The 110,910-nt window shown below is 32.9% G+C and overlaps 4 protein-coding genes, 1 long non-coding RNA gene and 2 pseudogenes across 15 annotated transcripts; 3 read left to right on the top strand and 4 right to left on the bottom strand.

The window, feature by feature from the left end:
- Positions 1-8,762: 8,762 nt before the first annotated feature.
- Positions 8,763-12,746, bottom strand: LOC148598550 (uncharacterized). The gene is made up of 4 exons (XM_088561488.1): positions 12,672-12,746; positions 12,088-12,233; positions 10,841-10,982; positions 8,763-9,156 (listed from the first exon to the last, which is right to left on the bottom strand). The coding sequence occupies exons 1-4, from the start codon at positions 12,730-12,732 to the stop codon at positions 8,849-8,851; spliced, it is 657 nt and encodes a 218-aa protein (XP_088417614.1). The 5' UTR covers positions 12,733-12,746; the 3' UTR covers positions 8,763-8,848.
- Positions 12,747-18,613: 5,867 nt separating this feature from the next.
- LOC148598551 (uncharacterized) lies at positions 18,614-43,950 on the top strand. Its single transcript, XM_088561681.1, has 15 exons — positions 18,614-18,698; positions 19,966-20,168; positions 20,549-20,626; positions 23,206-23,280; positions 23,908-23,979; positions 25,432-25,503; positions 26,942-27,013; positions 29,418-29,489; positions 31,423-31,494; positions 31,948-32,019; positions 35,877-35,948; positions 36,931-37,002; positions 39,510-39,581; positions 39,920-40,050; positions 41,027-43,950. Coding segments are annotated over exons 2-15 (1,113 nt in total). The 5' UTR covers positions 18,614-18,698; positions 19,966-19,989; the 3' UTR covers positions 41,029-43,950.
- Positions 43,951-45,055: 1,105 nt separating this feature from the next.
- Positions 45,056-45,678, bottom strand: LOC148598552 (uncharacterized; annotated as a pseudogene).
- Positions 45,056-54,057, bottom strand: LOC148598553 (uncharacterized; annotated as a pseudogene). Its single transcript, XR_015918609.1, has 3 exons — positions 53,774-54,057; positions 51,901-52,348; positions 45,056-47,035 (listed from the first exon to the last, which is right to left on the bottom strand). The product of XR_015918609.1 is annotated as an uncharacterized LOC148598553 (transcript).
- Positions 54,058-59,216: 5,159 nt separating this feature from the next.
- Positions 59,217-76,430, bottom strand: LOC148598554 (baculoviral IAP repeat-containing protein 2-like). 10 transcript variants are annotated; one of them, XR_015918611.1, is made up of 8 exons: positions 76,212-76,430; positions 74,853-74,990; positions 73,605-73,668; positions 72,205-72,264; positions 66,164-66,832; positions 65,698-65,899; positions 63,422-63,706; positions 59,217-59,755 (listed from the first exon to the last, which is right to left on the bottom strand). XR_015918611.1 is itself a non-coding variant. In XM_088561684.1 (6 exons), the coding sequence occupies exons 4-6, from the start codon at positions 66,713-66,715 to the stop codon at positions 63,600-63,602; spliced, it is 861 nt and encodes a 286-aa protein (XP_088417810.1). In that variant the 5' UTR covers positions 66,716-66,832; positions 72,205-72,264; positions 73,605-73,668; positions 74,853-75,053; the 3' UTR covers positions 63,421-63,599. The 10 variants fall into 10 exon arrangements, 1 of the variants encoding a protein (XP_088417810.1); XR_015918618.1 differs by lacking the exon at positions 76,212-76,430 and adding an exon at positions 64,358-64,427 and having other exon boundaries at positions 74,853-75,068; XR_015918614.1 differs by lacking the exon at positions 76,212-76,430 and adding an exon at positions 62,723-62,841 and having other exon boundaries at positions 59,217-59,738; positions 74,853-75,053.
- A 3,238-nt stretch (positions 76,431-79,668) lies between these two features.
- Positions 79,669-83,873, top strand: LOC148598555 (baculoviral IAP repeat-containing protein 7-like). The gene is made up of 4 exons (XM_088561682.1): positions 79,669-80,335; positions 80,642-80,855; positions 81,305-81,589; positions 82,647-83,873. Exons 1-4 carry the CDS (start codon positions 79,811-79,813, stop codon positions 82,841-82,843), a joined length of 1,221 nt encoding a protein of 406 aa, XP_088417808.1. The 5' UTR covers positions 79,669-79,810; the 3' UTR covers positions 82,844-83,873.
- Positions 83,874-93,455: 9,582 nt separating this feature from the next.
- LOC148598556 (uncharacterized) lies at positions 93,456-101,373 on the top strand. The gene is made up of 4 exons (XR_015918693.1): positions 93,456-93,717; positions 94,069-94,179; positions 98,629-98,751; positions 101,060-101,373. It is a non-coding gene; the product is annotated as an uncharacterized LOC148598556 (long non-coding RNA).
- The last annotated feature ends 9,537 nt before the right edge of the window (positions 101,374-110,910 follow it).

The following is a 110,910-nucleotide window of genomic DNA, read 5'->3' on the forward strand; positions in this document are numbered from 1 at the left end:
CATCATTACAGATTTTTTATGGTCATCATGAGCTCGTGGATCGTTACGGTGTATCCATCTGTACCATCAAAGATTATTTGATATACGTGTCATAGTTTTCCTTTCATCTTCCGACTACCCTGGACTAGACTTTTTATGAGCAACTTGGCGGGCATTTCTAGTTAAGCAGAAGACGCTTATTCTACCGGTGTACCGGTTTCATGCTCCTACTCATGGAGCCCGAGTTGCGCATTTACTTTTAATGCATTGTAATATTTTGGTTATTTAATGTACTTTGTTGTGTGCGTTTGTTTCCTGATCTCTTCTTTGTCCCTGGATTACATTTTTTTTTATTTCCACTAGAATCTTGGTTCCCTTGATAACTCTTTAAATAGATTTTCTTCATAACTCATGGGCATTTTCATTATGAGTTTTAAATTTTGAGATCAGCGAATTCATATTCATGTTGTGGCGCCTTGGCGAAAGAAAATCCGATAGAGTAAAGTCCCCGAATATATTTTGTATTGTCACTAGTTAGTGACAAGACGCGTAAAGAAGAGTCAAAATGTCTACGAAAAGCGGCAAGACGGTTTAAATATGTTTATACAATTGAGTTCGTCCTCTTACAGGTTACACCTGTCTCAAAATATAACAGACTAAGAGAGGACGTCTACATACTTGTAACCAATTTAACCTTTTACCCTAGAAGAACTGGGAGCTGGATTCCAGTCTCTGAGTATGTGTCGTGGTAACATTGGTATTTAAAGTGAAATCCTGGTTGACAACCAGTAATACATTGTAATTATTTTACTGGTTTCGTATCTTTAACAAAAAAAAAAAAAAATAAATAACACACATCTGAATTATTTATCTAGATATAAGGAAAAATAAATTGTAGTTTTATGTAAAAGTGTAGAAGGCATAATTATCGTCCTGTTGTAGGGTACACTTGTACCATCTTTAATAAAGGCTATTCCAACAGACTGTGATGAATTTTAGTTATTAATTATTGAGACAATTGGTGACATTGCAGTGAAAAGTGATCAGAGGAACAAGGATTCTAGCCCAAATCAAAAGAATGTTATCCAGCGTCAAAGATTGACAAGGAAAACAGCACACATACCAAAGAACATAAAATAACCAAAAACAATACGTACAAAGCCTAAAAAAGTAAATGAGCAACTTGAACTCCACAAAAACTGGACTAGGTGTATCGGTAGGGTAAGCGTCCGCACTGGACAAATATGTTGTCGATAAATAAAAATCAGTATTTTGAAATTATATGCTTGAATAGTTCTTAAAGAAGATGAATGTCCTAGAAGACCTACGTCAACTTACTAAAAACTTTTTTTCATAAGAGGTCAAAACTTCAAGTTCACTTCAACAAATTCTACCCAGCACTATGATGAAGACAGACGTGTGTTCAATTGAAATTGTGTATATTGTATAAATGGATATGCACCCTGTATGTTTGATCTTATTAACCTACATTTGTTTTAATTATGTCCTCGGTAGGGTGTGTTTTTATTCATTCTTATTTATAGAGCAAATACAGATAACAAACCTATTTCCACAACATACTTATTCGAGTTCAACAACACGATCAAACGGAAAATTACTGTCATCATTCCAACAAACAATGTTCTTTTCTAATTATCGTAGGACTAGCTTTGTACGAGATAAAAATATACCTTTTAAGTAGCACTCCAGTTGCCAGATTCTGTGTATTCATTCTATTTTCTGTCGTCCTCTATGTATTGATCACTTGTATGTTTGATTTGATCAGTCGAACTTCAATGGACGTAATTTAATAGAATCTACCTTTGCGTTTTGTTTGATATGTTAAAGTTCCGCTAAAGGAACATGTCAGTTGTTAATTTCTTCGTTATTATCTGATAAAAAGAGTTGAAATATGGCCAAGAAGCTAATTTTGTTACTATCTTTATAAGTAATTCATAACACCTTTATCTAGTGCAAGTTACCCCTTACATGTAACGAATTTGTATTTCACGCGCTGCGTGGTTACTTTCACTTTGAGGTCAGCATTGCAAAAGCCGCCATCTTTTAAAAATCGTGGTGGGCAATGTAAAATAATATATTTTTGCATAACTATAACTAAAAAGTATTTATGATGATAGTCGTTTTCATCAGAAACTGCGGCTTGCATCCTGCAGAACTAGACCTGTCAAAATCGAAAGTATATTGGAGTATCCCTCCGCTCTGATCTGTGTTGTTAACTATATTGAATTATACATTGAAGTTAAGATTCTCCTTCTAAAATTTGAATATTCTCTTAAATGAAAAAAAAGTCATCTACTTACTGCTACGTGTATTTATACTATATTGTTCAAGGTTTTGGTGTTGATTTAATTAACGACGTATGACATCCGGTTACGTGTGAGTTTTTATTCGGTGAAGACAAAGATGACAAAGGTTTTCAACGCAATCATTTGCGAATATCGAAGAATTCTCTACCATTTGAATGTTCAAATGGTTTCATGCCCTATCATCGGCCATATTTATCACTCTGTTTGGGGCAAATTATTTATGTCAATTAAACAATTTTGAAAACTGATTTGATAAGGTTTCAGTCGTAAATATGTATATAATTTTACAAATAAACGAATAAAAAGTATTTTTATGTTTCTCTGTGATATTTGTCCGATGAACACAAAATGTATTGAGAGCATTTTCTTACATGTTGTCATGTATTATATACAAAACACCACACATTACATGGTGGCTAAAACGCCTGTTTGGGGATTCCCCGATTATAAAATATAAAAAATTCAAAATATGAAATATTTTATAAAAGTTCCAAGGCCAGTAAAGGATTATTTGTGGGGGAGGGGGATCGGATACAATTAAAAATGTCAAGCCAGGATAGGCTTTGAGAAAAAAATTAAAAAAGGCAGTATCTATTGTTGCCATAATATTTCTTGTATTATTTAAAAAGAATGTGTTGGTGCAGCGCCCAGGAAAAAAGGCAGGACCTACATGTACATGTATACCTAAATGTTCTCAAAACTGAAAACAAAATGGCAAAGCAAGCATACTTCTATTTTCCTTATTTAAGAAGAAGCATGAGACATCGCGTCCCACGGACTAACAAACTGTTGTTGTGACAACTCGAACCATAATAATAATAAGGAAGATTTAAAAAAATTATACATTGTAGATGATACGCCAAGAATTGTCAAAGGCCAACTAGGCCCGTCCATAAAAATAAAGGTACTATCGACTCACTGGAGTAAATGTTATGAATAAATAAATTAATTTGAGATAAATACTGTAATCTGATTGGTTAAAATATATTTGATATATCTCAATGGATGAAAAAAATATTGACACGCCCTATTAATTAAATTCGGAGCTACTTTTGTCATGTTTAAAGATAAAAAATATGTTTTGAAATGAATTTATAAGACTTGGCAATAGTAAAAATTTTGTCTATTGAAAAATAACATGAATTTTCCATGTGCATATTTTGTTTATTGCACTTCTAAATTTCAAGGTTCACAACTTTTTAAATATTAAAATAAAAAGCATACTTCCTTCAGAAAATATACTTCAAATAAAATAAATATTTCCACTTTTAAATAGAAAATCATACTTTCAAAATTTTCTATTTATATAATGGAGGATCCAGGTGATAGTTCTGATTGTTACAGTCGTAAAACTAGTAAATGACAGCTTAGAAACCTCCTTTTTAAATGTCACTGTAACCCTCTCTTTTCAAAATCTCTGGGTCTGCAAAATTTGACAAGTGTAATGTTGGTACAGTTGTCCCTGGATTAGACAAGTGTATGTACATAGTCAGTGTTGAAAGAAAATATGTATACTGTTATTCTTCAGGTTGTTTATGGAAAAAAAAACAGTGACAGGTCCATACAAATAGTACCAAGACATGTAGATTTAGAGAGATGTATACCTTATTTTAGATATTATAGATATTATGGTTACTGAGTGTAAGTTAAACTGACATACACATGCATATGGAAATTACTTTTTGAGTAAATAAAATGGAAGTGTCAGATAATACTCATTATATGATTAATTGATGATAATCAGTTGACATTTCATAGTCATTGCTATTTTTTTTTTGGTGTTTATGTTAATTATCAATTTTGTAGGGACATCATTACGGAATCAGCTTAGAATATCTGGTAGTGTCAATGACCACTGTGGTAGCACCTACATTTCTGACTAATTGTTTTAAAACTTTAATGAAATGTAAATAAGTACCAATTAATCGTAGATGGGATGGGGTTTCATAGAACACAGTCTAGGGGTTAACATTTTTGGGAGAGGGGCTTCAATGTTAAAACATTAACAATTTAGGCTTGTCGCTTGGATAGGGCCTTCATATTTGGTAAATAATAAGTAGCAAAAAAGCTTGAATAAAATTAATTTTCAAAGAAATCAGTGAAGGTGGGGGCTACTTTTTATTTGCGGTAATATAATTGTATGGCGCTGTTTTGTCTATAAATACTTGGTTTATGTGTTATAACTTCAGTATTAGTTGATATTTATAAAATTTTATAACAAGGTTTCAAACTCTAAACGTAATGGGGGCCCAAAAGGGGCCCGTAATAAGCATTTTTCTTATGTCCTTATAGTAACGAGTAAAGGTAAATGGATCTCATATAAATTTTACTACAAGGTGCCCTATCATGAAAAACAGACTATGGTTGTGACTTGTTCTCTGATTTCTGACAATAACTTGAGTGAAAGGGAATTGTGCCATATCTCCACAGAAATTTCGGAATTGATTTTATAGGTTTTTACTGGAACCATTTTGGAACAATGGCAAAAAAGTGACCACTTCGGTTCTGGTCAAATTTTTATTCTGTGTCAAATATGTAGTCATAATAAAGTCTCAAGGCTGTTTCAATTGTAAATAGTGTGTCTTCACTTGCCCTATATGTTCAAGCTTCACCCTGCAAAGCATTTTATTTGAGTTTACATGTGTGAAATAGCTAGTAGCAATACAACTTAAATAGAATTGATTCTCCAGTAGAGCATAAAGGGACAATTAATTTTGTTTTGAGTATTAGAATTGTTTTTTCTAAAGAGTGGAATTTGTGCTAACGGGGTAATGTTAGCATGCTAACGAAGGTTGTTTGATTCAACCGTCTGTCACGGGCCAATTGTGTATAATTTAACAGTTTGTGTCAATAGTTTGAACTAAACCCCGGTCAGACATAAATCTTCTGGTTATGAAATTATACAAAAAGTTAGATCACTTTAAATATGGAGACATACTATTTTGAATTAATTAATATATATGACACTGAAAAGTAATATTACACAACCGTAATAGAAATTGAAGCATTTAATGAACACTCGAATGCAGAAAACGTTATTCACATGAAAACTCATTTAGTTTGTAAAAAAAATACTCTAACTCTGGTAAATACTTTTTAAAATATACTTCGTGGAAGGGAATTAATGGTAAATGCAATGAGTACGTTTTATTTCTGAATTACAAACGCCCCGTGCAGGTTCGGGTGTTAAAAGAATAGGCCTGCAGCAGCGCTAAGCTTGTCGTAAAAGGCGACTAAATAGTACTCAGAACCCTAGCCGGGGGCTAGGGCGCTCTGCCCATAGAGCAACTGTGATGTGTGCCCCAGGTGGTGGAATGGGGTATCCCTGGCGTGTTGTATGCTGGGGTTGTCAAGCTATAATACGGAAAACCTTACCGCAAACCATAGTGGTGCATCGTGTTGGGAATGATGCCACGTTCCTCGCACGTTAAAGAACCCTACTGTGGTATTTGATAGGAGTAAGAACCATAGGGCTCCGCCACAGGAGGCTAAATTGCCCGACCCTACCCACCTCTCCCTATTTCCAGTGGCAATCTAAATTTGTGGACCCCATTGTCCTTGTGTCCCATCCCTTTTTCATTTCATCACCATTTCATGTTCATTTTATCATCAATTTCATGTTCATTGTCTGAATATAGCTGAAATATTGCTGCTCGGACGTTAAACCCCAACAAACAAAAAAAATGTATTACAAACAAGCATATGAAGCTTAGAGCAACTCGATCTATTTAATTGATAAAGAATCTGACTCATACAACACACGTTTAATAGTGGCCTAGACAGTAAGTGTGCCCCTTCGTCCGACTGATGAAATAGATTGGAGTTGGTCTATGCATCTGAGAATAGGGTTTGTACGTTTCGCCATCTTACTCCGTGATTTCACGAGAATGGGTCCTGGTCTGCTATTCAATTCATTTGCAGAGTGTTTGGTCCAGTATATGAAAGCAAAAATACCAATAAAAATGACAAATATCTATTTCAACATGATAAAAGTGTTAAGAAAAAGCATAAAATGGACGATTTTGCATTGTATTACAGCGTTTCAATATCTCGGAAGTAAACAATAAAATGCAAAAATTTCAATATGTTCTTCATCAGAAATTCCGTTAAGGAAAATAGAACGAGACTTTCAGACCTTCTATATCATATAATGAATCTGTATTTGATTGTAGCATGACAGATTTTAGAAAAATTCTGTGACTGACTGAATCTGAAATTTATGGATCTATATTATATTTGATCTATATATTTGTTTTATTTATTGTATCCTATTATCTATAATTATTATCATAATAAAATAATTTTGTATTTACATTTTTGAGAATTGTCATTATGAAATGGGTTTATGTATTGAATGGGTTCATATAATCTTCGGTCCAAGCATTCATGTTTCATTTTCAGGCGATGTAATACGTACCATACTGGCCCTGTTATACATGTAGCTGTAGATAGTTTACCTTGTCCCATAGATTTGTAGTCATCATAAAACAAATATGACATTAAGTTATTTGTATATTTATTTATGTCTATTATTTAGTATGACTCTGAACTTGAATAATTTAATCGTCATTTATTTATAATTACGTGTATACATATCGATTGATCGATTGTTGGGGTTTAACGACCGAGCACTAACATTTCAGCTAAATTCAGTCGATGAACATGAAATGATGATGATGAAATGAAAAAGGGATGAAACACAAGGATAATAGGGTTGCAAATTTTGATTGCCACAAGAAAACGGGAGGAGATTGTAAACTGAACTCTTTAGATGGTATTGAAAAGTTTGACTGCGAATTGTTATATTTACTCATATGTGATAATGTGGTAATTTAATCAAATTGTTGTTTAATTTGACTAAATAAAGAAATATATAATCATAGTAGCCATGTTAGGCTTCAATAGGACCTGCTTCAAAAGCATCGTAACAAATGATATTGAAAATAAAACACGGGAATAACATAATAATTAAGTTACACTTATCACAATAAGTTGTTTTTTTATCGAAATTTTGAAAACGTTTTCAAATAATTCAGATTAATAAATAAAAGGTAATAATTAAACGTTTGTAATCAACCAAAGCCAAAATACATTTTTGATACAAGAATGTTAGGACAATTGAAGATTAGGCAACCATTCATGGTCATGATGATCCACTAAACTTGAAAAGAATAGGATAACAAATATTAGGCTTATAGAAGACTCCTAGTCTTGTTTCAGAATCCAGTGATAAATGTACAACTTTATTTTTATTTTTGTTTAACCTAATGTTGAAGACAAACAAAGATAAGTACAAAAAGAACCGCTGATTTATTATTTTTCAAGAAACCAAATATATATATTTCTTAAAACCAAGAACAAGAACATTTCTCAAGAATGATATAGAACTTAAACATGTCCTCTGTGAAATCAAGACAGTATACAAAAACTGATAACACTTGTAATTTGAACTCCCACAAGACAAGAATGTAGGAGTGAAAATATGTGTTAAGGAACTGTAAACATGTCTTGCTCCTCAAGCGCCATCCATTACATAACAAGGGAGTGAAATACTGCATGTGTCAAGTTTGATTGGTAGTCAATACACGCAAAATGTGGAGATATCATGACTTATTAACAAGTTATAAACTTCGTATCGGTCTTTGAAATTGTAATCTTGATCTTAAGTATATCTTAAGGAAGATATTAACAAAACTGAACATTCCACTGACTTATACGTCCTTAGACAACAACCGACAAGTAACATTCCATAACACTAAATATAACTACTATTACACTAATCGTCCGGTATGTGTACCTGGAAATAAATTTCATGTTCCATAATACACGAATTGTTAATGTAGTGTGCTTTAATTTGATAAAAAAATGGAAAACAAATGTCACATAGACCATCTCGCCTGGTTGGAGCTTTATCAAGCATATGACACACTAAGAAAAAAGAAGTTGAAGTTTTACACGCGAGGCCTGCACAATGTGCTGCTATAAACCATTTTCAAATTTGCCGTACTATTTAGATAGTTATCCAAACGTATTCCATCTCCAACAGCAATAATCGTCATCCTTATATTTCATTAGTAACATAAAAGTGGAGAATTTATTATTTTGCGTGTTGTGTCGTGAACGAAACATAACAAATTTCTTAAATGATTGACAAATCAATCTGAGTACAGCAGTGGTAATGTATTTTATATTATCTATAATGTTACATTGTATTTTCTGTTTTTAAAAGTGATGAAATACTCGTCGTTATATCTATTTTAAAATATTTAGGAGTGAAAGATTTTTCGATTACCATTTGTTACGTGTTGGTTGTTTTCATAATTTAATCAAAATGAACAATCAATTCAATACTATATATCATTTATTTTATTATTATAATTTCAAAATTATTATTCATATCATAGAATTAAGAATTTAGCTAAATAACATACCCAAATGAATTTAAAAGGTATGTACGTTCCACATATCTGTCCGATATTGATATCATATCCATTTGTAAAAGTAAAAGAAAATATAATAATTATTCATATCCTGAAGTGTCATTACTGTGATTTACCATCGGACGATCCTTTACCATCAACAGAGTTCGACCTGAATCTGTTAAAAATATCACTAAGTATTACAAACAAAGCAGGTGACACTATAACTATAATGCCACCAACGCCGATATACTGCGATGATATCCTATCGTCAGGCGCACACACTTTAGTGTATTTGAAGGAACTTGTCTCTTTCTTATCTATCAATATCTCGTCCCTGAGGAAATTGACCCGTTCATCTAGTTCAGCTTCTGACAAACTTGTAACTTCCGGCGTTGGTTCCGGTAGCATTTGTTGATCAATAGAACAATCTAGAATTCGTAAGTTACGTCATTATCAAAAATTCTTTCACTCTTACAAATTTTTTTCTACCTAATATCTATTCATTTTATAAATAACTCATATACCCCGTTCTATTAAGTACTTCTCTGGTCTAAAAATCGGGCAAAATGTGTATCAGGTGTGGCACAAGACGCGGAGATTTTATTGTATTAACCATGTATTTTTACATGATAACCATAAATAAACACCAAAGTGTTTGTAAAACGTATCTTTTTAAGATATTGATCAAGTTGAAATGCACAATTGAAAAAATCGCAGAAAAATTTTTCTGCCCTTTTTTCCTTATATCAACACTAAAATATCATCTATATCACGGATGCTTCAGGATATATTTTAACAGGTTTTCAGTTGTTTTCTAGAGGTACAGAACATTTTTAAGGCAAAGAAGACCAAATTGAGAATTATGATGTGCCACCCATTGCTTGATTCTTACACTGAACGATACTAATAATAGAGTAACAATGTTGCTAATTTGGAGGACAGTTATTAAATTTTTTTTTGCAAATGTGGAATCTCTGTAACTCCTATATCATAGCTGTTACCTATTTAGCCAAAAGAGCAACACTTAATTGGAAATTGTAAAGAGCATCGAAGTCAAAATCTCTTTAAAGTTTCAAAACATTGACACTTGGTTTCAGAAGAGTGAATCTTTGAGAAAGAATCATCAGAAAGGGAAGACGAAACGTCAAAAAGAACAATAATTCCATCAAGGGTCAACATATTTTCATGAAATATTTATCTCCAAGGTTAGATTATATCATGATGCATACTTAAACCAAGATCAGAAATTGCCTTATCCCAATGGTTGATGAAACATTTGCGCACAACCCTTAGTGTCTATTTTTATTATTGGTAGTCATATCTCTAAATGGATCAAATCAGAATTCTTCACGACAGTTCTGTGTACAATACCCTAAGTAACATGTTTACAAAGTTTGGTAGGATAACAAAAGACGTGAAAAAGGACAATAACTTCAATATGGGTAAACAAAATTTCATGGGTATTCAGCAATTGAAATATTACATATTTCTGAACATTTATATAAAGTTTTAAGATATTTTTGTTCGCATCAGTCAATTGTAGCTACATCGGCCATGCTGACGGATGAAAAATCCCACAATTACCTCTGTGCAGGATACTCTAAAAATATTTTACCGGGGATGACTGACGATTATCGATGGCTTAGTGTACATATCCCTTTATGTCAGTTGATCTAAAATGCATTAATCCGATGTTATCATTGTTAGATGAATGCTATTCTAAGAAGGAGAAGTAATAATGAAAATACAAGAGCAACATGGAAATGTAATTACACAAAAAAAACCTAAGATTGGCATTCAAATATGTATGCATATCACAGAATATTTGAAAAAAAAATATTCGAAAATTATTATTGATTTGAAGAATATTTTACATTTAAGCAAGTACAATGTACTACACGTGTTATTGTATATTCTATAAAATCATTTTCCATAAAATACCTTGTTGGCTAATGCGAAAGCATTTACCCTCATTGTTTAAAGCAATAAACAGCTACAGATTACTATGGTGTGGGGCATCCTACAAAACAAATCAATCTTATGGCACTACAGCAACACAAACATGTACGACCAGTGAATATTAGCATGCACATAATATGTACAATAACTTACTTAATCTAGATATGCTCAACCTTAAATGTGCACCACAAAACTCTAAGGGATTACCGGGACAAAGTTTGTTACAATCACTCTCCGAAGCAATGGGAAAGCTCGAACTATCTGCATTACTACCACAGTAGCATTCACGCATTAACTGAAACATAGCATTTAATTGTAGCAACTTTCTAAAGCAATTTCATAAACAATTATTCTATGTAAACTGCAGTTGACCAAATTGTATATACGATTGAAGTGCTAAAATCTGTACGAATCAGGAAAATAAAAAAAAAGAGAAAAAGAAAGAGAAAAAAAAAAAAGAAAAAAAAGTAATTGGCTTGAAAAAACACGAATAATAAAACAATGTGGGCACATCGTGTATGGTCTATTGAAGACGAAATGACTATATTTTATCATTGAAATTACCGAGGATGCATATGAGACAAGTGAGATATCTTCCTTTGGTGATGAAATTTCAATGTATTTCATAAAATGAATACATCGAATTACTGACACTTGAAAAAGAATGAATGCCATTTCTGCATTTCAGATAATATTTTGAATCAGATTACACGAAGACATATTCGTGTGTATTTTATATCATGGATCACCCACTCCCCGATTCTTTCACAGCACTTTTTCACAACAGCACTTAATATTCAAACCAACAATTTGCCAACGAAAATAACTCGATGAACGAAAACATATCACTACTCGTCTGCTACGTCTTTTTAAAGAATCAAAACAGATATATTCTATTACAGGGGAATCCTTCATTTATTGATTGAATATCATCTGGATGTATGAAGTGATTACAAACGTTTGGATTTTTTTTACATAGCAGTAAAACGACGACGACTCATGGTTGAAAGTAGAACAAAACATAATGATAAATGTTTGACCGTTTTCTTGACATTATTTGGTGTAACTTTTAACTGTATGAGATATGTACCTTCATATAATTCTAGCCATATTTTCAAAATTATTTAGGACATTATAAACCTCCAAGGTCTTCTTAAAATTAAATGCTTTAACTAGTTGTTCATCTTATTTCAACCAATTAAACTTACGAATATAACTTATTATTCAAGATTTTTTCACATTTCAGCCATATTTTTATGCTGTCAAATATTTCAAACTTCTGGATCCGGATTTCGAATGAGCATGCATTTGATCTCTCTTCAAAAATAAACTTTTGTAAAATACGTATACCATAAATCACATGTCGATCAGAATTTATTTTGTGTATTTTATATGTTTACCTCGGTTCCACTAAAAATTGCCTCTTCCAGGTAAGTACAACAATGTTGAGCACATCTGTCATTTGTCTGTATGTCAGAATCAAATCTAATATGCGGCAATACTCTGTTTCCTGAGTCATCCAAAAAGCAACCAACATAGGTTCTATCTATAACATTAATAAGAACAAATAACCTGCTGTTTAAGGACACATACAAGACTATATCCACCGTTCATTTGTTTTGTTTTGTTTTCATTCCTTTGGTAAAAAAGGAAAAGGATCTTTCGGCTCATATTGAGTGGAGACTGCCTTGTTTGGCTAGGAATTAAATATTTACCAATCAAATGGTTAGGAATAAAAAAAAAAAAAAATCAGTGTTTTGAATTCCAAACAGATTAGGTTTATCTATGTAAAGTTTACTTATCCTTATTTTTTTTTAAAATGCAACCCATACAGGGCAAATATTTTGTAGAGTTACAGATAGAACTATAAACTAGCTACATTGTAAGTTTATGTTTATGTTACAAGTAAGAAGACATAGAACTGCGCCTTCTCAAACATTACTTTAATATGGGTCTGATTTGAAAGTATTACAAAAACACTTACCAACGCAGAAACAAAATGAAACAAAAACAGTTGAAACCAGAAAACATGTACAAAACAACATAATGTTGAATTTGTGGACGGACTTTCTAAAGTGAGTTTTATAAGCTTTGAAACACTTTTATATATATATAACGATTTCTAGTGGGAAAGAACATTTGGCATTATATATTTTAAAGCATACTATATAATTTAAGTATTTGTAACCACAACAAAAATATTTATTGAATTAGAATTGTATGAACAAATATATGATTTGCCTGAATATATATTATTTTCTCCATAAATTGCTGGCTAAATTATATGTGTTTAACACATTATTTGTCTTTAGCAATTTTGAACTAGTTCGCGGTTGTGACAACAATGAGTTTGAAAACACATTGTATATTTAAATTAAGATTAAAATTAGTTCAAATAGCCAAAGAATATATTTTACAGATGACGTATGCGGAATTTTCATGTTAAGTACAGTATAGAATAACACAATAAAAAGACAAAAATGAAAGAACTGAAGTATTAAACAAGGACCACTGAAATAATTGATTATCGAAACAATTACATAGTATCCTTTAACATTTCCTCATATTCTTACAAACGCTTTGAAAATTAATTATATGAAAGATGTCTTCTATTTATAATATATACCAAGTCATAAGTAAGAAATTTGAGATATCAAGCTTAACTAAACATCCCGAAGTTGGAAAAAAAAACTTATTATTATCGCCATATACCATATTAATCCGCTTTTGTTCCTATATCATTCTTTATCCTCCGCCAAATAATCTCTATTCCAATCTGACCCCCTATTACATTTTTTTAGTATATTACCACATTAAAAGTATCGTAAAGTTAATTTAAATTACAAACATTTTTTGAGGTTAAACAAAAGTTAATCACAAAATGACTATACTGATAAACTCTAGGCGATAATTCATAATAATAGTCACAAAAGGTAAGTCTGAATTATAATTGGCAATTTAATATAAAAGTGCAAAGTTGAGAATCATCGCAATGATTCTGATAAAAAATGGCGGGTTTGACCAGGTTTTATAACGCGCTATACCTCTTGCTAAACAAATAGAAAGAGTAATCAAGGGAACCAAGGTTGTAGCGGTAATCAAAAGAATGTAATCCAGGGACAAAGACCAGACATGGAAAACAGACATACACAACAAAGAACATAAAGTAACTAAACTCATAATTACAAAGTAACAAAAGTAAATGAGCAACTCGGACTCCACTAAAAACTGGGAGCATGGACCAGGTGCACCAGTAGGGTAAGCGTCCTCTGCTTTTCTAGAAACACCCGCCGAGTTGCTCATAAAATGTCAAGTCCGGGGTAGACAAACGAGGAAAGGAAAGCAGCCCATTTTCCAATTCTACACATTGAAAATTACATTCTTCTGTTCACGATCCCGTTTCCAAAATTCCTATTCATCCCCTAGTACCATAGAATGGGAAGCTTACCCCATATAACAAAAAGTATATGGAATCAGAACAGATTATAAGAACAAAAAGAAAAAAAGAAATGTTGGCTCATACAAGGTTGATGTCATTATGCATACATCTCGAAGTGTTAAGGTTCATAATTAAAGGAACAAAGCATTCTTCTTCTGTTTTCTTTTCATTTTGTACCTTTTACTATTTTGTATATAGATATACTCAATATATTCAACAACTAATTTTGTACTGTACTTAGATGGTCCTGATTGACCTTTCTTCTCCTTTTGATTTACAATAATTAAGATGCGTTTTATGCGACTTTTACAATATTTCGGATAACTGATATCCTTCTTCAGCATAAAACTCATAAAGTTCAAGATCAAAACAGATTCAGAAACTGAATCACGTACGCTGAGGGTGATTGAACCTTTATCAAAGGCACATATAAGCAAATGATAATGAGCCGGAAAATCAAAATTAAAAATAAAAATTGTGGAAAACAAATAAAACAAAAGTCAAAATGTAGTTGTACGTCGTATTGATGTATAGCATGTAGTGCTGTACCAGCCTTAGACAAAGAGCTAAAAATGGATTATTTGTTCTCGTTTATTCCATCTGGAGAATTTTTTCATCCAAAAGCTTTCCCGGGACACTCTTTTACATTTGACCATTTTTATTATCTTCTGTGATCGTAACAACAATGTTGTGGAGATCCTCCTATTTGTGTCCGGCGGATCTAAGATGGCGACTAAGAGGGAGGTCTGGTTTGCATTTGTATTCACTGCGATGACCAATTATACGCCTGTTGAAAGGTTGTTCTGTTTCGCCAACGTACTGCATACCACATCGGCACTGGAGAAGGTATATGGTTTTTCGTTATTGCAAGTCATGTAACAAAAAATGGCGAATTCCGTTCCAGTGCAGTAGCTTTTAAACGTTTTGGTGTACAGTATCTGGGTACAGGTCTTACATCTTTTATCACCACATGGTTGACACTGGCACGTTGTATTCTGTTTGGGCTGAAATGAAATCTCTGCTCTTACTAGGGCATTTCTTAAGCTCCTAGGTCTACGGAATGCCGTGACGGGGGCCTCAGGAAAGAGCTTGGATTTTTTTGAATGTCTTCCCAATTTCAATGCAGTACCTGCGAGAGTTTCCCAAAGGCTGGATTGTATATAAGCAGAAAAGGAACCCTTTTGTTCTTTTTCTTGGGTTTGTACTCGAGGAGATCTTTACGGCTGATGTTGTTAGCACGTTCAAATCCCTGATCTATAGCTGTTGATTTGTAGCCACGCGATGACAAATGACCTCGGAGTTCATCTAGACGTTTGTTGGTGGTATCGTCAGATGAGCAAATGTGCCGAATTCAAAGTGCCTGGCTGTATGGTATGTTTTAGTACAATTTTTTTGGATGAAAGTTATTGGGAGATAAGTATTGGTGATTATCAGGTGGTTGGCTGTGAAAATCCATTGATATTTCCCCGTCTCTTATAAACGTAGTAGTATCCATAAAATGTGATTTTAGTGTCAGAAATTTCATGCATGAATTTGATTGATGGATGAACATTGTTAGCATGTGTGATAAAATTGTCTAAATTTTGTTTAGACTTGTTTAGACTTAGTCCATTTCACGTCAACATCATCGATGAATTGAAACCAAGTGAGGGGTTTCGATAAAGATGTTGAAACTATTTGATTTTCTAATTTACCCATCAAGATGTTAGCATTCGAAGGTGCCATTTCCGTTCCTATAGCTGTACCATTGATTTGGAGGTAGTGTTCGTCGTTGAAAGTGAAGTTGTTACAGTTCAAAACTAAAGTGAGTAAATTTATTAGGCAGTCAGGGGAAGGGGGCCCAAAATATATCGATATTCACAAGATTCTCTGCAGGCTTCTATACCGTCATTGTGTGGGATATTAGTATATGACATGACATCAAAGGAGACCAGAAATGTTTCGGGAAGTAAAGAATTCATTGATTCCGTTTATCCTCAGATAGTCCGTGGTGTCTTTCAAATATGACGGGTGCTTTTGAACAAGGGGTCGGAGATGGTAATCAATAAATTCAAAATTTTTTTTCGGTTGGGTGACTATTAGCAGAAACTATGGGGTGTCCAGGGATATCGTTTTGGTGAATTTAGGCGGAAGGTAAAAAACATCCGGGTCTTGGATCCTCTGGTTTTAGGTATTCTAACTGTTCTTCAGTAATGCTGCCGTCCTTGCACATTTTGTTCAATTCTGAAGTGATTTTTTCACTTACATCCGAAAGTTGAGGCATTGCTTCTGAGATGTAGTTATTTTTATCCATGACTACTATGGCCCTGCTGGTTTTATATATATGTATATATATATGTAGAGAGAGAGAGAGAGAGAGAGAGAGAGAGAGAGAGAGAGAGAGAGAGAGAGAGAGAGAGGGGGGGAGGGAGAGAGAGAGAGAGAGTAATTTAAAGTGCTCACACTATTATGACTTGCAAGACAGAAAACCGGATCTACTGCATACAATGTGAAAATTGCGACGAAATTTACATTGGCCAAACAGGTGACCATCTATTTGACAGGATGCGCGTGCATAGACAACAAATTAGAGAACCCGCCTACCGATATATACCTCTTAGTGCGCACATTGATGTTTGCGCCGGCGGATTTTTTTAAATATTTCCCTTTTATAAAATGAAAACTTCCGATGAGGGTCTTCAAAAATTAAAAGAAAAACGTTTTATCGAAAAGTTTAAACCATCGTTCAGTGGACAGTAATTCATTCCCCTTTATATAACTATTGTAACGTCACATAAACGTTATCGTTAACAACGTAGTCATATTGTTCACCTGAAGATTGCCACAAGGCATGAAAGTACTAGTGACTAAAATATTGTGATTACTCGATCATGTTGGATTATTATTGACAAATAAATAAATAAATATATATATATATATAGAAAGGTCTGACAAATTCCGAACGATGTTAGAACTGTCAAACTTGCGATGCAAATTTTTGGTCGTTCCCTCTGCGGGACTCCAACTGCTGTGACATCTATGGCGATACCGCCTGCACGAAGTCCAGCGCCCTAGACCACTCGGCCAGCTAGGCTATATACAAATATACCTTTCGCTGGCCGGGTCATTCCTCCTCGTAGGATTAATCTAGGGCTGTAACTTAGTACACGATATATGGTAGTACGGGACAGTTCATCTAGGTGTTATTATGTAGGATAGAGGATCAAATTAATGATGCATGTCACAACAAATCAATATTATACAACGTCTCAGAATGTGACGACTCTATTCGCTACACTGCTCCATTGGATCAAATTGATACAGGGAAGATAACGTAAACTTATAGAAGGGTCTGAAAAATTCCCAACGATGTTAGAACTGTCAAATTTGCGAAGTAAATTTTTGGTCGTTCCCTCCGCGGGACTCGAACTCGTACCGCTGTGACATCTATGGCAACACCGCCTGCACTAAGTCCAGCGCCCTAGACCACTCGGCCAGCTGGGCTATATAAAAATATAGCTTTCTCTGGCCGGGTCATTCCTACTCGTAGGATTAATCTAGGGCTGTAACTTAGTACACGATGTATGGTAGTATATATATATGAATAAATTTGATTTAATTACAGGTCTATGACAGAATGTGAAAATTAAATTAAAATATTTTTGAACGATGAGTGATGGGGTCGTGAACGACGAAATGTTGATAAATGAACTACGATAGAGTGATTGTGAGATGATGGATCACGATAAGTTCTATATAATTGGAAATTCAATTCAAATATTGAAATCAAGATTTTTTTCTTATCGGATTTGCTAATTTACACAGTTGCCATTAATAATCTCGGACTTCCTGAATTACGTCACACAGAATCGAAAGATTTAGTGCCAGGAACTGTCCAGGGGTACGACAGTATAGGAACTTTTCGTAGTTTCTTTGTCGCTAACCTGGACAATTTTGTTCAGGATCTGTCAGGGAATAGGGCAATATGTGTCTTGACCAAGGACAGCCAATGTCAGACTCTGTCGGGATCTGTAAGGATTTCTGTTCTATCATCTGCTGTCGTAAAACAGTTTTCCTGACATATTCTGACAGAATTAAAGAGAAGTTAGGAATGATCGCAACTGTATATATCATAAGAATTTGATCAATATTACTGATATAAGTAATTATTGTATACACAACAACTGACATCAATGCAATGAAGATGAAACATCAGATAAATTTTATCAGAACAGTAACATTTTGAATATAATTATTAACTTAATGTTTGAAATATATTGATTAATCTTCCTCAGAAACCTAGAGACAGATATTGTATGTAATAACTTGTAATGTTGATGACAAATCTACGAACAATCGTTACATTCCATAAGTACAAATGTAAAAATATTGTTCATCGTCCATATTTCACAAATAATTACTGGAAATTATTCATCAATAATAACAACAAATGTTTACCATTATACATATGTTACTACAAATACTTATGAAAATTGTCATCAGTGTCTCACTCTTCAGACCAACACCTAAGATCTAATCTGTACTATTCTATACACCGTACATACATCTAATAAGGTGTATACATAATACAAGGTAGGAGTTTGTTTTATTTTTTGTTTTTTATTTGCTTTAGCTGATTCAATAATATTTTTTTCCTCTCTTGTCGCCAGTTCCCTTAAACATTATGGTTGTTCTTCTCTTGTCCCTTAAAACATTTTGCATATAACCGTGTGTGTTTTTCCACTGTAGATTTGTATGCAGCTTTTATAATAACGTTTATCCATGTTCAGGTAACAACTTTATTTTTAAGGATTATTTTCCGATGTTGTTGAATCCATGGGATTTCTTTCTCTATAATCCAGGCCAATTGAGTTTAAATCTTACCTATATTCAGCCAATAATGGTAGCTCTACTTGTCAGTTTGTCACGCAATTTAAAAAAAAAACCTAAAAGCTCAGATACATTTTAGTGCAAGTTAATTAAGATACTGATTTTCAAACTCTCTATCTGTATCTGAGTAGGAATTAAGTGTCTGTCCAGTTGAAGGTTAAGTCGGATTCCAGTTGAAGTTCTTCAATACAAATGAGAATGTATAAAGATAATGAAAATTGATCTGAACATCTGTAAAATGGCAAACAAAATTCGTTACATCTATGATTCCCATTCGGTTGGGTGAATGGTATTGGGAATAGAGGGTAGGAATAGCGTGGAAACAGAATCCGAAATGCAGAATCAAAATAATGTATAAGAAATGGAACAAAACGCAAATTTTGAAACCACACTTAATATTTAAACTACTAGTTGTAGTTTCGCATTAAAAATCACGATTTGAATAGTTCGGATTAGATAAGAGTATAAAAAATGTGTTGTAAAATATTATTATAGTTCTGTTTTAAGAATAGCCAAAATCGACATTTCGTCTGCAAATATATTCGGGATGAAATATCGTTTTCATACACATACGACGTGTCGATATAAAGGGTTGATTTGGTTCTATTATTGGACAATCTCCAGGGAAACACGATATTTCCTCCAGATTTTCTGGTAATATATCGCCCAGTGACTTTGCGATGTGTTTTTTTATACCATATATTACTTAAATGTTGACTGTATTTATTAAAATGAAAATAATATATAAGTGGACATAGCCACAAAAAAGGAAAAGGAAATTAAATGCAACGAAAATAAAAATAAAATAGATTAAAACATAGAAAGTGAGGCCTAAATGTTCGACCTTACGGCCTTTGTCCAGGGGAAAAAGTATTACATGTAATTCTCTGATATATCTACAATGAATCATTAAAACAAAAAGCAATCTTAGGAAGAGTATTAATTTGGTGTACCCTTCTTTTTGTTTCAGATACTAACGCATACATCAATTATCATGAGTTGCATGATAGCATACCGCCTTATTTGCTTCATGGCAATAACAATGAAATTACCATTAATTGCTGCTCAAGTCTGCAGGGTATGTGAATGTAAAGACAGGGAAATATTTTGTTACAGGCAACACTTCACCAAGATTCCAAGTGATTTGAAGAATTATGCTGAAACAACTTCTTTGTAAGTGTTGTGTAATAAGAAAACCAAACCAAAACAAAACAAAACAAACAAACAAATCTTTGCGTTTTTAGAATTAGTTCATCCTCCAGTAAATCTTTATTCAAATAATGTCAGGCGTTTTTTCGTAAGGTGACATATAAATACAATAGCATTTAGTTGCAGATATGTTTTCATGCAATGAAATCAAATAATAATAAATAATGCATTTCTTATCCTTTTATAATACTACAAGAGGAATCTTTTCTACATTAACCATCATTGCTCTTCTGTTTACATGTAATTAGTCCAGTGGAGTTTTGATATGCATAATTAAGCTTTCCCCTATTTTTCTATGTTCTAATTTTACTCAATATATATGTAACCCTTTTCATTGGTTTCAGAACTTTTTGGCACCACTCCGGTGTGATTTCAAGTATAACAAACAGCGATTTCACCGGACTTACGAAACTAAAGAGACTGTAAGTACTAAATATTATCACTAAGGTCAGGATTTTCTTATTGATAGTGTATATAACCAGCTTATCTTCCATAAACTGACATGAGCGAGTTTAATCATTACTACTCCTCGTTCCTTCTGTATGTTGTCTTAAAAGAACCACCCATACCGAGCAAATTATGGGATTTATTATACAGATAGCAGTGTTTTATCAAATATTTCGTGAGTAAAAAAATTATAAATAATACCCAGAAGTCAATTTTGGTAATTTAATTCTCGGGTTTTCCCCACCAGAACGACACTACATGTATATCAATCCACCGTTCATAAAATTAAAATTTTGTGTAGAATACAGGAACGAAAAAGGGAAAATTTATATGATATATAGGATAATCAATTGGTTGTCGTGAATAACAAAAATATAATCACTGGTGCCAAGAAAACATTTACATTTAAATAGTGACCATATTTGGTTATTCATTCTTTCCAATTAAATCTCCTATACACCCTTATATTCAGCGAAGAGAGTGTGTCGAAATTCCATTTCCAAACAAAATAGAAGAAAAAAGAACGGGGGTGCTTTTAATGACATGTTCGTGGCTAAAGGTACGCATTTTCTTCTCAAAATTTCAATCGTTTTCCCTTCAATTTTGACAAAAAAGTAAATAGACCAAAACTAAAAAAAAACAAAGAAAAAAAAACACGATTTCAATATTTGAGAACAAATACCTCTCCAAGTGAAAGTACAAAAATTAATAGATGATTTTAGGTAAATATTATTCATTTGATATGCGACATAAATGCTGAATCTTTATCCCTTTTTTTACTGGGAATATATATAAGGTATACTAGAAAATATATCTGTATGGCATAAAATTTTGTTCGATAACAAAGGATCGAAACTGCTCCATAGTGAACAAAAATCTTCTCTCGCTGTCAATAAGTGAAAATGTGACATACCACAACAATGAACTTTTTTTAAAGACCAACATAAATGAGTGCATTTATCTATCTGATATAATGTCAGTACACATGAACATTGTTGCAACAGCGGTTTTTGTAACACGTTCATTGTGGTTCAAAACATTCGAGCAGTTTCTGGAAAAAAAATATAATAAAAATTTTAGGTACAAAGTCATTTCATTTTTTGTACGGTGATTTCTATGTCATTCTCTTTTTATCGTTGGCCACATATTAGGTAAACCTCTAGGTATGCACGGCGTGTCCTATATCTCTGTCAGGATGAAAGCAATGTAAAACAATATTGACGAATTTCAGTCTGCGTAATAAAATAATAGGTAACAAAAATGAGGTTATATTTTAAGATGAAAAATTTGTCAAGCGTGACATAGTTTTGCTTTCTTCTTTTGTCTACTTTGGATGTGGAAGTTTTTGTCCAGTTTTGTGAACGCGTTTTTCAACAAACGGTCGGCATTCCAATAGGAACAAATTTTGTCCTCTATTTGCTGACCTATTCCGTCACTCTTATGAGACTGACCTTATAACTGAACTGATCCAAAAGAAAGAATATCGTTTAGCTAGATCCTTTAATCTCAGTTTCAACTGTATAGATGATGTATTATCTTTAAACAATCCTAATTTTGGGGATTTGATAAAGGATACTACAGACACTGTGACGTCAGCCTTATATCTTGACCTACACTTAGAAATCGACAGTAAAGCAAAACTATTGACCAAACTTTACGACAAACGTGATGGCCTTTCATCTGTGGCAACATCCCTTCAGTACCCGCGTATGGAGTGTTCATATCACAACTCCTACGTTATGCCAGAGCTTGCCGAAACAACGCAGACTTTCTGCATTTCCCTAGAAATCTAACAAATATGTTTCTGGAACAGGGTTATGTTGCTACAAGATTGAAGTCATCACTACAATAATTTTATGGTCGTCATCATGAACTCGTGTATCCATCTGCGCCATGAAAACTGATTTGTTCATTGTCGCCTAGATTTCTTTTACTCTTTCGTCTACCTCGGACTTGACCTTTTATGAGCAACTCGGCGGGTGTTTCTAGAAAAGGAAGAAAAGGAGAGGACGCTTACCCTATCGGTACACCTGGTCTATGCTCCCAGTTTTTAGTGGAATCTGAGTTGCTCATTTGCTTTTGTTACTTTGTATGTATTATTTTAGTTACTTTATGTTCTTTGTCGTATTTGTCTGTTTTCCATGTATGTCTGGTCGTTGTTTCTGGATTTCATTCTTTTGATTACCGCTATAACCTTGGTTCCCTTGATTACTCTTGTACACTAGATGCAGAAAAAAATGTTTAAATGAAATCTGGCTTGCTCATTTGACTTTTTGTTTTATGTTAATTTTTTTGTTTTTTCATGTTTTGGTTGTGAAGGTCTGTTTTCCTTGTCTAGTCGTTGTCCCAGTAACATGTTTTCCTATTAAGGTTCTTACACTTGCTCCTTTGATATCCCATTTGATTTAAATTTTGAAAACAATATATGACTTCCATTGCTTATTAAACACACTGCGTCATAATGTAACATTTTAATTTAAAAAAATAAAAAAAAGAACTTTTTTCATGGTACGGCAAAGTTTACTGCATGTACTTTCAAGGACATTCTTTACAGAGTCATGCGTGAAACGCAAGTCAAAGAAATAGAGCAATCAGCCTTTCACTTTTTTTCTGCTAGCGTCGAACACATGTAAGTACATCATACATGTATTCAAGTTTTAACATTGTTATACTATACACAAAAACACTCCTTGTTTCACCATCCATTGTTTATATCCTCATTCCAAATGAAGAATTCCGTATTCGTAATATAAAAATCCAAAACCAGCATATAATCCGACTTACAAATTTGATATATACCATTACAAAAATAAAAAAAAAACGTGAAAAATGGCATTATTTGAAAGGTAAAAGGAAATAAATACAAATAAAATGAAGTGAAATACATAGAATTATAGAAATGAGGCCCAATTTGTCGGCCTTGTTGTCTTTGTCAAAGGAAAAAATTGCAGCGAGTTATTGTGCAAGTAGAATGTTTAAATAACCTTATCTAAAAACGTGAAATCTCGTTAAAATTCACATAAAATTAAATGATAAAAACTAAAACTGATTCAACTCATGAAAACCAGTACACCTATATGATTTAAAGTCATAAACCTTTGGATAAGCGTATATGTTAAAATATAATCATTTGTGTCAACAACAGACAAATGCTTAACAATTTACGTGTTATTCAAAACATATGACAGCTTTTTACTTTTGTTAAGGCAATAACCGAACTAAATATCACGTTTCTAAAATGACTTGTTTATTTCAGATCCATAACCTATAGTTCATTAGCAACATTACCATCTGACCTTCTTAGTGGTATGACAGCGTTAAAATATTGGTAAGTGCGCATTTTAAGTTGTTTCAGTCCTGGAGTTGTTAAAACAACATTCTACTATACTGTTTACACTAGTTAAATCGTATGACTGTCAGTGTTTTGTAGGGGAGATGATTGTACGCGGTCAGATAGTTTTTTATGCTTTTGTTTGCCTCTAAATCTCTCCTCTTGTTTATCATTTATATGTTTTAATAATCATTATATTCACTACCCAAAAGCAAGTTGTACATGGGCCTTGTTACCAGAAAAAAATCAAGAAGTTTAGGGGTGGGGGTTATACGAATAGCATTTTCTAATTTTGATAGTACTTATCTTTGCGATTGTCTAATGAAATTTTTTATTGTTTTTGCACCGAAAGTCATCGGGGTCGGTGTGAACCCCAATGTTATAGCTGCAGGCCCAGGTGTGATCTTTATGTTCTTATTTCGTATGATCAACGACAATTCTGCATTTCGTTTCGTCTGCTAGACTTTTGTATACTGAAAACCTTCTGAGCCAAGCTTCAAACAGCGTCTAACAATACGTGTTGCAGCCAGCCTTCCCAGAAAATCTAGAAATTTGCAAAGTCAGGAAGAGGGTTAATGATTTACAATTACGTTTTCCGATCGTCGAAAGACATTTAATTTATATTCTGTTCGGGAAAATCGTTACTGTTTAATATTCTAAGAACTACATAGCATATATAAATCATCTTTTAAAGACTCTTCATGTTTTATGAAACACTGAGTATTGTGACGTATTGCTTTCCGCTCGTTTAATTTCTTGTTATCCTTTTATCATTTAAATACTTGGTTCTACCTACAAGTTAAGTGCACTATATTTAAACTTTTCTGTATTGAAATATGTGTGATTGAAGTGCAAATATGTGGGTTCTAATGTAATTTTCCTTTTCAAGTATGTATATATTGCAAGCTAAACTTTTTTTTCTTCATTTTCGCCTGTAATGGCCGTGCAAATTAAAATGCAAAAGTAATTTAAAAAACGCGACAAGAATTGTGTCATCGGTATTTTTAACCCTGGAAAAAGGTAGCAGTCATTGTTCAAATAGTTACAAACACGCCCAAAAGAGATTGATCATTGGAAATTGAGTATATCTTTTTAGAACTGGATTTGATTTCAGGCTCCATATTTTTTGTTTTCTGCTTGACGAATGCTGAGTTTTGGTTTGAATGTTAACGAAGTCAAATTTTGCTAAGCCTGTGAGGTAAACATACATGTGAGAACAAATTATCACTGAAACGAATGTTGACCATATTTTCAAAGTATTAAATATATCAGGTACTTTTCCCGGGTTTATTTTTATATTTCAATTAAAGATGTAAGCATACGTGCTATGCAATTTTATTTTGCTTGTTGAGTGAATCCAATGCTCGTCTCCTTGTTGTACAAATAGAATCATTGGACACATTAAATGAATATAGTTATTTCATTAGGATTTCTTTCTGTACTTTTTAGGGGTTTTCACGTGAACAGTGTTTCGATTATACCTGACGGTTTTTTTAAAGACTGTAGCAATCTAGAACTTCTGTGAGTAATAAACAGTTTTCGTTTCTTCAAGATGAAACAATCTAAGGTATTTTGTAATGTTTTCTTAAATAACGGATAAGCAGTTTTTTTATCTGTCCACCAGTTTGATATAAATGTCACAACACACTATATAAATTATTGTAGTGTGTACTTTGTACTTGTCTTAATTTTGATCACGAATTTGGCGCGTCTATAACTTCAATATATATACTTTAAGGTCATTTGTTTTTACTTTTCTGGCGTCGGTTTCACAAAAAGTCGTAAGTGTAAAATTGACCATAAGTAATGATGTCATAAACTAAAATATCATTGTGATTTACGATCAATTTCACACTTACGACTTTTTGTGAAACCGACGCCAGGTAGGTATATTTTCTTCTTAACCAGTGTTATCCAACCCGGAGGACAAATTTTGCCTTTCATTCTTCGTTTTATTGCGTATTATTTTAATTTTATTTGTTTATATAGTTTATTTACGATTTTAAAATGTGTCAACTTTTATTTATTCATGATGTATATTTCGTGGTTGGATAAACCACGTAAAGACTGGTATACTTTTCTTGTAATGACTCTTACTCGATTGAATAGGGCATATTACTCATTCAATTAAGTATGAAGTATATATGCAGCATTGAAAATGGGATAGTGTGACTTTATTTGTGACAATTGGCAGGATAAATAAGAAATGAATTTTTAAGGAAATTATGAGTAATTAAAAAAACAATAATAATAAAAACAAATGCAATCAGACTGAGGTGAATTTAGGTATAGTCGTGAATAATAGGACACGCCATATTTGTTAGTGGCGGAAGGGGACAATAAGGTTTGGCTAGAGTAGGCATATTACCCCAAAAGCATTGTGTAGATGCAGGGCCAATGTAAATTCTAATCGAAATTCAAACTCGATTAAAATTCACATTAGTATTTTCTGAATATATAAATGAAAATATAAAATATGCATGCCCGATTTAAACATGTGGTCAAAATTTAAACCTTACAGCTAATTGTCAAAATGCAATCTAAGTGGCCATTGTGAAATATTTAACTCTAATAAATAAAAGTAAATTAGCGACAGTAAATGAAATTATTGTTAATTTTGTATTGATTTATGAGAAATTGAACAATGAAGTGTTTTTATAAAATTGTTCGATCTTAAAAATGCTTTTTTAAAAATTTTATTTTGAAATGTTAAAATAGTAAATATCAACACACTTGATAAGGCTTAATTTTCCAAAAATAGTTAAGGGTGTTATATTCCAATGCAAACCCAGTTATCTCCGATAAAATAAGGAACAATATTAATAAAAACCCTAACGCACAAACCTTACATGAACCTTCGAGTTTCACCAGGTTTCTAACGTACATCGATTCTGTAGCAGGTTTTATTCATATTATCATTATTGGTTCTGACATTTATATATTCAAATATGTCTTCTAGAATTTTTTCTGGTAACCAAATATCTAGTATAAATGAAAGAACCTTTCAAGGACTTGCTAAAGTTTTCCATTTGTAAGTATAAAATTTAGTGAGGTGAGGTTATACATAAAATAAATAGCCCATCCTTTACGTTAATGTGACATAGCAGAAAGTTAATATTACAGAAGCTGGTCACTCCTAACATATATACTTTACAAAAAAATATCCATGCGTCCTTTTAAACCTATAAGGTTTACAATTGATATATGCATTTTTTTGGGGGAAAGAGCAAATATTTTTGGATTTCAGTTATATAAGTTATAAAATTAACAAAATGATAACTCTTAAGTTATAATGAAAACACCGAGGAAAGGTGTGTTCTCAAAACACAGAAATATAATAAAAATCTCAAAATTTACCTATTACAATCAATGATTATTTATAAGTTATATCAGTAACTACCCAAAGGTAAAAATTAATGAAATTGATCAACTAAAAATTGTAACTTAAAGTTGCATTAGCTGTCGTTTTCGTAAATATTTGTTTCTGTTGAAATATGGCTCCACTTTGAATTATTTCTACTTAATTATACTTTTCCTGTTTCCTGCATAATTTCAATTATTATCCGCAAATAAAATGCATTAATTACATGAAATAGGTGTCGGTACATTTTTTGTCGTCAAGACAAAAAATTGACCAACATGAATTCGTATGCATATGACTTCTGGAGACCTTAATTCGCGCATGTGCTGTAAGGGTCGATTTGAAAAAAAAATCTGATTGCGAACGAAAGTGGTTAATCAACGGCAAGGAAGACCGACGGACTCAAGCCGTAAAAGAAAAAAAAAGAAAAAAATATAATGCAAGGATCCTTTTGTAATTTCATATTGTGATATGATATGGCACAAATATGGTCAGAAATTGCCATTATTTATTTGAAAACTAATCAAGAAATATATTAAATGAAATGTAAACAAGACACGTGCTTACCTATATATCCGCTATTGTTATTTTTTTTTTTACCAAAGTGAAAGTATTTTCAATTTAGGTGAATGTCCTGTCGGCAATCTTCGGAAGTTATGGCGTAAAATAAAATTAAATTAGAGCTTTAGATCTTCTTTAATTAAAAAAAACCTGTTGTTTTCACAATATTCTCGGTGTTTTCAGCATTTATTGCTTCAACTGCATTACTACAAACTTAATTTTTTGAATCAGCAAAATCCAGTAGAATCAGAACTGAACAAATTTAGCAGCTAATGCAGCTTTAAAAATTTCAAACTCATTATCATGCAATCAACATTATAACGTGTTAAAGGAACTTATTTAATCTTAAAATCGGTACATATTTCTTTCACAAGAAATAGGTACATTCATTTAGTCATTTTTATTGTTATCAGGCATAGACAGAAAATTCACTGTGTCAGACAAGGACTAATGACAGTGTAAGACAAGGAAATGTGACTTGCACCTGGTCCATGCTCCCAGTTTTTAGTGCAGTCCCAGTTGCTCATTTGCTTTTGTTACTTTGTATGTATGAATTTAGTTACTTTAGTTTGTTGTGTATGTCTAACATTGTCAAATTGTCATACATAAAAGAAATATCAGGAGAACCGAGGTAATATCGGAAATCAAAAGAATATAATCCAGGGACAAAGGCCAGACATGTTAAACAGACATACACACTCAATAATAATAATAATAAAGTGACTAAAATCATACATACGAAGCAACAAAAGCAACTGAACAACTCGGACTCCACTGAAAACTTGGAGCATGGACAAGGTGTACTGGTAGGGTAAATGTTCTCTGCTTGTCTAGAAACACCAGCCGATTTGCTCATTAAAAAGTTTATAGAAACATTAGACATATGTTTCTATGTTAGACATAGAAACGTGCAATGTTAGACATGGAAACTTCAAAGTGTTAAACATATTAGACCCGGAAACCTGACAATGTAAGTCATGGAAATCTGACAATGTTGGTCATGGAAATCTGACAATGTAAGTCATGGAAACATGACAATGTAAGTCATGAAAATCTGACAATGTAAGTCATGGAAACCTGACAATGTAGGTCATGGAAATGCGACAGTGTTAGACATGTATCTGTAAAACCCCACAATATTAGACCTTGTAAGACAATAAAATGAGACACGGAAATCTGACATTGTTAGACAAAGACATTTGAAAGTGTAAGGTATGTTAGTGCGACACAGTCCGACACACAAATGTAACACTTTTTACATATAAATGTGACTGACAGACATTTATGTGATATGTCGAATAGACGTATAACAAGACAAAACTGTATAACATTTTAGATCAGAACCAATGTGATATTTTAAATCGAACTTTTAGAGATTCGAATGTTGGCTTTGTCTATATATTGTACTGAACAAATCCTGAAGAAAAATGAAGATTTAAAAAAAAATGCGGCAGTAAGTCCGTAAACTATATATATACAAATACATCAATAACAATGTGTAATATTGTTGCAGGAATCTTGGTGACAATAAAATTTCTAGTTTACAGAAAGATGTATTTAAAGATTGTGTAAATATCCAATTTTTGTAAGTAAACGTAGCCATTCTTCTTCAAGTATATCTGAAATACAATTTTACGCCATGCAACTTTCTAAAACTAGTATAACTATTAAAATCTAGAAAATTAGATTTATGCATGTATTTCCACCACATTCTCGAAAGGAATAAGTTCGATTTTATATTGGTCTCTCTCTATAACAGACAGTAATTGTAATATCTCATCTATGTGTTGGATTTAGAAACTCAACAGGAATCACTAAAAACAAGCCTCTTTCGCATATATTAACTTCCTCATTAATTGCTTCCAATACGGATCTTCACACTTAATACTTCTGCAGCGGTATCAATTCAGTGTGGATCCTGAAAAAAGGTCTCAACGCTAGCTTATTATCGGAATTTGAGAGCATCAAGAACTATGAGTTTTTAACCATTTTTACTACAAATGTCCTATACCTAGTTGAAATCTTGCCTTAAACGGATAGTCGTTTCTCTGATAAAAAGATGAACACCGGGGTAAGAGTACGAACTTCTTGTCCGATAAAGACTCTCCTAGTACAACGCAAATATACTTTAAAAATGTTGGATTTTATTGTTTCGAAAACATATTTGTACAGTAGGTTTTTGCCATGAGTTAAAAATATGTGGTTTATACAGGTCTTTGGTTTATTCAGTTTAGGCAAGATTTTTACCTTTATGTTTTTATATAAAATTGTCGACTTTAAGGTCGATTTAAATATAAATTTAATTGTATTACATACTACATTAGCGTAAAAGGACATCTGGTTTTAGAAATGCCGATCATCTGTAAAAAAACAAAACAAAAAATAAAAAACAAAACAAAACAATAAAAAACAAAACAAAACAAAACAATAAAAACAAAAACAAAAACAAAAACAAAACAAAAACAAAATAACACTGTCATATCAGATTAATATATTTGGACCTGAAAAAAAACGGACACGAATTTTAAGCCGTACCGTTTCCTTAATGGAAAAAGGGTTCAACATAGAGAATGGCATACTAACAAAATTAACAGTTTTAATTTTTACTCCACTTGAATTCATTTTCACACCTTTATAAAATTACAAGCTTATAATATTTCTAGGTTTTGTTAAAAGATGTTTTAAAAGAGTAACTTTTCATTACAACATTTGCCGAACAATTCTAACATAGAACGCGAGATTGCCAACATTAAAGACTATATGTTTCAACATAAAAGTCGGAAATACCAACTTTAAAATTGACAAACATTCTAACTTTAATGCCGATAATAAAAAAAAGAGACAAAAACAGTGGGTTAATTTAGGAAAGTAATGTGATACAGGGAGCATGAAATATTTACACTTATCTAAACTAGATAAACCAAAAATCTTTTTTTTTAACCCATGTCAAAGCAGTTTAAAATATTTGGACACAACTTTCAAATCGGATCTATTCTTTAATCCAGAAGGGGTTAAAAATATACACCATTGAATACTAACAAAAATTAACGATTACAGTTTAAATTTTACTCCACCTGGGCCCATTTAAAAACTTGTTTTGAAAATAACAAACACAGTCATAAAAAAATGTTGTATTTGTACTGTGCTATGACTGTAAAATTTCCCAAAATATTCTTTATTCCTGTAGGACTGGAAAAATAACTTGACCAAAACCTGTTTGAAACTTTATAAAATTAGTAAAAAACCTGTTTGACTTACAGGAACCTAAATTTAGAAGGGCAGAAAACTATTGTAAGACTGTTCTGATACAGATTGCCATGGTAATTAAGTAGGTTTATAATTGCAATTAACTATGTTTAGACATATGAGAAAATAGGTTGAGGCAAAAAGTTCAACACATGGTTGGTGAAAATTTACTTACATATAATTTAAAAACGTACAAATTCAATTGTATAAATAAAACATGTTTTTACAGTCTGAAAATATATTTATCATACAATTTTGGGAGTCTTTTATAGGATTTTATATGGCAACCAGCTTACGAATATTGATGGCAGTGTCTTTCAAGGCCTTTCCAAACTAAAACATCTGTAAGTTGAAAACAAGTTAATGTGTGAAAGTGGAAACGTAAAATAAGTACGGTCCAATAAAAATCAGTCCAGTTTTCACTAATTTCTGATAGGGCCTTCTACAGCGTCTAAAAGTGTTCAAGGGTACCATGATTCTGATGGAAATCAAACGAATGTAAATCAAAGATAAAGACTAGGCAGGGAAAACTGGCACATATAACAGAACAATGGAATTACCGAATGATACGTACAAAGAAACAAAAGTAAATGCATAACTCGGACTCCACTAAAAACTTGGAGCATGACAAATAGTGTTTCATGAACCTCAGACAATATCTAGAACTTGCAGGATTACTAAATGTCTACTTAATCAAATCGATTTATTTTTCTAAATTTCAAATCCACAAAACTATAAACGAATTCATATATTTATATGGTTTTTTGGAAATAATGCCATTGAATTAACCTTTCCAGAAGCCTGTCTTCTAACAAGATATCCACTATATCTGAAGGACTTTTTCAAGGTCTTGTTGAACTGACATACCTGTAAGTACAATTTAAGCTATTCAGATTATCAGTAATTATAAATCACACATACACAGGCAAATGTGCCACACATGAGAATCATATGGTTTGCATCATATGATTATCATATGAATTGAGCACCATATGATAATCATTTCAGTTAACATATGATAATCGCATGGTTATCATATGATAATCACATGTTTTTGCAAAACCTATGATTATGATATGTTTTCAAGCCTATATTATCATGTGAGAATCATATGATTATCATATGACTACCACATGATTATCATATGACTACCACATGATTTATATCATATGATTTTCATATGATTACCATATGATTATCATATGATTGAGCACCATATGATTATCATATGTGGCACATTTGGCTGTGTAGGAATGATTGTAGTTTTGTATCGTTCTCACATTTTTGATAAATATGTTATAATAAGAAAGCGATAACCATAAAAACAGGTAAGATGAAATATTTCGATAAGACAGCCTCTAATTTTAGATTTATTTTGGTAAAGCTTCTTTCAGGGTAGTGCTTTTTTTCATTTAAAATTCCTCAATGGGTGAATGTTATTATTTATAGTGATAATAACAATAGACTTTCCGTACCTCCCTCACAAAGTATATATAGACTATGGTGTCCTAGCAACTAATTGTGCTTCCAGCATCAAGTTATTCCATCATATTGATGTTTATATATCTATACGTTCTGCAAGAGGTTGCAACTATAATATCGACTTTTAAGATAGATTTCAGTGTTCTTCATGGTTGGAAATATGACATGAATAACAAAACAGTGTCTGTTTCAAATGTTATACCGACCAACCTCCGTCATATGATTTTCCTCTGTCGCAAATCCTCTCCTTCAACTATCATTACGATGTCTAGAAATATTAACGAAATACCCATCCTGCCTTGGAACACTATAAACTTTATATAAAGCTATAAACTTTAAGTAGGGTTTATTTTGTTCATTTCTTGTGTTTGTTTTTAGAATTTGTGGCCCTGTTTTCAGCTTTATTTTTAACAGATTTCCCGATTGACCAAACCTCAGGATTTTTATTTTTTTCACTGTATAATAGTAAACTAATGACAAATACAATATATATGGATTTGGTGGCTGTATTCTGAACAAATGTCACTAAAACACAAGTTCGTTCAACGGTCAAACAAAATTCGATGCATGCATGTCAAAAAATAAAATAAAATAAAATAAAATAAGATAAAATAAATAAAATAGAACAAAAACAATTTTAATGGCTCTTAAACTTATATTTCCTTTAGAATGTCTGCTCCAAACTGCTTTAAAGTAATTGTTTACGTCAAGATTGGAGCTATATGCATGTAATATTTCATGTAATGCTAAAATTCATGAGCATATTAACCATTCTATCAAACTGTATGCTCATTCCGAAATCTGACATTTGTACATATTACACTTACAAATATCAGATCATGATATATGATATAAAAACCATAAAAAAACGAACAAAAAAATCCCCCAAAAAACTATAACAAAAACCATAACAAAAACTCAAAACACAAACGTAAGTACAAAAAAACCAAACAAATACAAAATCAAAATCAAAATGAAACGAACCGAAAAACAAAACTACAAAAACAACAACAATATTAAAAAAAATAGAAAAACAAAAACAAAAACAAAAAACAAAAACAAAAACAAGAAAAACAAAAACAAAGCAAAACAAAAGAAAAGGCGATAACTATCGAAATGATATAATTGAAACCCGTAACGTCAGCAGTAGACTTATTCCAGTACATATACGTCAAAATCCTAATACCTTGTACGTGAATAGAAAACGAAGACGATCTTCATGCATAATATAACGAACGTAATACAATAGGTTATCCATTAACATAAAGATAAGAACAAGACGTCACAAAAAAAGAGAAACAAATTAATAAAAAAAATATAAAAAATGAAAAAAAAAAGATAAAAAAAATAAGCCTCTAGGTCTAAAACACAAAACAAACAAAAATAAAAATACTAAACAAAACAGAAAACAAAAAAATAAAAACAAAAAACAAACAAACAAAAAAAGAAAAAAAAAACGGAAGTTGACATCATGTCCAATGAGATGCTGTTTTTCCAGCGATATCCGTCATAAAGTAAGCGAGGGTGACTATTATTGAACTATAGGATATCGACGTTAATGCTGCTCATCGACACGAATTACACAATAAGAAGCTGTCAAAAATTATTTACATGTATGGAAAAATTCATTAGATAATAAAAAATAAATAGAAAAGTGTAAATAAAATAAAATAAAATAGATAAAGTCTTGGTGTTGTCGATGTCTCTGATGACCAAACCAGACGTGATTCGATAATAGTCTGTAATATCTCCCGAAAAAGTCAGATACAAATCTAACTTTTCTAAAAAAAAAAAAACATTCCAAAGACAGTTCAATATTTTCACATGTAAGTGCTAAAACCTTTAGTTTGTTTCTTTGTTACATGTCCAGTTAATTCATTCCAATTTGAAAAAAAAATGAGTTTCATATTAGTTACTGCTAGCAATACAACTGTTTCTTGTGCATTAACTATTTCAAATTTCGTTTGATTCCTATACAATCAGAGACCATAGAGCCTGTTTTTTTGTACAAATCAGGCAAACTGGGAAAATTCGAAACATGCTCGTCAGAAATCCATCTTTATGACAATATAGTTTCACTCCAGGATACTTTCACTATTTCAATAATCCATTATTTGATCTCTGTATCACTAAATTCGCCCAGATATGTTTTGCTAGTATATTCGTACATTCTATGTCCCCCCACTGCCTGGTTTTAAAAGAGATTAATTCTTAAACCGTTGGTTTGTCTATTAAGTATCAGTGTTTGTAAAAATCAGACAGGATGTGACTCATGCATGTCAAAAACCCACCAAATTCACTTTTATTTCTTGTTCAGAAACCGTCATAGACTACAAAACCAGTTTTTGTTTTTCATTTGGGTGTTGCACTTTTGAGATAAAATTTATATAGATTGTACATGAAATAAGCACTTTGCAAGAGTTATCGTACTTGATTTTGTTCGATTTGGTTGATTTTAGTGGGAGATAAATATATCATTTTCTCAAAATTGCTGATCTGAATATGGAAAGTACAATTGTTTCTTAAAAATAAAGCATATGTAGATTGAAAAGCATTCTTAGATTGGTGGGTTATTCTTCATTGTGAATTACTTTATTAGGGACAGTATCTGAATTTCATATGGATTTCTACCATTAGATTATTTAATATTTTTTTTTCAACGAGAGGGAGTTTTTCAGCCTTATCTCGTCGAGTGGCTTTGCGAGTTGAAAAAATATTTAATAATCAGTTTATCCTGTTTTGCTGAATTATAAGGTATTAGTTTTCTTTTATTTTCAGTAGTCATGACCTAAATATGTAAGTTTTATAAGCGCTGCAATATTTCCTTTCGGGACTATTTTGCGGCGACGTGCTACGTGACGTCACGTATGTTGTGCAGCTCTGATACACATCATTTGAAAACAAAAATCGGTTAGACATGACGATCGCGTTTAAACTTTGTGGAATTTATTGGTATTTATTTTTTTCTAATCGGGTAAGTTACTGTATTTAATCATTTTCCATTGTAGACTAGACAATATTCCCATGAATTAGCCATTATTTCATTCGTAGTAACAAAGAGACGGTTATTTGGGTTGTCAAATATTCCTACGCTGTTGCTTGTATGACACGCGAGGGCATAGAAACTATCGATAATTTTCATTTTCACTTGACTAACGTGAGATTGAAAATGATCGTATAGCAACATCAAAGGAATTTTAAACAAAATAGCGATAATTATTAATATGTGTCAATTTAATTGTAGGACGTTGAGATGGAATCAGATTAGCAATGTACCAGCTAATGCCTTCAACACTAACACTAAACTTCATACTTTGTAAGTGGTGTTTTTATGGTTTTACTTTTAGTAAAAATACACATCGTTTTCCGTTTAAAATATAGACACACAAATAGTAAAAAGTATTTATGGTATACCAAAAATCCTAACGATTAAATGAGTGAGGTTGTTTGGTCTACATATGCAAGATTTTTACATAACACAATCCATTCTGTAATCATGCATGTATCTGCATGGGTGAGAAAACCATACATTAGTCACCTACTGAAACTGAATTCTCGTTTCGTTTTTAAAATTATGAAATGAGTATTTGCCGAAGTAATTAGGTCAAAGAACTATATTGATATCTGTTAATAAGCGATAGTTTTCTTTTTGAAGAATTAATTTTTCTGCAACTGAAGGGGAGGACAAAGAATGGCGTATCTGTCCTTTGCATAATGATGGAAACTACACAGGAAAATTTATTTCACATGATTTTCACGTGAATTTTACATGATATTTACCTGATTTAAGCAAATAAACTACATGACAGAGTTCACGTGAAATTCAGGTGAATCGAGTCTTCGTGTGAAATTCACTTGAATTTTTCACAAGAAATTTGTGTTAAGAGAATTTGACGTTAATTGCGTGTAAATGAGTAATCAAGGAAACTAAATTCTAGCGGAAATCAAATGAATATAATCCAGAGACAAAGATCAGACATGAAAAATAGACAAACACAACAAAGACCACAGAATAATTAAAATAATGCACACAAAGAAACAAAAATAAATGAGCACCCCTAACAAAACTAGGAGCATTGACCAGGTGCACCCGTATGATAAGCGACCTCTGCTATTCGGAAACAACCGCCAAGGCTCCATTAACATGAATGGCACGTGAACAATATTTTCCTCTTAAACTGGTTGTACATGCTTTCCTTTTTTGTTTGATAATCCCCCATAATTGCGTCATTGGTTTTGTAGTTTCCGATTTTTTTTCACGTTTAATGCTTAATTACACCTTTTCATGTTATTTGTAGAAATCTTGAAGACAATAAGATTACATCACTGCCAAATGGATTGTTTAATGGTTTGACGTCATTAAGAATAGTGTGAGTATAAAATTTGTTTAATACATGGTGAGAAAAAAACATTGTCTGATGTAGTTTCTAAGAAAGGAAGTTATGTATATTAGAACAACAATATCCGTGCAACTGAAATTGCGATCGGTTTCCGATCAGTCATTTATTCGTCAAACCGATCCATGAAACTGGTGATTGCATCACGTGACCACTCGATGGTTAGTATATTTTACGGATTCCGTTGTTTCATTTCTGAATTTTCATACATATTTACATAATACAGTAGATTCAAATATCAGTTAATTACTGATTTAGCATTTGTTTTATTTGAAACAAAACACATCTGTGGAGTTGATATCTTTAAAATTTGGGTAATTTTATGAGGTAGTATATTGGATTCGTTCCAGTGAAAATTCTAACTTTACATCAATCGCTCATATGTAATTTTACTTGACAAAACCGCGGTCAGATAGGTCATCAGTAATCGGTTATTGATCTGTTATTGATCAATCAGTCAGTGGTGATTGATCTGTCAAAGAGTTGCACGGATCGCTTCAGGGAATATACCCATTATCACTTCCGGTCGCACTCGATAATGATTTTGTATACATGTTGAAAAAGAATATATGCATAAAAACAATAATAATTACTGGTCTAGTACTGGGAAATAGAGGGTGAGGATAAAAAAGAAATTTAAGGTTCACCTTTTGACAGATATAGCCTCAATTTCACCACTAATATCCCTCTGTCAACAGACAAAATGTGTATCTAGAATAATTGTAAGGCCTAACATCCCATAGATATTAAATACTTTTTATGTAAATTTATTTCAAGAACTAGCCTGGTGTTGTTTTTGTTTTACTATGTTTCTTATGTATTATAGGTGAACTCAATTCATATTGACATGCTGGTCAATAGACTGACAATAGCCACATATACTAAATAGGTGATTTAAACTGTGTAAATGACTGGACAATATCAATTAAACCTCAAGTGTTTGCTTATTTTTGTGCTCTCTGCAGAATTAAAAAAAAAAATAACCCTGCAAGTCAGGTGAGTTTTTAATTTAATTTTACATTAACTTATTGTAACCTTTTCATATCTAGGTGATGCTATGCCTTAAAAATGTTCTAGATACACCGGTTTGTCTATATTCAGAGGGAAATTAGTAATATAATTTGGGGTCATCTTTGTTGAAAGGTAATGAAGAACCTTAAATGTTTTTGTAGATAAACCTTACGCCATTCACGTAAACACAATTGTATGGGATGAGTTATATTAGAGGTCACTTTATGATAATTTTCAGTTGATATAGTTAGTTCTCTCCCCTTGATTAATGACAATCAAAAGAAAATCACCCATATATGTGGTTACAGAGAAATATTTTTGAGAAGGAGAAAGATTCATGTAGCAAACAAGTGAATATAAATTAAACAGAGGGTTTATATATTCCTTTCAGTAATTCTGTTAACTCATCTAAACAGAAATGTTAGGGATATATGGTGTTCAGTGAGTGTCTATGCAAAATCCACTCAGCGGGTGTCACATGACAAATTTTGTTTCCAAAAAATTTTCACTCCTTTCATATCACAAATCCTTTCTCAAAGTTGAATGTTGGTGTTTGACTAACTTTAATAATTAAAGGATAAATGAGTTTATATAGAAAGCATTGAAATTCATTCGAGAAAGGGGGGTGACTCCTTCATTTGAGAAAAATTTTTGTTGCTTTGTTATGGAACTTTAAATGTATTTTAATGCATATTCAGTATCACCCATTACGCATAAAATAATCAGTGGGCTAAAAATTACCCTGTGCCGCCCGTATTATAGGATCTGCCTGATGGTTTTAAATAGGCAGCCACGACATATATTTTCACCTGAAATTTAAACCATGGGTACAGCTTGTAATTCTTCATCCCATTAAAACAAATAAACTGTGAAATCCGATTTTCTTTCAAAGGACAAATAAAAGTCCTACGGACTGTTTTCAGGCTAGACAATCAGTAATAATACACGAAATGCTACTGATGAGAGGTTTCTCCTTGCAACACGTGTACAGCATATCGAAATTTACAATATATAAAACTGGTATTTTTTGTATTTAAGAACCACTGGGTCGATACCACTGCTGGTGGACCTGAGGTCCCCGTGGGTATTTACCAAATCAGTAGTCAGACTTGTCTGACCCTGAATTATATCACACATTTTATGTACCCTATTTATGAAATCTTGCAGTACTCTATTTTTTTAAATACGTAAAACACCGAGGTATCATTCCTTGCATTTCATATGGTAGAACCTCTCGGTGACGGATTTGGCTTCCTATTTCGATAAATTTGGTTATAAGTAATTCTTGTATACAACTAATATTTTGATAATGATCTTTCTACATATTTTATTTTAATGCTGTTGAAACACTTGTACAGCATATCGAAATTTACAATATATAAAACTGGTATTTTTTTGTATTACATATGATTGTTTTCCTGTATCGCAATGTTTGTATGTGTAAAAGCAATCATTTTAATTATTCACAGGAGATTGGCAAGAAATAAATTATTGAGTTTGAATTTCAATGAATTTAAAGACAAGGACCAAGTCAGGATGTTGTAAGTTTTCTAGTTTCACACAGGTTGTTAATTTACGAGCGATCCTGCAAATTAAATTTTATTCATGCGTTGTCTTAAATCATTTGTAGATTTGATTGTAAGACAAAAACATTCCACACTTAATGTTATAATGTCTTTCCTTGTTGCAAAGACTTAACGAACAAACCAATATGCATGGTTTTGTTATGAATAAACTCGTAAATATGCACTCAATGTCAATAATTTCAAATGGCTACAAACACATTTACAGCGAGCAAAATGTTAGATTCGTGCATTTTGTTGCAAGTTTAATTTAGAAATGAATATATATATTTTTAATATCAATGTTTCGTTGACAGATCACTAGCTGGAAACCCGCTCGTTTGTGATGCGTCTTTGGGTGACATATTTGACTGGGTGAACACTAAGAAAATATTTACGGATTCTGAATGTCAGAACTCGAAGCTGATTACAACCTTTCCAATTTTGTGTATGTAGGAGTAATTTTTTCTCCAGATATATCCTTACACCTTTGCTATTTAGTTAATTCCTCTCTCTCTCTCTATTTTGCATTGCCTCACTCCAATTCCCTATGCCAATGTGTCCAATTCTCCATATAGATATCCCCATATTTCATACCGTATTTGAATTTTACATAATTCAATCTAAATGGACGTCACATTTTAACTAATTTTGCTACGTCCATTACAAGAATACTGTCAAACAAATAACAGTTAATTATCTGTCAATTATGTTAGCAAGTAAACAAATATTAGGCTGTACATTGTGGATTTTCCCACAATGTAGCCCATATCATTCAAATAGTTAAATAGATAATACGGGCAAATGGACATAAGTAATGTCATGGTAACATTCCATTTGATACAAAATAAATCGATTTGCTATGAGAGAACCTAGCAATCATCAGATGGCTTGTTACAAATCAAATCAAATAATCATATTATTAACACATATTTTGGGAAATTTACAAACTTACTATAATAAACAATAGGTAGACAAAAAAAATTAACCCTTAAGAACGTATGTAGTAAAATGACTTTTAATACACCATCCGATAACATAATACTTCCAGAGATCAACAAAAGGTCTTCAACAAGTGTAACCACACATATAAGTATGCTCTGAACGACCCCGATAACAGACAACAAAAGTAATAAAATAAACGGTTGCATTATGATGCCACTTCATAAATAATCTTAAAAGTGATTTAAATTACTCAATAACACATGCAATTCTCTTCATCGAATACCTCAATAAATTTATTTGATTAGTAGATCGATTTATATGCCCATCAAAATTTATTGTGTAACAAATTGAAAAAAATGTGTCCCAATGATTTTGAACATTGATAAGTACGAAAAATGTCAAATCATTTTGTGCACAAAGAACATATAAATATTTCTTAAATCATTTTCTGAATTACACATTGCCTAATTTTATTGTAGAAACAACAACTAGCCTGTCGACAATTTCCAGCAATTCAATTGGGAAACAATTCATATAACAGACAAGGGATATTTTATTATTGGTAATGGCAATACTATCTACTATTGATTTGATGGTGAACTTTTTCTATGTTTATTGAATATACACTTTACATATGTAAGGAAGAATTCACGGGCACGATGTAGATACTAATGAACAAATGGTTGTAAATCATTAACTTTCATATCTTAAGAGTTGTAAAAAACAAACAAAAAAAAAAAACAAAAAAAAAAAAAAAACAAAAAAACGAAAACAAAAGCCAAGGACATAACTTCTGGGAAATTGGATCAAAGTGCTTTCATATATATATATATTGCTTTTATAATTAGGAAAACATTAATTCATGCTTTTCCTATAATTGTTAGAGGACAAAATAACTTCAAAATAAGTATTACATCGTTATCTTTTATTTAGAAAAAAAACTCTTATTCTCAAGACGATTTCATTCAAAATTTGACTATTTAAAAAAAATTACATCTTCTAGTATCGTAAGTAAAATTTCAAAAGAACACACACAATTGTTTTCGTTGATTTAAAATGCAAGGTAGATATTACACAGATCTTTTTACTTTCAATCAACATGAAATCAAACCAGGCAATACGTGTATTACAGTAGCTCAATTTGTCAATTTCTAATAAAAAATATAGTTCAAATTCGATACATGTGTAAAAACATGCATCGTTGTGCATACAAGCATTTGGGGATTTTATAATATAATTAGTTTTGTTACATTTTGACATGGAAAATAGTCCGTATTGTTGAAAGATCATATCCAATACTTTTATTGGTTAGATGTTCCCATTTGTTTTCAAAGATGACCTGAATGAACATACTGTAAATTTTTAAGATAAAGAACTTAATTTTGATATGACTGAGCATACATATATGCGATTGTTTTACAATATTTCATATTAATCCTGCAGGGTCTTTTCACAATTTCGCTTACTATATGTATAAAGGGCACATATCTGACATTATTTGATACTTGAAAAAGAAAGTTGGGGGTCACCGCACCTTTTAAGTTGTAAAATTGAAAAAAATCTCTCCCTTCATTGGAATTTTACCATGCATTGATTTATACAAAAACATCTGATTGCATAATTTAAAGACAATTATTGCATCTTTTCCAAATACTTTTGCTCATTGAAAATACATACTGTATGATTTTTCAAGATGACAGAAAAGTATGCTCCTGTTCTATAGGTTTGATCTATCTTTACTAATTGCACTTACAAATAGTATGCCTCATTAGATACGTCATACAAAGAAGTTTAATTTTGAAAAAAAAAATGAAAGAATATTTGACCGTTATTAAAGAGTAATCAAGGGAACCAATGTTATAGGGTAATCAAAAGAATGTAACCCAGGGACAAAGACAAGACATGGAAAACAGACACACACAACAAAGAACATAAAGTAACTAGAATCATACATACAAAGTAACAAAAGTAAATGAGCAACTCGGACTCCACTAAAACTTGGAGCATGGACCAGGTGCAGCGGTAGGGTAAGCGTCCTCTGCTTTTCTAGAAACACCCGCCGAGTTGCTCATAAAAAGTCAAGTCCGGGGTAGACAAACGAGGAAAGGCAAACCATGACCCGTTGAATAAATCAGTGTTCATGGTGCTGATGGATACATCATAACAATCCACGAGTTCATGATGACGACCATAAAACTTCTGTAGTGATGACTTCAATCTTGTAGCAACATAACCCTGTTCCAGAAGCCTATTTGTTAGAGTTCTAGCGCGATACAAAAAGTCTGCGTAGTTATGTAACAGATATACAATTTAATGTTGATTAAGGAGGTAGACCTAGGGTAAATGACATAACTCTTGCAATAATCAGTGATAAGTTTGTTTCATATTCAATTTCACTAAAGCTTTTCAAGCTTTTTTTTAAACAGAGTGAAATCATTTCAAATTACTTTGATGCTTACATGAGATTGATGTAAAATGGTGAATACAAAAGTTCCAATGATTTGTAAGAGTTGTGTCTCTTACCATAGGTTTACTTCTTTAAAGCTTTATTTTTTATGTTGTGTTTTTGGTCATTATTATGTTTATGACTTATATTCATACGTGTGTTTTTCGTTAGATGTTGTAAAGGCGTCAGCAATATATTTTGCTTGTTAAAGTGATAAAATATTTGTATGCTGCTTAACTTTGGAGAACATGCCCTTCAGCCACTGGAGTCAATGAGTCAAGATTTAACTGGAGTCTGATTGCTCATTTCCTCTTGTTTTATGTGCGTTAAATATTAGTGAAATATGTACATGCTGTGAGTTACTGTTTTTGTTTGTTTCTTTTGGGGCAATAGTATTACGAAAAACAAGAAAGCATAACAAAACAAAACAAAACAAAACAAAAACAAAACAAACAACAAAACATCACAAAAAAAAACACAACAAAATAAAACAGAATAGGCGACAAAGACGAACATTTTTTGTTATATGCTTGAGTCGAAACTTAAAATCATAAGATAAGTTTCAATAGATGGTGGTATCATGAAAATGCTAAACCCTCTGATAGAATATATATATAGGGATTAGCCAATACAGGTAAGTATGTCAGAATATGTGGCCGTTATTAAAGTGTGACAGAGACTACAGAAAGAAACAATTTACTAAACGAGGTAACTAATCGTTCATGATAAAATAATCCCAACAAGTTAGATTATGAATTACTTTTCAATATTGTTATTCTGTAAATGACGCTTAAATACAACACCAGAGAGCTGATTTTAATTGCGCAATCAAGTAATTAAGCCTACAACTATCTCATAAACTGGGCCCAAAGCCGGGTTAATTTTAGATAATTAATCTACAGAACAAACAAGAAATCATTTTCCACTTAATTTCATTGAAAACAGCTTTTTGCCATCTGTGGGAGAATAAAACTAAAACTTTATGCTTTGTTAAAATATCTCAATGTTCAAATACCTATAATCAAACTGTAAATGTTCTAAATTTGGAACTTTAGAACTTAAAAATAAAATTTCAACATTTAAATTGACTTCATCAATTTTAATCAAAATGAACTATATGACAACTCCCCCCTGGCCTGCCTACTTTGGACCCCAAAGCTACGAAATTTTATTTGTACAATCTGAAAAAAAAATTAATGTGATATGGTGAAACAGTAATAAAAAATCTTTATTGATAAAATGCTTAAAGTAATACTTGAAAATGAATTCACATTTTCACAAATTCTATATGAATACACAAAACATCCAATTCCACTGAATAACACATAATGAATTTCCTCAACTGTTTCACAATGAATATCACATTTCCTTGAAAAACGGAGGACGGAATTCTTTACGATACTGGAATTTTTAGATGAATTGCAGTGTTCCATGATGTTCCCGCAACGTTACGGTATAGCGCGCTCTTTCGAAATGTATAACGGATGTCATATCAGCACCTTGACATTGGACAGCAGCAACAACTAATATTTAAAATACAAATTATAAAATACACAAACAAAAATAAAAATACTATAGACCATTGCAAGTCTTGCTTATCTAGGTCGTAAACATTCAAAACATAGGGGGAAAAGATCGAAAATCAGGATTTATACACTATATACAAACTATCCAAGTAAAAGAAAAGTATAAAAGGGAATGTTCCAAAACTGGTCAATACAAAAAGAAATATATAAACTTGTCTTGTTGTAAATCATCATGCTGTTCTCAAAATATAGCATAACTTAGAAAATGTATATAGTTTAAAAAGAATAATCTCTATTTGCAATGGACATGGGGCTTAATTAAATCGTGAAATAATTGTTTCTGACTTCTGTCTCATACATCACAATTTGGTTTACATAGTCACATCAGTGGCTGATGCCCCAGTCATGGACCCATAATCAAAATGATGACATAAGATTAAGAACTCAAGAGACACTTAGAAGTTGCAAAAGTAAAAGTTCTAACAATTTATATGTAAAAGGGGGATAAAGCTAAAAAAAATTATAGTAGATAAAAAATATACTCAGCATGATGCTTCACTAGTAAAATTGCGGTACAAGACTTGGACTTGAATGCGAATTGACTGAAGGTGTCTGCTCAACGGGGAATGAGACATCTTCTGGTGGATTCAACATATTTGCAAAACCCTGATGAGTCACATACATGTATGCATTGAATGGTTGACGAAGTGTGTTTGAAAGGTGAAAACGTTGTCGAAAACTGAGTGACACTGAATTAGGGACTTGTATACTTTGTCTGGTGAGAAGGTTTGTGACCTTCAATGATGACCATAAAATAAACAATTTACGAGGGAAAGGGGGCAAGAGTAAGATCTTCAACAGCTGAGTTGGTAATTTTGAAATATGATGGGCACAAAGACAGATTTATGATTGGGATAAAAACACAATTACCGCCACTAGTTATCCCAAGTATCAATGTTGTGCAACGTTTCGATCTTGACTTATATAAATAAATTACGAGAATGGTCAGAAAAAGTAACACTAAAATGCTCAAAACTACAGATGCATGTATCCATGTAAATTCTGAGTCTAAAAATTGTTCGACTTTTGCTACAAAATCATTGGTTACTACCGTTGTTTTGGTAGGCTAATGATAAATGAAGGATGGTATGTTTTGGGTTTTAACACTAGCAACTTGCTAAATACATGTCATCACTACGGAAAACAAGCACCGATGTTGGTGTTAACTCTACAATAGTGGGGAAAACGCTGTTTTCTAAAAATCGAAATTTACATAACTTTGAAACCCAATTGACATTATTTTGAAACAATGCAAGTGAACATTGTGGTAGTGATGTTGGTATTAATTCTAAATTGAAGTTGCAAACAATAGTCGAACCGTGCATGCAGTTAGCTAAGTCTGTTGATGTAAGCGGAATATAGTAGTCATGCTGGTATGTGACTGCAAAGAAGTCAGGTAAGTCAAGAAGTTGAGTGGCATGCATTGTAGTGTTAGCATTAGGTGTAGGATCGGGCATTGTTATGATTTTATACAGCTGAAGAGGTTGTGGTTGGGAGCATACAGGGAAACGCAATGTTATGTATAAAGAGGAATGATTACGAGTGAACATGAAATTTGAAGTTGTGTAATGGCGGGATGAAAATGTGTAAGATAGAACCCTGGATAATATTTTGTTAGAATACTTTGAATTTGGTGCAATATTGTTATAAGAGCGTGCTTTGGGATCAAGAATGGAGAGATTCTACCTTCCACAAGGGATTGAATAGCATGTTCGAGTTGAACAAGGTTAGATCTGATGGTGTTGTAACTGTTAGTGAGTGTAATTAGATATTGGGTCATGTTCACCATTGATTGCTCCAATGTCCTTAAAGATTTTTGAAAAGATAGGGTAACTTTCTCAATTTCTAATGCATTATCTTGAATACCCTGGACTAAGTTTGAAGTTTTGTCGTCAATGACTTTAGTAAATGAAGAAAGATGGTCACCATGTTGCTGGAGAGCTTTGGTAATTCTTTGAGTCCTAGCATTTGGAGCATTAATATGTCTGGCCAATAATTCTACGTCAGACATAGTTGCAGTACCAAATAAACCCTTTGCAAGAGTGCCAATAAAAGTTAACAGTGATCTGCCTTTCTTACCCTTCTTAAAAATATTTCTTTGGGGATGAGAGTACGAATTGCCTTAATGGAAGTTTGAAGATCATGTTCCATTGTAGCATGTAAATGTTTAACAAAATGAATCATAGTGTCAACTGATTCACAGGTTGAATTGTTAGGATTGCCTTGACTACATGAGGGTGCTGACATAGGAATGGGAAAGTCTCTAGGTAAAGCTATTTCAAATGTGTGTAGCCATGTTTCTTGTGCAATAAACAGCTTTGATTCCTTGCGAAAAACTACTCCATAGTTGAGTCTTTGAACAATATCTGGAGATGAGTAGACTGCATCGACAGGATTCCAACTTAGAAGGATAAGACAGGCAAAAAGCATACTAATCCAAGTGGTCAAAGATAGGCCTACAAATATATCGAAAAGAGAACATTAGATATGCCACCACTTAGAATGACTGCATGTATAAGGCGCCATAACATACAATCTAGCACTAATGAACTGCAGAATAACCACAAAGAATAAGCAGAAACCTATCAAACGTCCAACTCAATAAAATTGAAGAACCTTCGCTAAGTGACCACTAGAAAAGCTTTTGGCTGTCAATACCAAATGGTTTATGTGTCAAAAGTTGATGTCGATGGCAATACAAACTCGCACGAGGGTGAAACTAATATGAATTAAGTTTCCACTTGATGGGTTATAACTTCATATAACACTCCAAACGAGAGGGGTGATGATAACTATCACACAATTACAATGAGGGTCGACTATTAGATATAGCACGCAAATATCATGAGGGATGCTTATTAAATATAACACACAGAGATATGAGGGGTGACTATTAGACATAGCACCCAAATACAATGAGGGGTGTCTATCAAATATAGCACACAAATACGACGAGGGGTGACATTACTACTATCACACAATGAAATGAAAGATGACAATAACCATAGTAACAAGAATACGATGCCTAGTGACCTATGTCGTTTTCGGCTCAATGATGATAACTACTGATAAGGGGAAACATGGCTTAACATTTGAGTTAGCGACTAGCTACCTGAACATGGGAATTACTTGAATTGAGACTTACGTCGTGTACCCTTTTTAGTCCATTTTGAATTTATAACAGCCAATAAACCAGCATCAAAACATGAGTCTGGTTCCCAAGAGCTTGATCCATCTTCCCAATAGACTAAAATTTCTCCACGACCTGATTTGAAACGACCTATTACAAGTTTCCTAATAAGATATTTAACCTTTGGGTCCACTTGAGGTTGGGAAATAGATGGGTTTTGGGAGGATGGTGCTGGGTCAGTACTGTCATCAGGATCAGAATCTGAGCCTGAATCGTCATTATTCTGTAAACCAAAGGGTGGTTGATTTTCAGACAGGTTTTGCCTAATAGGATCAGGATGAGTGTACAGTTGCAAATTTATGGCATTGATCAGTGAAGCTTGGCGCTTTTGGTCTGATTCTCTTCGAATGCCATAAGTGAAATTAGGACCAATTTCTTCTATGCGGTATGGGCCATGTGCTTTATCACATAGTTTCCTAGACTGTCCTTTTGGGAATTTATGTGTTTTCAGTAAGACGAGATCACCAATAGCAAATTTCTGAGTTTTAGCATTTTTATCACGTCTAGCTTTGTCTTTCTCTCTTTGGGCATTTTCATTTTGGGAAGCAACGGTATGAGCTATTTCGAAATTTGACAAAAATTGTTTGATATACTCTGTTGCATCTGGAGGAAGAGAATCTTTAGATTGTAAGGCAATATCAAAAGGAATTTTCATTTACTCTCCAAAAACCACATAAAAGGGTAAGAATCCTGTAGCAGAGGATACTGATCTACGGAACGCCATCATTATTCCTGGGAGGAGGGAAGCCCATATGTCATGATTGTCATTACAGTAGGTCCTAAGAGATTGAGCCAAAGTGTGATTCTGTCGTTCTACAGTCCCATTATTATTGGGGTGATAAGAAGTCGTGTGATGTTGTGTTATTTGAAAAATTTCACACATAGCCTTAACAATTTTGGACATGAAAGGTTGACCACGGTCACTAAATAGAACTGTAGGACATCCATATCTGGATATGACGCCACTATAGAGGTTTTCAGCATTTTTTTTTGCACTCTGTGTGCGCATGGGAAAAGTTTCACTGAATCTACTAAACGCATCGACAACTAAAAGAATATATTCATATCCTTCTTTAGTTTTGGTAAGGGGGCCGAGAACGTCAATGTGCCACCTTTCAAATCGACCAACTTTGGGCATTTGAGCTAGAGGGGGTTTATTTGGATGGTAGTTTTGTTTTGCCTTCTGACACTTTTCACAAGATTTAACATAGTCAGTGACATCTTGATACATGCCTCTCCACCAAACTTTGTGAGTCATTGAATTACTAACTTTGTCAATACTGAAATGTCCACCTGCTGCCAATGAGTCATGGTAAGATTTTAAAGCGTCAAGTCGGAGACATTTTGGGAGTGCAATTTGTTTTATTCTTCGCATTTCCTCTTCCATGCCTTTGCATCGTTTTTTGGTACATGTGATAGAGGACTTTAACAACAAGTTCAAAATGTTTGCTTTCAGATACGACCTTGTCCCTTATTTTGGTGTCGTCGGGAAGTTCATAGAATTCAAGATATTTGTAGATAGCAGAGAAGTTAGGACACTGTTGTTGCAATTAGGAAAGATTGTTTTTGTCGGTTGTCGGGTCATTAGTAGGTGTCGGGTCAATAACTGAAATTGCTGGATGTTGATAAGTGGTTTCTAAATGGTCAAAGTTATAATAGAAAGTAAATTCTGCTCCCATATCGTCAGAATTATTTTGAGAGTTAGAGTTGGGGATTGAGGCAGAAATAACATCAATATTTGTGGTCAATGGATTAGGGATTCTACTTAAGCAATCGGCAACAACGTTACTTTTACCGGACCTATGTATAATATCAAACTGAAGTTCTTGCAACTTAATCATCCACCTAGTCAAACGTCCTGTGTGTTTTGCTGTTTTCAACCAAATTAAAGCCCAATGGTCAGTGACAATTGTGAAATGATTGTTTGAAATGTAAGGGCGAAATGCTTCAACACCTTTCAAAATAGCCAAAAGTTCTTTTTCTGAGGTTGTATGATTTTTCTCTTCTTTTGTCAAGGTTTTATTACCATAGGCAATGACATATTCCTTGTTCTCGGAATCTAATTGACCTAAAACAAAACCAACAGCTACATCAGAGCTGTCACATGTAAGTATGAATTGTTTGTCCATGTCAGAACTGGTGCTGTCATAAGAGCGTGTTTAAGAGAATCGAAAGCTTTTTGACAAGTGGGCGACCATTTGAGCTTGGCTGGTTGGTCTTTTCGGATAAGGACATGTAAGTGTGAAGCAATTTTGCTATAGTCCTTTATGAAACGCCTATAGAAATTGGCCATTCCAAGAACAGAACGAAGTTGTTTTTGCGTTTGAGGGACAGGAAACTCATTTATAGCACGTGTCTTTTCTGATCTACCTTAATACCAGAAGGAGAAATAATATAGCCTAGGAATTTGAGTTCCTTGACTGCAAAATGACATTTGGTTGGGTGCAATTTCAAGTTTGCATGGCGTAATCTATCAAAAACTTGTGAGAGAAGGTCAATATGGTTTTCAAACGTACGAGAAAAAATCAAGATGTCATCTACATAGACCAAAACAAATTTCCAATTGAGTCCTCAAAGGACATGTGTCATCATTGCTTGAAATGTGATAGGACTGTTCATCAATCCAAAAGGCATACGAGAGAACTGATAAACAACTGTTTGAGTGATAAATGCACTCTTGTGTTTGCTCTCTTCTGATAAGGGGACTTGATGAAAACCTGATTTTAAGTCTATATAAGAGAAAAACTGAGCTTTTGCTTCTCCTATGGCATCAAAGACACTGTCAATGTGGGGTAAAGGAAAGGTTTGGGGGACACTGACAGCATTCAATTTCGGATAATCTATAGCCATTCTCATTTCCCCAGACTTTTTGAAACACATCACGACAGGCGAGGCCCAATTGGATGTTGACGGTTCGATTATGCCCAAGTTTTTTTGAGTTCTTCAACCTGCCTATCTTGTTCTGCTCTGGTTTTTGGATTTTGCCTATAGGGGAAAGATTTGACAGGCTTAGCACCAGGAATGGTCTCAATGTGAGGCTTATACAATTGAGTACAACCAACCTCTTTCATTGAGGTAGCAAAGATAGACCTGTTTTTATTCAAAAATTCCAACAATTTTTGTTTTTGGGCTGGGGGAAGACAAGAGTTTTCCAAGTCAAAAGAAAGGTCTGAAAATTGTTAAGGTGCAGATGAAATATTGTCCTCATTATGTGGGAATAAAATTGTGGGATCATCGAGTGAAAATACCTGCTTGGTGTCAACTGAAGAAACTTTGGCAATGATTTTGTGGGCTCGAAGTTTGATGTCAGTGCCTGTGGGATTAAGGATTCTCAGGATAGCTTTGCCATGCCGGACGGTGACCAAACATTTGGCTATAACCAAGTTTTCTAGGATAGGACTTGGCGATGACAATGGCTCTAGCAAAACTGTGTCGTTTTCATTTTGTTTTGACACAGACACACAAAGGACTGTTTCAGAATGTTTTGGGATGGTAACATTTTTCTTTGTTCGAACCAGGCCTGAACTCAGGGTAATAGAGCTAAGGACTACATTGGGTTGGTCTTGTACTTCAAGAGTACAATCCGAAAAGTTGATAAAGGCATGATGGTCCCTAAGAAAGTCAAAGCCTAGAATGATAGTATGGTGCAACTGGTCTAGGATATGGAATGTATGGGAAAAAGTACAACTGCCTATAGAAATATTGAGCTGAACTCTACCTAACACCTTAACATGATTTCCATTTGCTGCTAAAACTTCCTTAATAGAAGGGGGACTGAATTCTTGATTTAAAGCATTTGTTTTAGCCAAAAGGTTTTTATTTACAACTGAAATATTCGCTCCAGTGTCAATTTATGCTTTGGTTTTCAGACCACCTACCATAACAGGAGTTGTACATTTTTCGGAATCCACAGAGGCAATGGAAAATAATTTTGTGATCCTTGACTCTAATTTGTCTTTGTGCCCACCCCAGACTGTTGTCCAAAGGCGGATCCGTGTCCCTGTTGATCTATTCTTTGTGACCCATCATGTTTGCGTTTAAGACAGACTGAAATAAAATGACCAGGTTTGTTACAATAGTTACATGTTTTGTTATTAGCAGGGCAAATCGACCTAGACTTGCAAAACTTACCACAACCTTTACATTGATTCTGCCTAAAGTTCTTTTGACTGTTTTTAGACCTTTGTTCCTGCTGCTGCTGCTGTCTGTGCTGGAACTGAGGCATCTTATGGTACATAACTCTGTCCCCTGTTTGGACTGCTGGTGCAGTGTTGGTAACTGTATACTGAAGGGGTTCCCCTCCTACAGCTCCTTGCTGTTCCTGGTCCTCTGAGATGACCTCCAAAGTAGCGCTGTTTTGTGGACGCATTCTTTCTTTTCCCGACCTTAACCAACAGGATTCTGTTGACATATACGTCTGGGATCTTTAAATCCTCCACCAATTGACACACTACGATTAGTCTTGTTAGTGTGGGGGAATAGCTAGTAGAGGTTACAGACAGACAGACGCTAGCGATGACTGTATGGTTTCAGGGCACTGTGTGTTACTGGGTAACTGACTCTGGGTCTTCTGACAGGCCTGGAAAACAGTGAATTATTTTGAACTTCTTTATTTGCTGGCAAACTCAAAAGTGTAAAAAGTGAAGCAATAATAAGCAATATCATATAAGATGCTTAAGTATAACAAATATAGGATAAGAATGAACATTTAAATTCAACTATTTAACCAATCAGATCTTCGTTCCTATGGTTATTAAAAACTTTCTGAATTTGATAAATCACTTGATTTCTTGAACGGTCAAACTTAACACTTCAAAATTTAAAACGCAGCTAGGCCTATATGAAAATACTCTGACATTTATTTGGCCGGCATAAATTTCCAATTATAAGCTTTAACATGTTGTATGTATACAGTTTCATTAAAACAACATTACGATCATATTTACACAATTAAATAAATCAAAATTATGAGACAAATAAAGGAATGCGAGAATATTCAAAATCAACCTATGCCATAAAACAGACTACCTGAAATGTTTTGGAACTTGCTAAACCAAGGACGCTTACATAGTTATAAGAAATCTATCATCGATATAACAACGCTTATTCTTAATATATTGAAAATATCAAATAATTCAACAGAGCCAAATATTTTAATAAAACTTAATAAAATACTTGCATACACATGTCTGGTTTTGCATGTTTTAGCATCATTTAGAAGAAGCCAAAGTTATCCTTCAAATTCACAGTTTAGTCAGTGAATACAAAATCAAATTACTGAAGCAAGCAAATTAAACCTAGGAAAACCAAAACCTATTTTCCAATTTGAACATCAAAATTACCATAACTTTAATTTTCTAAAGTGAATAATGAAAATTGTCTTACCTGGAAAACAGTGAATTATTTTGAACTTCTTTATTTGCTGGCAAACTCAAAAGTGACGCTATACCAGCAAATAGAGAAATTCTTCGCTTTTGCACTATTTTCCAGATGATAGCCAATCAAAATTAAATTATCTTAATTTGCTGGGAATCGGCGGATAAATTTCAATTAACTTTGTGCCTAAAACTACTTTTTGACACTGTAGGAACACTTATAAGATATGTAAATTGCCTATTGTTCAAAATATCTGCCACTTGATTAAGCGTCCGGCTTAACACAACAGAGCTGATTTCAATTGCGCAATCAAGTAATTAAGCCTACAACTATCTCATAAACTGGGCTCAGGGCGGGTTAATTTTAGATAATTAATCTACAGAACAAACAAGAAATCATTTTCCACTTAATTTCATTGAAAGCAGCTTATTGCCATCTGTGGGAGTATTGATATCGTTAACGTTATCACAAGCAAACTGGATCACTTATCATTTAACATACATTTAAAATGCAAGTTAATTATATTAACTTAATGCGAAATCGGAATGAGCTTTTAATATTGTGACTAAAGAAAAAAAGTGACCAACACTGGCTAATGATGACTAATTATCAAAGTCAAGTTACTTACTTGTTAGTCAATAACACTTTTATGTCAAGATCAGACACATTTGAGATAAAATACTGTTTCCATCATTGATATCTTTTCATAATTTAATTTTCGAAGTAACACGCTTTTCGACTGGATACAAAAAATTGTCCATCATCACAAAAACCAAATTAATTTTGTTATGTGACGGAAACTTCATCAACCTATTTTCGTGATGTAATCGTTGAATTTTGATACTGAATCAAATTAAATGGAATTTTGTTTCGATCTGTTCGAAATAATCCCAATGCCCTTTGTGCATACTTAAAATTAACTTACTATGCAGGTTATTTAATGTGCACCACATGACTGAGGTTATTTCTTCATAGACTGAAAAAATATAACAGTCATTCCTTAAGTGTCACATGCATGAATGTAATACTTTATCATTATCCTGTTTGTTGTTTGTTGTTTTGTACCAATCCACTTACTCGCTCAGTAACCAGTCACGTCATTGTTGTAATTTAATCAATGATATTCCGGGTATTATATCATATATTACATATTTGAGGATATTGGGAAGTGATTTTACTCTCGACTCACGTACTAGGTTTCTTTTTTTTTTTTTTTAAATTTTCCTGTTTAATGTAATTATCATATTAACACATGTTGATAATACACAAATTGAGGAGGATCTTACCATTGTAAAATAATTTCGCCATACAGAGTAATTTGTATCATATTGTATGAAAGATAAAACGTTTTTCAATGAATTAAGCGGAGCCAGATAAAACACAATTTCTTACAGTGTAATGGTTTTGTGCGAAATCTTGTCTCAATGCAAACTAAACACAAATATTGATAATCGTACCGAAACTAAAAATACAGGATTATAAATGCTTAATATGTCTTTATGAAACGCAGACTATATAGGAAGAAAGACACAAATTACAAAGAAAAAAACATGAAATAACCAAAAAAGCATGTACAAAGTATGTACAAAGAAACAAAAGTAAACGAGTTCAACTCGGACTCCACTAAAAACTGTGAGTATGGACCAGTTGCTTAAAGTGGAAGTAAAGAGTAATCAGGGGAACCAAGGTTATAGCGGTAATCAAAACAATGTAATCCAGGAACAAAGACCAGACATGGAAAACAGACATACACAACAAAGAACACAAAGTAACTAAAATCGTACATACAAAGTGACTAAAAAAATGAGCAACTCGGACTCCACTTAAAACTGGAAGCATGGACCAGGTGTACTGGTAGGGTAATCATCCTCTGCTTTTCTAAAAACAACCGCCGAGTTGCTCATAAAAATTCAAGTCCGGGGTAGACAAACAAGGACAGCTATGAATCGTTAAATAAATCAGTTTTCATGGTGCAGATAGATACACCATAACGATCAAGAATGTGTAGTTCTCATTTGCATATATTTGTTTTTGGAAAGCCCCAAGTGCAAACAAATTGTTTGTGCTAATTTCTTTTACCAAAATTTAAGAATATGAAATATAATTACGGCCGGATGTTCATTGACGCCTGCCATGCTCTTTTTCCTATGAAACAAAACAAATAGTACAAAATAGACTCCCTAGATCCCAAGCAAACCTTTACTTATGGTCACATGTAACGCCAGTCATTCCAATTTCATCAAGTAAATTTTATTAACTAAGAATATTTTAAATTGATCAAAAGAAATCTTATATTTCTGGATTTTTTAAAACCAATGCAAACAACGCTTCAAAAACACGCTTATTATGCTGTAACCTTGATGCAGTCTCTGCATCACTAACGGAATCTGAAATTTAAGTTGCAACGAACAAAAATGCCACATGGGATGATTGTATGATGAAGTTCATCGTGGTGACATTTGTTTAAATGATTTGCCATTGCTGTTTTTTCCATTAAGATAGTAATGACGCATAACCTATTTATTTGGCAGTTGACATCTGTAAGACGACGACGTTGATAACATGTATAAAGGTATATTGAAAAATTTTCAGGACGATTTGTTTACTCTCTTGTCGCTTTTTCGAGACATCTAGTGTCTGCATTTAAATAATTATGGATGACCATATATTATACACTTTTTAAAGTAGAAAATACGGAAATACAGAACTTTGTACGATAAAGTCCGAACCGTATGACTTCCTGTTAGGCTAAAATCAAGTTCGTATTGCTTCCTAGCTATGACTTTATCATAAATAAAATACACAGTTTCTTTTTAAATATGTTTTATGATTGCTTTTTGTAAATCATTCTTTGTAATGATATGACCATTGATTTATCGATTATTACACTGTTATGGATTTGACTCTTGACTATGGACAGGTTGTTTTTTTTTTTGTTACCTTTGGTTATTTGACATTTACATGTAATACCGTTATGGTGACTTCATCCTATATATTTTTTCTTTTTATTGTACAGATGCACATGCTTTGTAAATTTGTCTTTATTAACAGTATGAAGGTTTCATATCAACTCGTGTGTTATGTCAGAGTTTGTGGAAGCTACGCGGACTATTCATACTGCTCTCAACTTCTAACAATTAGAGTTTTCTATGTTTCTATAAGATAAATATCCTCAATACTTTAGTTTAATGGTCATCTTCATAAACCCGTGGATCGATAAGGTATATCCGTCTTCATCACGTGAATTTGCTCATTACGTCATCATTTATATTTTATCTTTAGTTAACACCAGACTTAATATCTTATGAGCAAATGCAAGTGCTTCTAGAAGGGTAGAGGACGCTTACATTTTCTGGTCCATGATACAGAGTTTTAGTGGAGTCCGGTTTGCTCATTCACATTGTTTGTATGTGTTTTTTTTTTATTTGTTATTTTATTTCGTTTCCTTATTTGTGTGTGTCTTTTTTCCTTATTTAGCCATTATCATTGAAGTATGTTCTTTAAGACGATCACTCTACAGGGGTAATCCTCGTATGACAACAACTCATAAATGAAGTTTATTCGCTTAACATTTGTAATGTATGACAATACTATGAAAAGCTGAATTTAAATGTATTCTTAAAAATATGCTCTTGGGGTTACTGTAGTGTATAAGACTTGTTGAGGATTTCCACAATATACCGTATCCTATATAAATGTTTCTCCTTATGCATTTACCTTAGTATATAATGTTCCCTGAGATGTTAAAAAATATCATACAAAATATTTAGAGACAGGTGTGTATCTTATCTGCAGATCATTTGTTAAAATGTACTTCCTCGAACTCCTTATCTTATCAGTTATATAAAAATTAAGGTTAAGCTATTTTGTTTGTAAACGTTTATCAATTTAAAGTGCACGTGAACTTCCTGCATGAATAACAACACTGTTAGAACTACGTTGAACGTAGGGACACATTGCATCATTTCCTAAGAACCCTTTAAATCAAGTAAATGTGTAAACATGCAGACCATACACACTCTTACTGATATGAGCAACTTGTAGGATTGTTTTTTCACGTTCTAATAAGTCCACTTTCGCGATAGATTTTTCAACATTGTATTCTGTAATATTTAATTAGATGTATTAATGCACGTTGTGTTTTACAACCAACATTACAGAACAAAGTGCATATGGACACTATTTTAGCAAATAAATATTGTCATAATTTTTTACAGATACTTTTTTCAACTGAAGCAAATATCTATTATATACCTATTCCAATACATCACATTTCTTTATACATTATTTTGACTTTTATTTTGTCCACTAAATGAAGATTGATTTATCTATTTGAAGTTTCACTACAAGTTGCTTGAAAGACGGATTTATTCTAAACAATCAATTTTATGATATCTAAGTCGGCATGACAATGCTTATTCAGTTTATTTGTATATCAGTTTTACACCCGTAAACAGGGTTACACATTTGTAAACTAGGGTTTGTATATCATAAATCTGAAAAAATTGCCCTTCTATATTAATAGAGTCCCATTGATTAACACGATTTATATTAATTTTTAAATTGTACATTTTGCGATAAAATATGTTATTTAGTTCTTATAAGATAGATCATATTCATTTAATTGTTGACACCGTCGGTTATTTTCAAAAACTCTTATTTTGAAAAAAAAAAGGTCAAATGCAAGTCATATTTATTTAGTTTAAACATATTTATCATATTTATTCAAATATAAGCTCGCCCCGTGCAGGTCAGGGTGTCAAAAGAATAGGCCTGCAGCAGCGCTAAGTGTGTCATAAAAGGCGACTAAATAGGCGGTGGAATGGGGTACCCCAGGCGTGTTTCATGCCGGGGTTGTCAGGCTATAATACGGAAAACCTGACGGCAAACCATAGTGGTGCACCGTGTTGGGAAAGATGTCACGTTCCTCGCACGTTAAAGAACCCTGCTGTGGTATTCAATAGGAGTAGGAACCTTTGCCCTCCGCCACAGGAGGCTAAATTGCCCGACCTTACCCATCCCCACTTTTTCTAGTGGCAATCAAAAATCGACCCTCTTGTCCTTATGTCCCATCCTTTTTTCATTTCATCATCATTTCATGTTCATTTTATCGTCCATTTCACGTTCATCGTCTGAATATAGCTGAACATTTGCTTTTCGGACCTTAAACCCCCAACAAACAAACAAATATAAGCACAAGCAAATACAGTGTTCACATTTACATGCAAAGTCATGGTAGAATTCGGAAAGAAGCTAGATAGTTTTTACAAAGTTCCGTGTCCTTAAGAGTAAACTTGCAAGAATATTCTTATTAATAAGATGCATGTTGAATGATTTTCATAATTGACTAGTAAATAAGACAAACGAATAGAAAAACAAAAAAGGAATTAAAATGCAATTTTTCATATAACTATCATGTGGGTGAGTGCAACATCTATTTCAGTCGAAATTCTTCAGAAATGTCATGTTTTTGCAAGATATATTTGTGTGAACACTTTAAGTTTCAAAAAAGTCTATTTTATTGTATATGAAATGTTAAAAATTGTCAATATTAAGTACTCTGTATTATATTGGTCACTGCGACAAATTAATTTCAGTCCAAATTCTTTCAAGTCAGGGGCGCGGCACCTGATACGGCTGGCAATTGCTTTTTGTTGCATGTCGTCAGTGACTATCTAATTCTAATATTTAGTCCGTGATGCCATACATTTAAGTCTTGTCAAAAATTGAAAAAAAAAAACAGTTCACACGGAGCAAGGCTTCATTCTCTTCGTACGAATCGGAATTCGGGTGCTGCACCTTTTTTCTGATCACAAGTACTGCATTTAATTAAATCAGAGAGTATTTTCTAGCTATAGATTGTCAGAATCTGTCGGAAAAAGTATTCACTGCTAAATTTGTCTCATTTAAAAATCATGTGGTTTGCAACATATGATAAATAATTGATTGGAGGTCAATATAAAAATAGTATTACTATATGGTTATCATATGATGATCATATGCTTACCATAAAATCTCTATACACGTATGTTGCACGTTTGTCTATATAACAGACAGACACTCTTCACGGCTTAACTATTGTATGTTTTATTTCATTCATCCATGCACTAACGAAAACCCAAAAACAAAACATTGAAACAAAACAATATAAATTTACAACAATGATAATAAAATAACATACTTACAAAAACAAATAATTTTTTCATCAAAAAAATTATATTATCTATTGCGCACCAAATATTTTTATGGCCTACCCATGTTAAATTATTAAATTATCGTAAAGCTTGGAATTATTTTCTTGAGTATATATACAGTTATACATATACAAAGAAACGTCATAACAAAACAAAAAAAAAAAAAAAAAGACATACAAGAGCATGATAAATAACCCGTATTATAAACCTGAAAGACTGTAACTAAACGTTGAGATCAACGGAACCATCGATATATTTACGACAAGCTGGGCACTTTTTGGTGCAATATAAGCACTCTTTACAACAGGCCGCGTGGGAACATGGCAGTAACACTAAACCAACTCTTCTTCGACAACATATCTTGCAGGTCAGTCTTAGCTTAAGTCTTTGATTTTCTTCCTGTAATTCGTTCAATTCTAAAAAAAGGTTATAAACTGAATATTTGAATAACCAATTTCCTTTCTATAAGTCAGTAAATTTGTACCATTGTTTGTATTTTCACTTTTACAAATTCATTGGCTGTAAATGAACTGTGTATTTGCAGGTGTCGATGTAAGCATTGCAGATTTTTCTGAAGGCAAAAATAAACACTACATATTCCGTACGTTTACTTGCACAAAAACGTTCGTAATAAAATTAGGTATCTCGTTGTTTTAAATTAACTTTTGAAAGAAAGCTTGATTTTTTTTTGCCTCATGTGGTTAGCTTTTTATATGTTTTTGATAAAACCTGAAATTTGTAGCCTATGAAGTTATATTTAGTACCGTACATGTAATAAACAATGATTGGATGTACACAAAATAATAACAGACTTAAAGTCGAAAGTGAACAGGCGTTATTTTATCATTATATTATGTGAAAGGTTGTAGTGATAATGGTGTATGTCCTTTTGTCCACCGCGTGTTCTTATCTTTACTCTTCTGAAAGTGCTGAATGGCATTGATGAAACTTTCACGGATATTTTTATTGAATAATGCATCACCTATTTTGTTTTCTATCTGAATGATTAAATCATTAATGTGGTTTAGTATATTATTTCTGAAGGATGAAAGCGGAAGTATCACAGTATTTTTTTCTACCTTTTTCATGTTTATGAAATATTTTTGTTTACGGAAGTATCCTGACAGAAGGAACAATAGAACATGGACCCAGCTGCCGATTTATGTACAGTACCTGTATGGGATAAACTTTCCTTTTATGGGTTATTGGACAATGGTGAATGGGGGATGATACAATGGTACATGACGATTAAGGAATGGGGTATATGGATAGGGCAAAAAGGAATGGAGCGGGAGAATAATTCTGATTGGTCAATAAAAAAGAATTGTTCTGCCTTTTTCCGCAAACAACGTACCTATCATAATTCTATGTCAGCAATTTAAGTAGTTTTTTTTTTGTTTTAAAAGAAGCTTGTTTTAGAGTATTTTTGTAATGATTACAGGTGTCGCAGTTCATTATCATTGACATTTTGTTTTATATTTACCTGAAGTATATTTAATTTCTGGTCATTATAGATTAAAAATGTTCGTTCTTATACGATTTCTAAACATATGTCATTCTTTGAAAATTTGGATTGAAATAATTTTGTGCCGGAGGTACTCGCATGATTTTAATATCGACAAATTAAACATATTGATACCCTTTGAATTGGCAAAAATATGGTATTTTGTTGCAACCTGGAAAAGGATAATAATATTGCAATTTTTGATATTTTAAACAATGATTTTGGACCATTATTGAAAATTAAAATTGTTCGCATCCTTACAATCTGCAGAAATATGTCATTTTTGAGAATTTGATTGACTGATTCGTGTAACGCCCGAGTAGCAATCTTTCAGTTATATTCAGGCGTTTAACATGAAATGGGACGATAAAATACATGATATGATGATGAAATGAAACAAGGGACGGGACTCAAGGATAATAGAGTCAACAAATTTTGATTTCAACAAGAAAAAGGAAGGAATGGAGCATACAACCCAGTTGCTCTGTGGGCAAGGTTTCTGAGCTGTATTTAGCCACCTTTTACGACAAGCTTAGCGGTGCTGCAGGCCCAATCTTTTGACACTAGGACCTGCACAGGGCATTTGAGCAATTGGACTGAAATTAATGTGTCATACATATGATGATTCTTTTGACAGAATTTACTTTGAAATATATGTATTAAAACCATCAACATAATACTAATTGAAAATTTTAACATTTTTAACAATAATTTTAGACTAATAGATATATTAAAAGTGTTCGCACACATACACTTTGCAAAAATATTGTCATTTTGAAATTGTTCTCCGATATAAGAGTGTCGCAATCACCAACCGTATACTAATATTGCCATTTTTGATATTTTAAACAATAATTTTTTACCATTATTAAAGTTAAAATTGTTTGCATTCTTACAACCTGCCAAAATATTTCATTTTTGAGATATTGAACTGAAATTAATGTGTCACAGCCATACATGTATTTTTACAATTTTAACATTTTAAACAATAATGTAATTTCAACTATTTGCACTGATTTAATTTGCAAAATATATCATTTTCAAAAAGTTAGTTGATATTTAATTGAAACATTTTTTTACAATAAGTTTAGACTAATAGGTACATTAAAAGTGTTCGCACACATACACTTTGCATAAATATGACATTTTGAAGATTTTTACCCAAAATATGAATGTCGCAAACACCAACCGGATACTTATATTGCAATTTGCAATATTCTAAAATAATTTTGGACCATTATTGAAATTAAAAGTGTTCGCATCGTTACAATCTGTAGAAATATATTGGACTGAAATTAATGTGGTGTCACCGCCACAATATGATGCTTATTTTGACAATTTTACATTTAAAACAATAATATCATTGAAAATAAATTTGTTTGCACCCATACAGTTTACAGGAAAATGTTATTTTGTGGCACTGGGACTGAATATGTATGCATTTGGAAAAGTGGCGATAATACATGTAAACAATGCAAATATCGTGTGATTTCAGTAATTCTGCGACGACATTATAAAATCAAGATTGATTGCACAAGACTTTTTGCATCCTAATGCATTATATGTGTTTGATACTTTACTTTTTCTTTTCTGAATGGGGATGGGCATTGGATAACAGGAAATAAGTTGACGCAATGCGTCAAGGGGACAATGAGGTAAGAGGCAATTGGAGATGGGGCAATATGTGATGGGGCTATGAAGAATGGGGCATGGGGTATTGGGTGTGGGACAATGGGGAATGGGGGATGGGACAAGCGAATGATAACGTTTTTTTTTTTCAAATAAAAACCTTTGAAGCATCTAAATAATAATCAATTTTCTATAACAAGTCCGAGTTGCTCATTTGCTTTTGTTACTTTGTATGTATGATTTTAGTTACTTTATGTTCTTTGTTTTGTATGTCTGTTTTCCATGTTTGGTCTTTGTGCCTGGATTTCTTTCTTTTAATTTCCCCTAGAACATCGATTCCCTTGATCACTCTTCAAATGACATTTTTGCCTGCATACGTAAAGAAATATACTGTGAGTGGTGAATGCCGAAGTACAATTGGTCAATTATTGTAAATAGATGATTGCAACAACAAGTTCTTCAGAACTATTAGGAAAATACAAAAATGAAAAAAAAAGCCCACCTCCTGCTCAAATTTGAGAATCTTGAGAATTTCGATTTTTTTAGAATGGCCTCAACGCATGCTTAGTATTTTTTTTTGGTTGTAAATAGTTTAGGAGAGCTTACAATGTACCACTCACAATACAATAAAAAGTTACAAAAACTTTTACTGAAAAAATGTTGTTGTATCACCACTGCATGATATATACATTATATTCTGACTTACAAAATGTGTCAGCCCCTTGTCAGAATCAGAAGATTATCCCCTAATATTTCAATTTTGGTTAGTCTACATGTACATGCATCTGTAATGGTATATACATGTACAACAATGACTGGTCTTATGGATCAGTGAGCATATCTTTCATGTAAAAACATATGTCTTTAACATGAAAATGAACGTGGACTCGAGGTTAAATTATAAACACTAATTTTGAGGTATTGTTGTGTAGGAAAATCATTGCCTTACCATTAAGTGCTGATGCCAATGTATTACTGGTTGATATTCTCTCTGAAGCTCTGTGACTTGAAGATATTTCTGTTGAAGAACCGGTCTGGTTTTCCATAGACGGAATATTCCATTTAGTTGAATGTATTGATTCCACTATGTCTCTGTTTGGGGTAGTTTGGTTAACGAAGTTTCTTGCTTAAACTAGTTCTTGCGTGGTGTGATTAGAGTAAGTCGATAAACTGCTTCTTTCATCATTCTCTTTTAATAACACATTCACAATTTCTTCAGCTGATACTGCTGTATCTGTCAAATAAAACCAAAAAGCAACCAAAAAAAAAAAAAAAAAAAAAATCAATCAATAAAAAAAGCAAAGACAAGAATAGAAACCAAAACAAAACAAAACAAAACAAAATAAAACAAAACAAAACATGCAAAACCAATGTTTTAATAACAGCGCTAAAAATTATTCACCAGTTTCAAGTCAAGTATCTGCTGTAAGGTGATGATGCTTAAGGGGATGCTGACAATTTTTTTTCAGATCAGCCTGGTACAAGTCAGATTATTTATTTTCCTCATAACCTTTGCTAAATTATTTATTTTCCAAACTCATAAAAGAGTCTATGAAAAATTTTAATGTGCATATCCGGGTTACCAAAATATGTGGTTTTGGTTCTTTATCAAAGCATGTGTTATTTTTTATGTGTATTAAAGACATTATTAAATGTAAACGAAGTTCATTTTTTCTATTAAACACATAATCTCTACTATATCAGACAGGTTGCATTCCTGGACCTGAAATATGTCCCAAATTTAGCAGGAAATGTTGCGAGGGACTTTTTAGTGGGCAAACTAGCATATTTATGTATATGAATGAAATCGACAATTGGCAATATTCAACTACACATAACCGTAGTAAAGTCATTTATATACAGAGGATTCCATTTAATTGCATACCTTATTATTGTATATTTCTGCTATTTGCATAGTATTTTCAAAAACCAAATCATTTCCCATCTCTTCAATGCTAAAAATTCATCATTATTGCATACATCTGAACAAACATTCCTGTTTATTGAAAATTTTTTTCCAAAATGTTATTCAAATTGTCAATTTTTGGCCTTAACGATTATTTTCAACAATTACTCAAATAAAGGGTGTAGATAATTCAACTGCTACGTTTTTATAGTAGAATTGGTCAAAAAGCAATACAACTTTTTTCTTTGTTTGTAATTACATTACGTTGGTTTAATCAAGGCCCTAGAATTGTTTATACACAAATGTATAGGGACAGGAAGATGTATAGGAGAATATGAATATTACAACATACAAAAATCCCTACTCCTGATAATATTTAATGGGAAAGAATATTGTGATTTCTTTCCGTGTAACATGTATGTCAGATAAGGAGAAAACTTGTCACATATACTCTTTTCAATATATGTCAATGATATAGATGACTTTTTTTCGAGAATCGAAATATTCATGAACTTAATCTTCTAACAGAAGAAGTTGACACTGAACTCTCTCATTTTATAACCGTAAGATATTTTCACTTGATTATATATTGACGACACGGTGCTACTATCAGAATCAGATCTACAAAAAACAACTTGATGCGCTTTATGACCATTGCATATCGCGGAAACTTCAAGTTAATATTAGCAAAATTAAAATTGTTGTTTTATGTAAAGGTAGGATGTAAAAAAAAAAACAATTTCGTGATGCGGTTGCTTGTTTCAATTGTCAAGAATAGGTAGTTTTATAAAAGCGGAAAAGGCAAGCGTAGAACAGGCAAATTGTGTCATGAACAATTTTCTACGTAAATGCAGGTTACACAGCTGACCTCTGGAATACCAGTTAGGTTATTTGACCGGGTTATACAACATACTGTCTTACATATATATATACGCAAAAAACTACTATCGGACCGCTGTTCTATTTTTAGTAAGTGCGGCCATGCTTTTGGACAGATACAAAATCCTCAAATCAGTTCTATGCAGGATACCCAAAGGAACATTCATCATAAGTTTAGTTCCAATTGGTCAAAGGAAAAGAGTTTTGAAAAATTGTTAACGACGACGGACGCTAAGTGATGGCAATAGCTTACATGGCCTTTAGCCAGGTTAGCTAAAAAGAACAACCTCAAACGACAAAATGAAGCCATGATTAAATCCTTGGAAACGACATATGCTTTGATATTTATGAGGTTTACTCGATTTTCATTCCGGACAAGTGGACATCGGTTTAACAAAATTGTATCTTTAAGATATTATTTTTACGTTGTGTCAACATACCCTTTTTCAAAGTTTTTAGCTTTTCTATAGCTTGTAGAACGTGATCATTAGAGTAACCCATCTCAAGTACCGACCTAGCACCAACCGTTTCCAACGGGTTTTGGCTGCTTGCACTGTTTATCGTTGCGTGAGTCTGATTTGGTTGATTTTCATTTTGCGTTGATAAATTGGTTCCAGTATTTTCTGGATTATTATGTTCGGCCTAAAAGGGAAAAAAGAAAAAAAAAAACATAAATCACAAATATCACTTACATATCACAGCAATATTATTCTGAGAGCTTACACGAATAAAATAAAATATAACAGCATGTGAAGAGAAAAAAAGGTTAAAGAAGAATTACTTTTGTATCTCTAACTACTGTTATAAATTAGAATTGAAGATAAGTAATGCTGGAAAATGTGTGCATTCAATTTGAATGTTAAAAATACATTCGTTTTAGATTTGTATTATAAATTTTTTACTTACCATTATTTGTTGATGTTTTTCCTGTACTACTTTGATGAACTTCGAACCTTTGTTTTGAAGTAGATATGCACATTTCGGAAACCATCGGGCATGTTCTACCCACGGATCATCACCAGCCTCCCAGTTGCGAAGACCTCCACCACAAAAGAAGCACCGTGTGTAATCATTATATCCAGCGTAAAGGAAACCATCTGAAGCCATAGTTTTCGGAGTCTGGTCTAAATAACCAGGCCAGTGTTGGTAGGAACTGATTCGCACCTGAATTGGAGCGTAATTTGGATACTTTGGTTTATCTAAATTGATACCTAAATTTTGTATGTCTTCCTCGGGCTTGGCAATATTTGTAGCAGCCATAGATTGATTTGTCTGCGTTACATGTAGCTCATTTCCACTGATGTTTGAAGTACGGTGGAATTCACTTCTTGCGTTGTGCTCGCGATATCCACTGTGTCCGACATATGTATTTGACTTATTTGTAGTTTTCTCATTCCATGCATTCCTATTTTGAGAACAAGCTACAGCGCTATTTTGCGTCTGAGGTTCTGTATTCATATCGGTATTGCGAATTGTGTTTTATTTTATTTTTCCTACCATTCACTGTAATCGTTGGATTATATGTATTTCCGTTTCCTATAGGAATCTGTCTTATACAGTTGTTCTGTAAAGTCCCTGTTTCAATATTTTTATCATCATTTAACTTCTCTATTATACTGCGTTTCTTTTTCAAGAAATATCTGATAATTGTGCGTTTCTCCAAGAACAAAATAGATGTCGAACAAGATATATATTATAGTAAAAAAAAAATACTACTTGCTATCTTCAAATTGAAAACGAACTTTTACATTCATTCTAACATTTCTTCATTAAAAAGTTTGAATAACAAAAGCAAGACCAGCAATGTTTATGGTCAAACCCCCTCTAATTACCCTGTCCTTACTTTGATCAATTTTATTTTGATTTCTGGCGTTTTTTGGGGCAAAATGTGACAAAATATATTTTGTAACCTTCTTTTTAAATCTGTATATCATTAAGGTTTATATTCTAAAATTATAAACCCATTAATTACTCCCGCCCATACATGTTTGTCAATGAAAACTAACGAAACGATTTCTTCTATCGCCAATAAACATGTACTTGTATGTACATCTCTGTTGCTTAATTATAGCTGAACTTTTCTTACCGGCATGCATGTCAAAAGAACTACAGAACAAATGATTAAAATTCATACTGTAGAGTATAATGACACAAAATAAATAAAGGAATGGGACTCTTTTGTTTGAAATTTCGTAAATTGTGCAAAAACGAGCAGACCTTACGCGCGATGTTTGTACTTGAAAGGGTAACAGAATGTCAGGATTATCACCAACGCAAACTAAAGTATAAGGGGGAAATGTCGTTTTTACCTGTATAGCTAGTGGGACAACTTTGTACAAAAAGTGGCGATGCTTTAATCTTACATGTAAACATCGAAAAAGGATAAAATATAAGTTTTACTGAAATTGAGAAAAATAACATTCGGAAAATTCATGAAATTAAAATTTGTCTCGTTTTTCGGACCAAAAATTGAAATGCGACAACCCGGTAAGACTCAGTAAAAAAATAGCTAATATTTCAAAACAATGCGTCTTTGGGGTTATTTTGCTGAATAATCATAAAGTTTAGTAAATAGCATTTATTTATTCATAAAATGGTCACCCTTTATTTTAAATCTAAGTTCGTTGCTTCTACAGTCAGTTTGGTGGTTTCATTTTTTTTTTAATTTTTTGATACTAATTTCAAATCTAAGTTCTTTGCTCCTACAATTAGTTTGGTGGTTTCATTTTTAATACGGGACACATTTCGTCTTTCCGCGAATATTCAAATTAAAAACAGAAGAAAGTTGTTCTTTCGGACGAAAATGGCGATTATTGGGCATGATTCTAGCCAAATACGCTGATTATTCAATGGAGTACGAAGAAGGCCATAGGCGCACAAGTTAGCAAGTAATAGTATACCCCCCCCTTTAAAATTTTCTGGATCGGAATCTCCATTTTTGAATATTTCTAAAAATTGTTTATTAAAAAAAATTCTTATTGGATCTATAAGTGGTGGATAAAGAGGAGGTTCCGACCCCTGATTCCTTTTTCTTATGTTCCATTTTTTTTTTTTTAAATTTTGTGTAAATATATATTTTCAAAAATGAGCAAATAATAGCCTGGAACCCCTCTGGTATCCCCATTTTTAAAGTTCGCATCAAGCCGACCCAATTTATATGTCCTCTGATATATGTCTTAATTTTGTAATTTTTTGATTGATTGATTGATTGATTGTTGGGGTTTAACGACCATGCAGCATTATTTTAGCTATATTTAGACGATGTGATTTATTTGAATATCTAGATTTGCTCCCTTTAATACCACTGAAAATTAACTGGGTAGTAAATCACGACAAGGGCAGATCTGTTAAAGTACAAAATATCATGCGAAAAAAGTGAATCCATATGTATGGTGTTGCCATGGTAACAAAAAAAAAAAGAAAAAAATCGCCATTTTTGTGATTTTTCTCATGTTTTTTCTTTATGTAGGAAAAATGCCTTCTTCACCAAACTTTGGATTTATATATAACCATATAAATGTGTTTGAATGCACATTTCAGATTTTTTTAGTTGGCCGCCATCCAAAGTGAGGTACCCTCTTGGAAAAGTATGTAAATATCATTAGAATTTTATGAAACTTAATATTTAAGCTTAAGATTATATGCTAAATTCAAATATTTTGAAATGTTAACCCATAGTTTTTCATTTCACACACAAAAAAAAAAAAAAAAAAAAAATGAAAGGATGGGTGCTTCAGTCGGAAAGGGGTACAATACCTTTATGGGATAAACTTCCCATTTTATGGGGTATAGGGCAATGGGGAATGGTGCAATGGGGAATTTGGGATGATGCAATGGGGCATGGGGAGTGGAGAATGGGGAAGGGGGTGGGCCAATGGGAAATGTGGCATTGGTAATGGGGTAAATGAATAGGGCAATTGAAATGGGGCGAGGGAATAATTATGATTGATCAAACAAATTGTTCTGCCTTTTTCCGCAAGCAACGTACCTATTATAATTCTATGACAGCAATTAAAATAATTTTAAACAACCTTGTTTTAGAGTAAATTTTAATTATTGCAGGTGTCGCAGTTCATTATTCACTGACATTTTTTAAAATATTAACCGGAAGTACATTTGTTATTGATTGAAAATGTTCGCGCTCATACGATTTCTAAACGAAATCATTTTTGAAAATTTATACTGAAATAGTTTTGTGTCGGAAGACATTCATATAATTTTATTACTGACATATTAAACATATTGAGCAATAATAACAGGACCATTTAAAAAGAAACATAAAATGTTAACAGAAATATGTCATTCGTCGCAAACTCGAAAAAGGTAATAATATTGCCGTTTTTAATATTTTATACAAGAATTTAAAACTATTATTGAAATAAAAACTATTCGCATCCTTACAATCTGCAGAAAGATGTCATTTTTGAGTTATTGAACTGAAATCAATATGTCACAGCCAAACATATGATGTCTATTTTGACTATTTTAACATTTTAGACAAAAATATAAGACTATAAAGGTAATTTCAAGTGATTGCACTGATTCAATTTACAAAAAATATCTCATTTTCAAGATTTTGCCTGAAATTTATGTATCACAGCCATCAACAAAATAATGATATAGATCATTTAAACATTTTTTACAATAATTTTTGACTAATAGGTATATTAAAATTATTCCCACACATGCACTTTGCAAAAATATGTGTTTTTGACTGAAATATGACTGTCGCAACCACCAACCAGATACAAATATTGCCATTTTTAATATTTTAACAATAATTTTGGATCATTATTGAAATTTAAATTGTTCGCACCCTTATAATCTGCAGAAATATGTCATTTTTTAGAAATATGACAGTAACTGATATGTCAAAGCATCACACATGAGATTTTTTTGGCAATTTTAACATTTTAAACAATAAGTCATTCAATTTGCAAAAAATATATATTTTACAAGAATTTGGTCCGAAAAGTACGTGTTACCGCCATCAACATAATAATAATATAGACAATTTTAACATTTTTGACAATAATTTTAGACTAATAGGTATATTTAAAGTGTTTTCGCAAACATACAAGTTGCAAAAATATGTCATTTTGAAGATGTTTGACTGAAAACTGAAACAGGGTATTGTACATCTTTAGGTGTACCTTGTCTACAATATATAGATGATCGACGGATTGGAGTATTATTGGGAAAAAATGAAGTACAGTGTCTAAGGCAGGATAATGCTTTCAAGTCCGTGTATGTAGTCTGTACGGTTTTAATTTGATTAGGTTATTTCATCAATATTGGAATGTCCAAGTTTGTGCTTAGTGCATTGATTAGGTTTTTATGTATGCTGGTTGACTCCGACAGATTGGCTTTTCCTAAAGATAAAGTTGACAAGTTTTTAGTATTGAAAGATAAAATCTTAGCTGGATAGGAAGTAGATTTGAATACTTTATAAAAACCTTGGGAATGTATCACTTTCTTGTTGGCAGTGGCTAGTGCTAAATTCTATACTAAAGAGGTTAACAAAGCTAAAAGTGTGGCGGGGAAAATAGCAATTATGTTTAGCTTTCTGAGGATTTGAGAAATGAAATATCTTGCAAACTTTCTTACAGTGTTAGAAGGGTTGTTCCTCTGGAAGGGGGGGGGGGTTGAAAATCATTTACATGTATCTATGGTTACTGACTCGTCTTTATACAAGTGGAGAGCGTTAGTTTATTCAAATGATAATCCTACTGAGTTTTTTCTGATTTCTGGGATGGAAAAAGATGAAAGGGCTATTCACCTAAAGGAACAATGGTATTAGATCAGTTTCAGATTTCATTCAAAGTCATATACTGGATGCTTATGTTGACATAATGGCTTGTGTACATGCATGGGAGAAGCAGATATTTAAAGATTTGGCCTTAAATGAATTGAAGGTTCTTTTCAATTTTACAGTTGAATTTAATATGGATCTGAGGTTATCTTACTTTTCTTAAAGGAAAACATGTTAAAAAATAAGGCTTGTGATAAGAAGAAGGTTTCTCTAACAAAAACAAATAGTAGTTAACATCTGCCACGCCAGAAGATATTAGATTGTTTTTGATTGATCATGTTATGAAAGGGAAAACTAACTATAATACATGATCTATGTTGCCCATATTTAGGAAACAAGAAAAGTAAGGATTGTTCCTTTCCCTGTAGATTAGCTTCTAGAAAAGCAGAGGATGCTTACCCTACCGGTGCACTTGGTCCATGCTCCCAGTTGTTAGTGGAGTCCGAGTTGCTCATTTACCTTTGTTACTTTGTATGTATGATTTTAGTTACTTTATGTTCTTTGTTGTGTATGTCTGTTTTCAATGTCTGGTCTTTGTCCCTGGATTACATTCTTTTGATTACCGCTATAACCTTGGTTCCCTTGGTTACTCTTACTTAAGTAGGGTAAGGTCTTGTGTATTTGTTGATAATAGACTAACGAAACGAGAAAATACGTCGGCTCGTTTTTTTTTAAGATAGTACTCATTTATGACTAATTTCGTGTCTACTTATGCAACTAATTTCGTTGACTTAATTATAGAACTAAAGTTATCACATTCATGTGATCTTTGTATTACAAATTAAAGGAAATATGCAATTGACATTACATAAAAATGACGGTTTGCTTGAGAAGTTTAAATGGGTTTATAAATATAAATACTTTCAATAAAAAGTATTTTTAACATAATAAAACTCTGACAAAAGAATGAAGGACCCATTGTTTACTTCTTATATTGTACATATGTTTCTCTTGCAAAATGTAAATCATCGTGTAATGTCTGGTATATTTCAGTAACAAAAAAGTATGTGTATTTATATATGCAATTCAATGACCTACATAAGGCAAGTATCATGCTGGTAAAGCTTTCCAAACACTTCTTGCTGATTTATACTCCAATATTGTTTACACTAAGAACTATAAATTGGATACTTACAATTCAAACGTGTAATGAAACAAATCCATCAAATCTGGCACATAGGAAAATAGTTTTGTCCTATATTTGGATATGGGAAAACATTTTACTATAAATAGATTTGTTTAGGTTAGAAAAAAAGTGATTTATTTCTCTTTTATTGTTTTTGAGGACCTTTAATTGATTATGTTTTGTACAATGAAATCTTAAATTGCTTATTAAAAAACTGTTCTTACGAGAAATTTAAATTGCACTATGATAATTATAAAAAAATGAATTAACCAGGAAGTAATGATATTTGTTAACCTGTGAATACTAAAACCAAAAGAAAAAAGTAAATTCACAGCATACGACCACGACGATTTCTAATTAAGATTTTAAGGGTGGGTATAATATATCAAATGGTAAAATCTTCCAAAACAGCTAATTAGCATAGGATAAGATTAATTTAATTTCCCATCTACACATAATATGGCAAACCAAAGTGGACAAAGATGCCTATTTATTAATATTTATAAAAAAAAATATAAATATTTATTATTTATTTATAATATTTATAAATCATTTATGAATATTTACAATTGAATTATAAATATTTATAAATATGGGAATTATAAATATGTATAAATGAATCATAAATAGTAATAAATGAATTAAAAATATTAATAAATGAATTATATATATTTATAAATAAATAATAAATATTTATAATTCAATCCAAAGTGGACAAACATACCTATTTACAAATATTTATAAATAATTATAAATATCTATAAATATTTATAGATATAAATATTTATAAATAATTTACAAGTATTATTAAATGAATTATTATTATTAATAAATGAATTATTCATATTAATAAATGAATTATTCATATTAATAAATGAATTATACATATTTATAAATATAAGACAATTATTAATATTAATAACTATTTATAATAAATAGCCATGAGCTGACATTTAATACCAGTTGGGTGCTTGCCTCATTGACATATTCACCATATCAACTCTCGTTACACATTTTTTGTAATTCAGACGTATATGGTTAGTCATAATTCTCAGTGTTGGCTTAGAGATATATCAATTTTACAGAAATAAAATTATTTACAAATATTAAAACAGTATTGCTTCATTGTCTATTTCCGGTTACCTATTTTTTCATTCTCTTTACCAAATTTATCAATTACTGATAAACTCGGCGGGTGTTTCTAAAAAACAAGCAGAGGACGCTTACCCTACCGGTGCATCTAGTCCATGCTCCCAGTTTTTAGTGGAATCAGAGTTGATCTTTTGCTTTTGTTGCTTTATGTGTATGATTTTAGTTACTTTGTGTTCTTTGTTGTGTATGTCTGTTTTCCATGTCTGCTCTTTGTCCCAGGATTGCATTCTTTTAATTACTGCTATAACTTTGGTTACCTTGATTACTCTTTCGTACTCCACATTACCATCACAAACTTCAGATGAATATCATGAAGAATTTCTGGAAGAATTGCACGAGGTCGACGAACTTTATTTTGCGGTAAACGAACAAGTCAGTGATATTATCGAAGGAGACAGCAACATTGATATTAATGACTCTACATGTAACTATGAATCTGACGAAGACGATCGTGTATTTAAAGAACCATCAAATAGTGACAATATTGAATTTATAACCCAGAACCAACTTCAAAATGAAACTTGTGGGTGTAAACAGTTTTATGCTGGAAAACCCTGCAGTTAGTTTATTGAATATTATAGTGCCATAAAATTTCGTAATCATGGTAGAGAATTGTCTAGGGAGCAGTTGAATATTGTTCATAAAGTTGAACTGTTTCCTCATAGACGTACAGGGTCCCACACGGAAGCAAAAAAAAAAAAAAAAAACATAAAACCAAAGAAAGACATTTTCTTCAATGGCAACATGTTGTTTCATTCACGGCATATGGAGAAAAATGTTGCAAGCTATTGCACAATCACTGGATAAGGATGGATTATCAGTAAGGGTTCATGGATCAGTTGGCAAATCAAATACAAATGCACTTGACTATAATGACAGAGAAAGAATGCATTTCTTGTGCAAATATGTCATGGGCAATGCACTCCCTTTACCATGTGGACTGCCAAAGTTTAAACAATCTGGTGTTTTATTATAACCATCAGACAAAACAACTACTGATATACATAACATCTATAAAACTGTAGCAAAGGATATGAAATACAGAAGTATTTACGTACTTTTCAAAGAACTTGGCATGATTTATGTCCACATATTGTTTTAGCCAAACCTGGTACAATTATTGTCAAAAATGTCAAGACTTTCCTGAGAGAATTTCCCGGGGTGGTAACTTATCAGAAGAAAAAGAAGAATTGTTACAAAATTACAATGACCATGTATCGTTGACCTAAAACCAGAGAGACTTCTATTGACAACAAGGCCAGATAATCCGACAGAATTACCCGAGTCTTTTACCTGAACTCTAAAAACAAAGTATTTTTAATTTTTTTTTTATTAATACATTTACATGTACCCACAAGTTGAATGAATATATATATATATATATATATATATATATATATATATATATATATATATATAATAGATTTTACACGTAAATTCAGGGCCTGCAGTCTGAAATATTAAGTATTATATATTGTTTAAGGTGAGATTATTTTAACACTTACATGAATTTCGCTCAATTTGATGCATTAAATGTTCTCCATGGAATCATTTTGATGGCTTGTATACTCGTTGATACCTTGTTGTGGTCTTTATTTAGATAATTTTTCTCATATTTATAGTGCCATATAAAACCTATTTCACTAAAACAACGAAAACTATTGGTTGATAATATAGATAATAGATCAGAAAGATTTGTTAACGAATATTTCTATTTCTCGATCTATTCGTGTGATTTAAGTTAATGTTGGAATGTAGTCGAATAAAACGCTTTATCAATACTTTATTTGTCATTTATTGTATATTTGCAATTAATATGCTAAATTTACATGTACATGTATGAAATGCCTCAACTGGCACACCTTGACCACAGATGTCAAATCCTTAGCAGTTGACACACCAATCATTAAGCATGAATCAGCTTTGAATTACAATTGTGACATACATTTTACACAGTCAAGATAAAAGAAACAAAAAACAAACAAAATGATCTCTTTTTGGACCGTAATTTCCTAAAGTTGAACTCTATATATCCCAATCCTAATTTCGTGGCTTAAATTCAAAAGATTCGTATACTTTTACTCATCACGATGACCAGTCAATTGCCCAGATAACAGGAAAATGCATGTTTCTGACGTCTTTCTGACACCAAATATTCAGGTCACTAACAAAAAATTCAATCACAGTGTTCTTTTGTTGATATGGTACTCTGTGATATACATCTAGTTTCAAAAAAAGCTACATGTATTTACTTTCACTCAAACTATTATCAGATCACTATTCAAAAAATCAATCCCACCCTCCGTGTTTTGGTATTTTACTTGTACCTTCTGGTACAATTTCAATGGTTGGGAACAATAACCGAGGTTAAATGAAAGGGGACGGGAAGCGGTGGTAAGGAAGGAAGGAAGAGGAGATTAAATATATCGAACAGTTCATAAGTTTTATATCATCGATGTTTACAAATTCCAGACTATCTTCATACATTTGTTTCATTATAACTAGGTTAATTTTAACAGTTTGGATCTTAATGCCTATCTGAATTTTGAATTGGGTTTTTTTTTTGTTGAACAATGATAAATTCCATTCGGTTGTTTACCTGTTTTTCTTCCAAGTTTGCTTTATATTAGTGAAATGATATTTTCGCAATATTAACGCTAAGAAAGACAACTCTGATCCGAAATCTTGTAAATGTATGTAGGAAAAGATGTACATTTATGTTGTGTACTATGTATCCTAACACTGTATAGGCAGTCCACAAGTTGTGATCACATACTCATACACTGTACAGCGCATGTAATTGCATGGGCGTATTTATCATTTTCATTATGTAATGTAATTGAATTTTGAAAATAAAGACTTACATACACCTGTATCAATACTGAGAAATCAAACCCAACGGTTAGTCCTTCCTTTCCTTCACGATGTGGGAGTTTAGAAAATCTATATGTTTACATTATTATCTGTCCAGTTTCACAACCTACTGAAAATTCGCCGTAGCGTAGGGCAGGTGCATTAGACTTTTCAATTTCGTCAACCATACATTAAGGGGATTTTTAAACTGATAAAACTGATATAATCAAACTTGTATAAAAACGAAATTTGCCATTTGCATTTTTAAAGTGGAGCTTTAAAAGAATACAGAGACAGGTATTTTTGTGAGCCAAATTTCTAAAAAAAAAGAATTAAGCGTACAATGTTTATAAAAATATTTATCTTGTTTACCTCTGTTAGTAGTGCCAGAATGTTCTAGATAAATATAGAAAGTCTAAATATATATGTGAAGTTTAAAAATAGAACGACCCTTTTAATATTTACAACACTGATTCCCGAAGCAAAAAATTGGGAAGGGGACAATGGACCCACCCCTTATTTTCGGAATATTAAATTTGGTTCTTCACATAAAATATACTCGAAAATCATTTGAGCCCACATACTATTTATAAGACCATAGAAGTACATGTATACATGATGTTAATAACTAAAGAATGTCGATGACGCGGGTGTTTTCGTGATACATGTACTAGCCAACCATATACCAAGTTAAATTTAAAACTTACGTCACTGCAAAGTATAAATGGTGACGCAACTTTAATAACTAACATTTCGTCATACGTTTCACTTTAAGGTGAGTATATTTCTTAAAATAAAAATTTTGAACTCGGGAAGTCCCGTTTTAAACCCTTCTTTCTTAAATTCTATCATCTCCGATAAGGTCCGTTTTTTTCAGGGTTGTGACGATATTTCACATGTCTGATATAGTCGAGATTTAATATAAATGTAGATGCTTTATTATTCATGCATTCGCTAAATTCGTACTTTGCCTTAACTTAATTATTTATTCATATGCATAAATAATGTCCATATAGCATAGGCACAATTCGAACTTTGCATAGTAATGCATTAGTTGACCAATAAAAAAAAACTTGTTTTAAATAGTTGTTCTTCGGTAAGATAATTTTAATCATTTGTTTTAATTATTTATCATTTATTATTTAACTTAAAAAAATGTTCTGGAAGGATACATGTACATGTTGTGGGGATTTTTTTTATAACCTGTGTATATGATATACCGCCTTTCGGGGCTTTTATTTTTGTTTTATTCGCTGCGTTCCATCATTCCAAACCACCACTTCGTCAAATTAGGATTAAAAGTAACACTCAATCCTATTGGATAGCAGATTGCAGAAATGTCAGTCCCATTTAAGCATATTCAATAATTAATTTATGCCTAATATGCATAAATATTTAAGCATAGGCATAATTATAATTTTGCTTATGTTAAAATATTAAAGCATATCCTTATAATTTGCTCGAATAAAACATAATTATGCTAAAATAATTTAGCATACACAGAATTCGATTTTAACGAATGCATAAACCGAATTTAGTATGGACATAAAGCGAATTTAGCATGTGCATGATTAAGCAGATATATTAATACGTTTCGGTATGTTTCACCCTGATACCGCGTCATACTTTATAATTAAACCACCTGGCTTTAACTAGTAAAACCAAGGAACAAATTCGACTATGCAAGGTCAGGTGTTTATTAAAATTGATGTATATTGTATAGACTACATGTGTGTACAACGAAAAGCTTGCGACATATTCTGTCGTACTGCATGGGTTGATCTCCCATTTCTTGCAATATTGCATGTACATGTACATGTGGCCCCTGTACACAGTGGTTAACTTCCGGATAAACTTACTTTAGCTAGTATGGTTGTCATGAAAGTGCTAAAAACCAACACTGTATTTTCTACATATGCACTGCACATTATTCTTTTAAATGACACTTTATCAACATGTAATGCATGACGCACAGGGGTTTGCATCCACTATGAAATAAGCCACAATGTACTTGTTTGACACAATCCGGGTAATAGTTAATATCAAGAGCAAGCCCTTGTTGAATACATCAAGGAACCCTTTCCATTTGTACAGAACAGAAGCAGTAGAATTCCCTTTCTACCACATGTCTATGTTCTATTGTCGGAAATATGTGTTAATTTTGTGCAAAGTTTGGGTAAAAAATAGTCAAACACCATGCTATGCTCGCTTAAAGCATGGTTGTATCAGATCAATGTAATATTAAATGTATTTTTTCTAGAACAAACATTTATATTTTTTGGTTGCAGGAAGCAAGTTTGTTAAATTAAAAATTAAAATTTATAAACAGACATACAAAATGAAACAACTAGAACTGCAATGATAACATATGCATGCAAAACGTCAATGAATATTATGCAGTTCCTTTATAAAAATAGTGAAAAATGAGAAAAAATTGCATTTTCATCTTTTTTGCAACAGAAAAGAAGACCATATTGGACGCTTGACTACAGAGACTGTAAGTAAAATATGTGCCTATTTGGAAAAAGCTACAATACCAAAGTTTATCATTATAAAAGGACAAGACTCATGTCATGGCCTGTAACTAACACAGATCTTGAGAAACTAGTTTTATCACAGGAAGTTGACAGTTTAAAAAACGTTGTCGAGAAAGTGAGGCAAAAGGTTGCAAGTTTAGCACCAATAGAGGAAAAAAACAATAACACTAGTCTTCTACAAATCGACATTAAGGGAGATGTCAAAAGTGCGGGGAGTTGTAAAACGCATGTTTTTATTTCTGAACTTCGAGAAATTAAGTCAGTGCTCGAAAAAAGTAATGAAATAGTAGATAAAAATCTCAAACGAGGAAAAGTGATAACCTCAACTGTTAGGAAATGCTTTGAAAAACCAGGTGCATTTTTAAATGCAAACGAAAACGCGAAAACAAAGCTTGGAACTATGACTGAAAACAAGTTCGGTTCTGCGCACCTTGATAACTTATTTGTATTGGAATCTATACCAAACATTACTTGCCATGCTATGCCTGTGTCTCTCACGTCTTACTTTGATAGTCTTTCTTCCGGGAGCACTATTGGGGTAGCTGAATCAATGTCAAATAACTTGCTACGTCTTTCGTCATTTAGTACGTTTCCGCGTCATGTAAATATATTTTCCAGTCGTTTTGCATCGGCAGGTTTTTATTTTACGGGACCATCTGATACAGTAATGTGTTATGCGTGTAGAGTTAGTCATAGTAATTGGACTTCAGGCGACGATCCACTAAAAATCCATAAGCGATTAAGCCCAAACTGTCCCCATTTACAAAACGTTTCTCCTCAAAATATTACTCGAACTACAGTGTCAACTGTCAAAGGACATGGGACCTATCGGGGTACCTCTGAACGAAATTCAATGGAAAAGATGGATACAAGTATTGCACAGAATACACGAACTGGTGATAAAAAGGGTGAAACAGGGACCACACAGAACAACTGTATTGGGCAGATTCCTAAAGGAATCGGAGATACACACAATCCCGCGATTACATGTACAGTCAATGACCTACAAAATGAAATAAAAAATAATTCGACGCAGAGTTCAACCGACATAAATACAGGAACACAAAGACAAAATGGCGTTGAAGCGTGTTGTTCTCAATATGAGAATGCAAGGAATGAGACAAGTAACTCAGTGTCATTTGCCAGAAAAAGTGGATACCACGAGCAGACCGAAAGAAGTGAATTCCACCGGACTTCAAACATCAGTGGAAAATGACTTAACGCAAACAAACCAATCTATGGCTGCTTCAAATATCTGCAAGCCCGAAGATCTAGAAGACGTACACAATTTAGGTGTCAATTCAGAAAAACCAAAATATCCAATTTATGCCCCAATTCAGGTGCGAATCAGTTCCTACCAAAACTGGCCTGGTTATTTAGACCAGACACCGAAAATGATGGCTACAGCTGGTTTCCTTTACGCTGGATATAATGATTACACACGGTGCTTCTTTTGTGGTGGAGGTCTTCGGAATTGGGAAGCTGGAGATGATCCATGGGTAGAACACGCCCGATGGTTTCCGAAATGTGCATATCTACTTCAAAATAAGGGTTCAAAGTTTATCAGAGTTGTGCAAGAAAAACACCAACAAGTAATGGTAGGTATTATCGATGGAAATACATACATGTACTTGTTTATCTTATACATGCATATACATGTACGAATATTATAATCCGTAAAACTTAATTTCCTTAATTGTCGGTAGGAAACACGAAAATCATTATACTATAATTTTCATTTTGAAACACATGCCCATGAGGCTTTATAGTAAATACCATCATTTACCATTTCCTTTGTTTTTTTGCCAAAATTTAATTTCACTTCATTTTTTAACACTTAAAGGTATTTTTAGATCACAAATATTGCTTTGATTCCTGACTTATTGGTTTCCTTTTTCTTTCAGGCTAAACATCAGAATACAGAAAACACAGAATACAATTTATCAATGCAAAACTCGATTAAAACCAACCAGAATCAAAATATGACAAACGGTGCGAGTAGCAATCCTAGCGGCCAGAATCCATTGGAAACAGTTGCTGCTAGATCAGTACTTGAGATGGGATACACTAACGATCTAGTTCTACAGGCCATGGAAAAACTCAAAACTGCAAAAAAAGGTAAGTTCCATTGCAGCAATATATCTGTTACATGTTAACTGATAAATGGAAAATATGCCATTCCACTATTTTCAACTTTATTAAAATGAGTCTAGGTAAAATTTGCAGATACTATACAGATACAGTTAGATGGTGCTGATAATATGAGTCAAAATCCAATCCCAACAAATCAACAAATCAAAAATATCAAACTTTATATGTGTTATAATATATAACATGTAGATATTGTATGTACATGTATACATGGATAAGTATCTGTTAGCCCGTTTGTTCCTTTAATATTGTACGAATGATTGTTTAAACTTATCACAATTTTCTTTTTTTAATCTTTTTTTTTAAATACATTCAATCTAATTTCTAAATGCATCGAGCATGAACCTTAAAGTTTTATACGTCACTGTACTCTTACATGTGCATTTATATAAAACTTGTCTTTTGGTATTTGATAGAGACGACGATATCGGCAACCGATATTATGGCGGTTTTATTAGAAGAGAATCTTGAAGGGAGCAATTTATCAACTTACTCCAGCCTTACCACACAAGGACTAGCTTTAGAGAGAAACTCTGCTACCCAATCTACCTCAGACAAAAATACACTAGAATCAACAAATGCGATAAAAAGTGAAATTTCAGTCACGGAAAACCAGAAAAGATCTTCATTACAACAGCCTTCAAGTCAGGGAGCTTTCGGTGAAACTTCAAATAGTAATGAATTGTCGTCTGCTTTGGATGGTAAGCTACATATGATTTTACTGTTTTAATTGTACTGATCATTCATAATCGCCTCATTCGATTGTTTGTATTGACTCTCAATGTAAGTCATGACACAAAGTTAGCAAAATTAAGGAAATACATGTATCTTGCTTGCTTAATTGGTCACATAGAGTAAAGATTGTACATGTAAGCCTAAACATAGTCCTTTGACAAACGGTACATGTATTAAATTTAAAATGAAGACGTGTGCATACATATTTCGGTTCATTCCTCAACAATTACAGTTACTCTTTTCATTAATATGTAAACACTTGTTTTCTTAAATCATTTCATAAATGTACGTTTTTGTACATGTGTGCTTGTTCATTATCGACCTTTGCTACAGCGCTCAAACAAAATGAATCTTTTTTTTCGAAATGATCATAATCAGACGACGCGGACCGAAGGGTGCAATATCCTTCGCAGACCTGTAACCGTTTTTGGCTAACTAAATGTATTTTTCACTCCGCTAGCTTAAAGGCTTTGCTACAGAGGATGTGGAAAAAACCTTTACAGGGCATGAGCACTACTCATTTCAAATCTGCAAAGCTGTTTCTGATGTACAAATGTACTATACTAATTTGCATAACGGCGTTGATATTAACACAGACAGAGGTGTAAAGCTTTGAACTAACGAGCCCCGTGCAGGGCCGGGTGTCAAAAGAGTAGGCCTGCAGCAGCGCTTAGCTTGTCGTAAAAGGCGACTAAATAGTGCTCAGGAACTTGGCCGGGGGCTAGGCGCTCTGCCCACAGATCAACCGGAATGTGTGCCCCAGTTGGTGGAATAGGGTACCCCTGGCGTGTTACATGCTGGGGTTGTCAGGCTATAATACGGAAAACCAGACCGCAAACCATAATGGTCCACCGTGATGAAACCGCGTTAAACCCCAACAATCAAGCAATCAATCAATTGAACTAACGAATTTACTACACCTATAAGCAGGGTATTATGAGATGTGTTGAATTATTGGCTGTTCCTAATCAATGCCATTATAGGTACATGTATATTGACGCTCATTTTCTTTTTATCTTGCAGACACTGAACAGCTATTAGAAGAAAACCGACAGCTTCGTGATCAACGTTTATGTAAGGTATGTCTCGATTTAGAAGCAAGCATAGCCTTTCTTCCGTGCGGACATCTTGTATGTTGCGCAGATTGTGCTCCGGCCTTGCGCAAATGTCCGATTTGTCGTGCACGGGTGAAAGGTACCGTAAAAACGTTCCTAATTTAAAGTATTTGCGGAACGACGGTTGATAGACCCGTGTATCGCCATCATGAACTCAGCCTCATTTTCGTTATCGACTCAGAGCCCAAGCAACATATTTTTGATGCACATGTGTGGGGAAATACCGAACTGCCCTTTCTTTTCCCCATTGCCTGTAAAGATGGATGTCCCACAGACAGGCGTACATGATCATCAATCAGCACAATAAAAAGGTTATATCCAAAGTGTAATTGAGCATACCAGTTAAAGTTGCAACGGTTAATAATATGCGATCAAACTAATAGATGAACGTCATGATTAGCGATGGTTTTAACTACAAGCTGTTGACAAATGGACAAGTAGTGTTTAGTAGCGTTCTACTTCAACCGGAAATGTTGAAAGTATACAGTTGAAAGATACGCGAAACTATATGTATATTGGCATGAAGGAGCCTCAAATTTGTTGATCTTAAATATATACCCCTTTTTTAGTTTCTGGATACGTTCTGCTTTTACTTATTGGAGATAAACGGGTTTTCATATGTAAAACCACATCATTTCGTGATCTGTTTTATTTAGGAAAAAAATTCTTATTTCGGTTAAACGGGTTTTCTTGCTGTTTATTAAGAAGTTTATATTTTACAGGAAATGTTTTCTAGCTGTTTATTTAGAAGTTTATATTTTACTTGTTATTTACATGTATTCATGTGTATATTGCAGATTTTATGGCTTTTTAATATATAAAACACGTTGAGTTTAGAAATGTCAAAGATCCACTTTTTAAATCCTCGTTAGAAGTTTGATAACGTGTTATAGCATCATACGATTCTGTCAGAATGATTGAAGACAATTTCAGAATAATTCAGACCACTTACAATGACTGACGGAAGAGTAAAGAGGTTAGGATTGATCCACACGGTTCATCCTTGTTTAATTTTTAAAAGCACATTGATAAAACATGATTACCTCAATTTACACAGAGATATAAATCTTTCACATAGTGAACAAATGGTCATGCTCCATTATACATGTAATGAAACAATGTTCTTTTTTTGGAGGGGAGGAGTTTTCCGTTCCATTCTCGTTCTACATGTATGCTTGAATTTTCTTTTATATATATACATGTACAATGTACATTTTTTGCCACAAGATACACATGTACGTATATGTCTTGACCATGTTGCCTAACTTCTGTTTATATGTGACCATTTCTTGTCTTTTAGTAATGTAAAAAAATGTAGAAAATTTAAAAAAAAAAAGAATGTACTATAATACATGTACCTAACAAAGATAGTATCCATTTGTTTATGAAAATAATGTGAAATATATCATTGTCATAGGAAGGTGGTAATTTTAAGGACTCGTTTTTTTAGTAACCAAATTTCAGAATTTCAAGGTTTATGAATTGTTACTTATGCAATTATAAATAATGATTTGCTTGCATATTTTTGTTCTTGTTGGTATTCAGTTTTTATTGTTAACATTTTCAGGACATATATTATATTCTATTATGTAAGGATCAGTCGTTTGTGTTTATATATATAAGTCTGGTTGTTACTTTGATTTTACACTTGTTAAAGTTATTTGTTGTTAATCCAAACGCAATACGTGAAACAGTGCCAATTGATATCAATTGTTGTTTTCAATTTCGTTTGATTATATTTCATGAATATACATATTGCATAAATAAAACAAATATAGTAAAAAACTAAACTGATTTTGTTTTGTTATCATTAAATGAGCTTTTCAAATTACTGGCTTAAGCACGACTATAACTATGGTATTCATTTGCCCAGAGTGCAATACATGTACCCCACAGAATAATACCAGGGACATTACACACGTACAACATGATAATACCAGAGTTGTTACACATGTACCACTTGGTAATATCAGAGTTGTTACACATGTACCACTTGGTAATATCAGGGACGTTAAACACGTATCACATGGTAATATCAGGGGCATTACACACGTATCACATGATAATACCATTGTTGTTACACATGTACCACATGGTAAAAGCAGGTACATTAAACACGTACCACATGGTAATACCAGGGACATTACGCACGTACCACATAATAATAACAGGGACATTACACACGTACCACATGATAATACCAGAGTTGTTACACATGTACCACTTGGTAATATCAGAGTTGTTACACATGTACCACTTGGTAATACCAGGGACGTTAAACACGTATCACATGGTAATATCAGGGGCATTACACACGTATCACATGATAATACCATTGTTGTTACACATGTACCACATGGTAAAAGCAGGTACATTAAACACGTACCACATGGTAATACCAGGGACATTACGCATGTACCACATGATAATACCAGAGATATTACATACGTACCACATGATAATACCAGAGAAATTACCACGCGGACACATGTAGACCCGCTTCACTTTCCTCAATGAATAAAAACATAATAAATGGCAGATGGCAAGATTGGTAAATTGGTTGACTATGGGAAACGATACAGGTACAAGTATTGCCTTCACAATTGGCAATGCCATGGCCTGTGGCTCGATGTATTACAAGCGTTTCATGCAATACAACTGAAGACATAGCATATTGGTCCTGGGCGGATCCAGAGGTTTAAAAAAAGACTTCGAGAAAAAAGTGGGCGCGAAATTTATTATTTGCAAATTTTGTTGAAAATACCCCAAATTAACATAATTTTCGAAAAAGGGGAAAAAAGGGGGAAAAAGGTTTCAACGCCCGAACTTCCCGTTTCTCTGTGATCCGACACTGGGTCCACCAGAACTGAAATCTTACAACACAATTAACTCATCTACAAAGGCAACTTAATCATTGTTACAAACAGATAAAGAAAGTTGAATTTCAAGATTACTAGTATTTCAGAAATAAATCACGGAAACTCCATTTTATCATTGTCTTACTGGCTGACCAATTATGTTACATTGTTTTACCCCCGAGCGATGGCGAGGGATTAAACCAAAAAACGAAATAAATTGCCAGCTCGTTGGAAAACAATGATAAAATGGAGTTTCCTTGATTTATTTGAATTATAATAAGACACGTTTCTTTATATTGTTTATGCAGCCCATGTGTTGCAAGAAATGTTGGTAATGTGTTTATCACTTTTTTTTTAACATGGCTGTGGTCTAAAGAGCTTTCTAGCACGTCATATTAAAACTATTGAGTGTGTTACATGAATATAATTCATTAGTATGTAAATATAATATAGCTCAGAGAGTGTTAGAGCAGTTTGTTATCCCGAAAAAATCGTCACCCCGAGGCTAGTCGAGGGGGCAATGTATTTTCAAGGGGTAACAAACTCTCTATCTCCCTCTTAGTTATATATTATTCATTTTATTATCCTGAATGTTCCATTGTCATTCTTTTTCAAAGTAATGAAAACCAGTTTCGTATGCTTGTAAATATATATTCATTTTCTTCGAGTCCGGGTGTCAAAAGAATAGGCCTGTAGCAGCGCTAAGCTTGTCGTAAAAGGCGACTTAATATTGCTCAGAAACCTAGCCAGGGCTAGTCGCTCTGCCCACAGAGCAACTGGATTGTGTGCCCAAGGTGATGGAATGGGGTACCCCTGGCGTGTTACATGCTGGGTTGTCAGGCTATACTACGGAAAACCTGACCGCAAACCATAGTGGTGCACCGTGTTAGGAAAGATGCCACGCTCCTCGCACGTTAAAGAACCCTGCTTTGGTATTCGATATGAATAAGAATCTTTGCGCTTTGCCACAGGAGGCTTAAATTGCTCAACCCTACCCATTCCTCCCTTTTATCTTGCGTCAATCAAAATTTGTCGACCCCATTATCCTTGTGTTCCATCCTTTTTTTTCCATTTCATCATCATCATTTCATATTCATCGCCTGAATATAGCTGAAATATTGCTGCTCAGGAGTTAAACCCCAATAATCAATCAATCATTCATTTTAATTGTTTTATTTCTTTCAAGTTTGCATTCATTGGAAACAGTAAACGTCAACTGTGGATCACACCCTCTTCTGTGAACTTAATTCAATGTATCGGCAATGGATCGACCATTTCCCTGCTCTAAAAACAGAAGATGATTTTGTGTGGTGTTTTTTTGTTTTTTTGTTTTTTTTTTGTTTGCTTTTTGTTCTTTGTTTTTGTTTTTTTTTTTATCTGTAATACAGTTATTTAATCAGACTGTTACTGTAAGTCCTTACGAGGCAGAATTAACAACAAAAACAAAAACAAAAACAAAAAAGGTCAAGAATGCCATGTATATACATTTTTCAATACAATTAGAAATGTTTGGTTAAAAAATCGTAGTAAAATTTGGCATTATAACTTTAAAAAATCTTTGAACGTCTACTGAATTTCCTTTATTATTTGACGTTACATCAGTTAACGATTGAAATTGTACCTATTTTTTACCGGAAGCTGTTTAGCTTTTCGCGAGAGGGTTATTAGACAAAAAAACTATCGCCTTCTGAGACATGTGATAGAGCAGAATATTGCCCTCGTATTGTATATGTGTCCATCAGAATTCAGTCAATTGACATGAAGTATAATAAATGAATGCAATCATGTATCTTATACTTATTTCAGTTTCGATTTGTAGCTACGTATTTAGTGTCAATTACTTTTTTTTAAAAGGATCGCTGTATACGTACGGGCTTAATATTGTATCGTTACAGGTACAATAAAGAATCATGTATACATGTATGTATTACTCGGTTTGATTCCTTACAACAAAAATTCGCCACCTTTCACATTGAGCATATGAACTTTATTCTCACTACCGTATATTTGAAGGAATTTTGGTATATTTTTTTCATTATAGTCCACGCACACGAAGTTTGTCGGATATGTAAGTTTCATCCTGTCTGTCCGTCCGAATTATTTTCTAAGCTTTTCATCATTGTCATGAAACTTTGACAGACGTAAATAAATATAACCACATCGTGATGTCCGCACTGTCAGTAGTTTATGTTTGGACATCAATTGTAGAAATTGCAGTTTGTTGAATTTACTAATATGCATTTTTTAGTAGTCTTGCGCCTTGTCCGCAACTTCTTAACGACTAGCGGGATTGTTATGGGACTTAATCGGGTGTTTTTACCTTATTTGGATGTGCATATTGTAAGAATTTATGTTTGAACAAATATTGTAGAAACGATTACCGTTGGAACTTACGTGTATAGGAATTTTTCAAACTTGGACTGATGCGTTCTCCAAAGCTCCTCCTGAACGAACTGCAGGATTATTAAAAAACTCAATGGAGTGTTAGATTACTATTTTGAGATATTGTGCATATTTGGCAGGAATTAAAGTCAACAGGCTGCTGCAGAGGTCCCGTTAGGGGCAATTTCTAGTTTTTTTTATCAATCTTATTTTGCAAGTACATTTTTTAAAAAAAATTACTTGTATCACCATTCTTTGAATAATGAACAACTCACGACCTCTTTCCAAACGTAGACTGTTCGCACATACGTAGATAAACCACAGATAGTTGCAGTTTTAAAGCACTATACTCCCTAGAACGTGAAACCATACAATTCATATGACGAAAGTATGCACATGCAGCATACTCTTCATTCGATATCAATACAGGACTACAAGTCGTTCAACTTTAAGAAATGCGCAGTTGCAAAAATATATGTCTTTCTCAGGAATATAAATTTAAGAAATGTTTAAACAAAATTAGTACGCATAGACATTTAATAAAGAAATCTTTATTTCAATACTAACTTTGTTGCAACATCTAATTGTTCCCATGCATATATATTTTGTTTTTATGGCGATCATTTGCAGGTGTGCTTTTTAATTGTTCTGGCTAAACGATACGACCTTTAAAAATTGTCCTACTTGAACAGTATTTATACTGAATTACCGACGAAACGCATTGCCTTCTTCTCCTTAAGTTTCTCCCTCCTCCATGAATTAACACTACATATTTGTTCGAATTGTCGTAGTTTGAAATAATACAGTGTATGATCCGATCGGCGAATGTTGCTAAAAAAGCAAAGGCACCATTCTATCCTCCGAAGTTTGTTGTGTGTATTCTTTTAGGTCTCAGTATCGTATTAATTTTCCCATAGACTTCTATAGTGAAGTGCATATTTTTAGGATTTTTAAAAAAAATATGTAAATTGATTCAATAAAACTTTCACTTATGTAGCATTTCTAAGGACATGTGAAAAAATAATTTCCCACAAAGAAAATAGGGTGAGTCCACGAAGATTGGACAGAAAAGTAGTCTTGAACTATAAATAGCCATTTTCCCTACTTTCACTTTCGTTTTGCACTCACCAAACCAACCTTTTCAGTGGAACATTTTTATGACATTATGTTAGATTTTCTTTTAAAAAAGTTCTTCATCTTACAGTGTGATGTTTGCTCTATTTTTTAAGTCATTGTTCATGTCTTTTGACAAAACATTAGTTTGTAAAGAGGCAAAAAGAAAATGCACTATATTTTTATGGCATCCATGTTTTGACGTACACCCGCTCAAGGATATGCAATACGATACTGGTACCTTTAGTTAGTTTTTGTTATGTATGACGTGTTTTCTTTGTTTGTTTTTGTCCCTGGATTATGAATGCACGTTTCGTTTTAATGATCGTGTCCTTATATCTACTAAATTAAAAAAATATATATTATTAAAAGAGATATACATGTACATGTATGGCTGTAAGGCAACTATTTTCCTCTTTCTTTGTTATAAAACAAAGGCAGATTTTACAGTTTTGTAAAGAACGTAGCATTGAAGTTCTTCCCTGTATTCATGGTACGACTACCCTACCGAAAGGACGGTCCAATTTTGGCAGGATTTACATTAATATTAATTTGATATTTACATTATTTAAGTAGATGTCTGTAAGAATCATGCAAAATCTGAAAAATGTGATACACCCCCAAAAAGGGTACATATTTTATTTTTGTAATTAAGTTGTTTTATGGGTCTGTATTGTGAATTGTGTAATAATTTATTCATATCTGCCTGCTTTTTATCAACATTAAAAATCCAATAGATTCTATTGTATTTGAGTGTCATTTACAGAGGTATCTCCCTTAATTTTGAAATGTACAGTGCATTCTATATAATTTTTATCTCCTATGAAAAATCACATGTTACTTTCTGTTTACTATGAAATTTTAAACAAAATATCAAAAATAAAAATATGTAGGCTTTCCAACCATGAATCACATTTTGCATGCTTCTTAGCTGGAGTGCCACTTAAAAACAATAAAAAAAATAAATGAAGAAAATGAATAGAAAAAGAAAAGAATTAAATATGAGTAATGAGACAACGGTAATTGAAAACTGTAATTTAGAGAGAAATATGGAAAAGGAAAAAAATATATAAAAACAGATAAGAGAAAAGATAATGAATAATGACATTCCAAATTGTGAATGTATATTTTGCATCAATATACATACATGCAGTACAATATAAACATATGTACAAAAACAGTAACTGATGCGCGAACTTGTTCGGTGAGTGTTAAACTACTGCGTATACGCTAATGTATTATGTTGTTTGATTAAACTAATTACCTTTAACCTTCTTAATATGTCTTGAAATAAGTACAATTTAAAACTGATATTTTGCGTTTTCAAAAGTAAACTGCACACTTGACCATCGATTTATTTTTGACAAAATATGTATCATTTTAGAATCAATTATTCCATATTGTTCTTGACGATGAGTCTTTCCCCAACATCAACTATAAATAAGGATGTTCCTGTCAATTTAGCGCAGTTCTCCGAGCAGTTAAGGATTATTCAAGGCAAGATACTTAAATGGAGTTAACATATCTTGTCAGTGACATGGTTTGGTTCAGATCAGAATCTGAAAACAATAATGTAATCAAATGTATTAATAAAATATTATCACCGTTTATTTAGATATGCATACACATGTACATGTATTAATATCAGCAAGCTTTCATTTAGACCTTAACATTGTTAGATAATTTTTAATTAGTCATGTCATACAGGGTAAAAACGTTAATGTATTCAAGCCATTCTAAGAAGTTTCGTACCATTATATTTTTATCAAAGTAAATGTTTTATCCCAGTCAGAATTACTTTTGCTGTTCAAATTTAATTTTATTGGCCAAGTACTTGAAGACAGCTGTATTTTGGGCTGAGGACAATAGTATAAAAGGTTTATTTACATTTCGAGGAGTGTTGTTTGTCCTGTAGAGATTTTATTATTTAAGAGGATTTTTGTATCATTTGAATCGTATTGTGTACATGTATGTCTAATCTAGCGAAAGTAACGTATACATGAAACCTTCCTCCGATATAACATGTACATATGTTTGTAATGCCTTGTATTAGATGTGGGGAGGAAATACCTAAATCGTGGCTTGTCAAGCTCTACTATATACTCTTCTTTTCTTTTTATTGGGTTTCGGGAATTTGTGGTGAATGTGCGGAAGTGAAAATGTGTTATTTGCCGAATAACTACATGTACATGTATATACACATGATACATGTACATGTAAAATTATTTTCGTCTTTTTACAGAATAAACACAGCATGCAACGTGACAACCAATAGAAAATTTCGTTTATCAGTTACTGCCGTCATATTTATGGTAGCCAGTTGTCTCCCTAATGAAGTAGTAGAGAAAGCAGCTAAAGGATCAATCAAACGAGACGGAGGCAAGACATATTTGTTACAGAGGGTAAAGCACGATACGACTGTTACATTTTACATCCGGTTTAAGTTTATAATCAATAAACTATAAAAATCGGAATTATTAAACGATGAAATTGATGACTTAAACTAAGCTTCTTAATTTACAGATATGAACTTGCATTTCTGATGTTCTAGTTACTTGTTCTTGATTTCTTCTTATGATTATATTATAGTCTTTAATTCTACAGGATGTGATTCCGATGAGTTGGAATGTAACGACGGAACCTGCTACAATGCAGATTACCGATGCGACGCTTGGCCGGATTTTTTATCCTTGTCTGTAAAAATCATGTATGAATTTCATTCAATAAATGGCCTTTTAATTATATTATTTGTGTTCGCGTCAAAAATTACCATTGGTCAGAGAAATTGGCAACAGTTAAATTTATCCCCTTTTTGGACTTTAAAGATCCCATATTTTTGACGATCGTAAACAATTTTATTAATTTTGTCCTGTTATAAAAATCTCTCAAGCAGCCAAAAGGCAGCGAACCCATGGGTCCATGTGAAATCATTGTCCTCATCACCATGGATAATAATTCGATACAACCGAAAATACAATTTTTACATGCATACATGCATTATATTAAGATTATAATTTGATATAAAGAGGCTACAAAGTGTCTGATTTAGACAAGTGTTTGGATTTGTCAGAGCTTGATTTAGACAGGTTTCACTAGCATCAAGTATACAGGCAAATATTTGTCACGTGAAATTCACGTCAATCGAGCTTCACATGAAACTAACGTGCATTTCACGTGAAATTCACATGACACAAATTCATACAAAAATATACGAAATAATATCAATAGCAGTTTTCATTATTGGGAAGCATTTAAAAAAAAACCATTCGTATGATTAGCAACTTAAAAGTCATCAATAGGTTAAAAGCGTATTTATCTTGTCTTGTTATATACCACATGAAAGAAACGTCACTGTATCATTGTTTTTTTTTCATTTGTTTGATATAACCTGTAGTTCAAATCAATTTAAATACGGAAATAGAAATTGTGTGTACAAGAGATACGTATAAATGGTGACGACTACTGTGGAGATAATACCGACGAACGTTGTGGTGGTAATTATGATAGTTATAAGTAATAGTATTCTAAGTTAAAGCAAGATCATTATTAAAAATCGATGAGCATGATACAGGGACAAAGACTAGGGACAATGTTTGTTTGTTTGTTGGGGTTTGAAGTCCGAGCAGCAATATTTCAGCTATATTCAGACGATGAACATGAAATTGATGATAAAATGAACATGAAATGATGAAATGAAAAAGGGATGGGAGACAAGGACAATGGGGTTCGACAAATTTTGATCGCCACTGGAAATTGGGAGACGTGGGTAGGGTCGGGTAATTTAGCCTCTTGTGGCGGAGCCATATGGTTCCTACTCCCGGAGAATACCATAGTATGGTTCTTTAACGTGCAAGGAACGTGGCATCTTTCCCAACACGGTGCACCACTATGGTTTGCGGTCAGGTTTTCCGTATTATAGCCTGACAACCCCAGCATGTAACACGCCAGGGGTACCCCATTCCACCACCTGGGGCACACCTCCCAGTTGCTCTGTGAGCAGAGCGCCCTAGCCCCTGGCTAGGGTTCTGAGCCCTATTAAGTCGCCTTTTACAACAAGCTTAGCGCTGCTGCAGGCCTATTCTTTTAACACCCGGACATGCACGGGGCAAGACTAGGGACAAAACGAACAATTAAATGCAAAACCTGTAACATAAAAAAGTGTATCATTGTTTTCTTACAGTATGTTGAACAATATTCAGATACATTATGAAATATAATAAAATATATTATGATATAATGGCAGATCCACGGGGATGGTTCCGAGACTTTGAAACCTTTTCTGTAGGAAAATGTTAATTCTTTGCCAAATTTAGGCCGAATAATCAATTGATAGCCTGAAACCAACCCATTTTATTATCATCTGGACAAGATTCCAATTTAAAAATGTGTCATCCTGCGCTTAAACATTCATGAAAATTCATTATTCGTTTAGTTCTAGTGTCTATGAAATAATGCAATTCAAATAAGGTGCGTTTTAGTTTACACTTCTACAATGTTTTGCTAGTGTTTAGTCCACGTGATAGCGATGACGAATACAGATGCCTAGACAATGAATGCGTTTCCAGTAGCTAGGCTTGTGACGCATGACCAGATTGCAGTTTGGGGAAGAGGATCTTGGTTGTGGATGTGAGTTTTAAACAAATTGTTTTTGTCAATATAAGATACTCTGTTTGCCAACGCTTTGTTTTCCTTTCTCTCTTATTAGAAAGTCTGACGAAGCATTGCTCTTAAAGCTACCGGGTTTAAAAAAATAGCTTAACATTAATATTCACATCCAGCTGAAGCCATATGATTAGTTATATTTTTCTACCGGTTCCATAACAAAATGATCATTTGTATTTAAATAAACAAGGGTTATACATGTACTGATATTTGGCTGGAATAATGATATTTGTCTTTTTTAATTGCCGAAAAAAGTGGGCTGTACCCTTTTCATGTTTATACATTGTATATCTAATATCAAATATTTAATTTAAGACTGTAATTGGAACTATTTCTGGTGCGGTAATGGAAACTGTGTTCACTATAGTTGGATATGTGATGGCGATAATGATTGTGGAGATGGTGCAGATGAAAAAGGATGTTCAAGTAAGATGTTACTACTACATATACTTAATACAGATCATCTATCAATATTTTAAATGAACGTTGATTCCCTATCTTTTTTCAATATTGGATCATTAATCTTCTCGTTTAACATATATAATCCAGATTTGAAGAATTCTCTGTATAAAAATACTGAATAATATATATTTTAGACACACAAGCCTTCTTAAGTGCTTATCCACGTGAATTACAGTAATCTGGCATGTCTGGTCTTAATCCCTGGATTAATTCTTTTGCATCCGCTAGAATGTGGGTTCCCTTGATTACTCTTTGATGAATTCTTGCGTGAATACGTTTAAAAGATAGGTGACCTGCTAGGGGATCATTATGTTAGCACTCTAAAACTTGGTTCATATGAACATGTGGGAAAACATACTGCATACTTTTTACTTCCTTTTTCCACTTACGATAAGGTGTACGAACAGCAAGAACTAGTCTGTCCCACTGATTCCAGTATGCTTTGTGGAAATTACAAGGTGTGAAATATCATGCCATTTTGGTTTACATATAATACTCTACTATTCAATTGCATTGCTTATAATAAAATCATTAATTGTTACATTTAGTAGCCTCTCTCTCAAACTGGCCTTCAGGGTTTTAAAAGTTTTACAGCTAGGTAAGTAGTACGCCATGATCTTTTCGATTGGTGAATGAGCACCATATATACAATAGTTAAAATGTTTGACTGCCTGTATAATGTCTATTAGTTCTCGGCGAGTTAATCCATTCTGTCCCTCTCGTGTATTTGATGATTTCCTATAGTTTTTCAACTGAATATTCTTTGCCATCATCGCCAATTTGTGTAAGTACTTCAGTAGTAACAGTACCACTGGCATCAGTTGCCAAGATAAATTCCTTTTCAAGAGAATGAGCACTAGACTTGAGGTAAGTGCTTATCTGGGAGAATTTATTACAATGATATAATCTTAGTCCCATTCGAAGACAACATATTTTCACTTGGGCTGCAGTAACTTTACTAACTTAGCAAAGTCTTTTATGAAGCGCTTATAATATGAGCAAGTTTCTTGTTAGTTTTTTATATCATTCGAACTGGTTGGGGTAGGCCGTTTCTATCGCGGAAACATTTAAAAAATCAGTGGCAATTCCATTACTGTCAACAACATGTCCCAAGAAAGCGAGCTGTTTTTGAAATGAACTTTGCTTTCAGGTGCGACCTTAAGTCTAGCCTGATGGAGAGCATCATAAATTTGAGAAAATATTGCTTGTGGGACCTTTTCATTCGAGTATACCATTTCAATAACTGCTTGTGCAGCTGCTATCTGCAAAGCATTTTGGATATTTCTCAGACCTTTTTGATAATTTTCTTCCTTTAGAGTGACGTAGTCATTTTGCTCGACCTAAGGAAAATAACGACAGAAAATGTCATTTATACCAACAACACATGTTGAAACAAATAAATGTTGTTCAATCTTCCTCATAATTGATTAAGCTCAATGTCAACCCATATTACACAAGATGTTACGCTGATGCAAAGTCTGTACCAAAGTATGTTTAAAATGTCTAAATCTGTCTCCTGTTTTTACTTGTACCTACCCAAAGAATCCGAGTTGTTTTACCCCGAATCATGTGTGCCATCTCGGTTATTTTACCCCCCGTTTCCGTTAGTTTCGGGTCGTTTCGCCTCTACTTTCACCCTTTGGTTTTATTATATGAAAACAAAAGCTGATAAATTCTTCCACCCTTAATTTGTCAGTTATATTACCTTGTTAAATGGAAAACAAATCTGTTTTATATGTTGTAAATTACTCGTTTTAAATCATTCTTGTGTAAACAAATATCATTATGCCTTACCGTGAATACCCGATGCCAGGTCAATACTGTTTGACGTATCCCCAGGTGATCTTTGACTTGCACGTATTTCCATCGCAGAACCTCTCTTGCTTTCCCTCGACAACTTTTCCAGTTACTTTCTTTTGTGAAGACCAGTGTAACTCTACACGACGTATATTTGGAAGTTTCCCAATAAGCTGGTTCTTGTGTTGTATGTTTAGACTTACTAGTAGTTGATAAACCGCGTCTTTGAGACTATCTGCTAATAACACGGTCCTAATATCTGTAGCTGATATTGTTTTATCTGTTTATTACATAAAGCGAAGTTATTGCGATTATCGTTATGGACCATTATCTGTAACAACGACCAAGGCCGATAATTGTACATGGAAAATCTCCAATTACTATAAATCAATCAAATCAGCTATAAACAAATTAAAAGAGCCGAAGAAACAACACAAAATTTTCTTCAAGTAGACTTTGCTTTTGAGGCTAAATTATGCCCCTACCGAACAAACTTCTTTAAAGACAAAAAAGGCACTAAAAACATGCAAATACATAACTTAAGATATGACTTGTACAAATGTATCCAGACAATATCTGTGAACTGAAAATTGTATGTGTAGTATTTATACTACACAAATATGTGTGCCTTAAATGAAAATGGTATAAATACATCTCTTTTGAATACGAACGTTGTATTGCAAATGATATTCTTACCATTACATGTAGGTGTTTTTCTTGTACACATCTGATTAACTCAGAACCCTTTTTCTAAGTACATATGCACATGTTTCAGAAACCATCGGACATCTTCTACCTATGGATCATCACCTTCATCCCAGTATCTTAGACCTCCAGCTCAATCCAAGCATCTCTTGCAGCATTAAAAAAAAACAGTCTTGGACATCATTTTTGGGGTCTGGTCTAAATAAACAATCTATAATGATGGTAGGAACTGATATGCCGCTGCATTAAGGCATAATTTGGATACTTTACGATTTTCTTAACTGATACCTAAATATTGCATGTCGTCAACTGTGTCCATATTTAAAGCACTTCTACATTTTCAATTGTCAAATTATTTGCATTATTTGTTATTTTCGCGAAAATCTACCGCTTAGGTGATTTTGACTAGAATGAGTATTTTAGGCAAATGCGTGTACGTAAGGTGATGGAAACAGTCTCATTCCTTGCATTTTTTTCACGTTTCATGTCAACACAGTTATTCCATTAGACATACATTGACTAGTGTGCGAGTTATATGTATCTATGTCTTCAGAAACCGATGTTCTTTGCAGTCTCTGTCATTTTTTCACTAGTAAATTTGTTTTTTTTTTAGTCTTTTGACCTGTCATTTGTAAGTATATCGAGACGAACAATTTATCTCAACAAATGGCGCTGAAGTCCGAACACTATTAATTTCTGAATGTAACCAATTTAAATTTGGGTTTATTCGTTCATGGATCGTCATCTGAAGTCAAATTAATATGGCTAGCCTTACACCTCATATTATCTGAGTTTCCCATAAAATAAAAACCTGCGTTTAAGACACGACTTGCAAAAGTATATTTTACCTCGCAAAATGGTACTAAATAACGCCAACCGCTGCATGTGTCATTGACATTGACTCGGTAATCCGGGAATCCCACAGTACTCCCGGAACAACGACCTTCAAAATATGACTTGCATATTGACTTATGAAGTTGTCTGTGATCTTTATTTTTTTTCTTTTTGTAATGCAAATCCATAATGGAAGACTACGACTTTATTGATTAATTACCTGTGGGATAAACTTTATTGCATGTCTTATCGCATCATTACCTGCACTTGCATACTTTTCACTTGTATGCCTAGAAATTAAAGTTTTAAAATGAGTCATTTTTCATGCCCTCTTTAAGCTGATTTGTCTCAACCTATTTTTATTTTAAATTGATGAACTGTCTTGCAACATCTGCCTATAGCTAATGACGTTTTGTTTACACAGAGCAAATGGATTTTGGTGTTAAAACATTCTTCACTGGAAGTGCGTTTCATGGAGAAAAGTTCATTGGTCTCATGAGAGCCCATTTATGCAACTGACGATCGAGTTTGAGTATGGCATCATTTAAAAACTGCTTATGCCAGATCATTTTTGCTGTAACATTACTTTTTGTAGATGCTCAGTAATGGTGTTTGTATGAATGTTTTATGACTGCGCTTGATCTAATAACCATCTGCAAAATATTATCGGCATGAAATTTTGGAAACGAGTGTATATTATATGTGTGGCAGTCTCCTATGTGATAATTGTATTGAACAATTTAACATTTTAGTCATTAATTTTAGACTCTCATGGAAATTAAGAGTGCTCGCACTCATACATTTTGCAAATATATAACATTTTTTAACGAATTTTGACTGAAATATGTGTGGCAGTCACCTACATGATATTATCAAATTGAAAAAAAATAGCATTTTAGCCATTAATTTCATACTCTGAAAATTAATAGTCCATATTGATCGGTCTAATCCACAGTGGATATTGATCGTAATAATGCACTTCATTCGTATGAATAGTTTTTTTTTTCATACTAATGGCTGGAGGATGAGTTGTGTACGGAAAATAAAAAAAAATTACATATTTCTTTAATTTGATAGATGACTGACAGAGATGATCCTTGTGCTGCACCATTCAATGAATGTAAATTTCGAAGATTTGAGTGGTATATGATATTGGTACATTGCATGTTATTTATTTAAGAAAAGCGTACGATTAACACGGTAAGAAATAGATGAAATATAAAAAAAATAAAACATTCAATTCTTATGATTAAGTTTCGCATGTCTCCCCTATATAATATTATTTCAGTTTAGATATAGATAGAACAAACGACAATAATCAATAAAAGTAACCCAATTTCATTTTGGTATGGCATAATTGAATAATTTGAAGATGTGTTCCTACAACTTATGAAACATCACGTGTAAGGACGATTATTCAATGTTATAAGCGTATTCTAAATGATAGATGTTAAAGAAAAAAACTATTAATAAACTTTACGACAAACCCTATCACTTTTCATTCCTTTTTGTCAACTTTTTTTCCATCTGTGGCAACATCCCTTCAGCACTTGCTTATGGTGGTTAAATATCACAACTCATGTAATGACTTTGCCAAGTTGCAACTTTTAGGACAGGGTTTTATTGATATATCCGATCGAAATCATAACTACATGTATATAAGTTTCTTGGTCGTCGTCATGAATTCGATGATCATAACGGTGTATGGATCTGCAAAATGAAAATGCATTTGTTCAACGTGTCCTAATTTTCCTTTACTCTTTCGTCTACCATGAACTTGACTTTTTATGAGCAACTTGGAGGCTGTTTTTAGAGAAGCAATGGACGTTTATCCCGCCGGTGCACCTAGTTCATACACCCAGTTTTTATTTATTCTCAAACGTTTTTTTCAACTTTTGGAAATTTCCAGATGCACTTTTGCAGACTTGAATTTTTATAAGCAAATCGGCAGTTGTTTTTAGAAAATCAGAGGACGCTTACCCAACCACTACATCTTGTCCATGCCTTAAGATAAACGAATAATATTATTAATATATAAGTGTGCTTTATTTTTTACAAATATACTTCATTACAAAAAATAATTTATTTTAATCACACCGAAAAATATTAAGTAAGTATTTATTGATACATATACCCGTTTAGTGTCAATTATATTGACGTGCTTGATCATAAATATAGATATATATTGGAATATGAAAGAATGCTACATTTTTGTGTATCAATTCTTTAAAAGAAGAAATATCACAAGGCAAACTAGTTTTCATTTAAATCCAAGGAACCGATACCCGCAGTGACCGGTGTACCTGGTCCATGCTCCCAGTTTTTAGTGGAGTCCGAGTTGCTCATTTACTTTTGTTACCTTGTATGTATGATTTTAGTTACTTTTTGTTCTATGTTCTGTATGTCTGTTTTCCATGTCTGGTTTTTGTCCCTGTATTACATTCTTTTGATTACCGCTATAACCTTGGTTCTCTTGATTACTTTTTTAAATATGTAATTTGAAATCGTGGTACGCCAATCAATGTTTTATACATACATAATGTCAGGATTGTATTTAATCAGGGGTAACTATCATGAAATCTTAACAATAAGAATCCATAGATAGTGTTTATAATTAATTCAACTCAAAGAAGAAAATCAGCAGTGTAGCATTTTAAATACACAGGAAAATATCCAAAAATAAGCAAGGAAAACAAGATTGAAGCAAAAATATAAAGTACAAGGACATAGACTAGACAGGGAAATCAGACACACACACACACACACACACACACACACACACAAATTAACAAACATTATAATGCCACATAGTTATGATAGTCATATCATTGTAATATCTTTATTTTGGAATAGATACATATGACAATCATAAAATAATCATTTGTAAACTAAGATATACGATTACCATATCATATTCCATACGTTACACATATGTGGCTCATTTGACTTAGAACGTAATTACATACCATATGAAAACAAAAGAATGTTGTTAATAATGTAGAATAATGTAAACACATTTTAATGCTTAAATACATATATCAACCTTGTAAATAAAATAATAACAAAAACAAAACAAAATAAATGCACACCGTCCCGGTAAACCGATATTACTACTGGACAGTCATAATTTCTACATTAAACTACATTGCAAGAAATGGTCGAGTATTTCACCTTGATGATTATTGTATCATATTCTTACTAATTACAATATCCTTGTAAATACAATGCTTGTTATTTAATATTTCAAATATCGTTGGACCTATTCTGACATTTATACATACGTGTACATGAATAACAAACAAACATTGCATGCGTTACATTTCATCTTTTCTGAAACATGTCTTCAAGCATTCAAGAAAATTTAACTTGATTTGTCTATTACTTCAAAGGTTAGTCATTGAAGATCATGGTCCAACATTCTTGAACTTAACAAAAATATTTGAATTGACGCGTTTGATTTTTCTAACCTTCAATATAACTCGCATTGTTATATTTTTAACGATAATAGGTATGGTGAATATGACAGAGAGACTGGGATGAAAATATCAGCAAAAGGCCATCCATCGATCTTCAATGAACAACGAAGAAACCCTCAGATCACAGAGCAGGCTTATTTAACATATAAGAGAACTGCGTACTGAAAGATTTTAACATTTTTAAACTGTCCTATCGAATAAAATACAACTCTCCCCTTGGTAATATGTTACTGACTTAACTTCACACTTTAATAGCATATGTGGTTCGAGAATGCGGAAGGGGGTCGAGCTCTTGAATTGTAAAACTGGTTCTTTGATCTTAAATATCACAAGAATGCTTACGTTAACTCCGAACAATAGTTTTAATATTAAAGTAAATTTATGAAATTTATGTTGATAAGGTAATATTGAACACGCACTATTTGGTTACCCATAGCCCCATTGCTCATCTTTATGTCTGAATATATATTAAAATTTTAAATGAACATTTCATGGAAACAGATTATTATATTTACAAAGTTAAAGCGGTAATCAAAACTAAAAATATTCACTGCTAAAAGTGTCACATTTAAAAATCATGTGGTTTGCAACATATGATAAATAACTGATTGGAGCTCAATATAAAAATAGTATTATTATATGATGATCATATGATTACCATAAAATCTCTATACACGTATGTTGCACGTTTGTCTATATAACAGACAGACACTTTTCACATTCATCCATGCATTAACGAAAACCTCAAAACAAAACATTGAAACTAAACAATGTGAATTTCAAACAATGATCATAAAATAACATACTTACAAAAACAAATAATTTTTTTTTTTATAAAAAAAAAATTCTATTATCTATTGCGCACCAAATATTTTATTGTCTACCCATGTTAAATTATCGTAAAGCTTGGAATTATTTTCTTGAATATATATAGAATTATAAATATACAAATAAACGTCGTAACAATACAAAAAAGACATACAAGAGAATGATCAATAACCCGTATTATAAACCTGAAAGCCTTGAAGTAAATGTTGAGATCAACGGAACCATCGATATATTTACGACAAACTGGGCACTTTTTGGTGCAATATAAGCACTCTACAACATGCAGCGTGGGAACATGACAGTAACACTAAACCAACTCTTCTTCGACAACATATCTTGCAGGTCAGTCTTAGCTTAAGTCTTTGGTTTTCTTCCTGTAATTCGTTCAATTCTCAAAAAGGTTATAAACTGAATATTATAATAACGAATTTCCTTTCTATAAGTCAGTAAATTTGTACCATTGTTTATATTTTCACTTTTACAAATTCATTGGCTGTAAATGAACTGTGTATTTGCAGGTGTCGATGTAAGCATTGCAGATTTTTCTGAAGGCCAAAATAAACACTACATATTCGGTAACGTTCTTAATAAAATTAGGTATCTTGGTTGTTTTAAATTAACTTTTGATAGAAAGCTTGATTGTTTTGCCTCATGTGGGTAGCTTTTTATATGTTCCTGATAAAACATGAACTTTGTAGCCTATGAAGTAATAATTAGTACTGTACATGTAATAAACAATGATTGAATGTACACAAAATAATAGCAGACATAAAGTCGAGAGTGAACAGGCGTTATTATATCATTATATTATGTGAAAGTTTGTAGTGATAATGGTGTATGTCCGTTTATCCGCCGCGTGTTCTTATCTTTACTCTTCTGAAAGTGTTGAATGGCATTGATGAAACTTTCACGGATATTTTTTTTATTAAATAATGCATCTCCTATTTTGTTTTCTATCTGAATGATTAAATCAATAATGTGGTTTTGTATATTATTTCTGAAGGATGAAAGCGGACGCATCACAGCATTTTTTTGTCTAGTTTTTTCATTTTTAAGAAACATTTTGGTTTAGGGAAGTATCCAGTCAGACGGAACAATAGAACATAGACCCAGCTGCCTGTATGAGATAAACTTCCCTTTTATGGGTTATTGGGCAATGGTGAATGGGGGATGAGACAATGGTGCATGACGAATAAGGAATGGGGGATGTGGCAATAGGGAATGGGGCATTGGGAATGGGGTATATGGATAGGGCAAGGGGAATGGAGTGGGGGAATAATTCTGATTGGTCAATAAAAAAAGAATTGTTCTGCCTTTTTCCGCAAACAACGTACCTATCACAATTCTATGTCAGCAATTTCAGTAGTTTTCGTTTTAAAAGAAGCTTGTATTTTTGTAATGATTACAGGTGTGGCAGTTCATCATCATTGACATTTTGTTTTATATTTACCTGAAGTATATTTAATCTCTGATCATTATTGATTAAAAATGTTCGTTCTCATACGATTTCTAAACATATGTCATTTTTTGAAAATTTGGATTGAAATAATTTTGTGTCGGAGGCAATCGCATGATTTTCATATCGACAAATTAAACATATTGAGCAATAATATCAAGACCAATTTAAAAACAAAAAACAAAATGTTGATACCCTTTCAATTGGCAATAATATGTCATTTGTTGCAACCTGGAAAAGGATAATAATATTGCCATTTTGGACCATTATTGAAAATTAAAATTTTTCGCATCCTTACAATCTGCAGAAATATGTCATTTTTGAGAATTTGATTGATTGATTCGTTTAACGCCCGAGTAGCAATATTTCAGTTATATTCAGGCGATAAACTTGAAATGGGATGATAAAATGAACATGATATGATGATGAAATGAAACAAGGGACGGGACTCAAGGATAATGGGGTCAACAAATTTTGATTTCAACAAGAAAAAGGAAGGAATGGAGCATACAACCCAGTTGCTCTGTTAGCAGAGCACCTTGCCACCGGCTAGGTTTCTGAGCTCTATTTAGTCGCCTTTTACGACAAGCTTAGCGGTGCTGCAGGCCCAATCTTTTGACACTAGGACCTGCACGAGGCATTTGAGAAATTAATGTGTCACACATATGATGATTATTTTGACAGAATTTACTTTGAAATATATGTATTAAAACCATCAACATAATACTGATTGAAAATTTTAACATTTTTAACAATAATTTTAGACTAATAGGTACATTAAAAGTGTTCGCACACATACACTTTGCAAAAATATGTCATTTTGAAATTGTTTTCCAAAATAAGAGTGTCGCAATCACCAACCGTATACTAATATTGCCATTTTTGATATTTTAAACAATAATTTTTTACCATTATTAAAGTTAAAATTGTTTGCATTCTTACAACCTGCCGAAATACTTCATTTTTGAGATATTGGACTGAAATCAATGTGACACAGCCACATGTATGATACTTACATGTAGTTTTACAATTTTAACATTTTAAACAATAATGTAAGACCATAACGGTAATTTCAACTGTTCGCACTCATTTAATTTGCAAAAATATATCATTTTCAAGAAGTAAGTTGATATTGAAATTACACATTTTTTTTTATTTTGTGGTACTGGGACTGAATATGTATAGATTTGGAAAAGTGTTTACCTATATCAAATTTGAAATAAAACAAGAATATCCATTTTAAAAATTATCTTAGAAAATTTATTCACAATATATATATCTATATATATAAGGGTCTAATAACCAAAATATAACTTAAAATCATATAAAACAGCAAAGTACTTGAGGAAATAAAGATGTACAGCCCATGGAAACAAAATAAAAACGCCAAAAATGTCTAAACGGAAAACAATTACGGAAAGTTCCGGAATTGGTACGAGTAATAACCAAAACATAAGTTAAAATTATATAAAAAAAGGAAAGGACAAAAAAGGGAGAGCAACACAAAAATAAAGATGTACAGCCCATGGAAACGAAAATAAAAACGCCAAAAATGTCTAAACGGAAAACAATTAAGAAAAATTCCGGATGAAGATACAACTAAATATCGACGTTACGTTATGAACGAAAATAATAAAACAAGTTCAGACATGCAAAAAACTGATGACGTCATATTTGACGTCCCTGACGACTAGTATAAATACGACGTAAGTAACGTCAAAAATTCATAATTGAAAATTAGATGGGAGAAAGAGGACGTGAAATACGTAGATGCCTAAGAGAAATTATTCGACTGCTTTTGGAAACATGCTTAGAAGCAGCAAGAGAGCTAGATACTATAGACGGAAGAGATATGCAGCAAGAAGAGCATACTACAGAAAAAAAGCGTATTACAGAAGGAGATATAGAAGGGGTACGACGGTTACGGTCTCGAAGCCAGACTATGTAACTAAAGCAATACATAATGGACAAATAGATGTACAAACTACAACTACAGATCCAACATCAAGGTTTGGTGCATCTATATTCAGATTGAGTGATTGTCATTGCTATGATACATGGGGAAAGATGTATGATCAGTATAGAATTAAAAAAGTAAAAATATATTTCTATACTCAAAATATAGAACTTGGAAATCAAGATGGATTATTGATGCTAAAAACAGATTATGACGATAATACAAGAATTCAACCAGCTAATTTGATGGCAGATCCAAAAACATGTATATATAGATTAAATGAACAAAGATTTGTAAATTATACATGCTATCCAAGAGTATCAACAAATGTTTATGGAGCAACAAATGATCAACATGGTATACAACCAAGACAAACATGGCTGGATTGTGGATATCCAGGAGTGGTACATTATGGAGTAAAATGGGCAGTAGATAATGAAACACCAGCGAATACAAAAATAACATGGAGATGCATGTACACACTTGAATTTAGAGGACAAAGATGCAGTACATAAAATATTTGTAAATATATTATTTTAATTTTAATAAAGTTATTAAAATAATTAATTTGTTTATTATTAGTTGGACGACGGATGCAAGGATAGTGGGGTATGCAAATAGTGGACGACGGATGCGAGGATAGTATAAATGAATATTAATTGAAATTTAAAATTTATTGAACAAGAAAATATTTAACACAAAATTAATTTTTGTTCATCATCAACCATATAAACAATCCATCTATCATCACTAAGTTTAGTTCTATCAGGTTCAAAGTTGGAGAAGCAGAATACTTTAGGTGGAATGAATTTCTTTGCTCTAGATTCATATTTGGTAGAAAATATTCTTCCATCCTTTAGCATTTCCAATACACCATAATTAATAGAATCAAGAGTGTCTCTAGTATAATTAAAGCAAACATGGGATTCATCGTTGTATGCATAGGCAACATGCGCAGTGGGACAATTGGTAAATATAATACCATCCTTATTGTCCTCAATATATCTTCCCAATTCAGTTTTTCCGGTACCTCCAGCTTCAGAATAAACCCATACGATTTGACGATTATTTTGAGTAGGTAGTACATGGTTTAAAACACCTGCTTGTCATCTACGGGGTGTCCAAGTTTCCCAATAGTTAGAGAAATGGTCCTCTTTCTTTTCATCATTGAAATGATTGAAAAATTCCTTAAATTGACGTTGCTGAGTAGGAATGAAGGAACAATATGGATATGAAGTAGGTATCAAATGAGATGTACGTTGAGAATGGAGATATGCTTTGCAAATAACAGACAGATAGTCCTTATCAATACCATGGCATATACATCTATAGTCCTCTTTAGAAATACATCTAACAGAGTCCTTCAACTTCTTACAACGTTGTATATCAGCTATGCGGCGGGGAAAACGTTCTTTAAACTCTTTAAAAGACATTTTCTTCTTAGTAACAACAACAACATGAGAATGTTTCTTATTTCCAATTCCAAATTCATTTCCAACACAAACACCAGAAATCCAAGGAGATAATTTCAAATGAAATATTTTCCAAACAAGTATTTGGTAAAAACTTGAATAGTTAAGAAAAATAATGTTCCTTTACCTTTACGTTTACGTTTCTTCTACTTATTCTGATTTTGAGCATTATTCCTACCCCTTACACGGTCTACATAAGCAAAATCACGGGCAGCTCGCTCAGGAACAGCTCGACAAGTCCTATAATGACGTTGAAGATTATCTCTCCTCATTTCTTTATTGCAATATATGCAATTACCAGGTAAATGTTGTTGCGCAGGCATAGTGCCTCAAAAGTGACTCAATTTTAACAGCGGCAGTTTCGGTAATACTAGATACAGCCGCTTTTGAGGCACTACAACGTATATGACGTAATGTAATGGAGATGACTAAATTACAACAATGACGGGTATTTCCGGAAAATAAGGAGAGAGCAACTCTTAAATAAAGATGTACAGCCTATGGAAACGAAAATAAAAACGCCAAAAGTGTCTAAACGGAAAACAATTCGCAAAATTCCGGAGTTGGTACAATTAATTACCAAAATAGAAGTTAAAATCATATAAAAGTGCAACGGACGGAAAGGGGAGAGCAACTCTGAAATAAAGGTGTACAGCCCATGGAAAAGAAAATAAAAACGCCAAAAAATGTATAAACGGAAAACAATTCCGGAGAATTCCGGAATTGCTACGACTAAGAACCAAAATTTAACTTAAAATCATATAAAAAAGCAAAGTACTTGAGGAAAGGGGAGAGCAACTCTGAAATAAAGATGTACAGCCTATGGAAACGAAAATAAAAACGCAAAAAAATAATATAAATAAAAATAAGCTCGACAACTCCTATAATGACGTTGAAGATATATATATATATCTATAAGGGTCTGACAAATTCATTAAATTGAAGTTGTTGAGTAGGAATGAAGGAACAATATGGATATGAAGTAGGTATCAAACGAGATGTACGTTGAGAATGGAGATATGCTTTGCAAATAACAGACAGATAGTTCTTATCAATAACATGGCATATACATCTATAGTCTTCTTTAGAAATACATCTAACAGAGTCCTTCAACTTCTTACAACGTTGTATATCAGCTATGCGGCGGGGAAAACGTTCTTTAAACTCTTTAAAAGACATTTTCTTCTTAGTAACAACAACAACATGAGAATGTTTCTTATTTCCAATTCCAAATTCATTTCCAACACAAACACCAGAAATCAAAGGAGATAATTTCAAATGAAATACTTTTGCAAACCAGTATTTGGTAAAAACTTGAAAAGTTAAGAAAAATAATGTTCCTTTACCTTCACGTTTACCTTTCTTCTTCTTATTCTGATTTTGAGCATTATTCCTACCCCTTACACGGTCTACATGAGCTAAATCACGGGCAGCTCGCTCAGGAACAGCTCGACAAGTCCTAAAATGACGTTGAAGATTATCTCTCCTCATTTCTTTATTGCAATATATGCAATTACCAGGTAAATGTTGTTGCGCAGGCATAGTGCCTCAAAAGTGACTCAATTTTAACAGCGGCGGTTTCGGTAATACTAGATACCGCCGCTTTTGAGGCACTACAACGTATATGACGTAATGTAATGGAGATGACTAAATTACATCAATGACGGGTATTTCCGGAAAATAAGGAGGGAGAAACTCTGAAATAAAGATGTACAGCCCATGGAAACGAAAATAAAAACGCCAAAAATGTCTAAACGCAAAACAATTCCGGAAAAATCCGGAATTGCTACGACTAAGAACCAAAATATAACTTGAAATCATATAAACAGCAAAGTACTTGTGGAAAGGGGAGAGCAACTCTGAAATAAAGGTGTACAGCCTATGGAAAAGAAAATAAAAACGCCAAAAATGTATAAACGGAAAACAATTCCGGAAAATTCCGGAATCGCTACGACTACGAACCAAACTATAACTTAAAATCATATAAAACAGCAAAGTACTTGAGGAAAGGGGAGAGCAACTCTGAAATAAAGATGTACAGCCCAAGGAAACGAAAATAAAAACGCCAAAAATAATAAAAATAAAAATAAGCTCGACAAGTCCGTTAATGACGTTGAAGATATATATAAGGGTCTGAAAAATTACCAACGATGTTAGAACTGTCAATTTGATCCGATGGAGCAGTGTAGAGAATAGAGTCGTCACATTCTGAGACGTTGTATATATAAATGAAAATCTTCATCGTGGAACAAAACACGATCTGGAGCGATCTACAGAGAGTGAAGCGGGAGGGATTTTGGATAAAAGAACTCCATGTTTTACACCCACACGGAATTAACAAAAAACATTAAGTTCTTCCTATTTTGTATAGTTTCTTATAACAGTATTTGTAAATATTTATTTTTATAGTTCAGTATTCAAGATCAACACACAACGTGTGTCTATAGCACAATGTTCAAGATCTTTGTTAGTCTCGGTAAAAAAATATATACGTCACAGGTATTTACCTGATTAGGTAGCGAGTTGAGTTCAGAGACCATTTACTTTCATACACACTCAGTTTATTTAAGGCACTGAAGAAGGTCTGAAAATTCTGCCCATTATATACTTTATTATAGTGTGTTAACATCTTTATCGGTATCGTTGTACAATCCTTTAGACTTATATAATTATTTTGTTTGTGCTGCATCGTCATGACTGGACGATCCGATACCCATTAAGTTTGCTGGTTGGCAGATTCCTTTAGACTTTATATATATATATATTAACATACTATGTTGGTCCTCGTCGTGCATGCTATGTATCTACATAGTAGTATACTAGCAAATAAGATGGTAGAGTTGCCTCATCCCATTAGACTTCTTATATGTATTATATACTTTGTGTGGTTTTATTTGTATACTGTAACAGATCCTCTATTATCTTACTCGATACCATCAGAGGTTGTCCTGTTCAATTACATCATGTGCTTATGTTGGCGCTCTAGATTTGCATACGAGGAAGTATGATAAACTATATATAGACATTTATAATTGCGAAGTATTATTATTGCATCAATTTTACCTATGACTTTTTGTGTGCATTTTGTTGACTTTGATAATGTTGATGTTGCCGTTCTAGACATCATCGTAGCAACCGATAGTGAAGAATTTTCATTAAAAAAATCTATAGTGGCACAAATACTACGTTCCCATATCATTTTGATCGCTGTTGCTGTTGACTTTGTTTCAGACTTTCCGACTGTGTATTCAATGATATACTCATGTGTGGCAGCTGGGTTTTCAATACAAGTGAGTAATTCTCAATGACCAGCCGCCGTGCCTTTCGGGTACACATCTACTACATTTCCTATATCGGACGGGCCTACCAAAACAAACTGCATGGTACAGTGAAGTACTAGAAACCATCACACCACAGGTCAGGCTGTACCTGGTGTCAAAACAACATTATATACAGGTACAGTGAAGTACTAGAAACCATCACATCACAGGCCAGGCTGCAGCTGGTGTCAAAACAACATTATATACAGGTACAGTGAAGTACTAGAAACCATCACACCACAGGTCAGGCTGTACCTGGTGTCAAAACAACATTATATACAGTACAGTGAAGTACTAGAAACCATCACATCACAGGCCAGGCTGCAGCTGGTGTCAAAACAACATTATATACAGGTACAGTGAAGTACTAAGTTACTGCCATATACTCCAGCTAATCTAAAGTAAAGTGAAAACTATTTCTTATCTGTTTCTCCTCCAGTATACTTTTGAATGGACTTGAATGACACTTTCACAAGTTGTATCATATTCTTATTGTGCACCTCCTATTTTAGATTTTTTTATCCAAATCAATATGGAGGTCCAAAGATGCATGTTACCAAATAAGAAGTGGGGTATATAGTTTGTCAGCATTAATTGCGGGACCGCATATTTCTAGTTGGCTCACCTGACTAAAGGCCACGTGAGCTCTTGCAATGGGAAGATAATTGCCCTTTTCCACATATTTTTCCCCCTATTTTTAATTTTATTTCTTTAAAAAATCTTCTCCACTGGAGGTACTAGACAAATTAGGGCCTAACTTGGTAAAAATGTTCTTTAAGGTATCCTGCATAGAAGTAATTTTGTGATTTTTGATCCTTTGCAAAAACATAGCTGCCATTACTAAAAATCG

Source organism: Perna viridis, chromosome 14, assembly GCF_037379345.1.
Source record: "Perna viridis isolate PV_CMFRI_1.1 ecotype Kerala chromosome 14, ASM3737934v1, whole genome shotgun sequence".
Lineage (NCBI taxonomy): Eukaryota > Metazoa > Mollusca > Bivalvia > Mytilida > Mytilidae > Perna > Perna viridis.

What these genes read in the sequence shown, in the direction of transcription:
- LOC148598551 (XM_088561681.1), top strand. Translation starts at nt 19,990, where the DNA reads ATGAGTTGCATGATAGCATACCGCCTTATTTGCTTCATGGCAATAACA. An exon ending in CTTTCCAAACTAAAACATCT is followed by an intron (nt 31,495 to 31,947) that starts GTAAGTTGAAAA and finishes TAACCTTTCCAG; the next exon opens with AAGCCTGTCTTCTAACAAGA. An exon ending in CTTGTTGAACTGACATACCT is followed by an intron (nt 32,020 to 35,876) that starts GTAAGTACAATT and finishes ATTTAATTGTAG; the next exon opens with GACGTTGAGATGGAATCAGA.
- LOC148598555 (XM_088561682.1), top strand. Translation starts at nt 79,811, where the DNA reads ATGGCGTTGAAGCGTGTTGTTCTCAATATGAGAATGCAAGGAATGAGA. An exon ending in AAAAACACCAACAAGTAATG is followed by an intron (nt 80,336 to 80,641) that starts GTAGGTATTATC and finishes TTTTTCTTTCAG; the next exon opens with GCTAAACATCAGAATACAGA. An exon ending in ATTGTCGTCTGCTTTGGATG is followed by an intron (nt 81,590 to 82,646) that starts GTAAGCTACATA and finishes TTTATCTTGCAG; the next exon opens with ACACTGAACAGCTATTAGAA.
- LOC148598550 (XM_088561488.1), bottom strand. Translation starts at nt 12,732, where the DNA reads ATGTTGTTTTGTACATGTTTTCTGGTTTCAACTGTTTTTGTTTCATTT. An exon ending in CAATTTTTAGTGGAACCGAG is followed by an intron (nt 10,983 to 12,087) that starts GTAAACATATAA and finishes GCTATGTTTCAG; the next exon opens with TTAATGCGTGAATGCTACTG. An exon ending in GTTGAGCATATCTAGATTAA is followed by an intron (nt 9,157 to 10,840) that starts GTAAGTTATTGT and finishes TACGAATTCTAG; the next exon opens with ATTGTTCTATTGATCAACAA.
- LOC148598554 (XM_088561684.1), bottom strand. Translation starts at nt 66,715, where the DNA reads ATGAATACAGAACCTCAGACGCAAAATAGCGCTGTAGCTTGTTCTCAA. An exon ending in AAAAACATCAACAAATAATG is followed by an intron (nt 65,900 to 66,163) that starts GTAAGTAAAAAA and finishes TTTCCCTTTTAG; the next exon opens with GCCGAACATAATAATCCAGA. An exon ending in GCTAAAAACTTTGAAAAAGG is followed by an intron (nt 63,707 to 65,697) that starts GTATGTTGACAC and finishes TTTATTTGACAG; the next exon opens with ATACAGCAGTATCAGCTGAA.